Below are 142,378 nucleotides of genomic sequence, written 5' to 3'. Positions count from 1 at the left end.
TTTCAGCAATTGAGACTGTGACGGAAAGACGTTAGCAGCAGCAGTGTCTTTCTCATCGAGAATCTGACTTTCTTGGCAACGCTTTTAACTTGGCTGAACGGTTTTGCCAGGGTATCCTTAAAATAACTCACAATCCCCCAAAATCTTTTCACTTTTACCTTGAAGACTGTCAGAAACAACAGGGATGCCAGGATCTATGATGATAATGACAAGAGATGAAAAAGGACCTGTAAAGAGAGGATGGGTCTTTGTAGAGGTTTGGGGGAAAATTTGTCAATGCACTTAAAGGAAAAGATGTTTTACAGTTCATGCGCCTAGATGTCACTGGTGGACGCATTCATTGAATGAAAGACAAACAGTTTATCATCTTAGGCTCCCAGCTGGAGTGCATGTGCAGGTGAGACGGCAGCCCATGGAAGTCACAGAGGTGGCCACATGGATGTCCGTCCATGGTGACTGACCTCAGGTGATCCACCCATCTCGGTTTCCCAAAGTGCTGGGATTATAGACGTGAGCCACCGCGCCCGTACCTGCATGTTAAACTCCCAATGCCCATTTTAATGATGGTCATCAAAGAAATGCAAATTACTGAAAGAGGATATAGCATTTTTGTCCATCAAACAAGTCAACGTATAATTTTAGTTTTCAATGAGAACACCAGATGCTGCTGAAGATTCCAGAAAACTGTTGCTCTTACATGTGACTCACAGGAATGCGCGATTTGACAACACTCAGAGATACTTAAACGCGATTCCGCCCTTGCCCCAGGAACCTCACTGGGAAGAATGTGGTCTAAGTAAAGGGCAAACTGCACAGAGATGTAAATAACAGCACCTGCCTTTGGGTTGCTGTGAATGTGAAGTAAGTTCATACCTCTAAGTACTTAGAATCATGCTCGGCTCAGAGTTCAGCTCTACGTGTTCAGCTATTTGCACAGAAAAAGAAAAAAAGGCAAAAGGACACTTAGGCAACAAGTAATATGTCCAATGGTTGGAAATGTGAAGGACGTTATGGTATAGCCACATGATTTCATTTTATGTAGCCACTAAAAATGATCTAAGGGGTTTAGTTTTTTCTTCACCTACTGCAGTATTGTGTATACACCGTCTAAATGAATCACGTGTGCACAGTGAAAAACACTTCCAACTGCCCAGTTGGAGGTCCTGCCCATGAAAAGACCATCTGCTCCCTGGTGGGGCTGCACAGGCCACGAGTCCTCCCCCTACATCTCACACAGGGAGGTATGAACTTACTTCACATTCACACATGGCAGCGGGCGGAGGTTGCAGTGAGCCGAGATCGCGCCACTTCACTCCAGCCTGGGTGAAAGAGTGAAACTCCCTCTTTAAAAAAATAAATACATAAATAAAATAAAATGAGAAAACCCAAGAAGCAAGATTGTTTCACCGTGGCCAAGAATGTTGTATTATGGGAGAAGCAAAACTAGAGATAGAGCCAAAGAAGTTGGTGTCCTCCTTCCCAAGGCAGAGGCTGAGGTGGGCTCAGATGATTCAGACCCCAGGTATACAGAATGGCAGTGAGAAACTGGAATCATGCTCTTTAACCCAACACTAGCTGGCCCAGTACCCACCGAGACTGAATGACCACTGAGACCCAGAGACCACAGTCATGGGCTAGGTTGGGGATTCCAGCCTCACAAAGTTCTCAAATATTAATTAAAGTTCTCAAAAATTAATTAATAAAAATCACAAAGTTCTCAAAGAATTAATGTTCATTGGCAGTCTTGTTAAAATAAAAACAAGTTGCTGAGACCCAAACATCGGAAAGTTCCATGCAGGAGGCATGGAGTAGCTGGTGCCTGAGAACCTGCATTTGTGATTTGGATGCAGGGGTGCATGGGCCATGCTTGGAGAAAACCTGGCCCTGCACCCCAATAGCATGACCCGTTCACCCGCCCATCTGTCATCTCCCTGCCTTTTTGCTCTCACACTGAATCTCTTGCCACATCCTGAGCATCAACACACATGAGTCCTAGTCTAAATTAATCTTGCACCTTCACCACCACCAAAGAAAAATTAGTCTCTTCTTTAAAAAAAAAATGTATTAATAGCCAAGATCAGTTGCCCAAACCAAAAACCTGAGCATCATTCTACACTTCTTACTTAGCTTTAGCTTCTCTATCCCTTTTATTATCTGTAACTGTCTTTTCTCATATCTGTCACTCAGGAACAGTAGGCTTCTTGAAGGCAGAGACTCTGTTTGTGGCAGCCTTCCAGTGTCCAGCACAGGCCATGACACACAGTGCCCATCTCAAAGCATTTGCAGAATAAGTAAGTGCATCTGTGTACACTCAACCAACAACATAGGTGTAAGAGTCACCATAAAATATACCCCCAGTTCTCTGCCCTAGCACTATAATAGGCCAGTGCAGTGGTTGATCTAACTCAAGCAACATTTATTAAGCATCTACTATATGCAATATAAAGGGCCAGGCACAGGAATGGGTTAGGAGGGTAAGACAGTGTTTGCCGCAATAAGATGTGGCCTAAGGGTCAGGCCAAGTTGTTACTGCATTTGGGCAACTGTCCATTTGATTTACAGAGACAGAAAAACGTTTAAGTCTGGAGTACATTTAGCAAATATTTTACAAAATTTGCAAAGGTATGGGCCTGCACTCCTTTGGGAAAAGATAGCTTTTATCAGAGTGAATACTCCTGACTGTGTTGGCCTCTGAGCACAAGAATATGGTAACAGGGAATTACTAAGGGTTGTTAATCATTGAAGAAAAACCACCATGGAGAAAAGCCATAGGTAAGATTAGGTCTTAAGGGACTGTGTGCCCTTAAATCCATTCTCTATCATTCTCTCTCTTTTCCTCCAGAAATTTGAAGATGATATCACCTATTGGCTTAACAGAGATCGAAATGGACATGAGTACTATGGCGATTACTACCAACGTCACTATGATGAAGACTCTGCAATTGGTCCCCGGAGCCCCTACAGCTTTAGGCACGGAGCCAGCGTCAACTACGACGACTACTAACCATGACTTGCTACATGCTGTACAAGAAGCAAATAGCAGTTCTCTTCACGTATCTCCTAATGCCTTACACTACTTGGTTTCTGATTTGTTCTATTTCAGCAGATCTTTTCTACCTACTTTGTGTGATCAAAAAAGAAGAGTTAAAACAACACATGTAAATGCCTTTTGATATTTCATGGGAATGCCTAACAATGCATCTCACTTAAAAATAGAAATAAAGCATTTTGTTAAAAAGAAAAGTCTCAGAAGTCATTTGGGTGCAAATTAAGCTGGTGACATTTCTCGTTCCCTTGATATTTTGAAGTTGCATATGAGAAGCACCTCTCCGTTATCACCCTGAGATTCCTCACCGCCACCCAGGCAGACCACGGGACTGAGCAAGAGGTCTTCAGTTTGTTAAAACACAGTCTACATGAAATGCAAGACATACGATTAGCAAGAAAAGCTAGTTGAAAATGATCTGTGGTTACAGAACGTGGAGGATTCCAATCATTTGACAGAGAATCTTTCTGGTTTGGAGCTAGAGCTGGACCTGTTTAATATTACCATCCAGGAAATGAAGGGCAATGAAAAAAATCCTGAAAATTGGTTGATTTCAGAGCCACAGTTATCTAAAAAATAAAACTTTGTTCCATGAATTTAAGACATATTTAAGAATATTCTTTGCATTGTAAACAACCTGAGTGAATGAAAGAAAAGGTAGTATTTGCGTGAGGAGAGGGAGGATAAGAAGACGGGGAAGTGAGTGCAGAATCTGAGCCTTTGCTGATAGGAGGGGGTCTGGTTCCAGACTATGCAGAACTGCAGTGGGTGGGGGGGGGGGGGGGGGGGAATAACAGGAAGGGGGGGGGCAACTAAGATGAGTCTTAGACTTTTGTGTGTCACAGACTCCTCTGACAGTCTGATGAAAGCTTTTTGTTCTTTTCCTCAGAAAAATCACATGCAATTTTGCAGATAGCCTCTGAAACACACCCCCATTCAGAAACCCCATGTAATCAATAATCCTGGGCCCACTAGGAAGCACTGGATTCAGAGCAGCGGCGTTTACGGACAATCATAAACAAAGGCCATTCTTTTCTTCCTTGGGGAGCCATACAAATTAAAACTGTAGTAAAATATACATAAAAGTTACGCTTTTAAGCATTTTCCGGTGTACAATTCAGTGGTTAAGTGTATTCACATTGATGTGCAACCATCATCACCATTCATTCATCTCTGGAACTTTTTCATCTTCCCAAACTGATACTGTATCCTTTAAACACTAACTCCCCATTCCTACCCCCAACCCCCTGGCAACCCCCATTCTACTTTCTGTCTCTGAATGTCCACTCTAGGGACTTCATATAAGTAGTGTAATACAGTATTTGTCTTTTTGTGTCTGACTTATTTCACTTAGCGTAATGACCTCAAGTTTCATCCATGTTGCAGCATGTATCAGAATTTCCTTCCTTTTTAAGGCAGAATAATATTCCATTGTATGGATGGACCACTTTTGCTTATCCATTCAACCATCAATGGATACTTGGGCTGCTTCTGTCTCTCAGCTGTTGTGAATGCTGCTGCTGTGAACGCGGGTGTGCAAGTATCTTTTTGTGTCCCTGCTTTCAATTCTCTTTGGAATTGCTGGATCACATATTCATTCTGTTCACTTTTTTGAGGAACCAGGCCAGGCACAGTGGCTCACGCCTGTAATCCCAGCAATTTGGGAGCCCGAAGTGGACTAAAATACAAAAATTAGCTGGGTATGGTGGCGGGCACCTGTAGTCCCAGCTGTTTGGATGAACGGAGGCAAGATGGCGCACTTCTGGGTTCTTCATCACTAGCTTTTCCCGTGCAGCTGGCGCCCGGGAAGATGCAGACCAACCAGGCATACGCCAGGTGATGTTTATCTGAAGAGACCAAGATTCACCTGGTCGCACCTACGGAACGCCCCCCCCCCCACCCACCCACACACCTGTGCCCCGCCTAGTGCCCTTCCACTCCTAGAAAAGCCGCTCCCAGGGAGCGCGCCATGGGCGGGCTTTCTCAGTCCCCCACTCTTGTTGGGACTCTATTAGAAACTCCGCGGGAGAGCTCCACCGAGGAGTTCTCTCGGCCTCTGCCGGAGGCCAACAGACCTCACCTTACACACCTTTTTCCCTGGAGCTAGATGACCAAAGAATAAATTTGCAGTTTTGCTTTTAGCCTTGCCTACTCGCTGGTTCTTTTGTGCCTGCTCTGGTGGTCTTAGAAAAACAAATCAGTTGGTGCCCAACCCGGGAGGAGACCCCTCCTCAGGCCTTTAAGGGTTGAGGAACCTCCTCCTGCTCCCACGCAGCAGATGGACCAGGACCTGAGACCTGCTTCCCTCACTCTCACGGCCTTTCTGGAGTAAGTGCCCTCTGGGGTAAGTACCTCCCTCCGCCAAAAAATCCTGCCCAGGTCCGAGGCCCACTTTTGAGCCACCAAGTGGCTTGGGAGACCGGTTCAGGACGGAGACATCCGTTGCCTGAAGGTAATCTCCACCTTGGCTCCAAGAGCCTCCAGTCTCTGTCTCTGGTGGTTCCAAAGGACGCTTTGAAGCCAGGCAGAGATCCATTTTCATTTCAATTGTGTCCATTGTGTAAGTAAAGAGGAAACAAATGGGAAACCCCCAGTCCAAATTTTTAAAGAGCACCCCCTTAGGGTGCCTCCTAGCCAATTTAAAAACCTTACAGCGGTTAATTTTCCTTTTCACTGTGGCGTGGCCCCAATACAAACTAACTAGACAATCAGTCTCAGTGGCCACCACAGGGCACCTTAGACCGCAATGTTCTGATCCACCTCAGCAATTTCTGCCAGCGGCTAGGCAAGTGGTTCGAAATTAATTACATACAAGGCTTTTGGGCCTTACGCTTTCCTCTCTATACTCCTCCTTCTCTCCCTGCCCTCCCCACCCCCTCCCTTCCTGCCCAGACTCCTCCTCCTTGCTCCTTATCGACTGGTAGCCCGCTCCTAACAGCGGCTTTGCAGCCCAGTGGTAACCCCAGACGAGAGAGCACACACCCCACAGACTCCAAGGCTACAAAAGGAGCCTGCTATAAGTGCGGCAAGGCAGGACACTATGCCAACAGGTGTCCACAAGGTCCCCGAGCCCCAACGCAGCCTTGCTATAAGTGCAAGGCGTCAGGACATTGGGCCAGTGAATGTCCTAACCCTCCTCCACCAGCAACCCTCTGTCCTGCTTGCCAACAGGAAGGACACTGGAAGTCTGATTGCCCCACCCTGGGAACAGGTGCCGCGTCTCAATGTGACCCCCTTTCCCAGGATCCTGGGAGCTCCTTCCAGCTCCTACATTTGGACGACAACAACTGAAGGTGCCCAGACGCGGGGACCCCTATCACCCTCGCGGAGCCGCGGGTAACTCTCTTGGTAGCGGGTAAGACAATTTTTTAATCGACAGCGGGGCTGCCTATTCTGTTTTGCCGTCCTTCTCTGGACCTAGCCTTCCATCCAATATCTCTGTAGTAGGAGTGGACGGAAAGTCATCCACTCCAGGAAAAACTCCACTCCTTAATTGCTGCATGGCCAGCAACTACTTTGCGCACTCCTTCCTCATTTCCATCTAAAAAGGGCCCCCACTGAAAGTAATCAGTGGAAATCAGTTCAACTTTCTCCCACTCGCCTCAAACTTACTAAATTTTCTTAACTATCTCATACTCCCCAACCTTGCCAGGACCATCCTTCTGGGTTTTGCCCATATTCCAACAAATGCTTCCATTCCTCATTCCTATACTAATACTGTGCCTTATTTTATGTTTTGCCCTCATTTTGATCAAATTTCTCCATGCCAAGATTCAAGAAATCACTCGTGTCACCTTCAACCAAGTGCTTCTTCATCCGTGCGTCCAAACACCAACCATAGGCCCCGATCTTGGCGACGTCCTTTAACAGCAGGAAGTAGCCAGACAGACCAGGGCGCCCCTTTATCACTATTATCAATAAAAGGTTGGACTGTTTGGATGAACGGAGGCAAGATGGCGCACTTCTGGGTTCATCACTAGCTTTTCCCGTGCAGCCGGCACCCGGGAAGATGCAGACCAACCAGGCATAAGCCAGGTGATGTTAATCTGAAGAGACCAAGATTCACCTGGTTGCACCTACGGAAGGCCCCCCCCCGCCCCCCACGCCTGTGCCCCGCCTATTGCCCTTCCACTCCTAGAAAAGCCGCTCCCAGCGAGCGCGCCGGGGGCGGGCTTTCTCAGCCCCCGACTCTTGTTGGGAGTCTATTAGAAACTCCGCAGGAGAGCTCCACGGGGGAGGGGGGTACTCTCTCCGCCTCTGCCAGTACACACCTTTTTCCCTGGAGCTAGATGACCAAAGAATAAATTTGCAGTTTTGCTTTTAGCCTTGCCTACTTGCTGGTTCTTTTGTGCCTGCTCTGGTGGTCTTAGAAAAACAAATCACCAGCTACTAGGGAGGCTGAGGCAGGGGAATCGTTTGAACCCAGGAGGCAGAGGTTGCAGTGAGCGGAGATGGCGCCATTGCACTCCAGCCTGTGCAACAGAGCGAGACTCCATCTGAAAAAAAAAAAAAAAAAAAAAAAAAATTTGAGGAACCCTCCATGCTGTTTTCTACAGCAGCGGAGCATTTTACATTCCCACTCTCAACATTTTGTTTCTTTTTCTTAACTATACTGAGCTGCTGAGTTGGCTCAAATCCCAATGCAATCTTAAAGAGGAGTAAAGGAGGTGATGGAGGACATCTTTGCTTCATTCCTTATCTTAAAGGAACTGCTTTCTATGTTCCTCCTTAACTATACTTGGTAGACTTTTTTTTTTGTAGATGTCCTTTTTCAAGTTAAAAAAAATTTCCTTCTAAAAATATGCTAAGACTTTTTTAATGTCATACATTATATGGATGTTTAATTCTGTTTTTTTCTTTATTAAGTTACTTTTAAATCTGTTACTAAGGTGAATTTTATTAATAACAATTCTAATTGTAGTCAAGTTGCTGGCATTAACCCAACTTGATCATGATGTATCATCTTTTATTATTCATTGCTGGATCTGGTTTGGTAATATCTGTTCAGAATTTTTGCATGCATGTTCATAAAGTGAGATTGAATTGGCCTGCAGTTCTCTTTCTGGTTGTGTTCTTGCAGTTTGGGTATCAAAGTTATATGGCCTCATAAAATAAATTGAGAGTGTTTTGTTTTCTCTGTGTAAGAATGGTGAGAATGAAATAGTTGTTTCTTGAATATTTAGTAGCATTCAGATTGAGCCATTTTGACTTGGTTTCTTTATGGGAAAAATTTTGACTGTTGGTTGTATTTTACAGGTGAAGGATGATTCTGATTTTGTGTTTCTCTTTGAGTTGATTTTGCTAAGTTCTGTCTTTCTAGGAAGTCATCCACTATATTAAAGTTCTAAAGTGTGTTGACAGCAGTTCTTATTCTCTCTTGTATTTCTCTGTAGCATCTGCAGTTATGTTTTTTTCTTTCCATTTGTGTGTTTTCAAAAAAATGAACTATGCTTTTTCCAATACATAGTTTTTTGTGTTTTATTTTGTTGATCTCTTTTGTGTGTTTCTCTATTTCATTAATTTCTGTCCTTTTAATTTCCTTCCTTCTACTTCTGTGGGTCTTTGATTCAATTCGATCTTAGCTCCATTTTGAGTCTTCTCATTTTTGTTTTTAAGGCAAGCACTTAATGCTTTACGTTTCCTTCCAAGTATTGTATCCCATGTATTTGATGTAAAAAACTAGATGGTGAAATTTTTAATTTCAATTATGATTTCTCCTTTGACCCATATATTGTTGTTATTAAATTTCCAAGTGAGTGAACTTTTCTAATTATGTTACATGCTTTGTTTTCCAACTGAATTGCATTGCAGTAAGATAAGTGGTCAGGCGGATTTCAATCCTTTGAAGTGTATTGGTTGAGCCTTATGTTTGGGGTGTGTCAGTCCCAGCAACTGTTCCACTTGTGCTTGAAAGAAGTGTGTCTTTTCCAAATGTCAGATGCCATAAACGCCCATTAATTCAAGCTCCGTAGTTTTACTGTTCACATTTTCCACTTTCTGATTTTTTTTGTCTGTTTCATCTACTAATAACTGAGAAATGTGTTACAATCTTCTACTATGATGATAGATTTAAAATTTCTCCTTTTAATTGTCAGTCTGGCCTTGTATATCATGAGGCTATATACAATTCATATACACACATACATAAATTTAGAATCACTGCCTTTTCCCCAGTAAGTGGAATTATCATTATGTAGGAAATTTCCTTATTTTGAGTAATACTTGTTGCTTGAATTCTCCTTTGATATTTATATGACTATACTTGCCTGCTTTGGGTATTTTCCTGGTCTGTCTTTTCCACTGTTTGATTTTTAATCTTTCTGTGCTTTAGGTGTTTCTGTTGTAATAAGCACATAGCTGAATTTTGTTTTGTTTCTAAAATATAACAAAACCTTAACTGGAGACTTTAGTCCACTTATGCTTACTGTGATTAGTGATTTGGTTTTATTGATAAATCACATTTTGAACATTTGATCTGCTTCATTTTACTTGCTCCTTTCTCCTCTCTTCCTTCCTTTGGACTCTTTTCTTTTGCTCATGGACTCTTCTCTCTCTACTTCCACTGAAGGTATACACTGATCTCTTCTATTGGTGTTTGCCTTATTTCATACATATTAATAAGTTAAAGGGACTCAATAGCCATAGTGTTCTCCTGGACAATACATGGGCCTTGCATTCCCCCTTCCAACTTACATGTGACTGCAACTTGGCATTTTAAATCTAGTCTGCTTTATGTTCCCTGCAAATTATCTTTGTTTCATCATCAGTGGTTTGTTTAGATTGTCACATAATTATCTTAGCTCACTGTTTCTCCTTTAAAACTCAGCCCATGCATCTGAGATCATTTTCCTTCGGTTTGAATCATATCCTTCAGAATCCATTTAGTGAAGGTCATTTGGTGGTAAACTCTCAAATTTGCTTGGCACTTTCCCGTGTTTTACTTGGCATAAAATTCTTGGTTATTTAATCAATACTTTGAATTTATTTTACTGTCTCTGGTTTCCACTGCTGATGTTAAGAATTTCATTACTCATCTAATAGCCATTCCTCTGTAGGTGATACTGTACTCTTCCATTGTTTTGACACCGACTTGTCTTGTGATCTATATTCACATCTATGTCCATAAATATTAATGTTTGAAGCTTGTTGGGCTTAGAGGATTGGTGTCTTTTGAACAATTTGGAAAATTCTCCTCCATTTTTTTCTTTGAATAGCATCTCTCCCTCATTCTATTAGATCTTTCTGGAATGTTGTATTCACATATGTAAATTTCAATTATATTTTTCCTTTCTTATTCAAATATGCTTGGGCTATATCTCTTGTTCCCTGTTCAGACTTCCAAGTTTCTCTTTTCTTTCTTTAAATGTATAAAACACTCTTATATTTTTGCCATTTCCAGTATCAGAGGTTGTTGTGAATCTCTTTTTGCCTACCATCTATGGTTTCTCATTCATAGTGACTGTCTCCTTGATTTATGTAATTTCTTTTTTTTTTTTTTTTTTATACGGAGTCTCGCTCTGTCGCCCAGGCTGGAGTGCAGTGGCACCATCTCCACTCACTGCAAGCTCCGCCTCCCGGGTTCACGCCATTCTCCTGCCTCAGCCTCCCGTGTAGCTGGGACTATAGGCGCCCGCCACCACGCCCGGCTAATTTTTGCATTTTTAGTAGAGACAGGGTTTCACCGTGTTAGCCAGGATGGTCTCGATCTCCCGACCTCGTGATCCGCCCTCCTCGGCCTCCCAAAGTGCTGGGATTACAGGCGTGAGCCACCGCGCCCAGCAATTTTCTGTAATTTCTAACCATGATCTGCTCATTCTTTTTGGAATGTTGTTTTTAAGAAACACTTGAAAGCTGAGTTAAGTTGAATTTCTCCAGACAGCACTGGCATTTTCTTTTGCTAGTGGCTTGGGGTGCAATGCAGTCTACCAAACTGGGACCACCTTAAATTCTGTGCCTGTGGATTCACAGACCAAACAGGGACAACTTGTACTTACTGTTCTCAATCCACTCCCACCAAACTGAAATTTGAAAGAAAGCATCCTCACTACCCACTTCTGTGTGATGGATTTATTTCTCATTGGCCGGTGCACCAAGGTAGAGCCTTTTGGGAGCTCAGTTTGATGCAGGGTAATCTGGCCTAAACTTTATCTCCTGTCCTGAGCCCTTGGAAGCTTTCAAAGATTCTCAAGCTCTACATGATTCTGCAGATATTTTCAAGCAAAAGCTGGTTTTCCCTTCCTTTTGGGACTCTGCAGATTCTTTATTTATCATCCAAGGAAAGTGTATATAAAATAATATCCAGCATTTCATTTGCTCCCATTCAGGGGTTTATTTACATTAATCTGTCATACTGCTGGAGACAGAACTCCTATTTGGTCATTTATTTCAAACCAAACATTCTTTACCTTTTTTGTCTCTGGAAGTCTTTAAGAATAACAATTGTAAATGCATAAAACCAAGTACACAGGATTACAAAGGAAATCAATTATATTGAAAAAGTTTCCAACCTTTTAAAAGACAAATTTACGAGATAGTAATAAATGTGTTTCTTCATGCTGTAAGTAACAAGACTTACTGGTAGGTGTATAGCTATTGTAATTTCAAAGTAGTGAAAGCAAATGACATTTTGAGACAATTGTAACAACTATAATGTGATGATATATCTGATTTCTATACGTGGCAGAATCCCAGCTAAGAACTACTTCCATCACAGTTTATTGCCTACATTTGTAATTGAAGAAAAGGCTAAATTTGAGTTAGCAGTTAGTAGAAACAAACAGGTTCATTTTTTTTTTCCCATTCAAGTTCATGAGATCCCTTATTTAAAGGGATATCCATTCCAGTTCCTGTAATATATCCAGAGAGAAAGTTTCCAGTTTTTCTTAGGATAGAGACGAAATCCCCTGATATGTTCTATGAGACCTGGCCCCCTCCCTACCTCCTAATAGTCCTGTTTTCAATCCCCCTTGCTCTGCAACCCTGTTAGACTCTGAACCCCAGGAAAAGCTCACACCTGTTTTTGTTCACTATAAAACCCTCAGAGCCTAGTACAGAGCCCATCAGAGTAAGTGAGCTTTAATACGTGTCGAATGGATCCTGACTACACCAAGGAAGGGAAAAATGGATCTAGTCTCATTTTTACATATGAAGATGATGGCCAGAGAGGTTGAATGACGGACAGCTCCTGGGATACAAGGTGAGTTAGGAACAGAGGAAGGATTATGACTCAGATGTGGAGGTCTTTCCCACACCACATTATTCCTCTCCCTTGTCCCCACCACCCATTATCTTATTTATGCCCTACCACAGCAGGGTCTCACCTCCTCCCTCCCAAGTATGCCTCTTGGGCCTGGAGTTTCTTGAACTTACACCTGGCTTGGCAACAGCAAACTAACATTTTCTCCCACTCAACCACTGCCCTTGCAGCTAGCCACTTGCGAACAGCAGTGCACTGTGACTACAGGTGAGATTTCAATCCTGTCAGGTGTGAAGCTTGTTTTATTATTATTATTTATTTTATTTTATTTTTGAGACAGGGTCTCACTCTGTCACACAGGCTAAAGTGCAGTGGTGTGATCATGGTTCACTGCAGGCTCGAACTCCTGGCTCAAGCCATCCTTTCACCTCAGTCTCCTGAGTAGCTGAGACTACAGGGGTGTGCCACCATGCCCAGATAATTTATTTTTTTGTACGGACAGGATCTCGCTATGTTGACCAGGCTGGTCTTGAACTCATGGTCTCAAGCAATCCTTGTGCCTCAACCTCCAAAGTACTGGGATCACAGGTGTGAGCCACAGTGCCCAGCAGTTTGTTTAAGTTGGCCAGAGACCCTTGGCCATGAGCTTTTCAAATCATATCCCCTGCTCCCCTAAGTGCCCGTTTTTAACAAGCAGCACTGTCTTCTTCCATGGATCAGAATTACTCGCCAGGATTTTGTTAACCAGACATTTTATGTAAAGCTGATTCTTCAACACAGGACAAGAACCTCTACTGTAATACACAGACCAACAGCTAGATTAAAGACAGAAAGATGGTGTGTGAACAGGCATTGCTATCCCTACCCCCATCTTTTTAAAGAGAAGACTGAGTCCCAGAGAACCCATGCTGGGGACGTCAAGCCTAGAAGAGCAGAGTCCAAGGACTGGCCTGACTGCTGATCTTCAAACATCTGAAGGGCTGTCAAGAGGAAAGTCTTTGTCTTGTTCTTGGAGAGCCCCAAGGGCACAACCAGGCCCCATGAGTGGCTGCTCAGTGAAGCCAATTTTTGCGCAGAATTCTGATAATGGAATGGGCGCTTCACAAAGCTAAGTGCTTCCAGCAGGGCAAGTGAACAGTTGTAAAAACTGTTTATAGAAATCCCTGCGTTTGAAGATGAAAGTTTCTTAAAGTCTGAAGCCGATGGGATACCCAATGGTGATTTTCAAGTACAACAGCAACTCACTGCTCTATCCCTGCTGAGCCTTTAGGAAGAGATCTAGTCCCTGATTCCTCTGAAACTTCCACTAAAATAAAACTAGTAGTGTACAAACATAAGGAGTGGTAGCAAGGCTAGATACAGGAAATCCACCGCCCCACTCAGGCTAAGGCTCTGGGAAGGCAGCTGACTTGCCTATAAACCAGGCCGATGCTTTTCTAGCAGTTTCTTGATCTACCCTGCTTCTCCTGTCAGGTTACTGCAGCAAACAGGGAAACAGGTAAGTACAGTCAGGAATTGGGATTTATAAAAAGTTGTGTCTTTCCAATGAGGTACCTTGTTTTCCCCAACATACCAAACACAAGATGACCTGGAGAGAGAAAAGCACGTTACTATGTCACTGCACCTCCACAGGGTTAAAATGGCACCCAGGAGAAGCCCACACAAGCAGCAATTGTAGCATCTATGAAGCAAGTGAGTCAGACTCCACTGCAAATGATGTGTTGTGCCTTTGATGTGATTTCGTGCTTTGCTGCTGCTTCTGTTTTTAAATTGAGATCTCTCATCTTACTCTTTTTTGATTTCGAGATCCCTTTCTCTTCTTGCTGAGAAACAAATGTTGTGAAAATAAACTGGGACATGGTAAGCATCTATTACTGAAGAAGCCCAAATGCAGAGAGGAACCCCATTGAGTGGGTCCTTCCCGCACTAACATGGATTTTTGCCTCCTGCCATTTGATCATGAAGTTGGGAACAAAGAGCATGGTTAACTGCCCAGTGATCTCTCCAGCTGCCCAGCATGCTCAGGCACAGTTGTTCCGGGAAGCAGTGAAGAAACACTGTATCACAGTTTCTGCCTCACATTTGCATATTACATCACTGCAACCTATCACCTTTCAAAGGGGGAAAATCAGGTGTTATCACCTTCACCCATATATATTTTCAATGACAAGCTTTTAACACTGAATGAACAAAATTCCATTTTTAGTGATTATTACTGATTCCTTAGTCCTTTTCAATGCCTTTTAAGTTTTCCTCCCTTTATTTAAACATAATCTTTCAAATTCAAGCTTTGTCAGATAGACAGCAGGCATAAATGATACAGGTGAAAAATTTAATGTGATTCAGCATTATGTGCTATGATCATGAGATTTTTTATATTTTCAAATATTGAGCTAGCACTTGCATCCCATGAATAGTCCCCACTTGGTAATAATTCCTTTTATATACTCCTGTAATCAATTTGCTAACATTTTACTAAAACTGTTTGCATCTGAATGAATTTAGAATACTGGTCTGTATTCTCTTGTACTCTTTGATTTTAGTATCAGGGTATATTATTGGTTTTATAAAAAGAGTTGGGTAATGTTCCTTTCTCTTCTAGTTTCTGGGAGAGATTGTATAGAATTGGTGTGAATTCTTTAAATGTTTGGCAGAATTCTCCAATCTTTCAGGGCCTGGAGATTTTTTTTTTCCTTCAGATTTTAAACTATGAATTAAATCATTAGCTATTCAAATTACAAATTTCATATTGGGAATTTCCTAGGATACGTTTCCTAGGAATTTGCCCATTTCATCTGAGTTTTCAAATTTATGTACACAGAGTTGTAGCTAGTATTCCCTAGTTACCTTTTCAATGTCTATTAAGTGACATCCCTTGTCTCATTCCCGTTAATGGTGTCTTCTGTTTTGTCAGTCTTATTAGAGGTTTGTGGCTTTTGTTATTTAAGGAGCAGTAATTTGTTTCATTGATATTCTCTGTTGCTTTTTGTTTTCAATACTGATTTCTGCACTTATTTCCTTCTTTCTGCTTGCTTTGGGCTTACTTGGCTCGTCATTTAAATTTCTTGAAGTAGAAGCTCAAACTATTGAGATGTTTTTTCCTCTACTGATACTAGAATTTTAGTGCTACAAATTTGCTTTTCAGCACAACTTTAGCTGCATCTCACAAATATTGACATTTTTATTCAGTTCAATATATTTTCAACAATTACTATTACTGAGACTCCCTCTTTGGCTCATGGCTTATTCAGAAGTATGCTGCACTGTTTCCAAGCGTTAGGATATTTTCCTGTTATCTTTCTGTCACTGATTGCTAGTTTGACCCCATTGTGGTCCCTCAGTTTTATTCCAGTTCTTTTAAATGTGTTGAAGTTGTTTTATGACCAGGACATGTTCTACCTTGGTATATGTTCAGTGGGCACTTGAAAATGTGTATTCTGCTACTGTTCTGTGAAGTGTCCTACAAATGCAAATTAGATCCTGTTGGTGGATGTTCAACATCCTTGCTGATTTCCTGTCTAGTTACCCTACAAATTGTTGAGAATGGTGCTTAAGTATCCAACTATAATTTTGGGTTATCTATTTCTCTTCTGAGGTCTACCAGTTTTTGCCTCACATATTTTGCAGCTGTGTTACTTGCTGCACACACCTTTATGACTGCTGGATCTTTTGCGTGGACTGATCCTTTTATTATAATGTCATGCTCCTCTCTGATCTTTGCAATTTTTCTTTTTCTTCAGAAATTTATCTTATTTAATATTAATGTAGTCACTCCTGCTTTCCTTTGATTTTTGCATAGTATATTTTTTTCTATCCTTTTACTTTCAACCTACATATACTGTTTTAACTGAAGTTTCTCATAGCATATAGTTGGGCCATTTAAAAATACACTCTGCCAATCTCTGAATTGGTGCTGAGACCATTTACACATAATGCAATTACTGTTGTGTTAGTTTAAATCTGCCATTTTACTTTGTTTTATAGTTTTCATTTTCTCTTCCTTGCCTTCCTGAAGGTTGTAGTACTTTTTTTTTTAATAGCATTCTATTTGTGCATTTGAGTACATTTCTTTGTATAGCTTTTTTTGCTGGTTGCTCTAGGTATTACATTACATATAACTTACCAGAAATCTACTAGTGTCAACTTTTGCCTATTTGGGTGAAGTGTAGAAATGCTACCTCCCTTTACCTTCTGATATGTAATAATATAGTTGACTATTTCCTTTACATAGACAGCCACACGAGAATGTTACAATTTTTGCTTCAAACGTCAAACATAATTTAGAAAACTTACAAGGAAAAGGAAAGCCTGTTGCATTTATTGATATTTTCATTCTATGTTCTTTCTTCTTGCTTGATGCCACTTGTGTCACTTATTTCTGGCTTCAGTGGTTTCCACTGAAAAACCTGCTACCACTCTAATTGTTTTGCCCCTGGGGGTAAAGTGTCATTCTGCTCTGGCAGCCTTAGGGACCATGTCTTTGCCTTTAATTTTCAGTTTAGCCATGATATATCTTGGCATGTATTTCTTTGGGTTTATCTTCTTTGGTGGTTACTCGGCATTTTGATTTTTTTTTTTTTTTTTTTCTTTTTTGTCAAATTTGGGAAACTGTCAGCTCTTCTTCCTTAAATTTTCTTCAACTCCATCCTCTTTCTTCTTTCTAGGATCCCAGTGACACAACAGATGCTTTGTTCCACGTATCTCCAAGGCTCTGTTCATTTTGTCAGTCTGTTTTCTATTTGTTATTTAGACTGGGTAATTTTGATTGATCTGTCTTCTATTCTCTCCACTCTGCTGTTGAACTCATCCACAGGGCTTTTTATCTGTTATTTTTTCAGTTCTAAAATTTCCATTTAGTTCTTCATATCTTGTCTTTGCTGAAATTTTCTATTCATGTTTCAACCATATTTATAATTGCTGATTGAAGTATTTTTACAATGGCTGCTTTAAAACTTAATTTGATAATTCTAATGTGTATGTGATCTTGGTGCTGGCATCTGTTGATTATCTTTTCTCATTTACCTTGAGATCTTCTTGGTTTCTGGTGTGGTGAATAATTTTTGATTTAAACCTCATCAGTTCTGAGTGCTGTAAGACTCTGGGTCTGATTTAAATCTTGAATTTTAGCAGGCCTACTCTGACTGCTCCAGGGAGTGAAACGGGGAATCTGCCTTTTTACTGTCAGGTAGCAGGTGGAAGCCCAGGTTTCCCTCCAGGCCTCCACTGGTAACATTCAGGCTGTCAGGGGGTGGGGAGCTTGTTACTGTTCCCCATGTGGCCTTTACTGAGCTTGCCTTATTATTGCTGATTATTGAAAGTGCTGAAGACCCTGACTCTCCACTAGGCAGCTGATGCCATGGGGTTGGGGTCATTACTACCCAGTGGAGATGCAAATCTCAGCTCAGGCCTTCTAGTCCCAAGCCTCTACAGGCCTTTGCTGACAGCACCAGAGCAAAGAGTGGGGGTGGGGGCAGGTTGAGGCATCTTGTTAAAAGTTAGGTGAGGGTGGAGCTCCAGGCCCCACGTGGTCTTTGCTGGAAGGGATGGGGTAGGGCTGTAGTGTTTTTCATGTGGTGTTTGGCTACAGTAGAGCCATTTCTGTTTAAAAGTTTTCCTTTTTACTAGGTTGCCCTTTCCTCGGTATGCTGGCAACAGTGAATAGGTTTCTGTTGGGGTTTTTGACTGTGTCTGTTGGCACTCTTTGGTTAATAACTTATCCAGCTCCAAGGCTGGCAATATAGAAGGCAAAAAGAAAACCCAGGGAACTCACTACTTGTATTAGTTTGCTAGGAGTGCCGTGACAAAATACCAGAGACTGGGTGGCTTAAGCAACAGAAATTCCTTTTTCTCACAGTTCTGGAAGCTAGAAGTCTAAAATCAATAGGTGTCGACAGGTTTGGTTTCTCCGAAGGCCTCTCTCGTGGGCTGAGATGGCTGCTTTCTTGTTGTGTTCTCACATGGCCTTCTCTCTGTGCATGCATATCTCTGGTGTCTAAATTTTCTCTTCTTACAAGGACATCAGTCAGACTGAATTAGGGCTCACCCTAAAGAACTTATTTTAACATAATCACCTTCAGAGGCCTCATCTCTATAGTTACATTCTGAGGTCCTGTGGGTTAAGACTTCAACATAAATTTTAAGGCAACACGGTTCAGTCCATATCACCACTGCATTCTTCCTCAGGTCCTGAGGTGCCTGGCTGGTCTACCTTTTTCTATCTACTTTCAGCATCTTATGCTTGTTTTATATAAAAAGTCCAGAATTTTAAATTGTACTTAGTAGGAAGATGAGGGAAAGTATGTCTATTTTCTAAAAATGGTAATCTCTTCCTTGCATTTTCCTTTATCTTCATTTCTTTAAAAACTGACCTCCCCTCATTAGTACATGGTAGAGCCACCTATATTGACTCCTACATCCTGGAATTCTATACCACATCACATTAGTTTTACTTCAAGTAGAATGTGTATAAAATACAGAAGCTTAAAATTCAGCACTTAAAATAGCAAGACGTTTTAAAAACACTGTTTTTGATAATAATATCTTGACTTTTTTCTTTCCCACAACACAACTGTAGATAAAAATGACTCTTGTTCTCCAAAGTGGCCAAGGTCCAAGCAGGACACACTCAGGGCTTTTTAATACAGAGAAAACATGTGGATTAATCACGGTGATTAGAACCAAGTCTTGCTGCTGTCACTGAAGCTCAGTGCATCACACCCCAGATACTATGGCATCAGTTCTCAGGGTAATACAATCTTTCAACTCCCTTACAAAGGTAACAACCAACCACTGAGAATACCTGGATAAAGTCAACAAACCACTTTAAACAGATGAACTGAAGCGTTAAAACTCACAACTCTTTTGCCCTAGGAAACTGCTGTGGATTTTCTAGATTTCCCAGTCTTAAGAGACCAAACTGTGGCTCACAGTTATCACCAGACCAGCATTTCACTCAATACACCTTTTAGATTGAGAACAAAGTCAAGGTCACACATAACTAAGAACCATGAACCAGAACGGTGGCCTATGAAGCACCAGAGCTGTGATAAGAGATGCTGTCAGGGCTGGAGCAGAGGTAACGCCACAAGAGTCACAAGAGTCCAGCTGGGCCAGTGGGCTGGGCTCAGTACCTAAGAGGGTGTAGTGGAAATCCAGTGTGTTCAGTCTCTAATCTGCACCTTGCTTAAGCCCACTATGACAGTCACTGAAGTTAGTAAGAGCAGCTGTACCAGTCTCATCCCTGTAAGCAACAGCAGTGATGCCTCAATCGGGAGCCAATCCTGAGATGACGGAGTACCACTGTGTTAGTTGGTTCAGGCTGCTAGAACAAAATACTTCAGATTGGGTACTTTATAAACAATATAAATTTACTGCTGGTAGTTTTAGAAGCTGGGAAGCCCAGAATCTAGGTGCTGGCAGATTTAGCGTCTGGTGAGGGGCTGTCCTCATAGATAGCACCTTCTTGCTGTGTCCTTAAAGATGGCAGAAGATGCAAAAAAGCTCCCTAGAGCCCTTTAGTGCCTACAAAAGGAACTACAGAAGTTCCTTTTTTGTAGTTCCTTTTGTAGGCACTAAAGGGCTCTGCCCTCATGGCCTAATCCTCTTAAGCATCCCACCTCTTCATGCTATTGCATTGGGGATTAGGTTTTAACTCATGAATTACAGGGGGACATAAACATTCAGACCACAGAAACCATGCTCTGTCTACCCATTCATCCCTTTCCAGGCCCCTCAACTCCACTTCCCTCTCTTCCCAGGACATTCATGAGAATTAACCTTACACTACAACCTTGACGCATTACTTCTTTCTTTAGGGTAAATTAGATATTAACTCCTCTTCCCCTTCCTCCTCCCTCCCCTGAAAATATTGTATGAAAATCACAGGCAAGAAAACCAAAGAATGAACCTCATGGAAGAATTCCAGATACTAACTAGCAAGTAACAAGGTAAGAGAATTCTGGACCCTGGGACCTTTAGGTTCTCCCAAATTGCACTGCAGAACTTAGCCCCCGCAAATTCTCAGCTGTCCCTGTCTACACTCCTTCAATGTCTTGGTCACCATTAGTAGTTCCCAAATAAGCTTCCCAGCTCTGTTAATCCCATCTCGGTAAATGGTATATCACTCACTTCTGGCTAAAATTAAAATTATAATAAGAAACCATCTTTGATTCCTCTTTCTCTCTCACACCACATCCAATCTAGCACTGGCCCTAGTTCCAGAATCTTCTGGAGAATTTAGCACGAAAAAGAAACAAAACATCGTCCTCTGCCCTGCCCAAGATTGGGATTCCAAAAATATGTCCAATTAAGAAGAATCCCAAGGTGGTTGTAAAGGACAGGCAAGTCTAGCTTACGCTGGTTAGGTATCTTAGGATCTCTCATTTTTAAATGCTTCTGATAGACAGAAACCTTTATCCTCACAGCACCTGCTCAGGTTTGTGTTGCTGTCACGCGGAGCCAATCTACTTGGAAAATGTGGAGCTTTAACATGTCGCATTGTTCTTCCATTTATTAAGAGGAAAACCAAAATGCTAACACTGAACCTCGGAAGGGTTCTTATTGAAAACATAAGCTCTCAAAGTCTTCACTCAATAAGCCTCGTTCACCAATCTCTCCAGAGGAGACAACTTGCACTTTTTTTTCTCCATCTGGTCTGTGTTGACAGGGAGGTCACAAAACTGATTCTAACCCTGGCTAAGATCTGAAAACTTCACATGGCAGTGAATACTACATGCATACACTCAGCCCAAGTAGCATATAAATGTTTTCAATAGCTATGTATCACATTACATAGTGCACAAACCTGAATGTTTTCAGATTTTCTTTTAAACTAAATTTTCCGATATTTTCCTTAGCAGTCCAACAAGTGCCATGCCGAAGCAGAAAGACAACCTTTAAAACTGGAAGTCCGTGACTGGTAAGTTTCAATATTTTATTAAAATAGCATATTTAACCATGGTTAACCAAGAATATGTTAACTTTGTCCCCCTCAACCCGCCCCCGCCCCAGATACGCAGCAAAACACAGTAGTGATTTCAAATATCCTTGATCATGACCAACAGGAATATTTCAAAGTCTTAAGTTTGCAACTCAAAAGTAGACCTTGGAAAAACTCTGAATGAAAAGAGAAACATAAAGCTCTCACACAGAATTCTTTTATCCGCCCTAAGGTCAATGCCGACGCACCACCCACCTGACAGTACTACTAGGATTTTTCTTTATGCATAGTGTAACGACTCATTTATTAAGTACCCACTTTTATAAATAAAATCGGCATTTTTCGTCCCGTTTAATGTTCCTTTTCAGCTTCACAAAGAAACCAGTAAATAAAACTGTCAAAGACAGTCACAACATATGCTCTCACAGCAAGATAAAAAACTTGGAAATATGCAGAGATGCATCTACGCTATTTTACATAAAAAGAGAGATTCAAAAAGTGCAAGGCAAAATCTGCAGTTTTTTGAGGGGAGCTTTTAGGCACATCCATTTCATTAAAGCAAGCTTCAGAATGAAATTCCAGTTTGTTCTTCATGACACCTGTTAAAGTCTTTCTTTAAACAACAAAAAAAGCCAAAAATACATCCCGTCAAGTGTACAATGGTAGTCTTGTGTCCTAAAAGTGAGGAGTTCACTTGTGGCGAGTCCGTCCTTTCTTTATTCTGGCAGGCTTTGGTTTGGGGATGTACTGATTATTTGCCTGGTACTCGAGTTCTTTACGGAAGTAGTGAATTGCTTTGTTTAAACCTTCCTCCAGCGGGACCTGTTTAAAGGGAAAGCGAGAAAGGGAGACAAGGTCACATTGACAGAAGGGCATCGCAGGCAGGAAGTGCCACCTTGCAGCCAGTCGGGCCTCCTTCAGAGGAGCGCTCACAGAACCACGCTTTGGTTGTGACAGCATCTAACATCCAGCATCATGGCCCACCGAGAGAAGCCAGAGGTCCTTCAGGGCCGCTTTCAGAATGTACTATGGAGCTAACAAGTGTCACTCTTACTGAAGCAAAGTGAGCTCCACCCCACAAAAGACCCCAACTACCTCTTGCCAGTATAATGTCTGCTCCAGTTTGAATCAGCTGGCAAGACTGTTTTTCAGACAATGGCCATGTGCCCCATTCTTTCAGAAGAAATCCACCTTGAAGTGGCGGGAAGATGCTTTGGGAAGGTGATCTGCATCTGATCAACACGCCTGATTCTCCCACGTGACATCAGCCCTTTGCACTGCCCAGCAGATCGTGGCCCACTTGCAGCCCCACCATAGTAACAGGCTGAGGCTGAGAGGGGACCCACGGCAGCCCACACCACAGAAAGCAACCTTCATCTGGAGCTGCTTTGCAGCCAACAGGAAACCAGCCACATCAACTGCTGATTAAGAGCAGAAAGAGAAAAGGTGAAGGGAGGCACTGCCAAGGGGTGCTGGGGCACCACTGGGGGAGAAGGTCTGTGAGCTTGACTGTGGGGATGGTTTCACAGGTGTCAAAATAGATGAAAACTTATCAAACTGTACCTTCTATATATGGGCAGTTTGCAGTATGCCAATTATAGCTCAACAAGCTGTTAAACACACACACTTGGGACAATTAAGATGGATAACGCCTGTAAGTTTCCTTGGATCATATCCCTCAAAAATTTATTATAAATTAAAACTACTACTAGGAGAGAAACCAGTGGTAGATGGCTCACACTCCAAGAATGTTAGAATACTGTAGGTCTAAATTCCAGAAAAATAAAGATACTGAGCACACACACACCTCACATCAAAAGCAAGAGTTAATACCTAGCGAATGCACATTTAACTCTTTAAAAAATATTTTGTTTAAAAATATAGGCTCTCCTTACAAAGGGACCAATGGCCCCTTACAAAGCTTCAAAAAACAAGAAACTACCTATGCTGCTATAACTCGTTTTGCACAGCTTGGGATTATTAGATTTTGTGAAGTCTGGGTATGACTGTATTTTATTTCATTCAACAAGTATCTGTGGCTTTCAGCAGATCACTTAGACTTGGACATCACAGAATGAAACAAGGATCAGGCTGGAACTCTCGTGTCCCTTTCAAGTTCAACATTCTAGGATTCTACTCAGCTCTCACTATGCACATTTTAAAAAAGTAAACGGAGCTCTCGACTGCGTCCCTGACTCTCTGACTGCGCCACAACCCATGGGCCATGCCAAGACGCTCCTACATTGGCTGAGCACCCAGTATGTGTCAGGTCTGACAGGTGCCGGACTCCTGCTGGACACAGGGTCACACGTCTTTGCCCAAGGGGAGCCTGAGTTTCAGTGGGGCACATGAGGGTGGGCAAAGAGAACAGCCAGGCAGAGCTGACAGTAAATGAGGTGGGCTTGCTTTGGTAGATGCGGCCGGCCCAGCCAACCTCCCTACACAGGTGGTCTCTGAAGGACACAGGCAGCCCTGAGGGCGAGCGTTCTCCGGCGGGAAGGAGTCTGCAGTTACCCAAGGCAGGAAGGGCACAGCAGGCAGCAAAGCAGAGGCAGGCTAGGTTCAGGCTCAGCCCCAGTGGGGCGGCAGCTGCCCCCACCCTGCCCTCTTCAGACGACAAGACGGCATGCAGTTCCCCTTCCTCCACACCCTTCAGTCTTGCATGCTTCCAACCCGGGGCTCCACTGCGGGGCTGATGCGGACCACCTGCCCTTGACCTGGCCCCACACACTCGAGAGGCAGGCAACTGGGGCCACGCAGGGCTCTGAGTGTGCGCTGCCAGTGCTCTCGGCATGCCGTTCACAGTCAGCCGTGTGTGTGTGTGTATATGGAAGCAGGAGTGTGTATGAGTGTGTGCGAGTGTATGTGAGAATGTGTATGACAGTGTGAATGTATATGTGTGAAAATGAGTGAGTATACATGTGTTAAGTGTGTTCATATAACAGTGTATATATATGACTGTGTGTGGGAGACAGTGTGAGAATATGTGTGTACAAGTGTTTGTATGACAGTGTATGTGTATAAGAGTGTGTGTGAGTTTACGAAAACAGAGCCCAGAGCAGGGGCTTCCAGCCGCTTCCCAGGTAACATTCTCTGAGACTCCTGATACAGGAGGGGTTGTTTACTGCTTGGAGAAAACCCTCTATCTGCCTGGATGCCGAGCCCACCCTGCTCCCCTGGCGGCTGCCTGACAAGGGTCAGTGCCTACAGGACAGCAGAGACAGGACACGGGAGGCCCCTCCCCACAAGGCAGCATTTACTCCCTGCACTTACCACGGGCTCCCACCCCAGCATCAGCTTTGCTTTTTTGATGTCTGGTTTTCTTTTCTGTGGGTCATCCTGGGCTTCGGAGAGAAACTGAATTTCACTTCCGCTACCTGAGATGTTTAAAGAAAAAAAGGTAGGCGAGAATCACAAAGCGCAGGGAAGCGCGGCCTTACCATCCACATCAAAGTCAAACCCCATATGCAGTGTGAATAGGGTGCAGGTGGTGGAGATGCAGTTCTCGAGAAGCCCCAGAGCTCCCGAGGGACTGTCTTGCATGCAAGTCCAGGGAACGCTCCTGCAACCGCTGTGGCCAAGCTGACTGTGCAGGCGCCCGGCAAGAGCCTGGTGGGAGGCACCTTACTCTGTCTCAACAGGCCTGAGTTTCCACCCAGTACAAGAGGGCTGCTTCAAGGCAGACCACCCATACCAGGTAACCAGTGAGACATGCCCACTGGGCATGACCCCAGTGAGAGACCACAAACGTGGTGTGGGGCCATCCCTGAGGTGGATGCCCCAAGTGGGCCACACCTGGGTGCTCGGAGCCTGGAGAGCCCTGAGACTCAAGATGTGCAGCTACCCAGCTGGAGGGACCTCTCGGAGGACAGCAAAGCCCGGCCTGTTCTGCACCCTTGCTGGGCCCAGACCCCACTGGCCGGCAGAATACAGCCCCACCAGTGACTGTAGGCCAGACCTGCAGAAGAAAGCCTGTGGAGGCTTTCCCTGCCTCCCCGTCATGGAGGCCATGTCGGAGACTGCAGCAAATCACCACCACGGGTGGTTCAGGATGGTGTGCCACAAGGCTACACACAGAAGCACAGCAGGGAAGCTGCACACACCTCCCCACCACCTTAGGTTTCAAATAGAGTTTCTCAAGCGTCAGCATGCACGGATCACCTGAAGAGCCTGTCAACATGCAGATCCTGCTCTGGGGGCCTGGGCTAGGGCGTGAGAGTCCAAATTTCTAACAGGCACCCAATGCTACTGCTGCGCTGGCCCGCGGGCCTCACTCTGGGCAGGGAGGGTATGAAGGAGTGGATGGCAGAGAGCCGTGATCTGAGCCTGCCCCTTCCTCACGAGGGAGGAACACACAGATTCAGGATGGAAAAGCTGACAAGTGCATCGAAGCAGCTGTGGGCGCCACAGATGATGCAGGCTACGTCTGAGGAAGACCGCTGCCTCCACTGCCATGAGCAACGAGAGGATTCCAACCGTCCACGGGGATGAGACCAATGCCGGTAAATGGCAGCCTGATGCACGAAGGGCACGCTGGAGGAATTAACCCAGCCAAGTGGGGTCTGAATGGTCACCTCAGGACATACTGTGGCATGCTCCCCCCTGGCCTACCTGCCGGTCCAGTCTGGTTGTGACGTCACTCAAATTTCAGGATCAACCCCAGGCAACAGACACCCTCCAAGAGTCTGACTCCTCAGAGCTCCAGGAAGTCTGAGGATGAGGCCAAGGGCTCATCCACTCTACGTCTGCAATCCAGGGCTGGTCTGGAAGACCTGACCTTCTCGTGGCCTAAGAGCCCACCTTGACGTGGTTCTCCCAATGCTACACTGCCCCCAGTGGCTGGCGGCCAGGATGACCAGAACTGCAAACAAAACTTTAAACTTGCCTGAAGCACACAGCTGGTGGTTGCTGTCTCTTGCTGTCTGAAATGCTATGCTTGACATGACCAGTTCGGAAATCCAATAGTTGTCACCCATGTAGGATGACCTAACACAATCGTGCCTCAAACACTGGGAGCAAAACTCCTCCTCCCTCCCACTCCATGCAAACCTGCAATGAAAACTGAGAACAAAGCCATCCTGCCCTCCTTTCTCTTTCTATTCCTTAAAAATTAGAAAACACTTAAGTGTTCCTGATAAAAAGTTCTGCTTCGATCCAATTCAATTAGCTTGTATTAATCACCCACTTTCTAGTCAAGGTGTTATCAACAGATAGGGCAGGCACAGCCGATTTTACTCAGGAAGTGATTTATCCTACTTACCAACAAGGTTTTTAATTAACTGAGCAAATTCTAGGATTGTGTGTTCTTCTGGGTTCCCCTAAGGAAGAAAACGTTTCCAGTTATAAGCGTCATGACAACAGCAGCAACCCGCCACCCCGACCACATGCGTGTCTGCAGAGACGTCTGCTGGCCAAGTCTGACCTCTCTGCAGTGCTTCGGCAGAGCTCCGTGTGCCAGAGGGTACTCCGCTTCCAAGACGACAGTTACTCACCTGGCAGTGCTAAACTGCACCATCTATACCTTCAGCCTCTCGGCTGCTGTGTACAAGGCTGGGCTTTGGATAGGTCCAGAGTCTCTGATGAAGGCACACATTCACTCGCTGAGTATCAGACAACTTCATATCTAACATAACTTCAATGTCACTTTTATAAAAGCTTGGGTTTACAAAATTAGCTCTCCTAACACCATCTATTTCCCTCTGGGTGAGCTGTGTTAACCATGTCAATGATGAAGGACGTGCAATCTCACACCTGAAAGCTAAGGCAGAAATGAGTATGCTCACAGGCGAGTGTCCCCAGCAAGCCAGAGGACAAGCTCGATGTACTTCATGAAGAGAGAACACTTGTGGGGGCTTTAAGGAAAACCACGTGCTCTTTTTCTCCCTTCCATCACACATCAGAACACCTGTTACTCTCACTGCCGCCTATCATAAGAGACCACCATAAAGTCTGATAATTCTACATCCTAAAGCCTCTTCATGCCCAGGTCCTCGGTTAGCCTGAAGTTAGATGGTAAAAGTGGAGGGAGGGACCCTGGGCCTCACTTGAGCACAGAGGAGACTGACTAGCAAAGTGGAGCGATGGGAATTTGGAAGAAAGTGATTCTGCCTTTATCGGGGCTCCTGGCACATACACGATTCCAATTTTATGAAGTGTCCCTGTGCAAAGGCCTCCACAAAGAAGGGAGGAGGAACACGGTGTCTACAAGAGCAGAGCCTGGCTGCCCAGGGAAGTCACTGACAACACCCCTGCTGAAGAACCTGCAGCAAAAATGCAGAGCAGGGGCGGCTCGGGCCTCTCCGGTGTACACAGGCAAATGCTGCAAGCAAAATGAGGCTTACGGTGCGAGGCACGTTCTGGTATGTTTTAAGTGAATGTTTTTTTTCAAACGCGGCACACTGTACCCATGAATCAGCAACAGTCCCAGGATGGAGTCAGTACTCCAGGGCACATTATTCCCTATGTGATGAGAATTCCCTTTCACCTCGGGGGAAAATGCACGGTCTGCAATGTATTTGAGATGGCTGGTTACAAAGACATGCATAAGCAAAGGTGACGTGGTTTGCAAGAATCAGGTCACATGGCCAACATTTTAGAGTTCCCCGAATCTTAGAATGTTGTGTAGGAACCAGGAGAGGTAGTTTGGGAGAAGCACCTGAAATGACCCCAAGGCTTCATCGAGGTGGGGTTAAGGGGGAGGTCTCTAGTGAGCTAAGGGGTTCCTGTGTCCACTGCCATCAACAGACACAGAACATCTTGAATGCTGGACAGTCCACACTGGAAACCTTACATTTTAAATGAGATGGAACAAAACTGCTCAGAAAATCACTCAGTGATAGAAAGGGTAAGAGGTCCTACCATGACCTTGGCTGACACAGCCAAGGAGGAGGAGGCTTGGCGGGTAGGACCATGTCCTTCAAATCTTTGGAGAGTTACCACAATGTAGAGGCATCACATTGCCATGAATGGCCCCCAGGTGGAGAAGTGAGGTCAGTGGATAGTTGTGCAGAAAGTGAGATTTCTGGTTCAGTATAAGGAAGAGTTTTCTGCCGGCCAGAACTGTCCAAAGACAGGGTGAATTTCTCTGAGCAGAAGCAAGTTCACCAGCACTGAAACTGCTCAAGGCTGCATGATCCCTCCAACAGGGAGGTTCCGGGTTGCGGGCAGGCATGCAGGGAAGGCAAGAAGCCACAAAGGTGGTCTGTCCGGCTAAATGACAGACATCATCAAAAACTGGAAAACTTTCTCTCTGAACAACCTCCATCTTCTAAAAACGCAATCAGGTCTTATAATGATGACCCACCTATTAAAAAGAGAATGCGATGCATACACATGTCCACCTACTACCACCAAAGGGCTTCACACAATTTTAGACTTGGGCCCTTCAGAAGGTGGAGGGACTAACTACATCACTCATCCATGCCTTGCAGATATTTTACTTCTTTGTAGACTCTTACTTTCTGTTTGTTTTTCCTCTAGTATTTAGCAAGCAACAAACACCAATGCCTTAAGTGTGCTGACAGCAAATGAAGCAAAGCCTGGTGCTGCTCATGGTTTCACAAGTGAATGAAAGTCTGAGCTGTCCTGCAGAGTGGAGGGAGAGGAGCACTCACCAGGTTGACTGGGCTGCTGACGTTGCTGTTCATGAGAGCCACGAGGCCATTCACCAGATCACTGTAAAAAAAGGGGGCGGCGGGTGAGGCTCTGCCTACTGGAACGCACTAGTGCCAAGCACCACGTAGAAGCCTCCCAGAAGAAAAATTACCACCCCCAGAAGAAAATAAAAACCCAAATGGAAAATTGAACGTCAAAGTAAAATCCTGCAAACTAAGATGGTGTTTATAATGTGAAAGTATCTATGGATGAAATGATATATTTGACGTCTGGGATTTGCTTTTTTGGGTGTGGTGGAGACGGTTAAATAGGATGGAAGCTGAGAGATGGGGCTGAGTTCACCACTGCATTTCTGAAGTCCTTTAACAATGAAAAACTAAGCATAAGTTAAAACAGGCATACACTCAAAAAAGATGGAGTTTACGTAAGTTTCCAAAGAAAATTCATGTTTAATGTGAACCCAGTAGTTGACCTGTACGAAAGCACATGATTACTTTTAAAAACAAGATCCACAAAAATGAACAAACTCCAGTATGTGATCCCCATACCGGCAAATCACAGATAAAGCCAGACAATACCGAGGGTTGAAATAAACAGAAACGTCACTCCCTATGCCCCCGACTGTGAAGTCGCCACCCCGCAAAACACCTTGTATGAAAACGGTCAGGGATATTTGGATGTTTCAAATGGATTGTGATCAACTGGGCCATGAAGGTGAAGATAAGTAAGCAAACTTTCGCTTACCAAGGTTTGGCTCTTATTTTCAGAAGCTTTAAAGTGTGGCTCTGTTAAAAAGAAGTTACTTCGTAAAAATGACACCTCACTGCTAATAAGCACAAGCACTTTTTCTATGCCAATTTTCCATGAGCTACAATTCTTAGAAGACTTTTAAAGCTCTGACCCTTCTCCTTCTCCTCCTCCATCGTTACCAGTAAGGAGCAGGTCACGCTGGGTCTGGATACACTTCCAAAAGAAAACCCCAGATAGGTTTTGCTTTCAATTGAAAAAAACTATTGAGGTATTTAGTAAATAAGATATTTCTGCATGTTACTTTACGACAAAATGCGTATTTCATACGAACATGCTTAAAATGTTGTATTCTCAAGGATCAAGCACTAATGCAAATCCCTGCTGACCCTGGATGATTTCTCTTTTACAGAACCTGGCAAAAAGTCACTTCATCACTATGGCAGTATTGTTACAATAGTGCACTCATGACATACATCTGTGCACGTTTATAAAAAGACATTAAAAGCTGCCGTTCCATTGCATCCGCAATAGGTTTTAATATTGAAACTGGGGGGTGCGGTCTATTTGAGTTGGAAGAAGGCTGACTCTCAGGTAGTCATCCTCGGGGGGGCGGATGGGAGGGCCATGGGCCTTTTACATGACAAACTGGCAACTTTTAAGGTCACAATTGCATAGATCACACTCATTTAACCTGAAGCTCTTTACAAGTGTCATTTTGACAAAGTGACTTAAAAAAAAAAAAAGGCATGCCTTTGTTATGTAAATGAGGACAAAAATCAGCCATGAGAATATTAAACACAGTCATGCCAAAATGTCGATGCGGATGGCCACCTAGACCTCAGACTCCCTGCACTGTTGTTTTGAGGCAATCATGGGTTTGGAGAATGGTTAATTTAGTACAGTAACTAGGGATCCAGACATTGTGCATTACTAAAAGACGCTCGGTTCCTAAAAAACTGCTTGTGAAAAACATCAACACTTTGGTCAGTTAATGAACTCAGTTGAGTCCTCAATAACTAAAAAGTTAAGTAGGGAAACCCTTGCCCAAGTATGGCAAAGTCCCTGAAGCCTCGTCACCTCAGGCTCTGCTATCGTGAAACCGGAGAGGACCACCAGAGTGGGGAGTAAATAAATACTACTGAAGTGTTATGAAAAGGGGTTTTCTAAAAGGGTTAACAACCATATGTCTAGGGAAACTGCTCATGCCCTCTTTTCAAACAGCCAAGTGGTGTGGGAGAGGATGATGCATGTGATGGCAGCTAGGAGTATGAGCCACGACCATCAAAGCAGGCACAGGACAGTGACCAGGGCACAGAGAGAGTGATGGGGCAGGGGAGTCTCGCCCATCAGAGCGGGCCAGGCACCCTGCGTGCATTTTGTCCTGAGCTGGGACAGCACATAGTGCAGGCATCACCGAGTGCTCAAAATATTTTAGTCCCTAGAAAAACAAAAGTCTCTGAGGCTATTTTAAATGAATTTCGCAGGCAATGCCCTTGAGATAATGACAGCAGAAAGAAGAATGGGTTCTCACTGATTTCCTTTTACCGCACAACATCTCATTGATGTTCCATGTGGTGTGGGGGCTGGAGAAGCCTGGGGGCCACTGGTGAGGAAGCCTAAGGCAGGCACACATAACCGAGGACAGCAAAACTCCCTCAGGAAACGGCACAGCTGGGTGAGTGGAGGAGGATGGGATGAGAACGTGTCACTATGCGAAGACGGTACTCAATCCACGGGAGGCCCACAATTTGGTCCCCATACAGAAGTGCGCCATGATAAGTTTCCTCCAGGGACATAGTGCCTATGCTAAAAGCTTTGAAATGAACACAGTCCCAAAGTGGGGGCAGCTGCCATTTCCCTGTTAAATCGCTTTTTAGAATACGCATGCCTATTTAGGCAACATAGTTGGTTATAGCACACTTTCGGGCTTTTTGCCCCTTGAGGCAAGATACTAATGGCTGGGGAGGGAAAAACCACTGGCTGTGTAAATGTTTACTCACAGCTTTCTTTTGGAGTAAATGGAAATTCACAAATACTTTCAGCAAAAATCTACAGTGGTTATTTTGAATTGTTTTTAAAATTTTAGTTTACTACCAGTTTCGTTTCTCCTAGGGACTCCTACCCAGGACCTTACCTAAGGGTCCTGGGTAGATAGAATTTTACGTGGTTGGTTTGGCTGAGGTGGGACTCGGGGGCTGCCCCAACCTGCACCACCCCGACCTGCACCACAACAGCCACCATCTCACGCTAGTGCCCCTGGGATGGCGCCAAGACAGCAGGAATAACACTTCCTGACCGACAGGCACACTGGAGTACTTGCAATGAAGAATGAAAAGATATGGGGTCAAAATATAGAACTGGGTTTTATAACAATTCAGGATACCAGAAACTTTCACAGAATTTACAATAGCCACATATTGGTGGATGCACTTTGGCATACGCAACTGCTTCTATCCTAACTACTCTGAGAATCCATACTGCCTTCTAAAATTAATCACCAATGGAATGGAACAAAACAGTGGATTTATAAGGATTGCCAAGAAAACAATAAAAATCACCACGTGAATCTATTCAAAAAATTTATTTTTATCTGCATTTAGTTTCAGCATGAAATTCAACATGAGAACACTATCTACCTTGCGCCCTCCACAAGGACTACCTCTTCCACCCCGCGAGCCATGTTTGCAACGGGTCAGATTCTGGCATTCACAGCTTTGCTGGATGTATATAAGGCCATCTCTTAACTTGGCCTGCGCTGAAATCACCCAAGTCACCCTCAGAGCTGGGCAACTTCACCCCTACACCGCTAGGTGGCAGTAAAAGATTAGCACATGAGTCACAATAGTCATGGAGATGAATGCAAATTTTAACTTTTAAACAGAGAAGAGCAAGTTTTCCCATCATAAAATTAAACATTTTTAATCAATATATAGTGTTAGTGTTGTGGAAATGGAAATGGTTAATATATACAAGACACTGAACTGTCAAGTAGGCCTGCTCCAAGGCACTGCTAAGGCTGGGGCGGGGCAGGGCAGGACAGTCTTACCTGACATACTGGAACGCCCTTGTCTGAGACCCGGATCCGTATACCTGGAAGGAAACCAACAGTTAGGCCTCCTGAGAAAACCACACCAGTACTGGGTAGGTGTCCTTGGAACTTCAGAGGACACAGACTGACCTCGAAACTGATCCCAGGGGGCAGTGATGCTGACTCCCAGCATCTAGCGCCACATCCCGCACTCTACTTCGAGACCATGCCCCGACAGAGAGACGGCGGCAGCAACACCTAAAGCATGCACCCGGTATAGATGTGTACAGTTCTCCCTCCAAAGACAGTGCCTGAAGGAATTTGCTTCTGCTGGAGTCTTACAATGTCAGGCATCATGTGAGGCTCTGGGGGCTGTGACCTCAGAGTCCAGCTAGGTGACAGATCTACACACAAACAGTAACACGTGCATTTAACTGGGGCTCCTCACTCTGGCCAACAGCAGAGCTGGGGACGCCGCCCAGGCTGGTCCACAGACTGTTTGGGATGAGGCCGGCATCTCCTGGTATTGTTACAGCTAGCTCCCCAGGAGATTCTAATGTAAGGCCAAGGTGGAAAGCCATGCAGGAGACTCTGAAAGTGACGCGCAGGTGGCAGGAGGGAGGGTCACATTCTCCTTTGTTTCCACTGCACATTTGCTCCACACTTCCATAGCTTGGCTTGTGTTCTTTGCTCTGCCGGCCAAGACCCTCTTGTCTACTTTCCACCTGGCAGAGTGCTACTTATCCTTTAGGGACAAGCTCTGATGCCATCTCCTGGAGAAGCTTCCTCTGGCTCATTCCCCAGGGAAAGCCCTTTGCCGACTGCCCCCAACTGTGAACTCCCCAGAAGGACTGGTGTCCAAACCCTCTTGGCCCTGCTGGAGCCCAGCACGATGCGTGGTGCGATACTAGCATGGGATGAGCATCTGCTGAACGATCTGCAGAGCGTCACGCATCACGCCACTCACTGAGGCGGAGATGGCAACAGAGGTGCTTGGGGAGATCTCCTAAGTGCAGCATCGCAGGAACGAGAGTGCCCTCGGAGGTTTTGTTTGCTTGTGTGCCCTCCCGTGGTGGAAAGCAGGCAGCTGGGAGGAATGGACTGCCTTTGGGAACAAGCTTGATTATAACAACCCTGGAGCCTCCTCCTGCCTGACAGCAAAAAAGAGCCCCTGCCAGCAGCTCTGACAACAGCACCAGCCCCCTCAGCCCCAGACACTCAGCCCGGTTTCCCTGGAGCTCCTCCCTCCAGCTCTGAGAAGGAAAAGGGGAAGGAGCAGGTGGGGAAGAAAAGCACATACATGGCCAGACGCGGTGACTCACGCCTGTAATCCCAGAACTTTGGGAGGCTGAGGTGGGCGGATCACCTGAGGTCGGGAGTTCGAGACCAGCCTGACCAACATGGAGAAACCCGGTCTCTACTAAAAATACAAAACTAGCAGGGTGTGGTGGTACATGCCTGTAATTCCAGCTACTCGGGAGGCTGAGGCAGGAGAATTGCTTGGACCTGGGAGGTGGAGGTTGCAGTGAGCTGAGATCGCGCCACTGCATTCCAGCCTGGGCAACAAGAGCGAAACTCCATCTCAAAAGGAAAAAAAAAAAAAAAGCACATGCCTCAAACCTCCTGAATGCCTTATTTATTTAGCAGTTTCAAAGGCTATCTCTGTGTTTTCTTAATAAGCATTTACATGTGTCAATTTCACAGGTGTATCAGTTCTATCTATGCAGGTTCCGTTCTTGGGGGTAAGGCCTTCCACTGAGAAAAGGCTGGGGATACTGAGGAATGGAGATTCCTGTCAACACAGAAATTACAGATGCAACAAATCTCAGTAAAGGAACATTGAGGAAAGATGGGCGTGGGCCTCCTGGAAGCAGAGGGGAATTCCTTGAGTTCTGTCTGAACCTGATTCTCCAGCCTGGCTGATCCTTCTGATACATGTGAAGAAGGCAGGAAGCGGTGGGCTTGATTTGGTAGGAGAGGAGGTCCACCTACTGCCAGCTCCCTCAGCCTGGAAACTCCCTTCTACACCAGTGCTGTAGGTGTAACTCTTTTTGTTTTTCACAACCTTATTTTGCAGATGAGGTGATGGAAGGTCAAAGTGCCGCAGTGACCTGCACCCAGCAGAGTCAAATTTATCTTGACTCCAAGTTCAGGATTCTTTTTCCCGCCCTATTGTGTTCATAACTTCGGAACTGCCTGTACAATTTTTTTTTTTTTTTCAAACTGTGGCTCTCAGGCTGGCACCAGGCCATTCTACAACCTCACTGTAGTGAGTATCGGATTTAGGCAACTCCTGCGTCACAGGCTCCTCCACAGGTGGGTCTGGGGGCTGTGCTGCTGTCCTGCCTGTTGCCTCTGCCTGAGTCCGGGGCTCTGCTCTCAAAACTGAGCGCACATATGCACCTCTGCTACTTGTTTTGCACCTTCCCACCGCACTCAGTCAGGGTCACTGCGATGGTGGGCTCACCAGTCCACCAGTGCATTCCAGCCACATTCACAGAAAGCCCACCTTTGTGCAGAGTGGCAGTGGCCTTCAACAAGCCAGCCGAGGCCAGTCTTCAGCCTGATCTAAAGCCCAGGCTCGCCCATCAGAGCTGCGGTATCCACTCACACGCCGCCTCTCAGAGAGGAGCCATGAAGAGCACAGTGGCAGCTTTCTCTTCCACCCAAACGTGCGGGCCCCAAGCCCTGGAGGGAACACAATCCAGGGAACTACATGCTGGGTAACCCCCGGACCGGGACGGGTTAACCCAGGCTGCCAGGGTCAGGATGTGAAGAACCACACCAGGTACCTGCTCAACCAAACAAGGGACTTGTAGTGGAGACACTCAGTGGCTTGAATGTCACTTCATCCCAAAGGGCTGCAGTCTGGGAAGTCCAAAAGGCTCCCGAAATAACCTGCAGGCTGCTGGGTATTTCCCACTGTTGCCTCATTCAAAGCACACTGGAAGGAGATTTACAACTGTGGGCGCACTTCCCTGCATGACTCGCCAGGGACAGCTCCCCACCCAGCCAGCACCGACACAAGGTTCATCTGCAGACACCATGGTCACCGGGCAAGCTCTGCTCCCTTCAGATTCGGTGACACAAGCCGCTCAGCAGCACCCCCTCTGAGGTCCCACTTGATGTCCACAAAGCAACTGGGCCTCAACGAAGTAGTCCCTAGTATAAGAGGCAGCTGTTCTGCTGGGCTGCAGTGGAAAGGCGTGGATCTCGTGGGACGCCCACTGCACACCCCAATAGGCCTTGCTGACAGTCTTGAAGGTTTGTACGCTCCCGTGTGTGCATTAGGCTAAGATGCAATGTCAGTGGTAGCCTGGAACACTTCCTTCCTCGTATCCTTAAGAGTCCTGCTGGATTTCAGTTTCTATAGCATATCACATCCATCATCTATACTTGGGATTAAATTACCCTCCCTATTTCACTAACACAGTACTTTGCAACATGAGGATTTGTAATTCATGTGTGAAATATTCAGTGTGCTAATGTGAAAATGTAAAGTAAAAGAAAGGGGTGTGTGTGCAAGAGAGAAGATGCTATGCAATTATGCCCCATCCAAACTATCTGTCTTCCCTGGGCTCTAGAACTCAACTGCAGCCCGTGTACAGCCCTCCCAGCGTGGTCTGAGGCCTTCCATCTCCCCCACTTCAAGATAAGGCCCACAGGGACTTGGCACAAATTGGGTGTGCAGCAAAATCCAGGGCATGATTATCACAGGGATCTGGTGTGGACAGTTGACGTCAGCAGAGCTCCCTCAGCCTCCTCATTGTTCTTCTAACAGAAGACAGAGTGTGAGATTCGGTCCCTCTGGCTTCGTTTCACAGAACAGGAGAGATGCAAGGAGATTCATGCAAGAGGCAAGGCTGCTACGGGGGGCCAGGGAACGAAGGGCTGTGTGCAGGTCAAAGCAGCATGATGATCAAGGAGTCACCAACAGGGGAGAGGACCAGCCGGGGGTGAGGAGGAGCAAGGAGCTCTCATGATCACTTGGCAATGTCCCCAGCTGCTGTGCTTTATGTGTTTAAGATGTGACAAAGATTCTTTGCTTGGCCAAACTTCATTCAGGCTCTAGTACCTTCTCCTAGGCCTATTTGTGCACTTCCTTGTAAAATCTAGTTGTAACAAGAACCCTGCTAAGTCAGTTTAGAGAAACCCTTACCCTCGATATCTCACGTTCCTCACTCCTCATATCCCCCAGTGTCCGATCACCCTTGCCTGTCATCAGCAAGAATCCTGTTAGATTGGTTTAGCTAGAATCTTTACCTCTGAAGCTTCTTCTTCATCATTTTCCATCCACTCATCTCCTCCCTGCTCCTTGGCTGAAAATTCTGCTCGCCTGTACTGTATTTGGAGCTGATCCCAGTCTTTCTCCCCCTGAAAAATCCCACCGCAGTGATCCGTATTCCTGTCATGATGGTCCTGAATAAAGTCTTCCTCACCATACTTCAGTACCATTTAGTAACTTTAACAAATCCTATGGCCCTCTGCCACAAAGGCCCAATGTAAGAATCACTTAACATACCGCAATATCAGTAAAAAGGCTAAACATCATACCAGCTTTGACTTGCTCTTAGAAGTATGATTTTTCCAAAATTTCCCTTTGGAAGAATAGCAAGGCTTTTAAAATGATATAGAACTGGATTCAAACCCCAATTCTGCCACATCTGACCTGTCCTGGGCAAATCCAAACCTGGGAAAAATCATGGAAGGTGGAAAGCAGAATGAATCCCTCCTGTGAATGTGCTGTAACTCAACCGTGGGCCAAAGTCTCTTCGAAAATAAACTTAGGACAATAGCTCTACCTGAACCATACTCATCTATTTTCTAAGCTGAGACGCAAAATTGGTTGAACTTCTACGTGATTCCACTTAAAATATAGCTTTGATGTATGATGCACTTAACCTATGACATACTCCCTGAGTCCTCCTCACAGGCATCTGGTACAGCAGCGAGTGAGATGCTAAGACAGGCATGAGGAATCAGCTCAAAAACACAGCTGCAAGGTAAGCAATCACGCCCATCCAGCTTGGAAAGCGAGGACGAGACACTGAGCTGTTTCCGACCACCCTTGAAGAGGTCTTCATCTCGGAAGTGACTTGTTGGAAATGTAGCAGAAAAGGAAATAGGTGGACACGCCTCCTTATTTCCCTTCCTCAATAAACCAAGTGTTTCTAAAGACAGGCTGGCTGAGGCAGGCCTGTGAGTCTCTCCCAGACCGCTCCACAGAGCCATCTGACAAGAGCAAGGCATGGTATCTCAATTGGACAGAAAAGAATGAAGTCAGTGACTTCATCAAATACTTGCTGGGAAATAGAATTGTGTGTGACAAAGGAAACAAAACACATTCTGAAAGGCCTCCCTCGGGACTTCTGCCTCCTGCCACCAGACGGTGCCTACAGAGACTGAAGCCCGCCACGTTCTGGATCAACTGCAGTCATGGATGGCTCCAGAGATCTTCTCCCTTCTGTCTGTGGCACAAAAGCTTGCTCGGTGTGAAGACAACACATGAATTATCACCTCTGTCAACAATGCAGGCATTCTTGGGGTGGCTAGGGGACACAGGGAGCCCTGGCTGCTGCCAAGGAGGCACTAAATCAAGTTGCTTCTTGGAGGCTTTCACAGTTTACTCTGCAAACAAAGCAGCTCTTATCTCACAGCATGAGGGAGTTTCTGAACAGTCACTAAAAAGGCATCAGGCTGTCCTCAGATGTGGAATTCTCAACTGATCAGGTGGACTAAGGGGTTCGCAGGGCACAGCACGAGCTCCTCAGAACCCCAAGCAGCAGCAAGAGGGGAACATGAGATAACAGGAGGTTTCACCACTTTCACTTACCATAAAGGAAAGCGGCCACTACAACCCAGTAACCAGTCCATCCAACATTTCTCTCCTGCGCCCATGTGCCTGGTGGTCTTCTGGGAGCCGGGGATGCAACCGTGAATGAAACCAAGTTCCTGGTTTTGAAGCGCATACTATACTAACAGGGATTGGAGCTGGAAAATTCGTATTTCAGTTGGTTACAAGGGCAGTGAAGACAATTAACATGGTTATGGTAACCAGCCTGGTGCCATAATGCAGAGAAGCATCAAGAAGTTTCCCTTAAGGAGAGGATGAATGAACAAGAATGCCTGGAAGAAAAGCAAGACGCTCCTGGGACAGGCAGGAGCAAGGAAGCAAGGAAGCCCGGCCTGACGGAAGGCTCGGAGGCAACAGGGGCTGCAAAGCCACTCGAGCTTCTGACCTCTCTTTACAAGGCTCCCTCCAGCTGCAGGGTTGAGAGTACACAGGACAGGGAGAATGAGAGTGGCTCCAAGCCTATGGCAATAAATAGGGGTGGGGCGGCAGCAGTGTAGACCAGGGACTGAAGTCTGGATCTACCTGGGTAGGGCATGGCTATTAGGATGTGCTGGTGGATCTGTGCAGTGAAGGAAGGAGAAGAGCCATGTGTGGTCACAGAGCCTCCATTTGGGGCACCAAGATACCACTTAGTGACAGGGGGACATGGGAGAGCTGGCATGGGCTGTTGGGAGCCTAAAGCTGGAGTTTGGACTCACCTCTTCCCTGGAATGCATTCAGCGAAACTCAGCTATATGATGCAGTTGCCCTCCGGGAGTCATCCCACTGTGTAACAGGCTAGGCTTTTGGTTCTACACTGGCAGCAGAGCAGCTAACACAGACAAGGAGATATGCGCACCACAGACAATGCTCATGAAGAGCGGGGGCTCTGGCTTCAAACCCAGGCTACCACTGTGTGGCCACCTAATCCTGGGCAACTCATATAACCTCTGCGCTCCAGCATCCTCACCTGAAAAAGGAGGGGAATAATGTCACCTGCAGATCATGGGACAGAAGAGCCAGCTAACATGATCAACTGGTCAATGGGTAGGCGCATATATACTACACAGAAATACACCGAGCTTTAATTCTTCCCCTGGAATACACTCAACTGATAACAAACCATCCTACAAGATTTTCAGAGCAACAGGATGCAAATCGACTCCTGAGTCCTACCAAATGCCACGCTGCAAAGGGCTCTAGGAGGCTACAGATCAGAGCAAAGCAGCCTGGGCAGACAACCATGAAGAGGAGTGGTGGGGGAGGTGGGGGTGGGAGGGAGGATTAGCAAAACCAAACACGCCGGCAGGCAGAGCCTCTCACCAGGCAGGCCTGGGGCGCTCCTTCCCAGAGAGGCCAGAGGGCTGTGGGGACAGGTCTGGAATGACCAGCCCACCCTGACCCCAGATGGTATCTGAGGGTACCAAGCAGTCACTGTCGGCACAGACATCCTTGCCACACACTCGGACCACCGACCACAGACCACTGGGACCTCTGCTGGCTCCAGAAGTTTCCCTGGGTTGAGGGTGGCCAGTAGAGGATGGTACTGAGGGCCTGTCAGCACTGTCAAGGTGACGGCCCAGCCCGACCAGATGCGGTTTACTTCCTCACTCTACCAGACCAGGCTTCTTGGTCATCCGAGGCCACCCAGTACAGGCACACCTCTGGCTACAGCCAGCGGGCCAAACCTACGTCGGGGAAGGTCTTCACAGGCCGGCTGGTACAGGCAGGCAGACCTGGAGGCATGGGCAGAGACCTCAGTGGCCATGGAGGGCAAGGTGACTCAAATTATGTGGAGCAGTCATGCAGCTGGGTTCTGTCCCCGTGCCTGCCTTCCCCCTAGTGGAGGGCAGCGGGGATGTACACAAACACGACATGGCAGCTTGAGAAGTGTCACTCCCCGAACCGAGATGCACTTGTCCCTCATCCTTTGTGAGCTGACTTCGATTTGGGTTGCAATGTGTTCCCTGCGCCGAGGCCAGCACCTACCGTGAGCGGCTCCCCCTGGAGCGCCTGCAGGATGAAGTTGCTGACCACCCGCCCATCATTCATATGCATGCGTGGTCCAAAGGTGTTGAAGATTCTGGCCACTCGTACTTCCACGCCTTCCTGGAACAGAGAGAAGAGGAGGTCAGGCGTGCTCCCCTGCGTGGTCCATGTGATCACTTTGCATTTCCAGTGTGTTGCATGCAAAGCCTGTCAGGAAATGTTCTGCTTCCCATTTCAAAATGGAAATGGCTTTTCTGTTCTGATTCCACAATGTGCTCATTATAAACCAATCAGGAGACTACACCGGGCTATATCAAAGAGAGTCAAAGCTGTCCCAGATCTCACCACTGAAAGGCCATCAGCACTAGTATTTTGGTAGAAAACCAGCTAGATAAACAGTGCAAGGATCAAAAAACTTTTGTTTATATAAATTTTTTCTCCAGTTAAATATATATTTTCCCAAATGGGATCACGTTATGAATATGCTTTTCTAATCTTTTTCACATAATATACTGTGCAAATTTATCACTCAATAGAGATTTGGATGTCAATAAATATTTAATAGCTAGGGAGAAATAAAAGAAAGCTCTCTATCTCAGGAAAAGGGAACACAGAAACATTCTTACTGAGTGAGCTTGCACCTACACTCTCAACCCGTTTGACTGAAAAACATCCATTTTAGTGAAAAACTAAATACAACTTAGTGCCCAGTATAGGTTATTAGCTAGTCGCCTGGAAAGAGAAACATACTGACACCGTTTAAAACAGTCATCCCTCCTGTTCATTTTCATCTCTATGTTCATTTTCTTCTATGTATTTTTTAATGCTTCTATTTTTACTACAATAAACATGTATTACTTTTGTAATCCAGAAAAGCCTGTTTTCAAATATGCAATCAGGGGAAGTGCATATCTGAATAACAAAAGCCTGTTCTAAATGATCATGTTTAATTATTTCACAGACCACTTTGCCATGGATGGAAAAATTAAATATTTTTATCACAGACTCTGAATTAGTGGGCTTTTACAGTGTACATGTATCTAACATTTGATTCCCTGCCGAACAACCGTGCACTTTATGGACATCTGAGAGCAGGGAGCCTCGGGCATGAGGACCTGGGGCTCCTGCTTTTCACTGCGCCCGTGTGTCTGCCGTTCCCGCTCCACTGCTCACTGCCCAGGCAGGCCACTGACTCGGTCACAGCGAGACTGGGAAAAGAGTCACCTGATCACCTCAGTGTTTTGACATGGAAGCACAGGCCTAGTGGCTGTATTGGGTGCCAGTTATCACTACCAGCTGAAACAGTTCTTTTTTCAATTTATACCAACACCTTAGGCTGGCATGGGCTGGGAGTGGGAATCCAACAAACCCTTAGCTAACAAGGCTTACTTAGCACAGAATGTCTCCACCAGTATAGCGAGTTAAAGGGTATGAGCCATGAGCCCCAGCGGCCCCATCAGCCCTCTCAGTGGCTGGAGTGACATGGCCGCCACTTCAGCCCACAGCAGCCTTGTCAATTTCCCTAGCCTTGTCAATTTGTTCCACAAACCCGGGCGGGTTTTTACGTGTGCTGTGATATGAAAAAGGGTGGGAGGCATGGAAGCACACAGTTAACTTTTAGAAGCCAGAGTGCTTTATTAGTGCGAATTCTTCCCAGCAATACACTGTAATACTTCACATGAGCCACTCAGTTACAAAGATATGAGCTAAGTCCAAGAATAAATCAACCCTTTTCTCCACTGAACTAATGAGTGTATTAAAAAGAGTGGGGGAGCAGAGATGCTGTTCTCAACAGAAAATAACTCAGAAGTACCCACTTGCATTTAATTGATAAGATGAGGAAAGAACCAAAGTGAATGAATGTGGCTTTATTCTAGGAAGAGACTGGAAAAACCGCAGCACATTTACAGTAACCCAATGTGCCTAGCAGGGGAAAAGCTCAATGGGTTAGGCAACATTTGCAGCAAATCAAATGCTTTTATCTTCTTGACCTTCCCTTTCCACAAAACAACATTCCAGAACATGGCCTCATTAGGATGAGCAGACATTAACTGGCCAACCCATAAACAGGCTTGCTTGCTGTGGCTGTTCTATTTGGGTCTGTAATGGTTCAGCAACAGAGGGCAGCCCTTCTACACAGGTGCAACAGCTGTGAGCGCAACACTTCTAAGAACGCGAGCTCTCAGGGCCGGTCTACACCAGTAAGACGAGCTACTCATGAAGCCAAAACTTCTTACATGAAAGAGACAGGAACCTGAGGCTCACTCCGGTTAAGACCTGCTCTCCTCTGGGATGACAGTGTCTTCCGGAGTTTGCATGCCCATCTATCCCTTTCTAGGTAGCTTCAGGGAACCCTTGGCCTTCACACAAAGGTGACCCCCAATCAGTCTGGACAGTCCACTTGCTGCTGAATCCTCATTCCCACTGGTCCTCACGGTGGGACCATGTGGGCAGGCGGGGGAACAGTCGGTGGGTGCCGACACCACTGTTCATGGTGGCAGTTCAGTTGTCACCCACATGCACGGCTTGGAGGAAGGTATAGTTATTCCTCATCTCAGAGCTGAGGAGAGGTCCAGGGTCTGACCCAAAGCCACCTTCCTAAGAAGGGAAGAGCCAGGCTGAAAACCCAGGAAGGGCACAGCAGGCAACACTGTCTCATTTAAGGGAGAGCCTACCTCTGAAGGACCAAGAAGCAAACACATTCACGAACCCCTGACTCCCACACAATGTTCTGCCTGCGAGTGGTCAGGCCCTGCTGACACTGAGCTGGTGCCTTTGAGCATAGACAAGGCTGTCAGTCAGAAAGCTAACTGATGACTCATCCCGAGGCACCGCTGGGTTTCACTTTATGCTCTGTGGTTCCGTCCCCTGTGGTGACCCATGAGTCATGGACAGCTCCAAGCATCAGGAAGGTCAAGACAACTCCTACAAGCCTAAGCTGCGCCAACATAGAACCAACGGAAACTTAGAGAGGATGGATGCTGAGGGCCCTGCACAAGGTGGAGGCTGGAATGTCTGGATGGCCTCATCTCATCCTGGGATTCATTATCCCAAGGAAGTCACTTCAGCTTCTAAGACTTGAGATTCTAATCTTTGAGATGAGGACAATAATATCCATTCTACCTACAACACAGGAGTTAAAACACTGAAACTGTTTTGAAAACTGCCATCATTATTATCTACCTCCATGGGATGGTTCTCAACCCAGTAATTGCCCTTGACCTCTGTCCCCAATTTTCTGATGACACTAATTTACCTTGAAGTGACAGTGACCACGTGTGGAATAGCTCACAAACACTGCCACCAGGACACTAGGATTGCAAGGGACAGGCTGAGGCTCCCAAAAGCCCTTTGGAAACACCAACTAGGCTGGCAGCAAACACCTCCTTGCCTCATGTGTAGCAGCTGAGAGAGGAGTGAGGGCTTGGGTATGCAGGTCCTGAGACATGGAGCCAACTAACAGCAGGCCCAAGAGGCAAGAGGTGATCCAAGAGGAATAATGAAAGTACAGGGATTCCTCCCTCCCCAGATATCTCCTAAGGACAGAAATGTTACCAGCAGGGATTACATGGTGTACACAGCACCTCTGACATAAGTGATTTTATCTTAGAAAATGACTCCATTTCACATTTCAAAAGGCATCCAACCAACATGGTCTAGATGTTTGCGTAATCAACAGAGACAACTCCCAACCAGATTAAGGGCATAACCCTTTACTGTCGTCCTCACCAAAGGGCTCAAGGGCCATAATGAACAGGACTTCTACAACTCGAGGTGGCCATCTTGACAGGCTCCATCTTGCTGTCACTCACAATCAGCACCCAGCATCTGCTGCCAAATCGAGAGCTCTTCCATGCAAGATGATGTTGTGCGTCCAGATAAGCCCAGGACCCTCTCCTTGTCCATGTCACTGTCCTTGGACTGGTTCATTAATCCCTTTTCCTCTCCCCTTCTCTCTCAATGTTAAATGTTACTCTGTTTGATGTGGAATGTTTAATCTAAACATTTATATATTAAGTATACTACTAGGTATGGTTTGCAGTACTGACTGACCTGTGGAGTCGCTTGAGCCTGTGTGACCACAGCTCTGATTACCGAGTGCATGGAAAGTACTAAGAAGTCCCTCCTTGGAAACTGCATAGAGCACATGGATTTTATGATGGAATATTATCAATAAAAGCCTGACCTTATGGAAAGACACAAACGTTCATGGACCTGGTTATGTCTGATCTTGTTTGCCCTGCTCACGACACATGGGTTCTCCCTCAAAATTTCCTTTAAAATGCAATCGTTCAGTGGAGAGTACAACAGGTCCCCAAATAATATCATTTCATGATAGTACTGATGAGAAAAAAAATCACCTCCTGGCTGGGGCTACTGTCTGCATGCAGCTGGCATGTTCTCCTCTCCCCACGTCTGTGTGGGTTTTCTCCGGGTATTCTGGTTTCCTCTCACATTCCGAAGCTGTGTATGTCAGACAAGTGGGCTGTTCCAGTGGTCCCAGTGTGAGTGAGTATGCCCTGTGAGAGGGTGGCATCCTGTCCAGGGGAGGCTCCTGCTTGGAACCTGGAGCTGCTGCGATAGGCTCTGGCCACCTGAGACCCTGTAAATAATTATCTTGTTTTTATTTGTCTTCCTTAGGTGGATGGCTCCCATTTATTTCAAATCCTTAATATCACAAGTGTTTTAGTCTTTATTTAGAATTCTGGTGATGTTTTGTGACCAGAAGTACGTCTAGGAACTTAACTCTTGTTTATAGCAACTAGCCTGTGCTACTGCTGATTTTGTTCTATGTCCATCTGCTGAAAGTAGCAGTTTCCAAGAACCCACTGATGCTGTTAAGTGATGACTTTCTGTGCTACATCAAGCCACTGAACACTGTGACATGATCACTATATTCGCTGACGGAAGGTACTAGTAAGGTACTAGTGATAGAAGGTAGAACAGAGCCCTGCATAGTGGGAGCAGGTCCTGAAGGAGGTGCCTGGGCATATTCACCTGTAGGGAACAGGATGGAGAAATGCCAGGAAGTGCACCTAGGTTCAGCAGCCCAGACTCTCTTTGATGCTTCCCTTGGAGAATTACGTGCACATCCCTAAAGCAACAGGATCAGGCTGTGAGGGCCGAACCCCCTAACTCCCCTAGGGCCTGTCATGCATACATCTCGGGTTCTGCTCCCTACCTGTGGATAAGACTAAGGCCACTGCAGAACTGCAGAGCTCACTGTGCTGAAGCACGATTCTCAAAGGTGCTAAAAGGTTCAAGTTGACTCAAGGGGTTGGCTGAGGAAGGGGGTCTGGGAGGGGTGTGTCTACAACTGCTTGGCCGTCTTCCTCAGCACTCCTGCTTCAGCATCAACAATCAGCTGACCTTCCTGAGGTCTGCTCCGCAGCAGGCCAGGAGGGGTGGATATCACTCTGCCAGTGTCCGGGTGGGACAGGGGGGATGCGGTCAGCAGGCACCCAATGAGTGAGTCACAGGGCCAGGAAGCCAAACTGCTATTGGGCAGATCCGGAGGACAGGACAGGCCCCCTGGGGTGTCAGTCCTACCCATGGAACACTGCACCTGGTTTGGCTGCTTTTTTTTTTTTTTTTTCAACTCAGGTAGAATACATATACCAACTCTTTGACTTTTTCAAAAGTACTTTGATGCCAGGAACTAACACAAAACTACACCTTCAGGGCCATTAGACTAGGTGATTTCTGAGTTTGCTTTCTTTCCACTCTGCCATTTGCTGGTTTTATGAGTGGTGACCTGTTTTGCAGATCCAGCCCAGTGGGTGGGCCACAGACCTCAGAGTCGGACTCATGAGGGGGCGATGAACTCAAATGCACACTAAGCACTGACCACAGCCTACGGGGGAGGCCCCCACATTTATCAAGCCACTGCGTCCAAATGCATGCAGAGGCGGCAATTTAATTCCTCCCTGGCAAGTTCAAACTATTCGGGAGAGGTTCTGCCCTTTGATCCCAACCTCCATCTCACTCCATCCCATGAAAAAAAATTCCAGGGAGTTTCTCTTTTTCTAAGGGATGTGTGGTAGATTTTTCTGGAAAGTAAAATTCTATTTTGAATACATTAGGAAATTTCATTCATTAGAAAAAACTCAGAAGAGAATCCTTAGGATTCTCTTGTTTATATTTTCAATCTTTACGTATTACTCAGAGTAAGACATATCCACATACTATATAGGATCTTGACAATAAAATGACAATTCATACTTAAGAGGGGATATGTTATTATGTATAAGAAATTAATTAAAGTTGTTAAAATAATAAATTAAAAATATGCCAGACGTACTATTCCACCTGGTTCATCCTGCTTGATTTTTTCATTTGTCTCCAGACAGCATAAATCCTAACACAAAGTTTTGCATTTTCTCCCCAAACTATCCGAAAAGGTCACACGTTTAGAACTATAAACTGACAAGGTCACAGTGCAGCTCCCGTTGCTGAATCTCCCAGCTGAGAGGTGCAGGGGTGACGCTAGCGCAGGCACGTGAACCACTCGTTCTGGGCACCGTCCCATGACTGTGCGAGCTGCAAAGGAGCCTTGGTACCTTTGGACTTGGAGCTGCATGGTCTCCTCTTGCTCACTCATGCTTCCTCACCTGCTTCAGCCTGCAGGGATAGCCAGGGAGTGTGGGGAGGAGCAGGCCCTACAGGTAGCCAGCTGAGGGTTCCTGCCACCACTGATGGGCTAGGGACCTGGAAACCAGTTTTGGAGCCCATCCTCCCATCCGTTACATGGGCTGACCCCTCCCACGTCAGAGGAGGCTGCGGGGAATTAACTGAGATTAAACGGACTGAGCCCTAACAGAGGCTGAGCACGCAGCAGGCACTCCAGCCCCCGGTTCCTGCTCTCTCGCAACACCCACAGCACGCATGCGGAGCACCCTCAAACAATGTCACCTCCAGACAGGGGCGCGTCCGAAAGGCACAATGCCCTGCAGGCCGCTGTGCTCAGAACACAGTCCCAGAAAATAACAGTCACTTCGGAGTTGTTGCCCCAAAGAGGTCCGGTGACTTGCCCCAGACCAGGCCACGGACAGAGTGCAGACCCAGTGTGGCGGGAGGTGCTTGGACCCACCCTTGCTACCAGCTGTCACAAAATCCTGAGTGAAAGAATCATCTCGACGTCTTCATCTGAACGTTTTATATCTCTCACAATCTTCACATAGTGGTCGTTTTTTTAAATTTTCCCCCTTATGTTTGTCTCTAGCTGGGATTATGCATAGCAATGTCTCTTTTTTCTTGCTTAATCAGTATTTTCTTATTTTTCTATACCTGGCAAAATATCCTGCCATAGCAGGAACTGAAACCTGTCTCAGCTGTGAGGTGTCTGCTCCTATGTGCAGAGAGGAAAGGCACCATTTTCCTCCCTCCTCAGCACCCATTCGGACAAAAGTGGGAGTGAGCATTTGGGTACCAATCTTAGGGCCAGAGGGGCTTGTGGTCTTGGACCCATGGCTCTTCCTACAAGGGAGCACAAGATTTACAACATGAATAACGGGACGGAAGGTGGGAAGAACACACTGCACCTTCTTCACAGGCCTCCTGGAACTCAGGCAAGACCACAGGGACCCTCCTCACAGGCTCCCTGCTCTTGGTCACGTCACTCCTTCCTCATCAGGAAACTACAACCTCCTCCTGTCTGCCTCGCAGCCACCAGAACTGGACAGGGCCCTAGCACCCCCAGGGCCAAGGGCATGGTCACTCCCTGACATAATGACTGCACAGCGGGAATGGGTAGGTTCCATGGGGAAGGGTGGCAACATCACACCTGCTTCACACCTGCTTCCATGCCCCCCTCAACGTGCCACCAGAGGTGGGCCTTCCTCGGTGCCATTTCTCACCTGGGCAGATGCAAACCCTCAGCATACGTGCTAAGTAGGGTGTGAGCCCCAGTGAAACTACAGATCACTGACCTGTTGGCCAAGACCCCAAGTTCCACACTCTCCTTCCTAGAAAGTGCTGCACCTGTCTTCCGTGGGCCAATGCTCAAGCCTCCCGGTGTGACGGAAAGCAGCAAGTGTGGTTCCCACATGAAGAACTCACAGCACCCGTGTGAAGTACACTGTGAACCTGGCCACAGAAGTGACTCTTGCAGCCATTCTGCAACTGTCTGTTGGGGACTCCAGGGTGGGAGGCCCATGTCTGGTGACTCCATAGAAGGCGTACCATGCCAAGAGAGTGACAGGGACACCCTCCCCACAGGGTTCATGTCAGGGATGTTACCTTGAGCAGGAGGAACCAGCTGACCACCTGGGGTGCTTCTAACAGGTACATTACTCATAGATTTCAGGGCAACGCTGCCCATGCCATTAAGCTCCCGAGACCTATGTGAGCAGGAATATAAATGCTGATGTTCCGGAGTTACTAGGTGTTACCTTCCTGAACCCCCAGGCACAGATGACAGGAACAGATCCAATGTTAGTATGTGTGTGAAATGCAGACCCTGGCTGGAGTCCAGGTCCCTAGAACAGTTACCTGGCATACAGTCGGTGCTCAAGAAATGCTGCCTCTATTATTACCAAATACCATAATTATCTTAAGCATATACTTAAGGTAATATGTATACCCATAAAGTTATCAACTACATTAGCCAAATAACCATTTAATTAAAACTAAAAGCTCAATCAAAATGTCCCATTTGTCTACCAGCTTTACCTATGTAAAAATTCACTAAGTAAGAAATACAATCATAGGACTGAAAGCAAAAGAAAACAGTTGAGAATCATATCACTCCTGGAACATACGCTAAATAAAATGCAATTATGTGTCGCTGACACTCTAGTCAGTACTCCTAAGTACCCATGCACACTGAGTGGTCCTGAGTGTCTGGGAGATCATCTGAAACTTTTGAGTCCAGATATTCTGGGCCCCAAAATGATGAAAGTATGTTCCTACTAAAACTGATTAGCATTTCGTAGAGGAAGTGGATAATGTAAGCCAACAGACTAAAGTAGCTTAGAAGGCAATTCGTTCTGCTTCTGGCGAAGAAATAAAGCAAAGAAGTTTAAATACCAACAATAGTATAAAGTTAATTTATGGATCTTTAATGCTGGCATTTCATTAAACACACGATGAGAGAGTCCTCGACATTCTCTCCCACCTGTCAGAGAGCCTACCTGCTTTACACTGCCCTGTCCTCTGTGGTACCATGGGGAGGGAAGGCGATTAAACTCTCATCCGAGGTCAGGAGCAGGTGACCTGGCCCTTGGCACATGCTTGACTGGGGCTCTGCCGGGACTGAGACAGATGGTCAGGAAAACTCCTGGATGCTGGCCATGCTGACAACACTTTCCCCTCCTATAGAGCACAGAGCCAACAGTTCCCCAGGCTCACCTGCAACTGGACCCTGGGCCTGACAGCACTGCTCCCAGAAACAGACACTGCATCTACCAACAGCCTGTCGTGGACCAATGTTCCACAGCCACGTTGATTTACCTGCATGTCCCACCACCCCAGAGGGCATTTTCATGAGGATGTGAAAGTTCAGACCCAAGTCCAAGGACACACTCAGTGAGAACATGAATGGAATATCCTGTACCTGGGCCTCCACTTTCTCTGCACAGTTGATTGGCTCCTGCACTGCCCTGGTGTGGGCAAGGCAAGCTTTACACACCCTGTGTCAGAGGTAAGAACTGAGAGAATGAAGGCTTAAATCTTAGAGTCATACGGCAGTACAGCCAGTGTGGCAACCTCAGCATGTTGGTCTGTGAGCAATTTCTACTATAACATGCAGGAGACCGAATCTGTGACATAAAATATCCTTGGCAAAAGCACCTCAGCACAACAATGACTAATGAAGAAAGCGTGAAATAACGTAAATACATATCAATAACAATTCCTAAAGAGGTTCAAATTACAGCAATAATGCATCCATTTTTATACTTAATTGATAGAAAAGTAAAAAAAGAAGATCCATTGATTTGGAGGCTTCAGGAAAAGAGGCACTTCTTAGCTGCTGGTGAGCAAATGGCAATGAAGAAGCATTCTGTTCATAGTCATAAAACAGTATTCCAAACCCAAGAACTGATCTCTAGGAAATCATTTTTAAAATAAGGAGATACATGGAAAAAGCTGTTGATAATACTATTAATTTATAATACTGGGAAACTGAGCTTCCCAAACACCTATCCCCAGACAAAATCAGTCATGGCATTCATTCCTTTACAGCACTTTACATCTCAGATCAGGGGCTCAGCACGTTTAAACCGCAAGCCCAGACCCTGGGAAAATACCTGCTTCATGTAGGCATAGCACATGGTCTCTGCGACACGTTTGCCTTCATCATAGCAGGCCCGAGGTCCTATTGGATTCACGTGGCCCCAGTAATCCTCACTTTGAGGGTGGACTTCAGGATCTATGATGGGAAAAAAGTGAGACTGTTTTCATCGTTCCGTTTTCCAGTTCATATCAATAATGCGTATTTATGATGCAAAAGGGAACTTCGGAAAGACCCATTTAGAGATGGAGAGATGTATTAAAGAGGCCACCTGAGGTTTCCGGTCCATTCTCTAAGTTCCAGTAGGACATGTTCCCTGGCAAATGGGTGCCTGTTCTTCTAGCCCTCATTTTACACTCCCGATTCCTGTTTCTCTAGCGTATAAATCAACCACACTTTAAGACATACCAGGGGAAGAGACTATTGGAAGAAAACAAGTAACAAATTCTTTTATTCACACAAGTATATTTCTGGAATGTGAATATACATCTAATTTATTTAGTACACCTAGAATTTTATACATACTTGAGTACAGCTATGATATAAGTCTTTGCCATGAAATCTGGACAAAAAGATGCATTGTTATAAATTCCCATCTTGTTTATCTTACCCCTGAAGTCTGACTTGGGACTCAGTGGGCCTGAGCAGGTGCAGGGAGGTAAACAGACAGGTATCCTGCCACATGTCTACTCAGCGGATCCCTCTGGGTCAGCACAGCCTCCGCGGCAATGCAGAAGTGTGCTGCAAAGAAAGGTCTATGTATCTGCTGCTGTGGTTTAAAACTCCCTTTCGAAGGGCAAACTTGTCACTGCTCAGTGAGAGAAAAGTTCTAAAGAAAATACTTCCTGAGAGAAGGGAATCATTGACTTAAATTCACAGAATGTACCAGATGATTGATTTCAGATCTTTTTTCTGGGGCTCTTTGACAAGAGCTGGGCAAGCTACACTCCAAAAGAGATGGTCATAAATTTGACAAAGGACAAGAAAGAAAAGGCTGGGTATGCCCATCTGTCCCTGGACTGGCACCGTCTGGACTGAAATGCTCAGGACAGCAAGCTTCTAAATAAGTCCCCTCACAAAATCACCACGGAAAAAAAACAGGGAAAACTTACATTGTTAACACGAAAGTAAAGATCCAGAGTCAAAAATAATTTCCAATCATCTCCCCTTTCCAGCATTCTGTGAGGCTAAGACACTAAGCAAATGCTCCACAAAAGTTTACTTTGGTTATTCAAGGTCAGATGAGAGCACTTGGTAACTTCCACAAATTACACTCTCCAATTATTTAGGAAGCCTAAGGAACACAGGCTCCTGTCAGACATGCAAATAATAAATGAAACAAGTGGGGGAAGCAGGGTGGCTGTGGGAAAAATGTCACTGTGCCCCTCTGGACAGACACCATACCCCACAGGAAGGGAGGGGCACACTCTGCTCTTTTATTAATAACTGCTGAGGACTTCAAAAAAGTAGACTATGAACTACCTTTTCATAGAGATTACAAAGAATATCACTGCATTTAGAAGAATTTCTCTGTGGCTATGACTTTTTTCATTCAGTTTCCTTCCTTAAAAAAAAAAAGTCTCTTCTGATTTTACCCTCTCACTTCCTTCTCTCGTCCACAGTAAGAATGTAAAAAAAATAAAAAATTGCATCATACCAGGACCCAGCTTCCGCTGCATCAGCGAAGCAGTTCTCCTAAACCTTGCACACCCAGCTGGTTTGGGGCTGAAGAGAAATCAATACAAATTGGAAATCAAGCCCCTGGTCCCCACCCCTAAACTCCTTCCCAGGCAGGGAAGGAGAGGAAGGCTGTAGCTTGGTAAAACAAACTCATGGGTGTTCTGACACTATCTGCTTAAGGTTCTTCCAGAACTCGTTATACAACAGGGGAGGCAGTAAGCGCACGTCTCTTCTCCCAGGAAGCCTTAAAGGCCAGCCCATGAGCTCTTGGGGGGTCAGGCATGCAGCATGCATGACTCACATAGAAGAACGACATGTGCTAGCCAAACAGGTAAAAAGATAGTGTGATTTCTGGGGTGTTTTCAGAGCAGAATGGCAGAAACACTTCTATGGAATCATAAACGGTGGGTCTTTATTGGCCAGGTGACAGGGTGCAGTGCTCCAATGATGTGTGATCAAATAAGAGAGGTGGTCCCACCGGGCGGAGGAGCTTGGCAACCCGGGAGGCTGACAGGTGGCCTCTTGTGCACAGGAGGAGCATGGGCAGGCTGAGTCTCCTCAGAAAAGAACCCTGGACTCTTCCGAGACAGGATGAAAATAGTCCAAGGGCTGGAGGAAGCGTACCCTGAGAGAGCCCCCTACTCACCTCCATACACCTCCGATGTGGAGGCCAGGAGCAGACGGGCGCCGACTCGTTTTGCCAGCCCTATAGAAAGCAAAGACATGATAAAAGAGACTCAATTTACATGTGCGGGCACATTTTTTGCTGGCCAATTTAAGCAATGCTTTAGTATTAAAGACATTTAATTATCTATCCAATTATCTACTCTTACTGCATCTGCATTGGCACCAAAATAAACAAAACAAATGCAGTAAGAAAAACATAAATGGATTCTCGGAAGGCCAGTATTTTGTTGAATACTTGTCATAAGCAGAGCCAAATGCAGAACCTGTTAGTTTCATAAAGTGTGATTTGAGGAGTTTTGTGAGGCACTCCTCTGCCCCCAAATACTACCCCATATTGTACTGGGTAACTTTCCCTTGGTTGGCAGAAGGCAAGGCCCTTCTCTCCTTAACTTCCACAATGGTCCACCTGCCACTTCCTGAACATGTCCCTGGGCTCTTCTAACTGCTCATGCCACCCCGTCTGGATAACTGTCCACACATTCTTCTTCCTCCTTTGCGGTTCAGCTTACACAGCACCTTCTCCAAAGCAACTGTCACATTCCTCAGTCCTGCTCTGAACTCCTTCCCTGGACTGGCCACTCACATGTAACTGACTAGAACATCATTATCTATGGTGGTCAAGTAAGTATGGAAAGTCTTCCAAACTCATTCACAGAGTCCCAGTGTACAGAGGTTCATTACAGGCTCCAAGAACTCCCCTGACCTTCACTAACCCTGTACGTAAGACAGGGGACATACCCCATCCCCAGTCGCCACTACACTAGACGGGGGCTGTGTGGACACCCCTCAGCTCTGTCCCCCACACAGAGTTGGAGCCAACACATGCCCACAAAGCACTGCTAGGAGGGTGTGACAAGCTAGGCACATGCAGCCTATGTGCGCTTTTGGGCGAGGCTGGTAGGGGTGGAAGGATTCTAGCATGCGGGAACCAGACGTATTAGTGTGTCCGACAATGTAGTAGCTTCAAAATGAAGGACCCTGAGATCTTTTTCTTCCTGAATTTTTAATTTTGAGATATTTGTACATTCAAATTCAATTGTACAAAGTAACAGAGGGACCTTATGTATCTTTTACCCAGATTCCTCCAATGCTAAAACTTGCAAACTAGATTATGTCACAATCAGGACATTGACATTGATATGACCAGTGACTATTTCCATTGAAATGGACATTCCATTGATAAAAGTGATAGAGCATTTCCATCTCCACCAGGATCCCTCACACGGTCCTTCTGCAGCCTCTCCTCTCTTCCTCCCACCTGCTGACCCCTGGCAACCACGAACCAATTCTCCATGTCTATAATTGTGTCATTTCAAGGACGATACACAAATGGAACATGATCTCTTGGGACTGAATTTTTTCATGGAACATATTCCCCTCAAAATCTATCCAAGCTGCAGTGTGTATCAACAGATCCTTCCTAATCTATTGCTGTGTACAATTCCAGGGGATATATGTATGCACTGCCGTTAATCATTCACCTATGACAGGGCATTCTGGTTGCTTCTCATTTTCGACCTCTACCAAAAAAAGCTGCTATGAACATTCATACAGGTTTTCATGTGAACATAAATTTTCATTTCTCTGGGAGAAATGCCCAAGAATACAACTACTGAGTCATATGGTAGGTGCATATTTAGTTTTTTAAGAAAGCATCAAACTGTTTTCCAAAGTGACTATACATTTTATATTCCCCTCTACCTGAGTTCTTTATAGTTTTCTCTGAACTTTGGTCACAAACACACATCACAAATGCAATGTGTTATATTTCAAAAACAACCGAGTTTAAAGATTTTGAAACTAGGACTACTTCTGTATCACTTTCATGGAATGACTTACGCAGGATCTACAGAGGCAACCGTCAGGGAGTGAAGCCCAGGGAGCTATCCTGCTGCTACAGTGTCTGGGGGTTACGAAAAGCTTTCATCAGAGGAAGAAGTCCAGCCCAGGGTCTGGGAGGCGGGCAAGTTACATAGAGGAAAGGGTCTCACCAGGAAGAAGGCAGGCAAAGTTCATGGCATCTTATCTCAAGTGCAAGATGGCTAATGACGGCTCCTCTCCATTCAGAATACAAAGTCCAACGTGGGTTTCTTTCCAGCCTACCAATGGTCTCCCTTCGCCCTTTGTCAACATCTCTCCTGGAAGACTCTTTACCATTCCTGCAAGGCCTCCACATTCGATCTCAGTCACAGCTCAAGCCCTAGCTTGAGTCACTTTTGCATTTAACTCTAATAGCATTTTGCTGAGGCCTCTCTTTGGGAGCCTTTCCCATCCTACCAGGTATCACCGACACTTGTGCCCATTCAGCAGCCCCCACCCCCCATGGGGCGCCGAGTGCAGAAGAGCCTGAGGGCAACCCCATCTGAATCTGGCCCACAGTGACAGGATCCATGGGCACAGTGACTGCATCCCCTAAGTAGGAAGAACAAATGGAATCTCTCTAAACACCAAGTGCATGATGGGCTTTTCCTCTACGGTCTAGTTCTGGTATGATGCAGGGGTAGGCACTTGTGATGGCAAGAAGAGGGCACCACGCACACCTCTTAAGCAGAAGCAGCAGCACCCTGTTCTGTCTGGGACCAGAGCAGGGGACGGTAACAAAGAAGATAAAGCTCTTTCCAGACAGGAAGAGTGAATCACCTTACTCCAAACAACTTGACCCTTGTGATGGTTCATTTTATGTGTCAACTTAGGCCACGGGATGCCCAGGAATCTGGTTGAACATTATGTCCAGGGGTGTCTGTGAGGGTGTTTCCAGAAGACAGGAGCATCTGAACCTGTAGACTGCGTAGAACAGATGGCCCTCCCCAGTGTGGATGCATCATCCAGTCCCTTACAGGATTGACTGGAACACAGAGATGGAGGAACGTCGACTGCTTACACAGAACATTGATCTGCCCTCGGCTCTCCAGTTCTCAGGCCTTGGAACTACACCCCTGGCTTTCTTGGTTCTCCAGCTTGCAGAAGGCAGACAGTGGGACTTCTCAACCTCCATAATCATGTGAGCCAATCCCTCGTAACTAATCTCTTTCTCTAAATCTCTACACATCCTATTGGTTCTGTTCTTCTGTAGAATCTTGACTAGTACCACCCCCTAAAATATTGCGTCTAAGAGATAAACCAATCTCTGGCTGTCCTTTCATTACCTTGACTCCATGTTTTGTTCAAATCAAAATTTAGTGCTGTATTTCCCTAGTCTATTTGCAGAACCTGTATTAAATGTTCCTACACTTAAATCCATCACTTACTTGCCATTTTAAAAAGCGGTTCCTTTCTTCCACTTTGCAAATAATCAAAACCCTGAGAGCTTTTTGAAAAAAACTGTGCCGAATTTAAGCATGCCTCCAATTTTAAACATTAATATGTGCATATTACCCAGAGCTACAAATCTAAGGCATGTCATTTGTGAATATACACATATGGCCACCCTTAACAATGCTCTCTCTTCCATCTTTCATGAATGCGAACCCTGAAGTCCAATCTAGGGCAGGTACTCCATCTTGATAATATCCCATACAGATGTCTCCATCCATTCCTTCAAAGATTGCTACTGAAACAACCGTGTGTAAGGCCATGCCAAGCCAACCTCAGGATGAGAGCCACCACTGCCTCTTTCTAGCATGAGGCATGCCACTTATCCTTGGCATTCATCAGCTGGTTTCAGAGGAGAGGAGGAGGGGAAGGCTGGGTGGTCACATGAAGCGCCTGTGGTCACTCCCAGGGGATCTACACCAGGGTGCTGCAGCCTGATTACTATGATGCATGAAAAGTTAGAATATTAGAATATCTCCTCCATGACATATTCTGATGACAAATAAAGTCACACTGAAATAACACTGCAAAACTGCCAAATACCACAGGCAGGGCGATAAGGGACGATAAGGGACTCAGATCCAACTCTAGTAGAAGATTCAATGTCCTATGCTTATAATCATCTAAAATATTCCCAGCAAGAGCCAAAAAACAAGAAAATGACAACTTACCCAACATGTTTAATGTCCCAATCGTATTGGTCTTTAATGTCTTGATAGGATTATACATGTAGTTTGGAGGGGAGGCTGGAGATGCCAGATGGTATATCTGGTCAACTAAAGGAGACAAAACAGAAGCCTATTACTTTAAAAAAAAAAAAAAAAAAAAAACCACTAAAAAAATACTGACCTCCTAGGATATAAACTGTATAATAAACGTATTAGTATATCTTTCACTGAAATCAAGTTATTTTATTCTTTATATAAACTAATTTACATTTGTAATTAGAAAAAGGTTAAACAAAAATAGAAAGTCTAATTATCTGGAAACAAAAACATGTGGTGGGTCAGTTATTTGAGTCTGTTCTCGTGTAACCAGAGTCAATTCGATTACTGAGTTGATTGTTTTCTGAAATATTTGTCCCAGATAAAGCACTCAAATCAGAAGGAAGACTGATTTTTTTCAGACACAGAATTAAGCATGAATTTTTTTTTTTAGTTTGTGAGGCAAATATGACTTAAAACCAAAGACACAGAACTATGGGAGAAAGTAGCCTTTCCTTTGTTTGTATGCATCCTGTATACATAAAACCAGACCCTGAGACCATGGGGAGGGAGGGAGACGGGTTTTTAAAGCCATGAATGGCAAAGCAATTCAGATTCCACACAACCCCTGCTCCTCCTGCACAGGCATTCACTTTAACATCACTATCCACAGCCCTCCAGCACAGATCCAAGTCAGGTAACACCTGCACACAGCAGAGAAGTCTTCGGGACCAGCCTCTCACTGGAATGGCAGCAACAGACACACACACAGGAGCAATGCCATCCTTTCAGACAAAGTCCATGTCATGCCATTCTACTTTCAGCCACTGGTGAGGAAACACATCCACCATCCACAGGGGAGTGAGGAACAGGGATCTGAAAGCTCTGCTGCCAAAATGAGTCCTCCCTGGCACACGGATGTGTAAGAATATCTGCAGGGGCCCCTCTGCCTGGGCCTTCTGGGCTCCTAGTGACCAGGTAACTGCTGCTGTCTTCCCTTTCCCAATGCTAGGAATGGAAGAGCTGAAGATCAAGCCTTTGAGCTGCAGCAGGTCAGTCTAGAGGTTCTCAATCAATCCTGACTGTGCACTAGTCAGCCAGTGAGGTAATGCCTGGGTCCGCAACACCCTGAAGCAAGCTGGGAGACTCTAGACCTTCATATATATACATATATACACACACACATACACATATATACACATATGTACATATATACACACACATGTACACGTGTGTATATATATATTTTAACATTTGAAAGTCAAGTCTGAAAACCAGTGAGTTTATTTAGAAATAGAACCAACGCTTATGGGAAGAGTAATCTTTTTGTAAAGAGAACTAACAAAACCCAAAATCTTTAAAATTATTGACGGTCTGTCAAGATGTAAGTTCACTGAAAGGATCTGTCCAAGTAAAAGAAAATCCCGTGACTGCTGTTCCCACCCCCACAAGTTATTTTGAGCTGAAAAACTGCTAAAAATAAAAGACGAACTAACATTCTATTATACAAATTGTAATTTAACAAGATACCTTTTAAAAATCAGTTTTCACAAAGTCCCATAATTCTAAGGCCAAGCTATCTTTTGCAGTTTCCAGCTAGGTCCAGCACAGATCGGGTCAGTTCCTGCACAACTGCTTCCAAGCTCCAGGGCTGCAGGTAGAAGCAGCAGACCATTAGCTCCAGAAACAGGCACTGTGCTGCCTCCTCTGAAGATGACTCCTCATACCCACTGCCACTTTGGAGCAGGACTGTGCCAAGTTCAAAACCGAATGAGGGCTGGGCACAATGGCTCACACTTGTAATCCTAGCACTTTGGGAGGTTGAGGTGAGTGGATCACTTGAGGTCAGGAGTTTGAAACCAGCCTGGTCAACATGGTGAAACCTGTCTTTACTAAAAATTTTTAAAAAATAGCTAGGTGTGATGGCGGGCACCTGTAATCCCAACTACTCAGGAAGGTGAGGCAGGAGAATCACTTGAACCTGGGAGGTGGAGACTGCAGTGAGCCAAGATGGCGCCATTGCACTGCAGCCTGGGCAACAAGAGCAAAACTCCATCTCAAAAAAGGAAATAAATAAAATTTAAAAATTAAAATTAAAAAAAAAAAAAAAAAGAACCTGGCCAGACCTTCGGAGCTGAGTACGACACCACAGAGTCTGCTCAGGTGTGCAAGACCTGGAACCTGCTGCCACCTGACTCACACTCATGGGCATTTCTGCTTAGACAGAGTTACCCTACGTTCCTCAAAGAGAGTCTAAACAACTCTGTATGGGCTGTGATCTAACACAACAAATTGTTCATCACTATCTTTACTCTTGAGGTGACAAGGTATGCAAGGAAAGACAGGAAACTGCATTAAAGGCTAAGAGGGAAGAAGTGTGCCTTGAGAGAACAGGAAACCGCCCCGACATCAAACAGAAAGCCACTGTCATTAGCCTCGCAATCCTCCCTCATCTTCTCCAGTCCTGGCTTTCTTCTTCAAAGCTCAATGCAGACGTTAGTCTGTGTGGGAAACCTTCTCACTGCCCTTGGTCAGAAATAACCCCTTGCCTGCACCGCTAGTCCACAACGGCTCAGCGCTGCCTTGTCCAGAGATTCACACATGCCTTCCTCACTAGATGATGAGCTCGTCAAGCACAAGACGCAGGCCCCTCCCCTCCTGATGCTCTCCACAGTGTGGACTCTGCAGGGAGGGAGGCCCCCTCGGTCACCCACAAACGCAGACTCCTGAGCTCACTGCAGGTCTCACGCTTCAGGATTTCCAGGAGAGCCTGGAAACCTTCCATTTACAACAAACACCCTTCCACGGTGCTCTGGTCCAGGCCAATTTGGGAACAGGGCTCCACAAAAGTTAGCTGAGAGAAGAAATGAGCATAAACTGGGGTTTTTCCATCCCCAAAGGCCAGTCCATCTGGTTCGGTGTTTCTTCCTCATTGGACAGGTCAGTCCCACTGCTGCTCCGGAAGGCTGAGTGCTGCCCCGTCAAACTGTCGAGACGTTCAGTTAAGTGGCGGCGCTGCTGCATCCTCCATTTGAGAGGAAACTGAAAACTCCATGAAAATCAAAGTTTCCCACCACCCGCTCTCCTCTGAGAATGTGTTCTTCCTGTAACATTAACAATAACTCCAGTTCCTATCCTAAAAAGGGCACTGCAGCAGAGTCTGTTGGTTAAATAGTCTGCTGAGCAATTCTGAAGGGGAGAAAAGAGGGGAAATTCAGAACAGGGACAAATAACCAGCAATGAGAGGTGCCAGGTAAACACGAAGTAACATTAGTAACAACCGGCTTCAGGATGTAAATGAAGCAGCGAGGCTAACCCTCTAACCCTCACAACCCAGGACGAAGGCCCTTGGAACATGTCAGCTGCACAGTTCAGAGTACACCAAGCATGAGCTTGATGTTTCAAAATCCAAGCTGAGGTGGGGAGAGGAAGTTAAAGGGGGACAGAAAGGCAGCCCATTCACGGATGCTCACACAGCCGTTCAGAGACCGCTCAGAGACCCTGCTATGACCTTTCACATTTACAAAGCCATGTGCTGGGAGTTCAGCTAGAAAAACAGAAGTCTCAAGAAATGAGCCTAAAAGAGCTCCAATTAATGCTCAGCGGCATTCCTACCAGAAAGCAGGCAGGGTAATCTTATGTTGGGAAGAGGCTGGGTAAGGGCACGGCTGCAACTTGCTCAGCCCTTCTGTGAATTCTGACCAGGAAAATCCAACCAGTCAAACCACAAATGAACTCTCTATAGGGTCTTAGGTAGAATTTCACTGTGCCCAAAACCCACATAAATGACACATAGATAGGGAAGAAAAAAAATCACCGTAGGAAGAGAACAACTTGGAATAACCTGAAACCACTGTTCAGAACGCATCGGAGAAATCAAGCATTTTCTTCTACCAAAAAAACCTCTTCCACATAAAAACTGACTGTAGCTTCCACTCCTTTGTTGATTCTCTTTTTACTTTTGTCTTAAGTTGGTGACATAGTCTGTGTCAAGCCTCATTCTGTGCCACTCCCACGCTCTACGAAACTGCCAAGGGCCAGTTAAGGATTTGTACCATGAGACTGAAGACTGTGGAAACACTAAAATGCAAAACAATGGGTTAGTTCTTTCTGTGAACTCACATGATTATTTAGCATATACTGAATTCCCATCATAACAGACACTTACAGCAGAATTCTCTTTTTCTACACTCGAGTCAGAGGTTTTGCAGAAATACTTCCCAACGAGATATTCCTCTCTGCAATGTGAAGTCTCACGCATGGCCCTAGTCTTTGTCTCCAGAAACTGTATTTAGGATGGAAAACAGGAATGAAGAAGATACAGAACTTCTCAAAGTAGAAAGACCCAATTTCTCTTGGCACAAAGAAGCAAAACAGCAAGCTTTTCCCTTCATTTCATGTCAAATGTATTTACTTAGGGCAAAGGCTGCACACACTAGAAACTGGCTCAGCCTCCGGGAGCTGGGGTTGCCCGCCAGTGCTGTCGGCTGTTCTGAGCGAGGGGCTCACCTTCCCTGTGAAGCCACCGCAGGGGAAAGAATTTGCAGTGTCCTAGGCTGCTCCACAGGAAGCCCCCACAGCTCCAAATTAAACAGAGGGCGATCTCTAAGAGCCGCCACTGCAGTTTTATTTACATTTACAATATAAACTGAAAGCTGAGAAAAAAATTTCTAAATGATACTTCAACAAAAATATTCTAATCAGAGCTGCATGCTTTAAATGTCTACATAAACATGGCCTCAATCCCCTTGGCAAACACTGTTTCCACCCCTCCTCTTTAGGGTGGGTGCCCAGGGTTAATGGCTTGGCTCTCCTGTCTTCCCTCTCCTGGTGCCCCCACCCCCAGCCCTCCACAGGAACTGAGCATCCAGGCAAAAGGCAGGTAATGGACAGGACTCCACGTCTTGGTTTCCTCACCTAAAAAATGAGGAAAATAGCTGCCTACTTCGCACAGGTATTGACATAATTAAACTTGCCAACCATAAACAGCAATTAGAATAGCACTTGGAATATAGTTAAGTGTTAGCTATGGACACTTCCTTCTTTTTATTTTCCTGGACCTCTTCAACAGAGATACTACAAGTTCCCAGTACTGGTCTTCCCATGACACAATGCGCATTTCTGCCTTTTCCTGTTTCTCATGGAAACGCTGATCTCAAGATCACTGTTTATGCAGATGGTGGAAAAGTAAATTGGGACAGTATTTCAGGGAAGCACAGGTGCTCTGTAGCAGGACCCTGGGAAAGCCAGTGTACTATGAAAATGATGACAGATCACAGATGCGTGGCTTTCTGAAGCATGGTTTATGACGGCCCCAAACTGCAATCAACCTAAAGATCCAACAACAGAGGACTAAGGAAATTACAATATATTCATAAGGAGGCAACTTGCTAACAAGTAATGTTGAGGGGAAAAAAACCCGTGTCTTGGTAAAGAGATCTAGCTAGTATAGTCACAAAATAGAACACTAAGCAGCTGCCAAAAAAGGTCTCTATATATGATATATATGAAAGATCACCAGGACATAGTAAGTGGAAGAAAATAAGATTCAGGATAATACACAATAGGTTGTATAAAAAGAGAGAACTATAAATACCTATTTGTGTTAGTTGGGTCACATACAAACACTGCAGATGAATACAAAGAAAGGATCAACAGCTGTTTCCTGAGGAGAGCTGAGAACTGGCAAGAGGAAGACTTTATAGTTTTATCTTTTCCATTTTTATGTTTATTATTTATTTATTTAGTTTTGAGACAGGGTCTTACTCTGTCACCCAGGCTGGAGTGTGGTGCAGTCATGGCTCACTGCAGCCTCGACTTCCCGGGCTCAAGTAATCCTCCCACCTCAACCCCCTGGGTAGCTGGGACCACAGGTGCATGCCACCATGCCTGGCTCATTTTTGTAGAGACAGGGTTTTGCCATGTTGCCCAGGCTGGTCTGGAACTCCTAGACTCAAGCGATCTGCCTGCCTCAGTCTCCCAAAGTACTGGGATTACAAACATGATCCACTGTGCCCAACCATCTTTTCCATTAATTTTTTAAAATAATTGAACCATATAACCATATTACCTATTAAGCATGCTTTTAATTCGAAAAAAAAAATCACATTTAGGAAAACAACTGGATGTTAGCTTCAATGGTTTTTTTTGTTTTGTTTTGTTTTTTGAGATGAGGTCTTACTCTGTCACCCAGGCTGGAGTGCAACAGCACTATCTTGGCTCACTGCAACCTCCGCATTCTGGGTTCTAGAGATTCTCATGCCTCAGTTTCCTGAATAGCTGCGACCACAGGCATGCATGCACAAGCATGCCCGGCTAACTTTTTGTATTTTTGGTAGAGACTGGGTTTCACCATGTTGCCCAGGCTGGACTCAAATTCCTGAGCTCAAGTGATCCACCCTCCTTGGCCTCCCAAAGTGCTGGGATTATAGGTGTGAGCCACCACGCCCAGCCAACTTCCTCAATAGTTTATAGAAAGATTAAAAATAATTTTCTATCTGCTTTGTAAAATACTTTTCTACATTTTCTTTAACACGTATGTATTATTTTCATCATGAGGAAAAAAGATTCTTTTGAAAAGAGAAAAATATTTCAGACTCTCTTCCATCTCATTCTTTATCAAATATATAAACAAGAAACCTAATTCTTTCATTTAGTTGAAAGTATGTTTAATCTCTTGAGATTTCTCCTTTGTCCCATATGTTATGTAGACGTTTGTTGTTTCATCACTAAATATTTTTGTAATTTTCCAGATATCTTTCTATTACTAATTTCTAGTGTAATTCCACTCTGGTCTGAGAGGACACTTTATAGGACTCTATTCTTTCGGGTTGGCTGAGGTGTCCTTTACGGCTCAGAATATGATCAATCTTGGAGAATGTTCCACGTGGGCTTCAAAGGAAGGTGCATTTTGGCATTGTTGGATGAAGTGGGCACTGTGAGGGCAGAAAGAGGGAAGAGATGGAGGGGCAGCAAACGGGAAATTATCAAGGGCACAGAAGACCTGATGCTAAGGCTGAGGACCCACTGAAGGAGAAAGTGGAAAACAGGCTTCAAACTACAGAGGCAGAGAAGCATCTTACACTCTCCCAACATACATGCCAACTGAGGGAATGCAAGACTCCGAACAAAGGACAAAACAGTAATTATTTACTGTATGACTTCATTCAGTGTGTGGGCGTGTGTGTGTATGTGTTTGCATGTATGTGTATGTTTGTGTGCATGTCCTACACACAGTCACAGAATTGGCGGAAATGGCCTAGAGCAGCTATGGTACCAAAGCTCACAGTTAAAGATAATTTACTTATTAAAACACCATTTTTATTAGGTTCTGGCTTCTCAGTAGTACTGAAATTTTATGAACAATAGTGTCATAAAATAAATATTTCTTGCCATGTGCTAAAAAAGAGAAGAGAGTAGTAATATTAATAGGTATATTTAGGGGAGGCCCAGGCGGGTAGATCACAAGGTCAGGAGATCGAGACCATCCTGGCTAACACGGTTAAACCCCGTCTTTACTAAGAAATACAAAAAATTAGCCGGGCATGGTGGCGGGTGCCTATAGTCCCAGCTACTCAGGAGGCTGACGCAGGAGAATGGCGTGAACCCAGGAGGCGGAGCTTGCAGTGAGCCGAGATGGCGCCTCAATGACCGCACTCCAGCCTGGGTGACAGAGCGAGACTCCGTCTCAAAAAAAAAAAAGGTATAATTTGGGCAGCACTTAGTGAAATGAGGGCCCAGTGCTAAGTCCTCACAGTCGTTTTCTATTGCTGCCTAATTAAATTTAGAGGCTCAAAAAATATCCTCACGATCTGATCTGACAGGTCTACAGGACCTGGCACAGTGTGGCTCAGCTGGTTCTTGGCTCTGCCTCGCCCCAGGCAGAAATCAAGGTGTCAGCAGGGCTGTGTTCCTTTCTTCAGAGGATGATTCAGGATGATGGCAAAATTCAGTTCCCTGAGGCTGCAGGACTGAGGTCTCCTTACAAGCTCTCAGCAGGGAGCTGGTCTCAGCTTCCAGAGGCTGTCAACACTCTCCCGCTCATGGCTCCTTCAAAGCCAGCCAGGGTAGGTCAGGTCCCTCGCACACTGCAAACCTCTCCCTTCTGCCTGATCTCCCCGTGGTCTCTCCTATCCAATCTCTCTACCTGACTCCTCCCTTCTCTGTTGCTGCCTTTGATGCTGCATGTGACTATGTGGGGGCACACCCAGATAATCCAGGATCATGCTTGTTTTAAAGCCAGCTGGTTCATAACCATGATTCCATCAGCAAAGTCCTGTGACAGCACCACCTAGCATCTTGGGTTGAACCATGGGAAGGGGCATCTTAGCAGGGAACTGTGAGAATCTGCCTGCCAGGCCCTGTCACATGCACGACCTCAGTTAACCCCACAGCAATCCCAGGAGGAAGTCCAAGAGGAAAGTGAGCCCACTGAGCTATCATCTACATAGCCTCTTACACTTTACAAAAACTACAGCTTCACTCCAAAATGAACCCCAAACAGATTACATAATTAAATGTTTAAAAATGAAGCAAAAAACCAACCAACAAAATAACACCACGGCTGCTTTCTAAATATTAGATTAAATAGTCATCTAACCTTGGAATGGTTAGAGCAGAAAGATAACAGAAGAAATAGCAAAAGGGATATGAACAGATGACACTGTGTTATAAAATTTCAATCAAACGAAAAAGGAAAAACTTTGCCTTTGTGGGAAAAATGCTAAATACAAGCCCAACGGTTAACATTCCTATTACAAAGAACTCATACTAAAAGAATATTTTTAAAATGGACTAACAAAACCACATATTTCTCTGATGAATTAACATGTTAAAGTCTAACCATATTTAGTAACCAGAGAAATGTACATTGAACCACTGGTTTTCTATCAAATTAGCAAGATCAAGGGATTGGCAGAGTGCGTGCTGGTGAGGACCTGCTTCCTGGATCATATATATATATTCTCGCCATGTCCTCACATGGTGGAAAGGCCAAGGGGGCTTTCCGAGGCCTCTTTTATAAAAACACTAATCCCATTTGTGAGGGCTCTGTCTCCATGAACTGATCACCTCCAAAGGCCTCACCTCCTAATACCATCACTGTGGGGCTTGGGATGCCAACATATGAATCTGGGGGGACACCAACATTCAGATCATAGCAGATGTGTACTACAGGAAAGTTACTTCAACAGGTCCACGAAGTTCAGGACCGGGGTGCCATGTAGGAGAGAAGACAGCTATTCACACTGTGATAACCACTCGTTACCACACAGACTAGGACAGCACCTCATACACATTGAGACATTTCAAAAATAAAACCCAACATAGCTTTCAACGTGCTGAATCAGACAGCTTACCCTCAGGGATCCCGCAGCTCTGGCGAGGCCACCTGCGTAGCTCTGAATAATAACAAGGTGCAGTTTTCACTCACCCTCGATGTAGAGGGGCTCTACCACGTCGTGGTTAATCAGCTCGAAGTTCTCATGTCCGATCCAGTGCTCCACGTTTCTCTTCCTGCCCGTGAAGAAATTGTCCACCACGGTCACCTCGTGGCCGTCCATCATGAGTTTGTCAGTTAGATGGGAGCCCACGAACCCTGCGCCTCCGGTTATCTGCATCCGGACAGCGTGTGCAGAACATTCCCAGAAAAAGCACATGAGAACACAGTGAGGACCAGCTCCACGGAGAGACATCTCTGGTGCAGCCACGACTTAAAACTCAGGAGCAAGGCGGGGAAGGGAGACAGCAAAGGTTTTAAGGTAGCATCTTCACTCTCACTGCAGAACAAAGAGGTCACACTATCTCTAAACTCCTAAGCAGCCTAAAATTTCAAACTCCCACTCTGGGAAGAATACAGAAAAATCGTAGTTACAAATTTCAAAATGTCTTCACTGACAGAGAATTTCCCATTAGTCAAAGGTTCTTGTTTTATAACAAACGGGATGCTGGACATAGCTCACATGGCTTTAATATAACTGCTGAGAACTTTAAAAATTACTTTATAGAAAAAACGATCAGCAAAACGCAGAGATTTGGTGAACTACCAACAACAAAAAAAACTTAATATTTAAGTGAGATTCAAAAACCGCATGAAAAACGAGTATCTTTTAAATTGTTTACGAGAACAAATTAATAAACAATACATGCTGTTTGTAGACTAAAGCCCTAAACGCCTAAGTCCACTGTGTGGTTAATTTCTGAGTGGTGATGTGAACACAGTGTGATATCCACTCCCAGCCACGGAGCACGATGAGGCGGCTGTGAGGGGTCTTGACAGGAACTCAGTAATAACAAAACCTAGACCCCTGCAAAGGCGAAAAGTCAACTGCGCTTGAAAAATACTTTTAAGTTGAACACAGGTATTTTATTCCAATTAAATGGTGTAACTGGAGGAGGATAAAGGGAATTTCATCTGGGGTAAGGTTATAGGCAGTGGGAGTGAAAAGAATAGGCTCAGAAAACAGACTTGACACGCGCAACTCGATTCTCTAGCCTGCTGTATCCTGTTCTCTACTCTGCCTTCTCTTCACCAAAATTCTCATTCATTTCACCCTTCTGTTTCAAACTGAAAGAACAGGAAGACAGCAATCCTTTGTACCTAAAATAAAAGGTACACAAACTCCTAGGTCTATGGTTTTAAACCATGTAATTCTCCATGAAACTCCTGTTTAAAATAAATGAAGTCTCACACATGACGAAATATTCACCACGGGTGAGAGAGTAAAGCCACCTGGATTTGGCCAGTGGTAGCTCACGCCTGTAATCCCACACTTTGGGAGGCCGAGACAGGCGGATCACTTGAGACCAAGAGTTTGAGACCAGTCGGGCCAACATGGTGAAGCCCCATCTCCACTAAAAATACAAAAAATTAGCTGGGCGTGGTGACAGAGTCCTGTAATCCCAGCTACTTGGGAGGCTAAGGCAAGAGACTCACTTGAACCCAGGAGGCGGAAGTTTCAGTGGACTGCACCACTGCACTCCAGCCTGGGTGACAGAGCGAGGCTCCATCTCAAAAAAAAAAAAAAAAAAGAAGTCACCTGGATGAAAAAGATAAAAAATGGCAGAGGAAAAGTAAGGGGAGGCTATAAACTAAAAATGAAATCTGGGTTGGGTGCAGTGGCTCATACCTGTAATCCCAACACTTTGGGAAGCCAAGGTGGGTGGATCATTTGAGGCCAGGTGTTCGAGACTAGCCTGGGCAGCATGGTGAAACCCCATCTCTACTAAAAATACAAAAATTAGCCACACGCCTATAATCCCAGCTACTATGGTGGCTGAAGCACAAGAATCACTTGAACCTAGGAGGTGGAAGTTACAGTGAGTTGAGATCACACCACTGCACTCCAGCCTGGGTGACAGAGCGAGACGCTGTCTCATAAATAAATAAATATCCTAAGTCCCCCCAACTGAGTGAACTCCCTCTTGGCCAAAGGGAACCCCAGAGAAATCTGAAAAGCTGAGTTTCCAGCCATGATGTGAAAGAAGATTGGGCATGCCTCACTATACTTTCTCTTTTGGAGTTTAGACACAACTGACCAACGTTAATGTTAAAACAGAGATCATACACAGGACCTAGGGTCGTACCAGACAGGAGCTAAGTCACATCCCTCCAGGTCACTCTGACCCAGCGTATTGGTGAACAGACTTCCTTGTCACAACTTAGATTCCTTTCTGCTGACTCCAAAGTTTTACACAAAGATTTACACCTTTAACCAATTACAAAGTAAAAAATCTCTGAGCCAGTGAGGTCAAGGCTGTAGTGAACGGCAATTGTGCCACTGCACTCCAGCCTGGGTGACAGAGAGAGACCCTGTCTCAAAATAAATAAAATAAAATAAATTACATAATCTCTTAACCCACCTATACCTGTGAGCCCCCATTTCAAAATAGCCTGTCTTTTTGGGCCAAACCAATGTAAAAGCCCTATAAATTGATTTATACCTCCTTGTAACTTCTGCCTCCCTAAAATGTATAAAACTAAACTGTAATCCGCCTGCCTCGGGCACAGTTACTCAAGGCTTCTTGGTTTTGTGTTTCCCGGGGCTGCAGTTACTCATACTGGCTCATAATAAACCTCTAAAATATTTTAGAGTTTGGTTTTTCAGTTAACAAGGCCAACCTCAAGAATAACCATCCCTTAACCACCACATAGATATTACATATGCTCTGATGAAATGTAAACCAAATGGTTAAGACAGGATGGGTGAGACCAGGCATCCTCATGCTTGATAGCTTTCATTTGGCTTTACCAGCAGCAACATTTTCCAAATCCCCTTTGCCTTCAAGATAAGAAACTGACACCCAGAGAAATTATGTCTTTGACTAAAATCCTCAGAGATCACTAGCTGGGATAGACGAAAGCTACACTCTTTCTAATCACATGCTCTCTACTGCCTGTCAATTTGTCTGGTTCGTGTTTCATCTTAAGAGCTCCCACATTCTACTGCTATACCTGAACAATGACTATGAAAAAGGATTTTCCAGAAAAATAACTGAAATTCAAAGTTGACTCGCCACTAGAGCTTAACTCACAGGATGAGATTTCATTTTATCTTCATGTTACTGCATTTTTCCAAGTTTTCCATGATTTTTACAGTTAAAAATTTGCAACTTTTAAAAAGAAATTTAACCCCTTTTAATGTAACTGTTTCTCTATATGCAAATATTTCTGAAAACAAAATGTTCAGTGGCATTCTAACATCATTTCTGTGCCCAAAATACCTGGCAGACAGTTCTGAGATACCAGAGATGCAGCATATTAAACTATACATGATCATCTCCAACATCTCACTAGTCTTTGTACTGACGTAAAATTGTTGGAAGCACCTTGGCTTGACTAAAATGCATGGGGATTTTTTTTTTTCTGAAGTAATTTCCTTCTACCTAAAATACTTAAGATTTGTATAACATAGCTGGAGAGTTACGCAATTTTTTATCCTAATCAATGTTAGCCCAGTAGGCAAGTGTTTCAAATAGAAACAAATTTGGTGAAAGCTTAGCACTTACAAAGCTCTATCAGGAACACTAATCACCAAACCCAAGGATACTCTTTGAATAACAAGGGGCTAATACCCAAAAGAGAATAGGAGAAAAGAAGTAAGACCTCTTACACTGAGATGGATTAGAACTTACACAGCTTTGCATGGCTTTCTAGTATAGGGGTTTGTCTCAGTGTGCTTTCTGGCTCACTCTTGTGGGTGCCAATAGGCAGCTAAAGTGGTCTAACTCAAGGTCAGCATTCAAACTCGTGATGCTTAGTAAATTAGCAAAAAATCAAAAAATGCATTTCAAAGCAAGCCTCCTCTTTCTGTTGAAGCTGTTCTAAGGCTTACCAATTTGCTGAAAAGGCTTCAAGTTATAGCAACAATATACCAGACTCATAGGCCAGAAATGTGCTTAACCTACGAAATGGCAGGTGATGGGGAAAAAAACTAAGTCTGTTTGCTGTGGTGATGTGCAAAGCAAAATAAATTCTATAATACTCAGCACTGACAGGAAGATCATTCCACGTGTACATAATAAAATTCATGGCAAGATTTTGCAGGATTCATGTATCGGTGCCGCTGTGCTTTTAATGTGTCCACCAAAAGCAGGTTTTGGTAATTTAATCCCCAGTGTAACAGTGTTAAAAGGTAGGCTGATTAGGCCATGAGGTGAAGTAAAACGATTAATGCCCTTATCAGAGGAGTGAGTTTGTTACAGTGGAAGCGTGTTCCACATAGAAGCATGAGTTCAGTCCCTTTGGTCTCTCTCTTGCCCTCTCTTTACCCGTCCACTATGTGATGACATAGCAAGAAGACCCTCACCAGATCACAACCCCTTGATCTTGGACTCCCCAGCCTCCGGAACCATAAGCCAATAAATTTCTGTTATAAATTACCCAGTCTTAGGTACTCTGTCCTAGCAGCACAAGAAGGACTAGGACAGAAAATGGATACCAGGGAAGTGGGATGGTTGCTTATACAAACACCTGAAAATGTGGAAAAAGCTTGGGAACTAGGTAATGAGTAGAGGCTGGAAGAATCTGGAGGTGCATTACAGAAAAAGCCTAGACTTCTGTGAATGGAGGGTTAAAGAGACGATGCTAAGGGCTCAGAAGAGAAGAGCCATGGGGGAAGTCTAGAACTTTTTAGAGATTACTTGTAACATGGCTGTGATCAGAACAACTGGAAATACGGACAGTGAGGGCCATTCTGATGAGGTCTCAGATGGAAATGATGAACGTACCACTGGAAACTGGAGTAAAGGCTATCCTTGTTACAAAGTGGCAAAGAACTTGGCTGAAATGTGTCTGTGTCCTCTGGCTTTATGAAGGCAAAATGTACAAGCCATGAGCTAGGATATCTGGTGGAAGAAATTTCTAGCAAAATATTAAAAGAATTGCATGACTTCTTTTAACTACACAGAGTAAAATAAAAAAATGGTTTAAAGACAGACTGTATAACTAAAAGGGAAAGAGAACAAAAGAAAATTTTTTTAATGCCCAGCTTTGCCATATAAAGAATGAAAAAGTGTGGGAGAGTGCAGACAACTGACACTTTGATACACAGATTAGCATGGCTAGAAGGAAGCCAGGTTCTGTCCATTAACACAATGGGAGAAAGACCCTGAAGGCATTTCAGAAATCCTCCAGGTAGGCTGGGACCTTGAGGACAACGTTTCCAGAGAGGTGCTCAAGGTCAGCATTCATTGCCCTGTGCTGCCACAAGTCTCTGCTCCCCTTAACACTCCTCAAGCAGCATAGCTGTGGCTCCTGCCAGTCCAGACACAGCTCAAGCTACCACTCTGGAAGATATAGGCTGTAAACGGTGGCGGCATCCACATAGTGCTCTAATTCTGCAAGTGTGCAGAATGCAAGAGCCATGAGAACATGGCGTCTTCCACCTAGATTTCAAAGGATGTCACAAATAGTCTGGGGCAGGGTGGGAGGTGGCGGGGGGGTGGGCAGAGACTCACTCCGGTGATACAGCTGCCACCAAGACTCCAGAACTGTAAAGCCACCAGCATGTAACACTAGCCTGAGGAAGTTACAGGCACAGAACTCCAACTCATGAGAGCTGTCAGGTGGACTGAGACCAACAAAGCCACAGGGTTGGGGCTCCCAGAGGCCTTGGAGGTCCAACCCCTACCCCAGCGTACCCAGGGCTCAGGCCATGGAGTTAAGAAAGATGATCCAGAGCATTACGATTTGATCTTGTTTGCCCTGTTGGGTTTTGGACTTACTTGGGACCAGCTGCCCTGTTCTTTCCTATTTCTCTCTTTTGGAATGGGCATGTTTACCCCATGCCTGTTCCATCACTGTATTTTACAAGCAGGTAACTTGTTTTGATTTCACAGGCTCACAGCTGAAGGGGAATTTGCCTTAGGATGAATCATGCCTTGAATTTTACCCAAATGATGTTTAGATGAGACTTTGGACTTTTGAATTGGTGCTGGAACAAGTTAAAATGCTGGGCTATTGGGATGAAATAAATAAGTTTTGCATGTGAAAAGGACATAAATTCTAGAGACCACGGCCAGAATGCTATGGGTTTGAATGTGTACCCCCAAAAGCATGCACTGGAAACTTAATTCCCAATGCAACAGTATTGGGAGGTGAGGCCTAATGAGAAGTTAGTAGGTTATGAGGGCCCCACCCTCATGAATGAATTTATGTCATTATCGTGGCAGTGGGTTATGTGTAAAAGGATGAGTTGCGTCCCCTTTGTCTCTCTCACCCACTCTCTGCCCTTCTGCCACGGGATGATGCAGCAAGAACACATCCCTTGATATTGGCCTTGCCAGCCTCCAAACCATAAGCCAATACATTTCTACTTATACACTACCCAGTCTGTGGTAATCTGTTACACCGGCACAAAACAAACTAAGAAGAGTAGACTATCAGATTTGTGATCAATCTGACAACAAAATGACAACAAAACATTAGAAAAATTAACTTTTCTATGCTACTTGAGACACTAATGTATTTCCAAATTCATGCTCAAATGCACATGCCTTTTTGAGGCAAAAGAAATAACCTCAAAAGAGGGACATACAAGTATTAACAGACTTCAGAGTCTGCTCACAGCGAGTTACGTAAGCCATCTCAAAAAGGCAAGAGACTTCATGTAACTTCCAGAAGAACAGAGAGATTATATGGGGCAATAGTCTAATATCAATTCACGAGCGACAATAATATTTTAGGGAGGCACAGTCCTACAGCCTAGGTGATGGGTAAAAGAACAAACCAACCTGTGTACTAGTCATTTCAACATCAAGGTCATATATAAATCATTTCTTGTAGAATTGCAGTGTAAAGTGCTCCACAGACCTGTTCCCCAAGGAAACAACCATAAATGGTCCAAATTATTTTTTTAAATAACCATTAAAAGTCTCTGGAAATTGTGCTAAGCATGTACAGCAAATGAAGTAACACATATTCAAGAAAATATAAAATTCACTTTGGGAGGCTGAGGTGGGCAGATAGCCTGAGGTCAGGAGTTCAAGACCAGCCTGGCCAACATGGTGAAGCCCCATCTCTTCTAAAAATACAAAAATGAGCTGGGCGTGATGGAGCACACCTGTAATCCCAGCTACTTGGGAGGTTGAGACAGGAGAATCACTTGAAATCAGGAGGCAGAGCTTGCAGTGACCTGAGATTATGCCACTGCACTCCAGCCTGGGTGATGAAGCGAGATTCCACCTCAAAAAAAAAAAAAAAAAAAGAAAAAGAAAAAAGAAAGACAAAATATAAAATTAAGTAAGAACAGCAAGAGTATGCAACACTTGAGTCCATCCCCACAGTTTAGAGTGGGGAATGTGCTGGGTGTGGCCAAGAAAATGAGAACCCCACTCAAAAGATATGGTATCTCACCAGGAAGGGCCACTTGGCAGTACTTCCCAGACAGGGAAGGCTGAGAATAACAGGATTCCAGTCACGGTTGCCCCAACTTACTTAGAAGGGAGAAGTTCCACGCCAAGAGGGGCAAGGAAAAAAAATCAGTGGCTACAGCACCCTGATTATAAAACAGAGGTGTTGCTCCTACCCCAGCTTCAGGGCAGTGGTTCAGAGGTTTTCCTGGGGGAACAGAGGTACTGAAAACAGTGCACTCAAAAGCTCTCCCTAAAGGGAGTTGACTTTATTTCAAAAGGAAAGTGGAGAAGTTCAAGCATAAGGGTGCTCTCAAGAACAACGGAGATGCAGATGGTAAGCAATAAATAGAAGGCAGTAGATCTATGAGAATAAAAAGCTAAATCCAAGGCCAGCTTGTGTAACAGAAAGAACCAGGGAGAGGACACTTAAGAAATCTTCTGGGGTCAGAACAAATCTCAAAGACTGGTCTAAAATCTACCCCTGCCAAGAGGACAGAATTTAACGGAATCAGCCTGAAGAGCAATTTAAAACGCACAGCATTGTTGAAAAATAAAGCAATTAGCTAGCAACTCCTGCAGCCTAACAGCTGGGTGAGATACTGCACAGGCTTAATAGAGAAATCAGGGAAGGAGACTGTCAACATGAGCCTGTTAGAGCCACCATCATCCCAGGGGGTGTGGCCAAGGCTACATCCTCCAAGGATCAACAGTTAAAGCTTCACACTGGAGTGGCAGGGAGGGAATAGGAAACACTTCACTAAAGTAGACCTGACAAGTCACTAAACAAACAAACAAGTAAATAAAATAAAACAAGTTGGGGAAGGTGGGGGTTGGGATAAGGGCACAGTATCTAGAAGCGCTACAATATACTACCTAAAATGCCCAGTTTTCTACATCAAATTATGAGACATGCAAAGAAACAGAAATGGGTGACCCATACACAGAAAAAAAACCAAGCAATAAAAACTGTCTGTGTGAAGTCCCAGTGTTGGATATAACAAAGACACCAAGGCAAATACCGTAAATATTAGGTTGGTGCAAAAGTAATTGCAGTTTTTGCCATTAAAAGTAACGGCAAGTGTTCAAAGAACGAAAGGAAACCATACTTAAAGAAGTATATAGATAATAAAGAGAGATTACAAAATAGAAACAAATTGAATTCTGGAGTTGAAAAATACCACAATTGAAACTAAAAATTCAACAGAGGGATTCAACAGTCGATTGGAACTAGGCTAAAGAATCAGCAAACTTGGACCGAAAGGGCTTATGCAACCCCAAGATCAGAGGAAATACAGGAAACTACACAGAGCCTCAGACAAATACAGGACACCAATAAGTGCGTCGACATGCATGCTGCACTGGGAGTATCAGAAAAGAGAAAGGAATACAAAATATATTCAAAGAAATAATGGCTGAAAACTCCCCAGAATTGATGAACATGTGAATGTATATATTCAAGAAGCTCAATGAACTGCAATTAGGATGAGCACAAACAAAAATAGACGCACACAGATACATCATTCTAGAAATCCCACAAACCAAAGACAGACAAGATAAAATTTTGAAAATAGCTGTACTAGGTTGGATACTGTCCTACAAAGTTTATGTCCGTCCCACAGCTTCAGAATGTGACTTTATTTGAAAATAAAGCCCCTGTAGATGTATTTAGTTAAGAAAAGGTTTTACCGGATTAGGGTGGGACCTTAACCCAATACTAGAGGCACGCAAGGACCCACGTGCTGCTGGAGGCAGAAACTAGAGTAATGTCTCTACAAGCCAAAGAACACCAAGAATTTCTGGCAATAAGAGAAGCTGGGAGAAGAGCATGGGAAAAATTCCCCTCAGAGCCTTCAGAGGGACACAGGCATGGCCCTGCTGACATCTTGATTTCAGACTTTCATCTTCTAGAACTGCGATGGATTAAATTTCTGTTGTTTTAAACCACTCAGATGGTGGTAACTGTTACACAAGTCCTAGGAAATTCATACAGCAGAAAAAGAAAAATGACTTGTCACATATAAGGGAACCCCAATATGATTAACAGCTGGTTCATTACAACAAACAATGGAGAAAGCAGTGGATGGCACATGTATTACTTCATTTTGTGCTACCATAAAGGAATGCCTGAAGGTGGGTGATTTACAAAGCAAAGAGGTTTATTTGGCACACAGTCCTGCAGGCTGTACATGAAGCATGGCTCCAGCATCTGCTTCTGGTGATGGCCTTGGAGAGCTTTCAATCCTAGTAGAAGGCTAAGGGGAAGCAGGCATGTCACATGGCAAGAGAGGGAGGAGAAGGGGGTCCCATACTCTTTTTTAACAATCAGATCTCGTGTGAACTCATTACAGCGGGGTGTGCACCAAGACATTCATGAAGAATCTGTCCCCATGACCGCACCAAGACATTCATGAAGAATCTGTCCCCATGACCCAAATAATTCCCACTAGGCCCCACCTCCAACACTGGAGATCAAATTTCAACATGGGATTAGGAGGCTGAAGCAAATATCCAAACTCTATCAACATATTTAAAGTGTAAAAATAAACTGGCAGTCAACAATCTTACATACAATCAAAAATAACTTTCAAAACTAAGACACCCTTACATAAACGAAAAATGAGAGAGCTCATTGCTAGCAGACCTACCACACAAGAAATACTAAAGCATGTTCTTCAGGCTGAAAGCAAGTGACCCCAGATAGTAAATGGATTCCACAGGGAAAGAGAAGGGAAAGGTACCAAATAGGAAATTAGTTAATTATAAGGGATTCACTCAGTGACTCACCTAGAGCAACTTCTAGTCCTGCAAGCTCCGTTTGTGGTAAGCGGCCTATACAGACGAACACAAATACTTTTCTTTGTTAAAACTACCTACAGTATTCAGTATAGCAACAATGCTGTACAGATTTGTAGCCTCGGAGCAATAGGTCATACCATGCAGCCTAAGGGTGTAGCAGGCTGTACCATCTGGGTTTGTGTAAGTGCACTCTGTGATGCTCACAGAACAACAACAAAAACATTTACCAATGCATTTCTCAGAACGTATCCCCATTGTGAAGTGATGCTTGACTGTACATTTATGGTAAAATGATTTTCAACAAAGGTGCCAGGAAAATTCACTGGGCAATAAATAGTCTTTTCAACAAACTGTGCTGGACAACTGGACAGCCATATGCAACAGAATGATGACATAATACCCTATTCAAAAACTACCTCAAAATGGATCACAGACCTAAATTTAAGAACCAAATCTATAAAACTCTTAGAAAAAAACATAGTAAATCTTTGTGTCCTGAGTTTAGGCAATTATTTCTTAAATATGACACACCCAAGCACAAGCAGCAAAAGAGAAAAAAACAGACTTCATCTTTAAAACATTTGTGCTTCAAAGAACACCAGCAAGAAAGTAAAAAGACAACCCACAGAATGAGAAAAAATATTTGCAAATAATATACCTGATAAGAAACTTGAATCAAGAATATATAAAGAACTCAATTCAATAATGAAAAGAAAAATAACCCAATTAAAGAATAAGGTAAGTATTTAATAGAAATTCTCCAAAGAAGATACAGAAATGACCAGTAAGCACACAAAAAGATGCTCAACACCATGAGCTATCAGAGAAATGCAAATTCAAACCACAAAAAGATATCACTTCACACCCAGTAGAAAGGCTACAATGAAAAAGACAGACAATAAGAAGTGGTGTTGAGGATGTGGAGAAACTGGAACCCTCATATACTGCTGGTGGAAATGTACGATGGTGCAGCTGCTCTGGTAAACACAGCAGTTCCTCGAAAGGTTAAACAGTCACCCTATGACACATATAACAAATGTACAGTCATCCCTCAGTATCCACAGGGAATTGGTTCCAGGGTCACACCCCACCCCTCATACCTAAATGCAAAGATGCTCAGGTTCCACATATAAAATAGTGTAGTATTTGCATGTAACCCACACACATCCTCCTGTATACTTTAAATCATCTCTAGATAATTATAATACCTAATACAATGTAAACGTTATGAAAAAATGTTATACTGTATTATTTAGGGAATAATAACAAGAAAAAAAGTCTGTACATATTCAGTACAGACATAACCACTGTGGGCCTAACTACATTTTCAATTCATGGTTAGCTGAATCCATAGATATGGAGGTCCTACTGTATAAAAAAAAATGTGGTATATTCACATAATGGATTATTTGGTAATAAAAATATATTAACTACTGATACAAGCTACCACATGAATGAAACCTGAAAACATGCTAAGTGAGAAAAGCTGGTCACAAAAGGCAAATATTGCATTACCCCATCTATCTAAAATACTCAGAATTGGCAAATCTACATGGACAGAAAACAGATTAATGGTTGCCTAGGGATTGGGGTGTGGAAGGCCTTAGGGGAAAATGGAGAGTGACTGCTAATGGGTATAGGCTTTCCTTAGGGGGTTCTAAAATTGGATGTGGTAATGGTTGTACAACTCTGTGAATACATTACAAACTACTGAATTATACATTTTAAGGGGGAATTGTATGGTATGTGAATCATATCTCAACAAATCTGTTACTTTAAAAAAATGCAACATGCAATATTTTTGGACATAATTTGTTACCTAATAGTTAAAAGGGTTTCTTTCATTGGTGAGTTTATACTGATGTTTAACAAGAGCACTATTAGCCAAGGAAGCCTCCAGGGTATTCATCAAAGTGGTCTGTGAACCAGAAAAGGTTAAAAACCACAGCTCCCAAGTTTCATACTTCCTCAAAAAGATAAACACATGGTTTCCACACAATCCAGTAATCCCACTCCTAAGTATACCTAAAAGAACTGAAAATCCTACGTCCACACAAAAACTTACACGCATGCATTCATAGTACCATTATTCACGATAGCCTCCAGGTGGAAACAACTCCAAATACCCATCAATGGAGAAACAGGGAAACAGTATGTGGTACATCCATACAATGGAGTATTGTACAGCCATGGAAAGGAATGAAGAGTACAATTCATGCTAGAGCTGAGCCTTGAAGACAGACCAAATATCACATTATTTCATTCAGATGAAATGTTCAAAAAAGGCAGATTCACAGAGATAGAAAGTAGTTTTAGTGGTTTTCCACAGCTGGCAGGAGGGGGCTCGGAACTGGAAGTGACTGCTAATGGGTACAGGACTTCTTTTGGGGGTGATGAAAATATTGTGGAATCAGAATGCGGTGCGAACTCTGTGGACATACTATAAGCCACTGAATTGTATCTTTGAGAAGCGTGAATTCTATGATATGTGAATTATCTCTCAATGAAAAAAGAAAGTTTCTTAATATTACAAATACTAATAAGGTATGCAAACTTACCAAAATTCTTTTCCGATCCTTTTCTGATAAAAACTTTACTGGTGGGTATTTCTGGGTAAAGCTGTATAACATAAAGAGATTCAAAAGGAAAAAGTCAAACATCTCATTTGAATATTTTCTCTATCATCAAAGCATGTGTCAGGTTTTGGGACTGTTATTGTTTGCTCCTTCTCTCTACTCTCGAATGAGTGCTGGAGAAACCAAGGAGTCACTGGTTAACTTGAGGTCAAGAGCTATCTAACCTGATCCTTGTTTAGGATCAAGCTAAGGACATGACTTGAGATTCTATCTCTGAGAAGCGAAAGCTTAAGGAACTACAGGCTTCCAGCAGCTGCTAAAGCAGGACAGGCACTACCTCTACTAGTCCAGACAAAACCACACCATAAGGAAGATGGCAGTGAAACTGCCTTTGCAAAATTGTAATGACTGGCTCCATCTTGCTTCTAACCTCACAGGCTAAACTTTTGTTTTTATTGTTTTTGCTTATTTTAGTGCAGAGGCCAAGATAACTAGGAGAGGAATTTATAGTTAAACGTCGAGGCAAGGAAAACTGACCCTCCTCCTTGTTTCGAGATTGAAGCCACATTCCTAAGCCGAGGTTAGAGTTATGGTAGGGTCTGAACTTTGCTAAAGAATAAGCATAAACAACGACCTGCCATTGCTCAGCTTAGCTTGTTTATCTGTATATTGCTTACTGCCCCAGAGTCACTCAAACAGAGGTTGCAAGATTTGTACTTCTCCGACAACAGATAATATCACTATTGTGAATCCTAAATAAACGGTATTTGAGGTATTTTTCAGATTTAGCATTTTGGCATACAGACGAAGAGATGTCACCTGGTCCTCAGACTCTGCTTCCATGAACTGATTCAGCTGTGTGAAGACAGTTCCGACACTCCCATGATTTCACATCCACCCAATCCATTGTTTCAGCTCCCCAGCCCCCGCCCACCAAACTACCCTTAAAAACCCAAGCCTCCGAGTTCTCAGGGAGGCAGATCTGAGAAACTGCTCCCATTCTCACAGGTGGCTGGCCCTGCGATGGAACTCTTTCTTGGCTGTGACACCTGTTGTTCTCAGTGCCTTGGTTTTCTCAGGGCAGTGGGCAAGAAGAACCCACCAGACTATAACCATGGCATTCTCTAGGCACTGTACCAGGGCCCAGGTGGAAGAAAGCAGCTTCGTGAAGTCACAGGCCCAACGCGCGAGGACCGCCCCGCAAGAGTGAGAAAAGATATTAATGAAACTTTGTCTCCTGCTCCGGGAATTTTCACAGTCACGGCATCCTCTTTCTGACCAGCGTCCCTGGTAAAACAATGGAGCATCAGCATCTTCTGTCCCTGTGGGTCTGCTTTGACTCCGTCTTAAGTCTCACTTATCTTTTGATGCCCTCTTGCTGCCCTAAGGTGCCATGGGTCCCCAGCCCACACGGATGTCCCAGGCGCGGGGCAGTGTGATGAGAATATAAAACATCCAGTGAGAGGGAATAAACACAGAGCCGAAATATTCATTTTTAAAGTGATTCAGTTAGGAACAAAAGTGCTTTAAATAAAATCGGAGACATCAGCTTTATGGTCATTACACTAATTGCAGAGGTTGGGCCAGGTCCCTCCCTGCCCTGTCCCCAGCACAGACACAGCAATATAAGATACAGAATGCACTTCCTTAATGGTGGCTGAACTGAAGGGAATATGAAGGGTCATTAGACAGAAGTCCCTGAAGCAGGGGTTTCTCATCTCCAGAAAGCCAGGAGCAAGCTTTAATTGGAGTAAAAGGGCTATTACAATGCAGACGAATTCCCCCGTTAAGAACTTCCAGAGTCTCAAAAGCTCAAGTTCCCCTTGCAGACTACAAAAGCAGATGGGCGAGTCTGAGGGCACAGGTGGGAACTCTAGGGTTCCCCTTGTGAGCTCACGAGTGTCTTTAGTACTTGCCGCCCATAGGAAGGGCCTCAGGAATGTTATCCATGTAGCCGGGGAGCAGGTGCAAGTTCTGCCTTCAGTCAGGAGCGATGCTGTTACACTGGCGGGAGCAGCACAGATGTCTCGTTTGCCAAAGAACACTTCTTGTCATTACGTCTCTTCCCTCACCAACTCAGCTGGGGGGCGGCACTGTAAATCTCAGAGTTATCTGTGTGCGCCTCTCACACCGGTCCAATTGTCCGCATTTCTCTGAGCTCACGAGATCCAGGTCTTCAGCCTCAATCCCCGAGCGGCACACCCAGCGCCGTGGCACAGCTGAGACCCTCTTTCCTTCCCACGACTGCTCACAAGCACCGTGGCTCCTCCGGACTGCGTTGTGAAAATGCCGGTGCCGTCTCTCACTCGTAACTTCCCCTCACTCACCTTCAGGGCTCCTTCTCTACTGTGTATATGATTTTAGAGTCAGGACCGCGTGGGAATGGGAGTATAGCTACATACAGGAAAACGAGGTGCAGGGAGAGAAACCAATTCAGTGAGGAGCGGAGGCGCAGGACTGTGGAGTGTGCATCTGGGGCCACGGAAACAAATGTTAATCCAAGCTGTCAGCTTAGAATAGTCCCTATCTGAAAGCTTAAAATGAAATGTGGTGTGCTACTTATACCAAGAGGAAACGGCCAAACCGTTTTATTACAGGAAATGCACTTCAAAGAAATCGAACTGAAGCAAAGGCATGGTTGCCTGACACACGCAGTGACGGGCCTAAGATGGACTAAAAATGACTTCAAATGCAGCGTGCTGACACCTTTAATTTAAAAGACGAAAAATGGTTGAGTTTCTTGCTTTGTTTCTCTTCAGAACGTAGCAACCGAGTTTTAGATTTCATATGTATACGTTCAAGTAATTAAACTTTTAAAAAACTATCTTATACTCCTCACTTCTTCCTGTGAGAAGCCACACATACAAAGCTGAAAGCAACAGGAAGGGGAGGGTGCCTGTGGGGTCCTCCTCAGTATGCATGTCATCCTGTTTTCCTCCTTGCAGTAATGGGTGACGGAGTGCAGTGACCGACAGAGTGCAGTGACCATGTGGATGCTGTTGGCTGGGCCACATGCTGAGCCAGCTGCCTGGTGCTCCCAAGCACCTGCTGACCCAGGGCTGGGCAGGGGCACAAGGCCTTTTTTTTTTTTTCTTTTTTTGAGACAAGGTCTCACACTCTGTCGCCCCAGATGGAGTATAGCGGCATCATCACAGCTCACTGCAGCCTGGTATTTTTTGTAGAGATGAGGTTTCCTTATGTTGCCCAGGCTGGGCTCGAACTCCTGGGCTCCAGCCACCAGCCTGCCGAGGCTTCCAAAGTGCTGGTATTACACCGTGCCTGGCCCACAAGGCTTCTTAAAGACCTGTAGCAGGTGAAAATTCTACCCAGTGTACTGGCTCATCCTCTTATTTGGGAACTTTCCATTAAGCACCGTTCTACACTAGGCACTAGGGGTTAAGCAGCAAAACGCGGCAGAGGCATGAGGCCTGCATTCCTGAGCGAGAGAGAAACCAGCAAGCAGAGGCAGAATGAGCGATGAACTAGGTAACAAATCTTTTCTTACAGTCCCAAATGAATACTTTACTAATTATTCATGTTTTATGCCATTGTAGATAAAACTTACTGTTTAACCAGTAAGTAGTATTCTTACTTAGAATTTAAATTATCATCATTTGCCATCTATTCAAAGAACATTTAAAGATACAGAGTTAAAATTAAACAAATGGCATATAATCAAAGTATTGAGCAATGGGAGTGTGAGAAAAGAGAAAAAGCCCACATACAATCCATTTACTCAGGATTCTAGAACGACACTGTCTTCTTTCTTTCCCTGTATAAATATAACCTGTAACTTCCAAAAATATCTTTAGTTCTTGGGGGCCACTTTGATTAAAGTGACAAGCACATCAAGTAAATCTATTTCCAGTCACATTCTTATATTGTCAGTGTCGAGATGGTAGTTTGATCATCTTTATCACACACTTAGGAAAAGTAAAGCTAGACGGAGTTCCATCAACTTCTATCGTCACGCTTTTTTAGCCAGGCCTGCGCTTGACCTTCTGACACAGTAGTGCAGGCATGTGGATCGCCGGACCTGCTGACCAACCTGAAGGACGGAACCATTCCAGAATGAATCACCTGCAAGCAGCCCCAGAGGCAAATGTTTGCCCTCTGCCCCTATTTTCAAGGTGGTCTCACAGGTTGACAAGAATAAAGTGTTAGTAAATTCTTAGGATCAAATTCTTATTTGTGCTTCTCTGTCCGGTTTAAAAGCACACACTCAAAAAAACATCACAAAGGTATCAAAGAGATTGTGTAATCCTCACATGTTGAGAGCTCTTGTTCGTAAGCTATTGCCTTAGGGAAGTTATCAAATTGAGACACTTTTCTTTTCATAAATGAATACTATCATCTAAAGAAAATAATCACTGGTGGACAATTTGGTTTTTTTTTTTTTTGACTAATATATAAAACGTGTGTTAGGTTATTTCTTATCGTTCCAATTTTTCTAAAAAAAAAAAAAGCTTCAATTAAAATCTCTCAATTCTGCTGTCTTATCAAAGGCAGATTTTCTGGCTCCCATCCAAGGAAATATTACAAGCTGTATAACTGAAGCACAAAATCACAGCAAAAAAAATTTAAAGTACAAGTAGCAATCTTATATTACTAAGGGAATCTGTTAAAAATTACTGACAACTTTTGTTCTGGTAAGTGCTGAAATTAACAGTTTGCTTGACTGCTCAGTTGAGGATAAGAAAGTGAATGACACATTTTGTTTAATGATGCTTCTCCAATCGTATTTCCCTTTGATCATTTAATGAAAATCAAAGAAAAACTGCTCTTCATTTCTTCATTTTTGTTCTGGACTCGATAAAAGGCTCACTCAATGCTGACACACATCATCCAAACTCATCCCAAGAAAGGGGAAAAAAATCACATCAACTTTAATAAATGCTGTCATTTTTCTTTTTAAAATGTCTAAAGACTCAACTGCTACTCCAGACAATGTTTTCCGAATACAGTACACGCAAGAGGAAAGTCCCGGAGCCTGAGACTCAGCGGCCTTGGGAGTGCCTGAGAGAGAACCTGAGGGCAATAGTGTCCCAAAGGGTGAAGAGAGGTTCTCTCTGGAATCTGACTCAAATAAATGTTTCTATCATATTCCATTAATTCTTTCCCCCACTTCACCTGGACTAAATTCTGGAAACCTCATGAACTTTGGTGACAAAAGCAGCTACATGACTACACATGACACACCACAGGCTCCACATTCTTATTTTGTGGTGTTTGCATATGGTACTATGTTTTAGGCCCACAGGACTGTCCTCCTGTTTTGGAATTCTAGCCAACTGATCAATATATGCAGAAGTTAAAGGAAAATGTGAGGCCTGGCCTCAATTTCTATGTAATAAATTTGCAGAAATTCAGACATTCAGAGTTTGAACAAGGAAGATCTTAACACATCTAGATTGACTCTTCTCCCAATGTTCTATCTGGGTATTAGACTCAAAGCGGGGGAAATGCATATGGAGACATTTATTTAGGTTGGTAGAGTTTGGAGAAAACAAACTGAGAATTAATTATTCAATTGAGACAAACTTATTTTAACTATTGACCTTAAGACAAAAAGTACACATACCTTTTTTCTAAATCTCTGATTTTCTCTCTTAGTGGTTCAACCATCTAGAACAATAACAAAAATCAGTTTCAAAGCAAAAACGCAGTTCTCAACTCCTTTCACACCATTCTGATGTTTCAGATAAGGCAAAACAGGTTTTAATTTCTTCTACAAATTAACTTCCCGTTTGAAATTACGATACACCACTTGCATCACAATGCTAGAACTGAACAGATAAACTGTCGATTTGAACTCTTACTCCATAAACGCCTCAGTTTCTGAGACAATTAATGGATGTGCTCACCCATCTTACTAGGAAGAATGTAAAAGGTGTTTCAGGTTCATAAAAATAGATCAACACTATCCATCTCTTTTTAGGAAGAATCCCCTAAGCATGGCCCACAAAAGCTTAACATCTTGTTTCTGCAATTACTGTGTATATTCATGTTACCAGCTGCAGCACATAGTTGCAGGCTGTGAGTCAACCCACATCCATGTCTGTAGACACTGTGGACTCAGGCAAAAAGACAGCAACCCAAGGGCTTCCCAGGACTCCCTTATTTGGCTTCAGATCCAAAGTAAGTAACCCCCCATCCTCTCCCCCACAGTCCATGTTACAGTGGTCTGGCTGTATCTATATGTATTTCAATAGGAAGTGCATAACCAAGCATAGGTGCTAGCCTTCAGCTGGGTGGGTGTGCGACGTCTCCATCTGCGCATGTGGACGCTCTTTACATTTGTTGGCCTAGCATCCGATTGGTGGCCATTTTTCTTTTCAGCATCTGTGCCAGTGAGAGGATGCTGGTACTCATCTCTGTCTCCCAAAGGCAATCACTTCCCTTTCTCAAAAAAACGCTTACCTGAAAAGTCATGTAGAAGTCTAAATCCATTTTGCCTTTGAGGTAGAACTTGTTTTAATACGTCAAAAATGGACCAATAGTAACAGATTGCATGTCCTCTTAAATAAAGGAGTAATTTTTTGAGACATGGTTTCAGAATCACAGAACAGCATCAAGCTGCCACAGTAAGAATGACAGCACAAGCAAAGGAAGCAAACTTGACAAGCACACAGACAAAATAGATACAAAAATAGAAAAAAGACTAACCTCTTCAATCTTGCTTTCAATTTTTAGTTCACCATTTTCCTGGATAGACCTGTTGAGTAGAAAGCTATAAAACTGAGATCAACTGAAAGGCTTTGTGACTTCAAGACTGTTTCTGAATAACTTACCCTAACATAACCCAAAGGATGCAGACCACCTCTGTCTCCGGCTCAACTATCAGTCACATGTACAATTCCCTCCAGAAGGGATGCACCAGAGGAAAAGACAACCAAAGGGAGGGAATCCCCTTATATCCATCTATGAACATGCTCAGTATTACCTAATGGATTATTTCCACTAAACTAAAATAATCTCACTGCTATGCTATATCCAACACAGGATTTTAAATTAGAAGCAGGAAGTGTGTCTGTAGGAGTGTATGTTTGTGCCTGCTGGGCTTTCCTGGGGATTTAATGCAAAAATGGAGTCTTTTAAGTAAAACCACAGAGCTCCTTTAAATGGGATCTGAGCACCCCACCTAGTCATACACAGCAGCCTTTGTCAGGAGACACATACATGCCCTGGTGGTAGGAATCAAATCGACACTGTCCCACCCACCTTGCAAAACCCAACTCCACATGTAAAGTCTCCTGAGGGCATAGTAACCTTTTACCCTGGTAGACACGTGCAGCCGCATTACATTACAATACCAACCTAATCATCACAACAGTGATTCTCACAACATAACCAAGGGGAGCAAATTTTCCTTTACATGGCAGATGATTAACAGTACCAAATTTGCTTTTACAATAAATGCTTATTTCTTTCTGCTGATTTTTTTTAAAGGCTATTTGTTTAATTTGGTAAAGAGATAACACAAGGGTTCTATTTTTACAAGAGTGCCTCCTGCCCTGTGAAGCACACACGATGCATACAGGCCTAACGCTGGACTAAATAGGTGGTCTCTGCATCGATATCCACTAGCTGGCCCCCTGGAGTCACGGGCCAGCCATGGCTTCCCGAAGACAGCTCCCTTCTCAAAAGGCTTTGCAAAAGCCCCTCGGTGTTCTTGCTCAAGCCACCCAGAAATACAATTTACATAAGCTAGGGTCAACCCTTTATTATCTACATAAGAAGGGAAGAGAGGGGTGGCTGACCATTGCTTTACTTGTGGGCTTTACTTGGTAATTGTTAAAATCAGCTGCATTCCTTGAGAATACCGATAGGAGAAAAGAAACAGCTCAGATACGTGAATAGCAAGAACCCAGTTTTGTTTTTAAAATATACTTTTAATTAAACCATGACATTCATGGTACATATGTACCAACTGAAATGTGTCTATAAAATCCAACCACAGTACCCAAGTAATTAAAAACAATTACCTCATATTAACGAAGTTGCCCCAAACAGCTGTAAGAGAAAGAAAAAAGTCAATGTTTAAGTCCACAACTTTCAGGAATTCCAATGGATGGAATCTTAAATTTTAACCAATATTTTAAATTTTACAAAGAAAATCAACTTATGTCACGAAGACAACTAAATGCACAGTTTGTTTTCAAAACAATTAAATCTTACCACAAAATAAGTAAAAACAGGATCGGCAGATTTTATTCAGGCCAAGTTTGAGAACTGCAACCCAAGAACATTGATTCAAGTTGCCCTGAATATATGCTCCCATCAGCAGCAGTGACAAGTGGGCTTTTAAAGGAAGAGGCAATTTCTAAGTTACCAAGAATTTACATTAAAATAACATAAGCTACTGATTGGCTATACATTGTTTTTTGTATCAAAATTTCCAGGAAAAAGATAATTGGGTGAGGCAGCTGGGCAGAAACAAAATGCCTTTAAAGAACTGGCTCTGGGCATGGCAGGGCATGACTTTAGTTCCATGCTCATGTCGCTGTGGCTCGATAAATTCTGCATACCTCACATGGCCCATACTGCTCTGAGCTGTTTTTCTTTTCTCTCTATCCCCGTGGTTTTGGAATACCTCTTTTGGGGTCTGGAGTTGAGAGTGCATGTGAAGCTTTTTTTTTTTTTCCAAGTGACAGATCTCCCTATATTGCCCAGTCTGGTCTCTAGCGATCTTCCCGCCTCAGCCTCCTGAGTAAGTGGGAATGCAGGCATGCACCACCACACCTAACTAAGGATGCATGTGTTTTGATAAACAGTATGTTCTCAACCTTCGTTTGAGGAAGAGCTAGTCACAAAAATCAAATAATCACATGTCTGAAAGAAGTCCTAAGGTTCAGTCTAATCTCTCCCTTGCCATGATGATGAAAGCAAACCCAGAGAGGTTAAACAGTGGCCTGCAGTGTGGCTTAACTTCAACGGGAGTGCATCCTTTCTCAGCACTTACCACATCTCCCTTCTATACTCTAGGCACCTGGTGGGCAGGCTCTCCTGTGCCTGTATACAGCTGGCCTTCGGTAAATGTGTGTAAGTCAGCCCTGAATCAACAGCAGATGACTTTAAAACAGTATACTGGACCATGAGCACTCACTTTAAGTTACTGAGCAGGGGATTCTTTCTATGGAAGTCTTTTCTGAGGATAAGCGGTCCTAACATTTTGTACACACTCCTATTTGGCCCTCATTTGGCCACTCAGCAGATACTGAAGGCCTTCTAAGTGCCAGGTGCATTTAGGTGCTTCCAGGCGCCAAGGAGGTACAGAGAGAGTAAACACAAACGTCCTCCCAGTCCAGGGTTGTTAATTTTGTGAGTTTGGGAAAGCCCTGAGGTTAGGATCTCATCACCCCAGGCATCTTCCCATTGCCATCCTCTTATGTGTAGTAGGAGTTTAATGGCTACTCATCAAATAGGATGCCGTATACAAACTGCACCCCCACAAGAAATTCCCACTCTCAAGAAGGGGAATGTCGCTAATTCCATAAAAGCACATCTCTCTTCAGAGGAGGAAACTTGATTTAAAAAAAAAAAAAAAAAAAAAACAGCAATATATGACCAAATAAATAAAAGTGGCAAGAAAGCAGGGAAAAGGGAGAAATTAAAATAAAGCTATTAACTAGATTCATTATTCATTAAAAAATAAAAACTGCTTATGTCAGGGGCATTGGAACCAGAGTAACTCCATCTTGAACAGAAGCTGGGTAAAGTGAGGCTGAGACCTACTAGGCTGCATTCCCAGACTGTTAAGGCATGCGCCGGGCACAGTGGCTCACACCTGTAATCCCAGCACTTCGGAAGGCAGATCACCCGAGGTCAAGAGTTCAAGACCACCCTGACCAACATGGTGAAACCCCATCTCTACTAAAAATACAAAATTAGCTGGGTGTGGTGGCACATGCCTGTAATCCCAGCTACTTGGGAGGCTGAGGCAGGAGAATCACTTGAGCCCTGGAAATGGAGGTTACAGTGGGCCGAGACCATGCCATTGCACTCCAGCCTGGGCAACAAGAAAGAAACTCCATCTCAAGAAAAAAAAAAAAAAAAGATACAGGTCATAAAGACCTTGCTGATAAAATAGGTTGCAGTAAAGAAGCTGACTAAAACCCAGCAAAACCAAGATGGCCACACGAGTGACCTCTGGCTGTTCTCGCTGCTCCACTCACACCAGCGCCATGACAATTTACAAATGCCAAGACAACGTCAGGAAGTTACCTATATGAGCTAAAAAGAGGAGGTGTGAATAATCCACCCCTTGCTTAGCGTTTCATCAAGAAATAATCATAAAAATGGGCAACCAGCAGCCCTCAGAACTGCCCTCTCTATAGAGGAGCCATTCTTTTAATCCTTCATTTTATTAATAAACTTGCTTTCACTTCAAGGACTCACCCTGAATTCTTTCTTGTGCAAGATCCAAGAACCCTTTCTTGGGGTCCGGATCGGGACCCCTTTCCTGTAACACTTATACCTTTGGACCACGTGATTTTGCTTTTATCTTATTCTCAGGAAATCAGTAAACATACAGGAAAAGTGCCCTCACCAATTTATAATCACACACCAATTTATAATCACACACACAAAAAAGGAATAAACCAAAATATCCCACAATTAGAGAACTGCTGTATAAATTGTCATACAGCCATTTGATGAAATCAGAAAGCCATTAAGTATGACTAAGGAACTACATTGTAACATGATGCAGTTATGACAGTACCAGACGAAAAAATATATATACAGTGTGACTCTCACTTCTATAAAATGCATTGGGGAAAAAAAAGACTGTGAAATTTCCAAAATACTGAGTTTAAATGGTGACATGAGTAACTGTTTAATTTTCCTTGTGGTTAAGTGTTTACTTACTTTTAAAAAAGGAGGGAAGAGAATTTAACCCTTACTAAACTCCATGTCCTTGTTGTCCTGTTCTTGCCTCTTTCTAGACACCTGGTGAACACCTGGGTCAGTCCTCAGCTCGGACTCCAGGCACTGCTGCCACCAGAGTCCACAAAGATCACCTGTGAGCCACCAGTTGCCCAACCCATGTGCACTTTTCTTTACTGTGCTATATATCTCAAATAAGTGTACTGTCTCATTTTGGCTGTAGGATGAAGCTGCTTATCGAAGTAGACAAAGTAATCCCTTTCTTACTGAAAACAGTATTCCATGTTATGGAAGCATCCATTCTCTTATTGCCTTCTGGGCACCTTTTGGCAGACTTTTCAAATCATTTCATGGTTATTTGCTTTTTCAGTTTTTCTTTCAAACCTTTTTTCGAGTCAGTTTAAAACGTTGATTTCAGGCTGGTGCGGTGGCTCATGCCTGTAATCCTAATACTTTGGGAGGCCAAGGCAGGCAGATCGCTTGAGCTCTGGAGTTTGAGGCCGGCCTGTGCAAATTGGTGAAAACCCCATCTCAAAAAATTAGCCAGGGGCGGTGGCCCGTGCCTGTAATCCCAGCTACATGGGTGCGGCGGCGGGGCAGCGGTGGGGGGGGGGGGGGGGGGGGGGTGGGGGGGAGGGTGTGGCGCAGAAGCAGAAAGATCACTTGAGCCCAGGAGGTCGAGGTTGCAGTGAGCTGAGACAGCACCACTGCACTCCAGCCTGGGTGACAAACGTTTTTTTTTCCCCCTGTCTTGGGGGGGAAAAAAAAGTTGATTTCACAGAAATATCTCAATCCTTCTATTCTCAGTTCATTTCAAAGCAGTGAAGGCTGCCACCCATCCCAGACACCTTCGGTTTCCTTGACCTTGATGTCCTGAGCCCTTTCCCCTTGCCCGCTGATTCTCCTTAATTATCTCTTCCTGGGGAAGCAGGTTGATGCCCATGCTGCCCAGGATCAGCCCTGGCGAATGATGCCCAAGCCACAGCCAAAGCTTTACCACCCTTCATAAATGGGTAAGAATGATGTAAGCAGATAAGGACCAGATCCACTTCTGGGTCTCAGACTTCTTCCACTGACCCTGGAGGCTGGAGACGTACCTGGAGACATGCCCTCTCCTCCCCAGCTGCACCTCCTGATTCACGCTGCAAAGGAGGCTTCATGAATCCCTTCCTTCCCCACTCAGACCTCCACACTTCGCCACTCAGACCCCCAGAGCAGCCCCCTGCAAGCAGCACCCTGCATGGGACTCTCCACCCTCCCTAAACCACCTGCTGTCCCCAACCCTTCAGCTCGTCTACAGGTGGTGTCCTGGGCACTTGCACCTCCAAGACTCATCTGAGATTTTATTCTCCAGAAAGCATCTTCAGTCATCCCTCCTGCTCCAGGAGACACTGGGGGCCCTGCTGTGTGGCCAAGGCCTGCTACATGTTTTGTTCTAATTGGTACCTTACAGGTGGGTCTCTCTGCAAGATGAGGTGTTTTCATATCTACATTTGCTACACCAGGCATACGTGGTCCAAGCACTAAAATTAGCTGAATGCATGCCAAGTAATTTTTCCCTTCTCTTACAACATTTATCCCTTGCTTATCACTTTTTATCTTCAGACGCGCTATAACCAATTGATGTTTACAATGTTTTTATGTCAAGTGTTCTGGTCTCCTTTCAAATTATCAAAAGCTCTACCTGCTTTACTTCAGACAGAATCCAATACCCAGCCCAGACCAAAGAACAGACACACACACACGGCAAAGCAGGACAAACCCCCACATTACTGCATAGATTCCAAATGGAAAGACACAAGCAATTTCCAACAATTATGGAGCCTTAGTTTTGTGTAGTTTTGTGCAGAGTAGCCTGAAAGGTTGCAGGGCATAGACCTTAAAAGTTAAACATTACTTTAAAGTAATGTTGCTTTTAAGTTTTTGCAACCTGCTTGAGTTATTTTGACCCACCTTACGGTGCTTCAAACAGATCGCTGGGCATTACTAACAGATGCATTCTACAAATATTTGAACTGAATTAAACCCATTTATATAGTATGAGGAATCAATATTAAGAAAAGTAAGTATTTTAAATGAGTGTCCTTTTCCAACAAAGAAAAACTTAAAATGCTAACCTAACACTTTCATAATCTGAGTCTAACTTGATTTCTTAAACAGTCATCAGCTATCATGAGATCAATCCTTTTAGAACAGTCTCCCAATCTGAAGTCTTGTGGGTCTCCACGGATCCCTGAATGGGTTTCAGGAAGACTAGAGCGGAGTCTCATGTGAAAGCACACATGAAACTGTGTGTTCACAGGTCAAGGTCCGCCAATGAATTCAAGACCCCAAACGAATTAAAAACCACCAATTCAAAATCCATCAAAGCCCAGGATTTTAAGAGGCACATTTGTTTTAGAATAGAGATACAGCCTGAGTCCCTGAATGCCAGGCCACACACAAAGTAGATTCTTCATCAGGAATCCAGATCTGGGTAGCAATTTCAATGGTCCTATTTCAAGTAATGTTACAAGGCTGGATCAAGCAAAATCACCATTTCCGTTTTATACCTGTCCATTTTAAATGGCTACAGTATGCTTTAGCATGTTTTTCTGAGTCATTCCAATCACTATTTTAAACTGGAAAGCATACGTACTTGTACACTAAGTCACAGGAAGGAAGTGTGATTTAGGGAGACAGCTCTCCTACCCTACATTATCTATGTAACACTGTATGTAAGGCACGCCCTTCTTTACAGCAGCTTGCTGGATGCTCAGTGAAATCAGGCACCCCTCGGCTGTGGGGACCTCACGCAGGCTTTGCCTTCCTTCCAACATTTCCTAAAATCCTTCCTTGTTCACCCATCCCCCATTCATTCAACAAACTCAGTGCTTGCAGATGCACAAGTTAAGCTCCTGCACACATTGCTTTACTGTCCAGTAGGTGATGTGGGGTCTGTGATGGAAACGCAGCAAGTATGGGGAGGATCCGCAGAGAGGGCACGGAGAAGTCTTCCCAAAGGCCTGGCTGGGTGACAGACAGTGGGGGGGTCCACCTCAGACTACAGGAAACAGCATGCCCCCACTTCCTGCAGTAAAAGGTGGATCAGCCCCCACTGGCTAGATGCTGGAGAACTTATCCCTTTATTGAGACCTAGGCCTTTAGACTGAAGCATGCACAGAGAAAGAAAAGGCATGCCCCAAAATAATAGTAACAGAGGCCATCAGTCACAGGGCAAATGCAGGTCTCTTTTTAAAAATTTCAACATTTATTTCAGTATCTTCTAAGAGCCAAGCAATGTGTGAGGTCCAGTAGCCAATGCTAAAAGGCAATCCACACTGCCTTTTAGCATTGCAAAGGCTCTGCAAGCCCCAACACTGACGGAGATGGGGCCGGGGGGTGAGGCAATGTGGATCGGATTCTCCAGTCTCAACCAATAAAATTCAGGACCTTCCAGGCCACAGGTCTGTACTTCAGACCTGCTGAATCAGAATCTCTGCGGAGGCCTCCAGCAGCTGTATTTTTTAAGAATCCCAGGTGACTGTGACCCCTGGCGAGGGAAGAGGACCTCTACCCTAAGGGATCTGGGGACCTGCTGCCACCACCTATTGCCCACCTCTCTGAATGTTCAGAGTCCAGGCTCAGGCCACCTGCCTCATCATTTCTCAGACTTGCCCCATCGCCTGCCTCAGGGCCTTTGCACTTACACTTCTCCCAACTGCCTCTTCACCTTTCCCCCTTCCTCCCTGCCTCTCCCAGTTCATCCAAGGGCTCAGCTCAAAAGTTACCTTATCAAAGAGGTCTTCTGACCAATCTATCTGTAAGAGCACCCCCACCAACAGCCCACTTAGCCTTTCTTTTTCTTCACAGCACTTATCACCAGCCAATACACCTATTTATCTATGTCTATGTTTATTGCCTGTTTGTGCCCAACAAAAAAATGTAAGCTCCACAGGAGCACCAATTTTGGTTTGCTCAGTGCTGTTACCCAGGGTACTGAGACAGATGAACATAATATGTACTCACTCAATCTTTGCTGAAAGAATGACTAAAAAGCTCCCCCAAATGACTGGGAATTGCTACTCTAGGACAGCAGTCAGAAAACTGTAGGCTGGGTGTGGTGGTGAGGCCTGTAATTCCAGCACTTTGGGAGTGTAGACTGCTTTAGCCCAGGAGTTGGAGACCAGCATGAGCAACATGGTAAAATCCTGTCTCTACAAAAAAACTACAGAAATTAGTTGGGCATGGTGGCACACACCTGTGGTCCCAGTGACTCAGGAAGCTGAGGTGGGAGAATCGCCCAGGAGATTGAAGCTGCAGTGAGCCATAATTACACCACTGCACCCCAGCCTAGGCAACAAAGTGAGACCTTGTCTCAAAAAAAAAAAAAAAAAATTACAAACCCACAAAACTCTATTAAAAGAGCCAGAATAGCAAATATTGCAGTTTTGTGGGACATCTCCATCCCAGCTACTCAACTCTACCACTGGAGCGTGAGCACAACCAAAGATAATTTGTAAAAGCATGGCTGTGCTCCCACACAACTGTACTGAAGGACACAGAAGTTGCATTGATGTAATTTTCAGGCGCTGTGAACTAGTATTCTTTTTGACTTTTTTCAACCATTTAAAACCTGTGAAAACTTTCCAGCTCTTAGGTCTTACAAAAACTAGCAGTGGGCTGGATATGACTCATGGGCCACAGTTTGCTGACCTTTGCTCTAAGGGATACCAGAAGGACTAGGGTGATTCCAGTCCAGGGAGTTCTTGTCCTTGAAGGAAAATGACCAGCAGCCACCTATATATAAAGCACGGTGGAGAAGTAAAGGCTGCAGTCACCCAAGTCCTGGGCAGTGGCGTGAAGATGCCTGTGAGCCACATACTCATAAATGGGAAGACTCCCAGACCAAGAAGGAGATTCTCGTGGAGGAAGAGGGAGGGGCGGGGGCGGCAATGCCAGCAGAGGCCCCTGGGGAAGGGAAGATGCAGCAACAAGGTCAAGATGGGCAGGATAGTTGTTTTCCTAACAAGCCCCAGGAGATTCTGTTTATGAACCAAATATGGGCACCGTTGTGTTTCCTTTTATATTATTCCAAGAAAGCTGGGCTCTGGACAGCAGGCAATGAACAGCTGTTCGGAGCGTGAGAGACAGTGAGGTGCCGCAGCCTGAGCGAATCTGGAAGCAGAGGTGTGAGAGACAAATGGGTGAGGGAGGAGTTGAACAGAGAGTAAGTAAATAATGCAGAAGGCAGAGCCCACAGGTCCTGAGGGTGAGGACAGTAATGTCACAAGATAAGAGCTCCAGCTGGGGCAGGGGAGGCTGGTCTGAGATAAGCACACACTTAGCTCAGGGCATCCTGTAGCAAACCACATGAAGACGTCTCACAGGCAAACAGAACCTGAGGCCTGGGGCTTGAAGGCCCGCACCAGCCAGAGGTGCAACCCAGGGCCTGTGTGGGGTGCACATGGTGAGAGGCCACAGCCCTGGGGAGGGCCTTGTAACAGAACCAAGGCACGTGCCCAGTAACAGTGGCAATGCCGGCATCATTGCTGCTTACTGAGCACCTACTCCACGTGGGCCTTTTATGTTGGTTCTAATCACAAAGTCATGGTATCACCACCATCCCACAGCGGAAGACAGGCCCCAAGAGGTAGCCTGTAACTTGCTCGAGGCCACACAGCTAGTGCCCACCCACCCCGGGCCACCCTTCCAAAAGTGAGGCCTCAGTCCAAGGCCTGCATGACCTGTCAAGGGCTCCAGATTCCTTCCCATCTGCACGGAATAAAGGCGCCTTGTTCAATTCCAAACACATCCCCTAAGCTAATCCCCCCATCCTCGATGCCACGTGGCACATGCTCAAACAAAAACTGAGTGACATCAACCTCCACGAAATCCTCAGCGGGGCAGTGAAGCCTCCTGGAATGTGAAAGATGCCCCCCATTTCAGGAGACGAATAGTGATTTCCAACCTTCCAGTGCTCAGAGCAGGAACACTTTAATGTAGAGAGGCGTTCAAACTGGAAATCTTGAACAAACAGAGGGCACCTTGAGCACACTGAAAGTAGTATTGGCAGAGAAAGTTCCAGAATGCTGCTGCTGCATGCATTCCGATGCTGGACTGTTTGCTGTTCCTCTCAAGTTTTTCTGAACATGTGAGCTGTATCAAAAAGCTTCATCTGAGTTGTAAAACAGTTTGTCTGCCAAGTGCTTGCAGCGAAGCTACATGGAGTCTTTATACCCAAAGGGAGACTCCAAAGTGACACTTCTAAAACCTGTCCAAAAATTATCTGGCACACCTTGCATGGGGGGACAGGAGGAGTGTCTCTATGTCCTTCTTTTAAGTCTGGGGGTCTTGGGCTGCTTGGACCACAGGGAAGAGCAGAAGATACACTATACGATGTCTTTAGATGATCACAGATGGCCAGTGCTTCCGCCACATTTGCTAAGACACTCAGTCTCAGAGCCCTGAACCACCATGCATGAAGTGTGACCACCTGAGGCCGGACAGGTTGCCTGTGGGCACTCTAACAGCCAAGCCTGAGACTGTCCTCAAGGGCCAGACCTGCCAGTGAAGAAGCCGCCTGCAAATGGATGCTCTAACCTGGGTGTGGTCCCAGGCATCACGAAAGGAAGAAGAGCCATCCCCATCTCAAATTTCTGACCCATCAAACCCATGGGTATAAATACAATGGTAACTGTTTTCTGCCACTATGTTTTAAAGTGGTTGGTTAAGCAGTGAAATATAACCACAACCAAAACAGAGCCAGACCTGTCACCACCTTTAATCTACTGATGCTCATAGGCCCAGGTCACAGCCCTCAAATCAAGCCAAATATAAGGCTAAACCCCTCCTCACCCACAGCATACCCTACCAAGTGTATCTGCCCCCTCCTCCAGTCAAAAGCGCAGCTTTGCATCGAGACTGGTCCACCTGGGTAGAAGTCAAGGGCCAAGTCTGAATCTTCGGAAAATTCTGATCCCAATCCTCCCAACCCAGGCTGCTCCCCACCTGACCGCAGTCCTCCCACCTCCCATCTGAACAAAACAAGTGTACATAGGAAAGATGCATCCTTACTCACCTCCGAAGAACCCCAATCATCCTAGCTCTCTGGAAAAGGGCAAATCTTTGACTTGCCTTGGATAAACCCTGAGGTGGCACAACTGAAATGTTTTCTTAAAGCAGGTAAGAATATGCATCATTCTTCTAAGGAGAGAAGCATTCAGAGTTTGGCTTAAGCTGACCAGAAGGTCCAAATCAGAAGATACGGCTCTGTGTTTAATTCTTCGAGTAAGAAAGGGGGATGTGTCCCTGGGCTGAGGGGGCTTCGCAGTTGCTAGTTCCTACCAAAAGAATGAGGTGCTCAAAGGTCAGGCATCATGACAGACCAAAGAGCGGCAGTTGCCGAACAGGAAACCATGCCTACTCCTGAACCTGAAGGAGCCTTAGCCCTAAACTTCCTGAAGCATGTCCAGACTAGAGTAGCCTTTGCCGCCGCCGCCCTCAGCCTTCCAGGCCTGCAATCATCCTAAGTGGTTACACGGGATGAAAAGTGGCCCAAATAAAAAGGCAATTTGGGGTACCTCAGCAGGCTCTAGCAACTGGCATGCTCCGAGCCTAAAGCGGAGAGCACTTGCTTATCAGACCTCCCTGTGGTCCTCGCCCTGCTCTCAGCCCTCCAGGAAGCCAGAACTCCAATTAGTTGCCTCCAGAAGCAGGAAAAGAGCAGCCCTCTGCAACCCCAGATGGTAGGCTCTGAAATCCGGCTATAAAACCCTTGTTTGTGATGCACACCTTCCCGTAGGCTTACCTAATAAAATTCTACCAATATGCCCAGGGGAAGAAATCTGCCCCAAGATACCACTTTTTTAAAAAGGTGGTTAAAAGTATGGGTTTTGCAGATGATACCTGCACCTTTTAAAAGTCTTTCCACATAAAATGTCAACATTAAGTAAAAAGGACAACTTAGAGGATAATACACACTGCAGGGTCAATGTTTTTGCTTTTTAAAGCTACATGCATTTTTTTTTTTTTTTTTTTTTTTTTGAGCTGGAGTCTCACTCTGACACCCAGGCTGGAACGAAGTGGCACGATCTGGCTCACTGTAACCTCCACTGCCTGGGTTCAAGCGATTCTCCTGTCTCGCCTCCTGAGTAGCTGCGATTACAGGTGCATGCTACCACACCTGGCTAATTTTTGTATTTTTAGTAGAGACGGGACTTCACCATGTTGGTCAGGCTGGTCCTGAACTCCAGACCTCAGGTGATCCACCTGCCTCGGCCTCCCAAAGTGATGGGATTATAGACATAAGCCATCAAGCCTGGCCTAGCTACATGCATTTTTAAAGCTATACATGTATATATTTGTTTATTTTAGAATAAAATACCTGGATAAAAGAAATTCACTTCCACAGGGAATCCTCTAAGGGAGAACAGCACAAACGCCTGTTCAGACCAGAGCTATGCAAAGTGTGTTCCTTGTTCCTGAACTGCACCAGCAGCCTCATCTGAGAACTTGCTGGAGATGCGGATTCTCAGGTGCCAGGCAGGGCTCCTGTCTGAATATTTATGTCTCCTTCAAATTCACATGTTGAAATTCTAACCCCCAATATATTGGCATTCCGAGGTGAGGACTGTGGGTGGTGACTGAGTTGGGAAAGCAGAGCTCTCATGAATGGGGTCAGTGCCCTCTTAAGAGGGACCCCGGAGAGCGCCCTCACCCCTTTGCCATGTGAGGACACTGTGAGAAGGCGCCATCTCTGAACCAGGGAGTGGACCCTCACCAGACACTGAATCTGCTGGGGCCTTCATCTTGGACTTCCCAGCCTCCAGAATTGTGGGAAATAAATTTCTGTTGTTTATAAGCCACCCAGTCTGTGGCATTTTGTTATTGCAGCCTGGGGTAGGATAGCTGTCAAAGCAGACACTCTGGGGTGTGGCCCGGCCATCTGGCCTTAGCAAGGCTCCAGGTGATGCTATGTGGCCCAAATCCGAGACCCTCTGCTCCAGGTGCCCACCCGTGTTCTCACTTGCTCAGTTCCTCTTAAGACATTCCACATTTTAGTAAGACAAAGAACAGAGTCAAATGCCAGAAGAACTCCTCTGCACGCACCTCCTCCGTCTCAGGCGCTACTGAATTCTAGATGCCCCTTCTCCCTCTTCACTGCTCTTCCATCGTGGTTGGCAGATGCTGACAACGTGCTCTTCCACGTGTCCCCCATCTGTGTGCCCGCCACGTGGGGGCCCTGGCCACTGCATCACCAGGCCGCCTTCTTCCGGGCCCTTCTGTCTATGCCATCCCCATGCGGCACTTCTCCCTTCTTTACACGGTTTGTCCAAAAAGTCTTTGTCCTTTTCCTGCTCAAGATTTCCGAGTTCTCCAGAACAATCTGGTCACCTGCTTCCGATTATCAGTCTTGAGCATGCACCCCACATATATGTATATGTACCACTATATTAAGTTCATTATAACAGAAATAAACAATGTACAAGGACGAGGCAAAAAGTATGTGTGTCTATACATGTATGTGTGTGTATATACATACATGTGTGTATATATACAAGTATGTGTATGTATACATATACAAGTGTGTGTAAATATATACAAGTGGGTGTATGTATATATGTGTGTATATATATATGTATGTGTATATATGTATGTGTGTGTCTATGTGTCTGTGTGTGTATATATGTATGTGGGTGTATACATATATAGCAGCTCCACAATCTCTTTTGCAATATTCCACGTGGAGTAGAATACCCCCTAGTAGATGCCTGGCACTGGCCACCACACCCAGCCCCCTTGCCCCTGCCCTATGTCCACTCCTCCATCACCTGTGGCAAGCTGGGCAGGGTAGTTCTGAGCACACCCAGTGGCCTCCAGCCTTCCTGAACCACAGAATGCCTTCCAGCTTCTTTTATCACACTCGTACTTCCTGACCAAGAAATAATCAGTGTCTGATCATTAATGGGCCTTTTTTCTAACGGACGGCAGGGCTGTGCTGATAAAGCTTGCTCAGGACCAGGTCCCTGTGGGCTGGACTGGGCACAGCTTGGGAGCAGGGCTTCATGTTACCTTTGCTCTGTGCAGCAAAGCCCGTCACTGGTGTCTGGCTCTCTCCTCATCCCAAGGGCACCTAATCTCCTTCTGTGGCTCCGTCATGCATCAGGCACAGGCACTACGACATAAATCTACCAATGAGTTCTGTGCAACCATGGATTCACGAGGTAGATCTCCACATTGAAAGATTTCCTCCATGGCTGGGCGCAGTGGCTCATGCCTGTAATCCCAGCACTTTGGGAGGCTGAGGCGGGCAGATCACAAGGTCAGGAGTTTCAGACCAGCCTAGCCAACATGGTAAAACCCTATCTCTAGTAAAAGAATACGAAAATTAGCCAAGCATGGTGGCGTGCACCTGTAATCCCAGCTACTCCAGAGGCTGAGGCAGGAGAATCACTCGAACCCAGGAGGCAGAGGTTGCAGTGAACTGAGATCACACCACTGCACTCCAGCCTAGGTGAGAGAGAGAGACTCCGTCTCAAAAAAGAAAGATTTCCTCCACATACAAAGTAAAAAAGCAAAGCACAGAAAAATCAAGGGCATAAAACCATTTACATTTTAAAAGCACTTAAGACATTCTAACCCATGGGAAGGTGAACAGGATTAGCTGGAAGGGAGCAATGCATTCCATATACTTCCAGACTGATTGTTAAAATTATGAATTAAAACTAAGCCCCAGAAATATACGTAAAACATCAATGACCCTTGCATCTCACTATCCAAATTATAAACCACCCTTAACCACCAAGTACCTTCCCAGGTTCTCCACCTCACCTTAGGATTTGGCCACAAAAATACTACAGAGAGAAAGCTCTGCAATAAATACTTCAGTAACAACTATGTGACTAATTCTTGGAGCTGGAAATAAGATACACTATCTGCACATCTCCACCTGAGAAAATCAAGTACTTTCTGTCACTGGAAGCAGGACACCAATCAACTTGGAAACATGTTGCACTCACACGTTTCACTCAAGGTTCTAGTCCAGTGTCACCACTTAACAAGCACAAAACATCTCTTCATCCGAAATACCAGAGGATAGCATCAAATTTGGGGAGCAGAATAGGGAGGCAGAAATAGAAAGAAAATTTCCAGACCACTTCTGATCTCCAGAAAGTAAAAATGGACTTTGATCCTTCAAATTACTACAGACAAATATCAAATGATAAGAAGTGGATTCTCCTTCTTTCTCTCCTCCCAACTCCACAAATATCAATGATGCCTGGTGTGGCATGGTAGAAAATGTTGCCATGCTATTTCTTTTGCCTTTTTGTACTTAAAGAGATGTAGGCTCCACCTACAGAAGTGTGACAATATTTTACCTCAAACAATAACAATGGAAAATGAAATATACTTACCCTAAGGTTACCAAATGAATGAATCTCCTTAGTTTTTGATGGAATGAACAGATTCATTAAAGAAAAAGAGGAAAATCAAGGGGAGGGAATCCCTCCTAGCTCATGGGGGCATCCCACAGGGTGGGCTGCAGAGAGGTCACTAGAGTTTCGCCCCTCCCATGCCCGTCACCAGTGAGGCTAAGCATCAGGGCCCTCATCCTTAGAGGCACATCCTGCAGCAGCCCTGTACTCTTCTTCCTCCCACCAATCAGGTCCCTGGCTGGGGCAGGGCTCTGGGACCTCACCATTGAATGCCAACACTTCTCTGAAAACTGCTGACTGGCCCCAGCTCCCAGCACACGCTCCCTTCTCAGCAGGCTCCAGCCAGCACCACAGATTAGGTTTGAGAATAACCGTGGATGAAACTATTTTTAGAATGCCTAAGGCAAAGAAAGCTGGGGCAAGTGGGGCATGGTGGCTCACAACTTGTAATTCCAGCACTTTAGGAGGTCCAGGCGGGAGTATCGCCTGAGCGGAGGAGTTCGAGTCCACCCTGGGCAACATGGTGAAACCCTGTCTCCACTAAAATACAAAAAACTGGCCGGGCACAGTGGCGTGCACCCGTAGTCCCAGCTACTCAGGAGACTGACACACCAGAAACACTTGAGCCCAGGAGGGCAGGTTGCAGTGAGCTGATAAGGTGCCACTGCACTCCAGCTTGGGCTACAGAGTAAGACTCCATCTCAAAAACAACAACAACAACAACAACAACAAAAACCACCACCGTACTAGTTAGAAAGAAAAAGTAAAAGTAAATTCAGACTTCTCACCACAACTTTTAGGTGGAACTACTATGATCTAAGAAACCCAGGACTGCTAATGCTAGAATCCAACATAACATGTAAAGCTCTATTATTTCTTTCAGAAAGTAGGGCACTTTCTAAACATTAAGAACAAGATGGGAAAAATGTATACAACTTAAGCATTCATTCAGAAGGCAAAGGATAATTTTTTTTTAAAGATGGATTATGATTTCAGGGCTCTTTATTGCTTACTGTTAAAAAGTTTTGTTAGTAATATATTTGATACTTGATCTTGATGTAGAAAGAATGCTAAAGAGAAACTTGATGGAAATACACTTTGCAAAAGAAAGAAATTACAACACTTTCCTGAGGGCCAAAAGAAAGGTCTGTCTAAAGCAGGGATGTCCAATCTTTCGGATTCCCCAGGCCACACTGGAAAAATAATTGTCTTGGGCCCCACGTAACACTAACAATAGCTGATGAGCAAAAAAAAAGAAAAAAAAAAAAAAAAAAACTCATTTTATGTTTTAAGAATGTTTATGAATTTGTCCTGGGCCACATGCAGCCCGCGGGTCACCGCTTGAACAAGCTTGGCAAAGAAAAGCTAGGCGCTATTTCTGGATGGGAAGGCAATTTAATATGCAGAAATTATGAGGTTTGGGATTTTTCTCTTCTTTGCACTTCATTCTCTAGCTTTTCCACATTGAGCACGTTGTTTTCTTATTTCTCCTGTATTTTGTAATTTTCAAATGGGAATTTAAAACATTGTAATAATGGTTTTAAGTGAGCCTTTTCATTTTGTGTTCAAAAGGGGCAGAGAGGGAAAGGTGAGGGAGGGAGTCTAGGAGGAAACCACAGCACCCAGGGGCATGACCCTCAGCCACTGCAGCTGCGCCCCAACCCAGAGGGTTGTCAGTGCTCTGGGCTCATTCTCTGTGCCTCAGTTTCCCCCTCTAGGAAACGGAGAGAACATCTCCCTTCTTCACGCCTCACTGCAGGAGAGTCGGGTGCCGCTTCTCCTGCCCAAAGTGAGGGCTGCATTCCAGCATCTGCACTGGTGGGTGGCGGTGGGGTGGGAGTGCAGTTAAGGTGAAGCCTAAGGAGGGCAGAGAGTGTCACCATTGGGGTAGTGGGGTCCTCTCACTGTATTAAGAACCTAGGATAGAAATTCCGTTTTTTAAATAATTAGGATGCATTGGGGTAAGGAAGCAGGGAATCAGAAATAAATTCCACAGAACAGCAAAAGAAACCTAAAGGAAAAAAAGGAAAAGATCCTGATTTGGCAGTATATGGGTTTTGCTAAGAAGTCCTGTTTATGAGGACCCGTTATTCACAGCTAATGGTCATTTCCACCAGAACCATCACCAGGCCCCTTGATGAGTGTCAGAACAACTTGGTTCTTTCCCTTGGTTACAACCAAGCCATCCTACACCACCAATGTTCTGTTGCTGATAAAACCCAGCTGCCTGCTCACGTCTTTTTTTTTTTTTTTTTTTTAAAAAAAAACAAAAAAGCAAGGTCACCCCAGTATATACGTCAACCAAATTCTAACTTAGAACCAGCATGCTTTGCTTTCAATTTCTAAAAATGCTATAAAAATATTCAAAGATACTAAGAATAACATTCCAAGATCTCACCACCCTAACAAAATTGTTTTCCTTTTCTAGCACATCCAGACTCCCTCTGAAAAAGACTGCTTTGAAGTTCAAATGTTTTCTGCTGTTGCTTTACTTCACTTACTTATTTTGGTTACAGCAACTCTAAAAAGCTTAACCAAAAAGAAACTGATGGATTAACTCCAAATTCACTCTTGGCCCTTCTAAATGCAGGGCGATGAGGAAACCCTCGGCCCCCTCGGTGGAGAAGTTCCCACTTGCTGGCCGTCACTGCCCTTCCTGCCTGGAAAGAGTCCCTCTATGTTGCAGGTTACTTTACAACACCTTTTTTCCCTTGAGGCTCATCAGCTGAAGCTACCATCTCTTTAGAGAAATTCCCTCAATTCCTCACAGTATTTAAAACAAATTATTTTTACCTGCAAGGCAAAAGAGACCAGAGTATCTTCATTTTACAAGTGGAAAAAAAAAAATGAAACAGAAGGTTAGAAAGCTTGCACCACGTGATAGGGTGAGCTGAATCAGGGTGAGACGACTTTATTCAGAAAAGGGATGATCCCGCCAAGCACAGTGGCTCACACCTGTAATCCCAGCACTCTGGGAGGCCGAGGTGGGTGGATCACCTGAGGTCGGGAGTTTGAGACCAGCCTGGCCAACATGGTGAAACCTCATCTCTACTAGAAATACAAAAATTAGCTGGGCGTGGTGGACCATATTTGTAATCCCAGCTACTCCGGAGCCTGAGGCAGGAGAAACGCTGGAACCCAGGAGGAGTGGTTGCAGTGAGCCAAAATCATACCACTGCACTCCAACCTGGGCAACAAAGCGAGACTCCACCTCAGAAAAAAAATAAATGTATAAAAAGAAAAAGAAAAGGGCTGACCCTGAATTACTCCTCCCCACATTTGCCCTTCAGGTGATTCCTAGGACCTGTCATATTTGTAAGACAAAAAGCAAGAAAAGAAATTTGCAGTAGACATTAATGTGGGTTCAGTACACACGAAGAATCTGGTAACCGGCCTCACCTATTCAACATCTATTTGTGAAAGCTCTCCAACTTCACATCAGACATCTTCTTGACTTCTCAGCTGTCTTAGTCTGGGTTCAGGCTGCTACCACAAATATACTACACAGTGGGTGGCTAATAAACAGGAATTTGCTTCTCACAGTTCTGAAAGCTGGGAAGTCCAAGATCAAGGCACTCACGGTGAGGGCTCACTTCCTGATTCACAGACGGTGCCTTCTTGCTGTATCCTCACATGGTGGAGGGAGAAATGAACTCCTTTGGGCCTCTTTTACAAAGACACTAATCCCCTGCATGGGGGCTCTGCCCCTGACCTAATCACCTCCCAGATACCCCACTTCTTCATGCCATCACTTCAGGGATTAGGTTCCAACATATGAATTCCAGGGGACACAACCATTCAGATCACAGCACTGGCCTGTACAGAAGTACCATACATATCATATACCAGGACTAGAAGCCAGTCACATATCTACAAAAGGTAGGCAGCACAGGAGAGAGGCACACCACAAAGCATATTTCAGGCCACACTGGCCAACCCCCAAATGCAAAACTGATTATACTTTGCCCTGCCCTAATGTCTGAACACTTCAGGCATGCTCATCAAAATCTCTCTCATGCTGCACAAATTCTTATGGAAGGCTTACTCATCTCATTAAATCAAGTTTATGTCAGGTCAGACTTCCATGTTCTGCCTTTATGGGCCACAAAGACTCCTGCTCCTGGCACTGTGCCACTCCAGACTCTGCTCATTCCATCACTTTCACCTTCAACTCCACTGCCCAAATTGTATCCCTCTGTGAAATGCCAACTCAATGCCCTGGGTTAGACCCATTAGATGGGCATCCCGTTCTCTCCAAGTCCCAGGTCTCATTTCTCTCATGGTCCTCAGCACTTTACCTTGACCACTTTACCTTGTCCATTTTCTTAGGAACTATGGTGGAAAAAGGGAAATTTGTTGAAAATAAAGACACCTAAGTCCTAAACCCCGTTTCTACCTACAGAACACTTCTGATACCACGTGTGTGTGCTTTTCCCATACTACCAACCAATTCTCCCACTCTCTAGACACCAAGCAAGTGGCCAATGATTCCACTCAATTCTGGCTCCTTGGAGAGACGGTTGATTCCAGGTTTGGGGCAGAAAAAGAACAAGATGAGCCTGAAACATCTAGATATCAAGGAAGTGCTCGAAGACTAAAAGAAGCTACCGATCCACAGTGATTAAAGAATGATCACTATGAGTTTAACGGTGCCCCCAAACTACGTCCACATCCCAATTCCTAGAATTTGTGATTGTTATCTCACTTGGAAAAAAGGTCTTTGTGGATGTAATTAGTCAGACTTACACATTCTGCCTTTATGGGCCACAAAGACTCCTGCTCCTGGCACTGTGCCACTCCAGCCTCTGCTCATTCCATCACTTTCACCTTCAACTCCACTGCCCAAATTGTATCCCTCTGCGAAATGCCAACTCAATGCCCCGGGTCTTATGGGCATCCCTTTCGAGGGAGCTCAGCCCTGCCAACACCTTGATTTCAGACTTCTGGCCGCCAGACTGAGAAATAATAAATACCTCTTGTTTCAAAGGCACCTAATTTGGGGTAATTTGTTACAGCAGCCATGGGAAACTAATACAGTGAGAGAATAAAGAGGGAGGGAAAGTTATTTTCAAAACAACACCAGTTAACAAACATTAAAAGATTTACACAATTAGAAAACCACTAATTGCAATCCCCAACATAAAAACTGGTCCAGGCAAGGATCGTCAATGGACATGAAATGCACTGGCTGGAGAACAAGATATTCGCACAGGCTGCAAGAATCACTCCACAGATTGCAAACTGCAAAAATGTACCTTCAAAATGAACAGCGTAGAGGCCATTCCTTCCAGGGGTCACACTGAACACTGTCAAACCAGCCCAGACACTACATGTTCCCAACACCACCAATTAGCAAGCATTGTTATAAAAATGTTTAACTGAACTTAATCATAAGGAAGCAATCAGATAAATCCAGAATGTGGGACATTTATAGGAAAACTGCTCTGGGCTTATATATATATATATATACACACACACACACACGTGTATATATATAAATATGAACATATACACACACATATATATAGCTAAATGTCATGAGAATCAAACAAACAAAAAAATCAGGCTATTATGGCTAAATTTAGAGACATAAAACCAAATGCAACATGTAAATCTTGACTGGGTCCTAGATTTTAAACCAAACAAAAAAATGTGTTTTAATTAGCTGGGTGTGGTGGCACACACCTGCACTCCCAGCTACTCAAGAGCCTGAGGCAGAAGGATCACTTGAGCCCAGGATTTCGAGGCTGCAGTGAGCTAAGATTGTGCCACTGCATTCCAGCCTGGGCAACAGATTGAAACCCTGTCTCAAAAAAACAGAAGCAAAAAACAAAAATCTCAGAAAGGCTATCAAAGTCATTTGCGGTACAATGGGAGGAAATTTAAATATAGACTATATCTTAGATGATATTATTTTGTTAATTCTTAAGGTGTGATCATGGTAATGAGATTATATAGATGAATACCTTTATTCTTATGAGATATGTGTAAAGTACTTGAAGGTGAAGTACTGTTATGTCTGCACCTTTCAAATATTTCAACAAAGAAAGTATACATAAAATATATATAAAAGAGTAAGAGAAAGACAAATGTGAAAAAAATGTAGGCATCTGGTGAATCTGGGCAGAGAGTATTTGGGTGTTCACTAAAATATTCCTTTAGTAGAAAAGATAGAAAATCTGCATGGAAATTTGGAAAATGTTGAAAATTCACAATTTCCAGGTTGTGCCTCCAACCCCCAGGCTCATACAGGCCTAGGAGGATCCTAGGAGCCTGTATTTGACAAGCCCAAGCTGATCCCATGCTCAGGTCAGCCTGGGAATGCCACTGGTCCTAGGTTGTGGATTTTAGCCGTCTGCCCTCCCCCACGGTCCTCTGGCATCACAGTGGTATCTAACTTGCTGCACATCCTCCAAGGCAGAGGCCAGCAATTGTGTCCCCGGTGAATTTATGAGGGCAATTGCCAATCATGCAGGAGCTGATTATATTAAGGGCAAAACTGTACTGTAACCAAAGTCCCAACCTCAGAGAAGTTTGAAGCCTGTTAACATAAACATGAAACAAAGACACACAAAACACTCTTTCATATGGTTTTCAGGTTTTATCTCCTTTCTTGTGAAGCAACACCGGCAGGAAAGAAAGGTACCACAACTAAAACGTCACTACAACAAAATTCATGATACACCAAAAATTACATAAACGTTACTAGATGTCACAACTTTAATTTCCTTTTTTTTTTTTTTTTTTCTTTTGAGATGGAGTTTTGCTTTTGTTGTCCAGGCTGGAGTGCAACGACACGATCTTGGCCCACTGCAACTTCCGCCTCCAGGTTCACCAGATTCTCCTGCCTCAGCCTCCTGAGTAGCTGGGATTATAGGCGCCCGCCACCACGCCCAGCTAATTTTTTGTATTTTTAGTAGAGACAGGTTTCACCATGTTGGCCAGGCTGGTCTCAAACTCCTGACCTCAGGTGATCCACCTGCCTTGGCCTCCCAAAATGCTGGGATTACAGGCATGAGCCACCGCGTCGGGCCTCAACTCTAATTTTCAAAGGCTAAAGGTGAGAAGGTAATGGCTCCTAAACCCCACTAAAATATCAGAAAATGTCTTTTGTCTTTGATTTATTTTCTTTTCTTGAATATAGGCAATCTATTTTCCTCCCGGCCCCTGTCTCCATATCCCTCCTCCCTCATTTCTTTTTTGTTCTTGTTGTTTGAGGAATCAATCCACGTGGACGGGGAGAAGGGGAAGAAGGGAGAACTGTCACCAAAATTCTGCTGGATGGGAAAAAGAAGATGGGTGAATGTGGGGACACGGAGAGAACATGGACATGGGTGGACAGTGGAACGGCCCATTTATACCTAGACAGGGTCAAGAATTGGCCAGGCCTGGAGCATCTGCAATGGGTGTGGAGGCAGCAGAGACAGGAAGTCTGATTTTCAAAGATATCTAAGAAGCAGGACAACTTTCAGCTCCTGTCCCACCCTGGGAGAAGACAGGTGGCTCCATCTCTCAAGAGGGTGGAATCAGGGTCTCTGACAGGAGAGCCCAGAACCCCCAGGGACAATCAGGTTACTGATTAGGCTGCAGCCCTCGCTCACTGGGCTCCAGGATGCAGGCAGCCAAGCCTCCCCTTCCTGCAGGGACCAGGGAGAGTCTTGTGACAACAGCCTGGGAGGACCGACCCACAGCACTGAGATCAGAAGGCCCCAACAAGGAAAGGTTCGCTCACAGCAGGCACTGCCCATCCCCGCTGAGTCCCCCACTATTAAACATGGGCAGGCCATCTGCGGAGAGCCTCATACAGAAACGGGAAGGCAGCCTAGAGGAAAGAGATCCTTCAGCAACGAGAAAAGAAAACAAAATTTTTAAAAATCAAGAGAATATACCATGAAATGAAGACCATGTTTTTTAGTTTTTAAAAAAAAGTTGACAGAACAAAAAAGAACTCTTATACGTGAAAAAAGTATGGCAAAAAAAAAAAAATGTAAAAAAATCACAACAAGAGTCTAAATACGAAAATGAGGAGGCTTCCCAAAAATGCAACAAGCTTAAAATGGTAGAAAATAGGAAATAAGAGGATTGGTCCAGCAATCCTTTATCAGAATAGTAGTAGTTCCAGAAAGAGATAAAATAGAAAATGGGAGGGGAGAAAATCACCAAAGAATAATTCAAGAAAATTCCCAGAACTAAAGAACAAGTGTTTCTGCATTGCCAGGGCACAAAAATGCCCAACATGCTGGATAAAATACACCAAGGCACTGTGTATCTCCGAACACCATGGATTTATCAGTCAGGGCAGGCATTGTTAAGCTGCAGCAATGAGTAGCCCAAAAGCCCTCAGAGGCCTAAAACAACAAAGATTTATTCTTCAAGTTTATTTCAATCGAACAGGGTCATAGCATGGATAGGAGGGGGTTCTGCAAGCTGAGTATCATCATTGTCAAGCTGAGTTCAGAACCAAACTAAAGGGAGGGAAAACTCTGGCAGCAACTTACACTCGCAGCTAAGTGCAGGCCCAGAAGTGGAAGTAGCACTTCCACTCAGCTCCCGGGCAGGCCACTGGCACAGCAACCATGTGAGGCCATCAAGCTCAGGGAGTGAGGAAGGGAGGGCAATCCTACCAAGAGCCTGGGGGGCAGGCGGCTGGACATGTGTGGTGAACACTGACGACCAGGGACGAAAGGAAGACGCTACAATCTTCAGAAAGAGAAGGACTGACTTGAAACTCTTCAACAATCCTGGAGGCCACAAAGGATTGGATTGATGCTTCAAAAATTCTAAAGGAAGAATTTTTTTGTATAATTCTATCTTATCAATCTATCAGACATGAAGGCAGAAAACATACTTATGGATAAAGTCTCAAAATTCACCTCCCATCACATCCAAACCAGGGAGTGAAACAAGAGGGAGTCAGGAAGAGGAAGTCGGGAAACAGAAGCCCTGCAGTGGGCAGGTCCAGGCTGATGTGGGTGCAGGTGGTGAGGCTGGCAGCTGATCCCCAGATGCATACACAAGTTTCAGTAGAACACTTCGGGGCCCTTCTTCAGGAAGGGGTGCTGACAGAGGGGCATCCTGATGCCCGTGAACATCGTGGGGGAAAGACGCGACAACTGGCAAAGAGTTTGCAGTTGGATCTGTCATACTACATAGAAAGCAAGCAAATTAGAACACCAGCCAATTATTCGCTGGAGAAAACAAAAAGTAACGTACAACATGACTCACTAGGACAGCATTTACATAGTCACACTTGTAAACACTGCATGTTGATCTCCGTGAGATTGTACCACATCTATTTAGGAGGGTAGAGAGCATGCATGGGGGCAAAGAGAAGAAAAAAATCATCTCCCAAAGAACAAAGTCACTAAGTTAATATCTACAACTGAAAAATCAGGAAGCCAGGTGATTCAGTGGCACAAAGTTAAATACCAAAATCATCAGCTAAAAGAAATGAAGTGCCTAGGGGCTGGGTGCGGTGGCTCATGCCTGAGGGAGGCCAAGGCCAGTGAGGAGGTCAGGAGTTTGAGACCATCCTGACCACCACGGAGAAACCGTCTCTACTAAAAATACAAAATTAACCAGGCATGGTGGCGTATGCCTGTAATCCCAGATACTCAGGAGGCTGAGGCAGGAGAATCACTTGAACCCGGGAGGCCAAGGTTGCAGTGAGCCGAAATCATACCATTGCAACCCAGCCTGGGCAACAAAAGCAAAACTCTATATCAAAAAAAAAAAGTAAAGTGCCTATTTCTGGGGAGAGGGAAATGGTGGCAGGGGATACTGTTTGGCCCCGCAGAGGCTACTTAACTTTTTACACTATATGCATGTTAAAAAAATAATACGTTAAAGGTTATTCAAGCCGAGTCTGCCCAGGAGATACCTAGTAGGTTGGCCTGATTTTTGATTCAGTACAAAGGGTAGAAACTGAGTTCTTTCAATGAGCCATTAGCACTGCTATAAATGCTACAAGGGCTGAAACACACAAGACACAATCCCTGTCCTCAGAATCGGGATTTCATTGAGGAAAAAGCCAACATATGAACGGGAAAGAACTCAAGTACAACACAAGTTGGCAGGTGGTCAACCCCAAGACATGAAGAAGAGTTATGTGGTATCAAGGAGGAGACTCAGGGCCAGAGTAAGTAACAAAGGCTTTGGGAAAGACGTAAGGAGCAGAAGGAGAAAGGCTAACAGAACTTGAGTTCTGTTCCCGAAACAGGGAGGGCATTTCTGCAACGGAGACTGGCTCACAGTGAGGGTGTATATAATTGGGAAGTATGGACAGTTTTTTCAAACAGTGGTGAGAGTTTACTTGTAACAGGGAGGACAAGATGATTAATTAGGAAAAGCAGAGATTAGAAAACACAGACATTACGGTTGAGGGACTACATTTTCAATGTCCTTGGGTGTTATCAATCACAAGCCCTGTAACATATTTCCCTGCAGAGTGGCTCAGACTTAGCCTACCTGCTCCTTATTAACACTGCCTCCACCCTGTTTTAAATCCCTCATAGCTAAAATCACCCATGTCGTGGGCTGCACCCCAGGCCTGCCTGCCTGCCTGCTCTGGCCCCTGTCTGCCCGGGCAGCCTCATGGCTGTAATTTTGTTTTCACACTCCAACAATACCATCCTTCTTTGCATTCCTAGAATACTGCCTGCTCTTGGCTGCCACAGGACCTCTGCATACACTGCTCCTCCTAGAACTCGCTCTCTCCTCTGACTTCCCTGTTAACGCCTACATAAGCCTTCCATTCTCAGCTCACTTTTTGATTCCTAGAGAAAACAAACACACCTGATTGCTCTCACTCAGGAGTTCCTGCCACAGTTCTCATTCATTCCTTTCCCTCACACCAGTTTGTAATTTAACCTTCATTTCCAATTCATGCCCACCTCACCATCTTGGCCAGTGGGTCTCAAAGTGGGGTCAGGCCACAGTAACAGCATACAGAACCACCTATTAGTGATGCAGATTCTCAGGCCACATCCCAGACCAACTGAATCAGAATCTTGAGGAGGGAGACAAGCAGTCTGTGTTTTTAAAAAACCCCCTAGTGATTCTGATGCATGCTTAAGTCTGAGAACCAATGTGCTAGACTATGTGGTATATGGTCTGTACCATCACAGCACAGACCCGGTGTTTTAGCACCCCATGGTGTCTCCTGGTGCCAAGTTCAGCGACAACAGTAAGGACTTGGTAAGATTTCCTGATTAGATGAGTAACAGGTTAAAAAAAACTTCCCGGCCGGGCACAGTGGCTCACGCCTGTAATCCCAGCACTTTGGGAGGCTGAGGCGGGCAGATCATGAGGTTAGGAGATGGAGACCATCCTGGCTAACATGGTGAAACCCTATCTCTACTAAAAATACAAAAAATTAGCTGGGTGTGGTGGCGGGCGCCTGTAGTCCCAGCTACTTGGGAGGCTGAGGCAGGAGAATGGCGTGAACCCAGGAGGTGGAGCCTGCAGTGAGCCGGGATCACCCCACTGCACTCCAGCCTGGGCGACAGAGCGAGACTCCGTCTCAAAAAAAAAAAAAAATTTCCATGACTCCATAACTCCCCTAGTTTATTAATTCTAAACCCTTGTGGCAACTTTAGAATGCCCCCAAAATAAAATTGAAACTGCTGTCGGAAGACCTGGGTTCTAGATCCTGCTCCTAGACCTTTCTGGGTCCAAATTTTGGCCTTCTTTCTCTTGCTATCTGTGTGATCATCCATAAATTTCCTAATCTCTCTTGGCCTTAACTTCTTCACCTCTAAAATAGGAATCATTATAGCACCGATTTCCCAGGGTTGCTGAATGATTCAGACAATGGCACTAAGAATCAAGACTCACATACACAGTTAAGCACTCAACAAATGTAGGTAGTATTATTCCCATAATAAATAGTTATTCAGCTTTAAATGGTCTTTCCTCTTGGGTCTCAGCTTTCTTACTCAAGATTGACCACACACACTTCAGAGTAGTTCTTCCTCCCTTGCAAAACTACTCATATCTAACACCCATCCGAGGCCTGAAACCTCCCCTAGCAACCCGGAGTTCTGCTGGGGTTTTCCAGCTCCACCTCCTGAAGAGCTGGGCTCTAGCAGACAGGCTGGATCTACTCATACTTGCCTTCTTAGAGCTCAACTGAAGTCACTTGAGACAAGTGAAGTCTCCACTAACCTCGGGAATTAGATCTTACTAACTCAACAGGTTAGCAGGTGATTTCATTTCAGTGTGTCTCGGTGGCTAGCATTCAATCGCAGCTCACACTGGGAGCTATTTCCAGTCCAATTTTGGTACTTGGTGACGTATTAATAACAGCAATTAAAACATATGCCCAACGAATAGATCTTTAAAAGGACGGTTTCTGACTTCCCTAATAAGCAGAGGGCCCACCACCTGCCTGCGAAGTGCCCCTCCTGCCCCGTCTCCAGGCAGCACGCTGTGAGTGATGACAGAAACTAGACCCGCGCACGACGAAGCTGCAGGCACGCCCCGCCCGGCCCCCGAACTGCCTGCCCGCTGGGCCCTGCCGCCTAGTCCCGGGGGAAAACCTAGAATGGGGGTGCCCGTGCGCCCCGACACCTGGGCACGGCAGCGGCCCGGGGGGCCGCCCACACTTGGCTCCCCAAGAGTTAAACGCTGAGTAAATTTCCTGAGGAGCAAACAGTCGGAGCGGGGGCTCTGCCAACGGCCACAGTATTTTTATCCGACTTAACCAACACCGCGGCGCGACCGCGGATGTCCCCAAGGGTATCCCCACGCGGCACGCTCCGGAGTCGCCGACCGGAATTCTCGCCGGCTCCCAGCGCGACGTGGACGACAGCGCCGCCGCCGAGTTCCCCGGACAGGAGGCAGGGACCGGGGGCCGCCCGAGGACTGCTAAGGGCCCCTCCGTCCGGGGTCCGCGCCCGGGCCTAAGCTGTCGGGGGTGTGCACCCAAGTTGGCCCGCTTTGCTGCAAGAGCGGAAAGGGGTGGGAGCAGAAAGCGCCGGTCCCGCCCGGGGCGGGGAGCAACGCGGGGCTGCGGGGCTGCAGGGCCGCCTCGGGGCCCCGCACCACCGCCGCCCGGCCCACCGCGGAGCCGGGGAATGAATGGAGCTCCCCAGCTAGCCGCGGGCGCGCACTCACAGGCGACGTAGGCCAGCAAGGCGATGCCCAGCAGCAGCTTCATCCTCCTGCGGTTGACGGCAGACACTAGGCGCAGCAGCGCCTTGCTCACCATCCCCGGGAGCCGCGCGGGTCCAGGGCCCTGCCGCGCGGGGGCCCGCCTGCTGCACAATGCGCGGCGGCAGCGGCGGCGGCAGCGGCCTCGAGAGCCCCGCCCCCTGCCGCCGCGCGACCCCGCCCCCGCGCGCCGGGCTTCCTGCCGGCTGGATCAGCGCGCACGCGCGCCTCCACCCCCTTCCTCCGGCTCCGCCCCCGCCCCGCCGGCTTCTCTCCCCGCAGGCGCAGTGGCAGCCTTTCTCTTCTTGGTTTTCGAAGAATGTGCCCTGGAGGGCTGATGGGCGATGAGGCGCGACGCGGCGCTGCACGGCCCAGCGCGGCGCATGCGCGTTCCGGTCTGTTTTCCCCGAGCTACAGCGCGCGGGCGCCAGCCGGGAAGTGCTGCTAGGTTTGTTTCGCTGAGGTGCGTCCCCAACCCAAGGGCACGACCGCGGTGGCCAGTTTCCGATTGTTGCCGTGAAACGAAACTTACTTGCTAAACTTGGCCGAGCTTTTGAAGTTGTTGAATGCCTGCCTCAGAAAGTTACCTCGTTCTCTGGGCTGTTTAGTTGGGTTTTTTTAGTTAGAATATCGGCAGCGAAAATGATAAATCCCCTAAACCTTGCCGAAGTAAAAACTGGCTGCGTCTTTTTTTTTCCTTGGCTATGATCAACTGGGGTGCTTTTCTTTTAAAAATAAAGTTTTTTATTATTATTTTAAAAAGCAGTGCTAAGTATATTAATTTAGGATAGATGAGGAAAAGATGAAATTGCGCAGCTGTCTCTGCCTAGAGAAAAACCATGAACAAGTTGTCGTGTGTGTTTCATTCAATCTTTTTGTTGATCTGTTTTATAAGTGCTGTACTGATTGCATAGGAGGTACCTGTGTTTAGAGAGCATTTATTGAATGATGATTACAAGCGAGGAGATGTATCAGAAGATCCACAGACAATCAGAATCTTGTTGTTGGATCTGCTGAGAGCTGGTCCCATGGAGGAGAAAAAGACAGGTACACACAGATGTGTGTGATGCCAGGTCAAGAGAGCTCCCAGATTTGGGATCTGCAGGCTTCAAGAACTCATCTTCAGCTATACGGAGCAACGAGTCAGCAGCAGCTCTACTTCTTGGAACCTCAGGCCATTTTGCTCAACTCAATAGAACACCCTCCTTTAGATTTATTAGACACCTCCAAGAAAAAGAAATATGGCAGCTGGTACTAACGCAGCAGCTTTATGTTACATCTTTCAAACTATATAGTGCAAATGCCGTGATTCTGATAAAACCTCCCTCCATCCTACCCCGCCCCTAAACCTATTGAGAATCCCTGACTAGGAGGAAACAGGCTGAGCGGTTTGCTAAGGCTGATCGCCCCTGCTGTGCATGCTGTCCATAGATGGAATGGACTTCTTTCCAGAAGCCCAGCTCCCTGACTGACGTGTCAGAGGAGGCTGCCAAGTGACAAAACACCTGGCATGGGAGCCTGAGCCCTGGGTTTCCAGAGGGGCCAGGCCCCCAGAGCACACCAGTTTGGAACAAATCAATTTTGTCTGTAAGTCTGCATTTCCTTGTGGCTGACTTTTTGGATTTGCCGTAGATCTATGGTGTTTGAAAAGAGAAGCAATTAGAGCAAGTGGAGCTCTAGGCCTTTCCCATTCCATGACTCCGTGGTTTTTAGATTAAACATGAGGAGAAGAAATGGAAGAAAAGAACAGTTCATTAGCACTTGACCTATGGGCAAAATCAGACTGAAGCTTCTAGGCAGATTTCAAGCATTTTAGGTTTTAGGTAAGGTTTGATTGATAGGTATCCTATTAGATGAAAAAGGTAAGAAATTATGGGGTATTTACCATTTCTGTATTAAACTCCTTAAGCCCAGCATTCCCAGTTAGCATTTTTTTCCGCTGCTGGACGCTATTGCCAACTTCTGCCCCATGGAATTAAGTATATTGAAATACCATTAGCAGCTGCAGTTGAAATAGCTGCTGCTGTCATTATTGCCACCCAGAAGGCGGTTGGTGTTCCAGGACGCTGGTGTCCAGCTCAGCCGCAGCCAGAATTAAAGAGTAAGCAATAGTAAGTGTGCACCCAGTGGAGGTAAGAAGGCCTGAGGGAGGGGGATGCCGAAGAGGCCCTGTAAGCTCCGGGGATCTTGGGCGTAAGTAGCACCATTTCCCTGTGCTGCTTGCCTCCCTTGTCTCTTCCCAGCCCATCCGCACTTCCCCAGTGGGTTCTGGGCTCATCCCTCCCTGCCCCCTCCCCTCGCTGTCAACCCTCTCATATTTCCAGTGGATAGGTTAACAATATTTTTGAGCGATTGCGTAGTTTTGAACAATTACAAGTTACAAGGTAGTGTTTTTGATACTTAGGGTAATTAAAAAATGAATTGTAATATGGCTTCTCTTCTAGAGTGTTCAAAGCCTGAGGAGTGGAGAAAATTAACATTTATTAAACCTCTGCAATATGCCAGGGACTGTTATGCAATGCACTTGCATTGTTATCTCATTGATATGGTTTGGCTCTATGTCCCCACCCAAATCTCATCTCAAATTGTAATCCCCACATGTCAAGGGAAGGACCTGGTGAGAGGTGATTGGATCGTGGGGGTGGTTTTCCCTATGCTGTTCTCGTGATAGGGGGTTCTCATGAGAGCCGATGGCATTTTTTTTTTTTTTTTTTTTGAGATGGAATCTCACTCTGTTGCCCAGGCTGGAGTACAGTGGCACAATCTCAGCTCACTGCAACCTCCGCCTCCTGGGTTCAAGTGATTCTCCTGCCTCAGTCTCCTGAGGAACTGAGATTACAGTCACCCGCCACCATGCCCAGCTAATTTTTGTATTTTTAGTAGAGTTGGAGTTTCACCATGTTGGTCAGGCTGGTCTTGAACTCCTGACCTCAGGTGATCCACCTACCTCGGCCTCCCAAAGTGCTGGGATTACAGGCGTGAGCCACCGCACCCTGCCGGTTTCAAAAGTGTTTGGAAGTTTCCCCTTCACAGCATTTCTCTCCTCTCCCCTGCCGCCAAGTGAAGAAGGTCCTTGTTTCCTCTTCACCTTCTGCCATGCTTGTAAGTTTCCTAAGGCCTCCCCAGCCATGCGGAACTGTGAGTTCATTAAACCTCTTTCATTTATTAGTTAGGTAGGCTCCACCAGTGCTTTATAGCAGTGTGAAAACTACTAATACACTCGTTTAATTCTTGTAACAGTCCTGTGGGGCAGGGTTGCCATTGTTGCTGCTCTTTAAAAAAACAACTTTTTAAAATTAATTTTTAAATCAATAAAAATTGTATGTATTTATGATGTGTCATGTGGTATTTTTAATAAATGTATAGATGGTGGAAGAGCTAAAACTAATTTGCTTCCAACTTTTGGGTGTTGTGAATAATGCTGCTGTGAACACAGGTGTACAAATATCTCTTTAAGACCCCACCATAGATTCTTTTGGGTACATAGCCAGAAGTGGAATTGCTGGATTACAAGGTAGTTGTATGTTTAATTTTTTCAGGAACCTCTATACTGTCTTCCTTAATGGCTGTACTGATTTACATTGCTGATGTCATTAATAGATGAGGAAACTGAGGCTCTGAACATTTGATGAGTGTCCCAACACTTGGTAGGTGGCAGGGTTACCAGCTACTTGGCTTGGCAAGTAACAGGGTTACCAGTCACAGAGCCGGGAGTGTAGGGCTGGAATTTTAAGCCATGAATTTCCCTATGTGAGGATGCTTTTCTGGAGTTGAGTGCAGACTTGCAAAGAAATGACTATCACACATAGCAAAATGTGGTGAGAGCTCACTGGGTCGGGGGTCGCATGAATGGCTAAGGAATTTCACAACAGGAAGGTATGCTTCCAGGTCATGGACTGTGGTTTGCCATGCCAGGACCAGCTGACAGGCTCACAAGAGCTGACAGTTTGCAACTGTTCCTCTGGGATTATTTGCACCCTGGAAATACGCAGTTGCTGCATACCAGGGATTCTTTTTTTTTTTTTTTTTTTTTTCTTTTAACTAGCATACTTCTGCTTGCAGATGAGAACAGTGAGAGACAGAAAGCTTTGCAGAGCAGGACCTACATGAGCTGAATTTGAAAAGATGTAATATAGGATTTGGACTCATACATCTTGGGCAGGGGCATCCCTCAGGAAATAGCAAAGGCAAGGATGCTGGGGAGGGAAAGATTTCCATAGGAAATAGTGGGGATCTCTGGCGGGAGGAGCAGAGAACAAGAAGCGATGGTATATTGGCCAGGCGCAGTAATCGCAGCACTTTGGGAGGCTGAGGCAGGTGGATCATCTGAGGTCAGGAGTTTGAGACCAGCCTGGCCAACATGGTGAAACCCCATCTCTACTGAAAATTCAAAAACTAGCTGGGCATGGTGGTGGGCACCTGTAATCCCAGCTACTTGGGAGACTGAGGTAGGAGAATCACTTGAATCCAGGAGGCAGAGGTTGCAGTGAGCCGAGATCGCACCGCTGCACTCCAGCCTCGTTGATAGAGTAAGACTCCATCGCGAAAAGAAGAAAAAAAAGAAGAGGAAGTGAAGGTATAAATAATGTTCAAAAGGAAGGCCATGAGGATTAGTAGAAACAAGGCATCAATCACAACCTCATCAAGGGTTACTTTCTTTCCTGGCTACTCAATAGCAGTGTCAGCCTCCATCTTCATCTTTGCATTCTGCTCTGAACACTGCTGGGCCTAGTGTATGCTCACTGCATCTTCCAGCCTTCCCATTATGCTCTGCCAAGAGAGGGCCCTGGAGGAAGATCAATGGGCAGAGGAGAGATGTTTCTGTGTCAGCTCTTCTAGCGTGGCCATGGCTAGTGGCTGCTGGCACTTGCTGCAGTGAGGCTGGGGTGATTCTGGACTCAGCAGCCCCAGGGAGGCTACATCTTTTCAGAAGTTGACCCCTGTCATCAAGGCCCCTCTTCTCAGCTGATCTGGAGCTGACAGCTTCTGATCTCTGGGCATCGCTTCTTTCATTTTTTCTTCTTCAGAATCTCTCTTCTGCCTTTGGTGCTTCTTAACCCAGCCAACATCTTTGGAATCAAACCCCTGTATTAAATTTCTTCTGTTTGAAATACTTACAATAGTTTTCCTGACTAGATCTCAATTGATACATCCTCCTCTGATGAAGGTGAGAAAGACAGCTTGGTCTCAGACCTCCTCCTGAGGTGCCTGCCATGAAGCTGTGCCAGCTGTGCCATGGCCACAGAAGTTTTCCTGTTGGTAATGACCACCCGCCTGTATTGGAGTCCCTTTCTGGAGCATATGTCTCCCTTTCCTAGGGTCTCAGGAGAAGGATAGATGCAAGGCCTTGCTGCCCTGTTGCTTTATTTCCCACCATACCATGATCCCAGGACGCATGAGCACGGTAGATCTTCTTACTGGTTTAGGCAGACAGATGGGTTTAATATCACAGCATCATAAATAACTTGAAATTGCTTATCTAACATTTCAATTTTTGAGTCTTTTTAAAAAATATACTTTATTTTTTAGAACAGCTTTAGATTATGGAAACATTGAGAAGATGGTACAGAGAGTTCCTACGTACCCCACACCTTTTTTCCCCTATTATTAATATCTTGCATCTGTATTGGGATTTTTATCACAAGGGTTCACACTGTCAACATGATTTCTGACTGCTGATGTGGACCTTGATCAGATCAAGGTCAACTGAGGTAGTATTTATCAAGTTTCTCCACTGGAAAATTATTCTTTTATTTTTTAACCCCTTTCCATACTCTTTGGAAGGAAGTCACTGTATGCAGCCCACACTCAGGGAGTAGGGCATCATGCTTTCCTTCCTTGAGGGTGGAGAACCTGCATAAAGTCTTTGGAATTCTACTGCGCAGGAGTTTGTCTCTTCTCTCCTTTTGTTAATTTATTCAATCATTTATTCGTATCAGTATAGACTCATGGATATTTATTTTATGCTTGGAGTTATAATACAGTACTACTTTATTAATTTTATCATTCAAATTATGCCAGTGTATGTTATAGGGAGCTCTTTTTGTTGGCTTCTGTGCCCCGTTGACATACTCCCATCATTGTGGAGTGTCTAGGTTTTTGTTTTTGTCTTAGCATTTTCTTACTTCCTGGCACTCTCAAGAAACTGCAGACTCATCTCGTTTATTTCCTGCCCCAGTCCTAGAATCAGCCATTTCTCCAAGAATCCCTGTTTTCCTTTATTGGAGAACAGTATTGGAAACCAAGATTTGGGTACTAGGTGTGCTAGTGCTACTGGAGTATTGTTGCTTGTAGGTATTCTTAGCTCACAGAGCAAAGAAATGTGTGTATGTGCACTAACCTTTGTATATACACATAGCAATAAATGTTTCTATAGGTAACACTCTGTATCTATAAAGAGGAGTTCCTGCTGAGGTCTCCGACTCTAATACTTTGCCACAGGGATCATTTTAGGATCATCTACCTAAACCTGGCTCCCACCATCTGCCATCCATTTACTAAATCATTTGATTCCAGTACACATGTATAGCAGTGTCACTTGTTTCTTTGACCACTTTACCACTGGGATGGCATCTGTGCAGATTTCTATCCTTTCCCTTCATACACACGCACGTGCACACACACACCTTTCCTCTCCTCTGCTCTCCCCACAACCTTGCATCCCACCCCAACTCTAGAACTCCTGATCATTCCTGTGCTGTGCAGTTTGTCTTCCCTCGTTTTGTCCATACCCATGAAGGACTTACCTTCCTCATCTATACCTGTTAATAAAAGTGTTTTCTAAGAAAATCCAGTTCCCTTCCTAAGACGCACCAAAGACCCTTAAAATATCTTCTTAAACCCTGACCAGGACAAGAGTCTGGCCTTTTGTCTACAGACAGTGGGGTGTGACTGTCTGTCTCAAGCAGTAGCTCCCATCATCCAGGCGGGTTTTCCAGCAGCATAGGCTGGAGTGGGAGCGGTCTCAGGAGAAGCTCGTGCATAGAAGACTGCTGCAACAATTCAGGTGGTCAGGAGCGAGAAAAGCTAGTAGTCGTGGTGGAAAGGGCATAGAAATAACTTTGAGAGTTATTTTGGAAGTTGAATGACAGATATTCTGGTTGATTGTATAGATCAACAGGGAGAAAGAGTAATCAAATGAGACTCTCATGTCATATGCTGGGTGACAGGTCCTCCTGAGGTATTAGTGAAGACTGAAGGTATTTTTTTCCTCCCAGGTGTTTGTATTTTAATGATTCTCCTGGACTAGAATTCAAAGTTGACAAATAGGTTTTATATGCATGCCCACTCCAGTAGAAATGTGGGTTGCCTGAAGCTCTGGATTAGGAAGGGCATCCAGACACAACAGGAAAGTGCTGTGATATTGGTAATGCTTGTGTGGTTGAGATAGGTGGAACAGACACTGGGGGGAACCTATGACTCATGGTTTTCATGGTTATATCGGCAAGTTCCCTCCAGTTCAATAATTTCATCATGAATCTTATGTACTAAAACTGCCAATGGAGGAGATAGTTTTGAACAAAAGCCTCCATATTATATCATGTAGGCAATTCCTTCCTTGTCTAGTCTAAAGCTGGTCTTGTATTCTAGACTAAAATAACCAATGAGCTGGATGAGAGCCCAGTAATAATGAGTTCCTAAAAACTGACCTAGGGCTTTGCTCAAACCACTATATGATAAGGCAATAGTGAATTAATCAGCTAATTGTGAATTAGGTATCAGCCACTACTAAGTCATACTTTTCAGACCTTATGATGTCTTAAGGTATGCAACCATGGGATCTTGAAAGGAAGAGCTGCTGCTAGGCCATTATATTTTGATAGGGAGCAGGAAAAGGCTCCCTTTCCTCAATGCACCTTCTTTACTTCTTTCTGGAAATTGTTATGATATAGATCTGTATATATACACATGCATATATGTGTGTGCATATATTTTTATATGTGTGTATATATATATTTCTGTGATATTGTGCCTTTGGTAAGTGCACAACCTGCGCAACTATACATGGCATATGTAGTCAGCAGTGAAGGTAGGATGTAGTGATGCAATGAGAAGGTAGGGGAAAAGATAGAAATGGCTTCCGTATATGCATCTGGGGCTATGGAGTTACAGCAGTTAGATTTAGGGTTTCTGGTGCACAACCAATTCTAACTTAACCAATGCTAACTTAAAATTCTAACTACTCAAAGCTGCTTTGAGCAGACAAGCAGCTGGTACATGAAAAAAACTGACATGAAATAGTCCTCTTCTTCGTGTCCTCCACTCCACTCCACTTCACTGTCTGGTCCTATAGTCAAGGACAGCATCAGGGAAGGTGGAATGTGCCCAAATTGGGTCAAAAAGCAGAGGAGGTAATCAACCATGAAAGCACCCTGAGACTGTAAAGTACTAAAACTCATAACATAGATGTGAAGACAATTCCACTGACATTATAAGAAGCGGATCATTCTGAAGGACAACATTCATTTAGACATATGTGCAAAAGTCAGTTCCTTTACTATCATACTTCATATGCAGCCTTATAATTGCTTTCAAATTAACATTATAAGGGAAAAGCAGAGCTCTTGTGATGGTAGCAGATTTCCATCATAAGGTAATGTGCAGGTGTCAAGGCTGAGATGGGAAAATTTTTAAATGTTAATAGGACGAAACTAAAGCATTTTAGCAAAATAAAACATACAGCGGGGAGGGAGAAAGGACAGAAGATGCAGTGTAAGTGGATGTCAATTTGTTCATTTTAAAGTCAGGTAAGCCTAGTTTAACATACAAGTTCAAGGAGACAAGAAACACTGATAAAATAGCAGGTCAAAAAGCCGAAGGCCTTTTTCCCTTCACAAGCCAGAAGAAGCTAGTCCCCAATGCTGTATTTGCTAGAGGGAAATTTGCTCTGGGGAAAAAAAAAAAATAATTTCAAAAGAAATATCCCTTGGTGAATTTCTAAATAAAATAAAGTAACATTACTCAAGTGTCCTTCAATAGTTGAATGGATAAACAAAATGTAGTATAAACATACAATGGAATATTATTTGGCCTTAAACTTCTGGCACATAGTACAATTGGATAAGCCTTGAAGACATTGTACTAAGTGAAATAAGCCAGTCACCAAAGGGCAAATATTGTGTGATTCTACTTATATGAGGTACCTGGAATTGTCAAATTCATAGCGACAGAAAGTAGAATGGTGGCTGTCAGGGGGTGGGGAGAGGGGGAAATAGAGAGCTGTTGTTTAATGGGCATGGCGTTTCAATTTGGAAAAAGGACAGGTCACAGATCCTGTTGTAACTTGCATTTCTTTTTCCTGGGTACATCCTCAGTCTGGGCAAAATAAACCTCTAATCAATGAAGATTTGTCTCAGGCACTTATTGGTTTACAGTAAAAATGGGGAGACGTGGGAGCTGATGTTTGGGGTATGGAGTAGAACCTGGGCATGGGGTAGGGTAGGGACTGTGTGTACAGACTGAAAAGACAAGGCTGTGATAACAAGGAAAAGCCTCTCCTGGCTGGTCAGACAGGAGACATATCCCGGTAAAACCTGGCTCTGGTGTCCACCTCTCTCAAGACAAACACATGTAGAAATTTGAGACAGAGATGGGCAGAGCTTGGTTTAAATTCTAGCTCTGTCATTTTGTAGCATGTGACTTGGTCACATTCATAAAGCTTTTAGAACTTAACTTCACATCACTTGTTATATGGACAGCTTACCCATATGTAGCACAAATATTATGAGGATTAAATAAGCAAATGCAAGGAAGTGATTCACAGAGTCTCAGCTGATGCTATGGGAATTCTTTTCTCTTTTGGGGACCTCACTCAAGGAGTTGTCTTCCCACCCTGTTCATGACTCATTATCACGATCCATCCATGCAATACATCCAATTATTAACGTTGTTCTAGAAAGTAGTCTACTATTGACAAATGCTTCAAATACATAAATTATGAAATGCTGAGATGAGATGTTCCTGCCAATGCCAATTACTAAGGCAGAATTCCAGCTACCATTTCACTAAGATTTCTAAAGGAGTCAAATGTCCCTCAAAACTAAACTCCTTCCTTCTGTATTCTATGAGCTCCACTGCCGTAGGGTGGCTGTGAGACACAGCAGTAGCATTAGAAAGGGCTCACTCCCGCTTCTTTTTGGTAAAAGGGGTTTTGTTGCTAAACTAACATAGTAAGCCACAACCCTCCAACAGAGGATGAGGCTTTGAACTGTTATGTCCACTGTTTAACAGATTCCAAAGGTGCTTGGCTGCACATTCAGGCCCGGGGGCATGGAGCTAGGATTGAGGCTCTGGTGCTGCCTGAACCCACACGTTGCGGAGTCAAGATGATTGAGGGTAAGTGCAAGAGGGTGGGGGCAGGGGGCAGCGTGGGGCAGGATGGAGAGGAAGGGGGTAGGGCAGAACAGGACAGGGAGGGTGAGGGCAGGGCACAGCAGGGAGGTTGTTGCTCTGCAGGGCTGGGTGAGTGTTATGGAAAGATGCTAATGCACCTAACCAAGAAGTATTAAGTCACAAAGTTTTGTTCTTGGTTGTGCAAACAAGAATCACCATGTGGTATGAGTCAGGTCCTCCTAGGATTTGCCCTCAGGGAGGGAATTACATGATCTCCCTGAATACCAGGTCTAAGCAAAGCATAAAACACTATAATTGTCCTCTTATTTTTCTATAAAATGAGGATTTTCGTATGTTCCTTACGAGCTGCTCTAGCCAAAACTTTCTTCCTTTTTACCTGGGAAAAAAGTAACCCAGATCACCCTGCAGGCGTATGTGAATTGGACCTGGTGGCACTCACTCCCAGATGAAGGCTTGGAGATCCATGACGGGGTGAATAAGACCAAGGTCTCATGTTTTCTTCATCCTTCTTCAGCTTTGTCTGCTTAGTTTTCAGACTATCCTGACGGAGAATGTGAAGGAAGACAGGTGGCGGCCGAGTTCCTGACAAGGAACCCACGGGTGCGTGGGGACTTGCTCTGTCTCCTGAGTTGATTACCCTTTGCCAGGAGATGAGCACATTTCTCCTCTCGGCCTGGATCTTCTATTAATAAGTGTGTCCGAGAAGTATTCATGAAAGTTCTGTTTCTCCAGAACCCTGGAATGCTCATGGCAGGTCAGGAACTGATCATGAGTGATTTGTTTTTTCTAAGACCAGCCCAGCGGGCACAAAAGAACCAGCGGGTAAGCAAGTGTAGGAGCAAAACTGCAAGTTTATTTTGGTAACCTAAGGTGTGTGGGTGAAGTCTGTCGGCCTCCGGCAAAGGAGGCCGGCAGAGTCCCCCGGTGGGGCTCTCGGAGGGACTTCCCACAGTCCCGACATCCCGACAGCAGTGGAGCTGTGAGAAGACCGCGGGGCTGTGAGAAGGCCGCGTGGCTCAATGGCGGAGAGCGGCTTTTCTAGGAGTGGGAGGGCAATAGGCGGGGCACGGGCGTGTCAGGGGCGTTCCGCAGGTGCGACCAGGTAAATCTTGGTCTCTTCGGATTGACGTCACCTGGCGCATGCCCAGTTGGTCTGTACCTTCCCGGGCGCCGGCTGCATTTTCGCGCTCGCGGGAAGAGTTGGTGGTGAAGAAGAACCCGGAAGTGCACCATCTTGCCTCCGTTCATCGAAACAGTCCAACCTTTTATTGATAATAGTGATAAAGGGGCACCGTGGTCTGTCTGGCTACTTCCTGCTGTTAAGGGGCGTCATTAAGGTCGGGGCCCATGGTTGGTATTTGGACGCACGGATGAAAAATAAAATAAGGCACAGTATTAGTATAGGAATGAGGAATGGAAGCATTTGTTGGAATATGGGCAAAACCCAGAAGGAAGGTCCCGGCAAGGTTGGGGAGTATGAGATAGTTAAGAAAATTTAGTAAGTTTGAGGCGAGTGGGGGAAAGCCAAACTGATTTCCACTGATTGCTTTCGGTAGGAGCCCTTTTTAGCTGGGAATGAGGAAAGACTGCGCAAAGTAATTGTTGGCCAGGCAGCAATTAAGGGGTGGAGTTTTTCGTGGAGTGGATGGCTTTCCACTTACTCCTACTACAGAGATATTGGATGGAAGGCTAGGTCCAGAGAAGGATGGCAAAACAGAATAGGTAGCCTTGCTGTTGATTAAAAAATTAATTGTCTTACCCGCTACCAGGAGAGTTACCCGTGGCTTGGCGAGGGTGATGGGGGTCCCCGAGTCTCGGCACCTTCAGTTGTCATCGTCCAGATGTAAGAGCTGGAAGGAGCTCCCAGGATCCTGGGAAAGGGGGTCACGTAGAGGCGCGGCACCTGTTCTCAGGGTGGGGCAATCAGACTTCCAGTTTCCTCCCTGCTGGCAAGCAGGGCAGGGGGTTGCTGGTGGACGAGGGTTAGGACATTCACTGGCCTAATGTCCCGATGCCTTGCACTTATAGCAAGGCTGCGTTGGGACTCGGGGACCTTGCGGACACCTGTTGGCATAGTGTCCTGCCTTGCCGCACTTATAGCAGGCAGGCTCCTTTTGTAGCTTTGGAGTCTGAGGGGTGTGTGCTCTCTGGTCTGGGGTTACGACTGGGCTGTAAAGCCGCTGCTAGGAGCTGTGCCTTCTGTTCAAGGCGAGCCTGCCGTCTCCTCTCTGGAGCTATAGACCTTAAAGGCTAATTTAACCAGGTCTCGTATTGGTGTCTGAGGACCATCCTCTACCTTTTGAAGTTTTTTACGAATGTCAGGAGCTGATTGAGAAATGAAATAAGACGCTCAATTTTGGAAAGATCGGCCAATGAAAAAGGGACATGTACTCTGACGACCCCCCGCCCCAGCCACCTCTCGCAAAGGTGCTAACACTGTAGGAGGGTGTGGGCAGAGATAGGGGACTCAAGACAGCCAGTTGGGGGCCCTGAAGGAGGCACGGGACCGAGTGGATTACTAGTAGATGAGGAGGAGGATGGAGGAGTCTGGATGGGGGGAGGAGGAGGAGTCTGGGCAGGAAGGGAGGGGGTGGAGAGAAGGAGGAGAGAAGGAGTATAGGGATGAGAGCCTAAGGCCCAAAAGCCTTGCATGTAAATTTCGGACCACTTGCCTAGCCGCTGGCAGAAATTGCTGAGGTCGATCACGCCACAGTGGAAAGGAAAATTAACCGCTTCCTCCTAAGGTCTTGTTCAAGCTGTAAGGTTTTTAAATTGGCTAGGAGGCACCCTAAGGGGGTGCTCTTTGGAAATTTGGACTGGGGGTTTCCCATTTGTTTCCTCTTTACTTACACAATGGACACAATGGAAATGGAAGTGGATCTCTGCCTGGCTTCAAAGCATCCTTTGGAACCAGCAGAGACAGACTGGAGGCTCATGGAGCCAAAGTGGAGATTACCTTCAGGTGGACGTCTCCGTCCTGAACGGGTCTCCGAGCCACTTGGTGGCTCCAAATGGACCTCGGACCTGCGCAGGATTTTGGCCGAGGGACACAATGGACACAATGGAAATGGAAGTGGATCTCTGCCTGGCTTCAAAGCGTCCTTTGGAACCAGCAGAGACAGACTGGAGGCTCATGGAGCCAAAGTGGAGATTACCTTCAGGTGGACGTCTCCGTCCTGAAGGGGTCTCCCGAGCCACTTGGTGGCTCCAAATGGACCTCAGACCTGCACAGGATTTCTGGCCGAGGGAGGTAAAGAGGAGACAAGGGCACTTAACCCAGAGAGGCCATGAGAGTGAGGGAAGCGGGTCTCAGGTCCTGGTCCGTCTGCGGTGTGGAAGCAGGAGGAGGTTCCCTGGCGCATGCCCAGTTGGTCTGCACCTTCCCGGGCGCCGGCTGCATTTTCGCGCACGCGCGGGAAGAGTTGGTGGTGAAGAAGAACCCGGAAGTGCACCATCTTGCCTCCGTTCGTCCAAACAATGAGATCATGTCCTTCCCAACATGTGCACCAATTTTTTCATTCTCCATTGAGGATATCGTTTCAGGGAACATAAGTGAAGGGCTGTCCTTTTCTCATCCATCCAATGCCATGTTGGGGAAATGACTCACTCAATCAACCATGTCAGAGGCTGCAGGGGTCTTAGGTGTGTGGTGACCACAGGTGACAGGGATGTGTGACAGCAGGTGCTGAAGGTCAGGTATGGAGGTAGGTGTTTCATCAGGTGCTCAGTCCGTCAGGCCAGGCAGCTTCCCCATACGCTACTTTGTCTCCATCCTCATCTGTTTTCTTTCACAGCACTCACAACTGCCTCAACGTTGTTTGTTTACTTAAATCTAGTTTATCAACCCCTAGAACATGTCTTCCTGACCACAGTTTTGTGTCTTTATTACTACTCCATCTCCAACATTGAGAACAGTGCTGGGAACTCAATGACTATTTTTTTGAATAAATAAATGGATTAAATTTTTACTAAGTGACAACACTGTTTTAAGCACTAAGCTAGGGTTTGAGACCACAGTAATAAAAATAATAGCCATTTTTCTTTTCCAAATAGAACCTAGATTGTTTCAATGGATCTTAATTTTATTGGATTAATTATGAGAATAAATTCCACAACCCACTGTGGAAACATTTAAATCTTCACTGCTTCTGAGACTGTCTGGAGCTTGGTGTCAGGGGTTCTCCTTCCTACTCCAGAGAAGGGCCCTCAATGTCCTTGGCGTTCAAGGTGCTCTTCCCCTGGTGCCCTTCTATGCTCGCCTTGTCTTGCTGGGAGCCTGCCCCAGATCTGAAGATCACGCACAGTTCTCACACAGAATTCAAAATCCATGCAACTTTCCCCACAGAGCATCAGCTCTGCAAAACATTCATGATTTCCCAGCTGAAGCAAGGAGCAGTGCTGTGGAGGGAAGGAAGGATTTCCCCAGAGCCCAAATCCAGGTGGGCTGCAGACAGATAGGCTCAGTACAGGAGGTGCCTGGACGGTGAGGGACAGAACTTTGATAATTTCGAATGCAGATGACCTTGAGTGAATAATGTTTTTAGAAAACTATGAGAAGCCATTGGGAGAAAAATTCCATACATAATGTTATTATTTCTCATATATATGCCAGTTTCTTTCATGTCTATTCATGTCTTCGTTAGAATTAAAGCTTCACATTGTGACCTTTGCCCTGGTCCCTTGCCTTTGATGACTTTCCTTTTCATGACTTCCCCAATGTCACATCTTTATTTTTTCTCTTCATTCTCGAAAATACTTTAAAAGTTTTAATTTCCCGAAATGTCTTCGTAGTCATTGGTATATTTCTCCATTTCACATGTCTCCCCTATGTGAGAGCCAGTATTTGAAACCTACCCACGTGAGCCTTGTATCCATTTCCCTGTGTTCATCCTCCTAATGCCACTCTAGCAATTTAATTTTTTCAATTATTTTAGGCAGACAGGGTGGCCTTTAAAAACAAGAAATAGTGTCCATACACTTTCTCTGGAGGAAGGAGTCCCTCTACCTGCTTGTCAGTGATAAGCTTCATGGGGGTGAACCCTGTTCCTCCAGATTAGAGACCTGGGGATGGGCTGAGTTAGGAACACAGCACAGTCACATGGCTTTAACTGGAGCTGGGAGGGTGTCCCTTCAGATGGTTTTGGATATTTGAATTTAGGAAAGATATTAACCTGAGCTCAAAATTATAACCTGAATTCTTTAGGAATTCAGGACAATTGCATAGACATGGATCATACCTCATCTCTGAAACATAATGAAGCCTTGAAATTACCTCAGATAGTTATACCATTGAGATGCTACAAAAGAGAAAATCTCCGTGCATGCAAGAGAGTCTGTGTGTAACTAACATAGATTTGCGTATAGTGATATGGAAGGGATTTTGACTGGAGACTATCACTAAACGATCACTCCAGAATCTGTCTATAGATAAATTAATGAAAGTATAAGGGTAATCAGTCCTGCAGCAGCCTTCCCAACAACAGAGAACTCACACTAGAGAGAAGCCCTTGAATGCAGTGAGTGTGGGGAAATCTCCATCCCAGCTCCACATTTACTCAGCACGTGATAACCCACATGGAAAAACCCCATGCCTGCAATCACTGTGAAAAGATTCTCAGTGACTGCTAGTCCTTTCGTTGACATAAATCAACTCGCGTTGGAGTTAAGCCTTATAAGTGTCATCTAGGCAGGAAAGTCTTTAATCATTGATCTCACATTAGACAACAGGAGCCCACTCATGCTGGAGAGAAAGCATATGAATGTCATCTATGTAGAAAAGCCTTTAGTACATACTCTGGCCTTAGACAACACAAGAAGATCCACACTGGAGATAAACCTTCTAAATGGAATTACTGTGAGAAACATTTTGGTCAGAACACCAAATTTATTCACACCATGGAACTCGCATGGGAGAGAAGTCCTATAAATGCAGTAAATTTGGGAAACATCTCAAAGTGTAACCTTTATTCACACCAAAGAACTTGCATGATGGAGAAACTCTGTAAATATAGTAAATGTGGGAAAGAATTCTACCTAAGCATTCAGCTTTATTCACACCACATAATTCACACTGCAGAGAAATCCTGTACATGTAATGATGGTGGAAGAACCATCAGTTATCCTTTATCCCTCAGCTGACACAAGCAAATTCACACTGGAGAGAAATGATATGAATGTTCATTTATGTGGAAGAATGAGGCCAAATTTCTGGCTAGTAAACATGAGGGAATTTGCACTAAAGAAATAAAATGACTGTGACCAGGATTTTAGGTCAGAGTGAAGTGGCCTCGTTGACTGTGAGGAGGTTCTTGTTCTCACGGCCACGGAGATTAAGGCCCCGGACACAGACAAGGGTGAGGTCTAGAGCAGAACTGTAATAGGTGAAAGAAAGAGAATAGCCCTCTGCTACAGAGAGGGGTCCCAGGAAAATGGGTTGCCTATCTGTGGTGAAATGCAGGGGGTTTTTATAGATGAGCTAGTGGGGAGATGGTGTCTGATCTACACAGGGCATGGAAAACCAGCTAGGACCAGTTGTGCTATTTACATAGGACATGAATCTCTGGCAGCCCCCACCCCAATCTTTGATTATGCAGGTGTGTAGCTACTCTGTGTTGCTTATTTCTTTCTTACTGCATACATGGTAACAAAAAAAGGGAAAGTGGAGCCCCAAGGTGGACCTGCCTGGCCCTAAGTAGCCCTTTTCTATGGGTTTAGCTGTAGGCCTCCCCACATTCAAGCTTCCAGCTTCCTTATCAGTGCTTGCAGCTCAATCTTTCAGGCTTCTCTTTGTTAGAAAAGAAATGATTTCTTGGGCTGCTTTTTGTTAGAAGGGAAGTTCTGTCGAGGACTCTTTTGCCCTCACTATCTGCCGAAATAATTTCTTTCTATCTCCTGTATCAAGAGCTCTCACTTGATTTACACAAACACCAAAAAAAAAAAAAAGAATTATAGGGGAGAAAAATCATGTGAATGTCAGATATGTGGGAAAGCCTTTAGTCAATTCTCTGACTATGGAACCTGGGAGAACCTACATTATAAATGTAATGAATGCATAAGAGACTTCAGCAGTAGCTCTAAACTTTATAAACACCAGAGAACTTACATGGAGAAGAAACTTTATGTCTGTCATCAATATGGCAATGCCCTCACATCTAACTGATCCTTTAAACAACAGGAGTGAACTGTACTGTAGATAGGCCCTTGGTCCGTAATCATCTTTATCAAGCATTCGGCAGAGGTCCAGATCCAGTGTGCACAAGAAAACCTGGAGGAGGAATAGCCTCTGACAAGACATTGGTTGGGTCCCCTTCCATTTTACGGGAGCTCTGTTTTCACTCTATTAAATATTGCAACTGCACACTCTTCTGATCCGTGTTTGTTATGGCTCAAGCTGAACTTTCACTCACCGTCCACCACTGCTGTTTGCTGACATCACAGACCCAACGCTGGCTTCCAACCCTCTGGATCTGGCAGGGTGTCCATTGCGCTCCTGATTCAGTGAGGTGCCCATTGCCTCTCCCAATCAGGCTAAAGGCTCAACCATTGTTCCTGCATGGCCAAGTGCCCAAGTTCATCCTAATCGAGCTGAACACTAGTTGCTGGGTTCCACGGTTCTCTTCCGTGACTCACAGCTTCTAATAGAGCGCAACACTCACCGCATGGCCCAAGATTCCATTCCTTGGAATCCGTGAGGCCAAGAACCCCAGGTCAGAGAACAAGAGGCTTGCCACCATCTTGGGAACTCTAAGAACAAGGACCCCTCCAGTAACATTTTGGCGACCATGAAGGGACCTCCAAAGTGGTGAGCAATATTGGACCACTTTCACTCGCTATTCTGTCCTATCCTTCCCTAGAATTGGAGGAAAATACTGGGCACCTGTCAGCAGGTTAAAAATGATTAGTGTGGCCACTGGACTTAAGACTTAGGTGTGAGGCTGTCTGGGAAGGGGCTGTCTAATAACCCCCACCCCTTCTGGGTTGGGAGCATTGGTCTGCCTGGAACCAGCTTCCACTTTCAATTTTCCTGGGGAAGCCAAGGGCGGACTAGAGGCAGAAAGCTGTCGTCCCAAACTCCTTGCCTTAGCTGGTTGAGATCATGGTGCAGACAGAAGTCTCAACAGTCGCCCATGTGTGCGCCCCTACCTTCCCTTCTGACCCATACCTCCTGGGTCCTGACCATGACTTTCTTGAAAGTGTAGCCCCAAAATTCTCCATACCTCTGAATCTACTTCCTCCAATCCCTGCCTCCTAGTACTAATGCTTCAGATTTTCACTTCCTCTCCCAAGTATTAGAGCAGGTTGTATCTCCAAAGGGATCTAAGGAAGCTCTACGCTGCATCCTTAGGCCCCTAGGCTATGAACCCAAGGAGTTTTGTCCCTGGTGTCCCTCCCAATTTAGGCATACAGCTCTCGACATGGGCAGTTATGTGGGACCCGTTTCCCACCACCCTTGCCAGAGCCTTAGAACTGATAACCCAGTACTTTAACAACTGGAACTGGGTCTACAACTACATAATATATCAGGATGAAAGCAAATTGAGTAAATAAAAGGGAGGCACATATTCCTATAGTGGCAAATGAGGGCAATGAGTGAATGTCCTTCCACTGTGTTTCGAAAATCCATCTACAAAGACAGAAAGGAGAAAGAAAAAGAGAAAGAGAAGATAGAAGTAGTAAAGAAAAAAGTGTACCCTATTTCTTTAAAGGCCAGGATAAATTTAAAACCTATAATTGATAATTGAAGCTTTTCTCCATGACCCTGTAACACTACAATACCCCTTTGTTGTCAGTGTAAACAAGGGTGTAGCCTGAAAGCACTGAGACCACTGACAACCAGTAGCCTTCCTATAAAAAAATCCTTAACCCAGGAACCCATGGATGGCCCAAATGCATTCAATCTGTAGCATTTGCTTTGCTAACAGAAGAAAGTACAAAATTAGCCTTTAGAGGAAACCTCATTGTGAGCACACCTCTCCAGTTTAGAACTATCCTAAGTCAAAAAAGCAAAAAAGGTAGCTTACTAACTCAAAAATCTTAAAGTATAGGGCTATTCTCTTAGAAAAAGATAATTTAACATTAACCACTGAAGATTCCCTTAATCCAGCAGGTTTCCTAACAGGGGATTGAAATCTTAATTACCATACAAAAGTCTGACCAGACCTAGGAGGAACTCCCTCCAGGACAGGACAATAGGTGGTTCCTCCCAGGTGATTGACCAAAAAAAAAAAAAAAAAAAAAGACACACAATGGATATTCAATAATTGAGGGAAACTCTTGTAGAAGATAGACCTAGATAAATTCTCAGGTAACCCTGATGACTATATTGGTGTTTTACAAGGGTTAGGACAATCCTTTGATCTGACCTGGAGAAATATACTGTTACTGCGAGATCGGACACTAACCCCAAATGAGAGAAGTGCCGCCATAACTGCAGCCCGAGAATTTGGCAATCTCTGGTATCTCAGTCAGGTCAATGATAGAATGACAACAGAGGAAAGAGAACAATTCCCCACAGGCCAGCAGGCAGTTCCCAGTGTAGACCCTCACTGGGACACAGAATCAGAACATGGAGATGGGCGCCGCAGACATTTGCTAATTTGCGTGCTAGAAGGACTAAGGAAAACTAGGAAGAAGCCTATAAATTATTCAATAATGTTCACTGTAACACTGGGAAAGGAAGAAAATCCTACCACCTTTCTGGAGAGACTAAGGGAGGCATTGAGTAAGCATACTTCTCTGTCACCTGACTCTATTGAAGGTCAACTAATCTTAAAGGATAAGTTTATCACTCAGTCAGCTGCAGACATGAGAAAAAAACTTCAAAAGTCTGCCTTAGGCCCCGGAGCAAAACTTAGATACCTTATTGAACTTGGCAACCTCGGTTTTTTATAATAAAGATCAGGAGAAGCAGGTGGAATGGCACAAATGAGATAAGAAAAAGGCCACTGCTTTAGTCATGTCCCTTATGCAAGCAGACTTTGGAGGCTCTGGAACACGGAAAGGCTGGGAAAATGGAATGCCTAATAGAGCTTGCTTCCAGTGCGGTCTACAAGGACACTCTAAAAACGATTGTCTGAATAGAAATAAGCCGCCCCCTCGTCCATGCCCCTTATGTCAAGGGAATCACTGGAAGGCCCACTACCCCAGGGGACAAAGGTCCTCTGAGTCAGAAGCCATTAACCAGACAATCCAGCAGCAGGACTGGGGGTGCCCAGGGCAAGTGCCAGCTCACACTATCACCCTCACAGAGCCCCAGGTATGCTTGACCATTGAGGGCCAGGAGGTTAACTGTCTCCTGGACACTGGCGTGGCCTTCTCAGTCTTACTCTTCTGTCCTGGACAACTGTCCTCCAGATCTGTCACTATCTGAGGGGTCCTAGGACAGCCAGTCACTAGATACTTCTCCCAGCCACTAAGTTGTGACTGGGGACTTTACTCTTTTCACATGCTTTTCCAGTTATGCCTGAAAGCCCCACTCCCTTGTTAGGGAGAGACATTCTAGCAAAAGCAGGGGCCATTATACACCTGAACATAGAAGAAGGAACACCCATTTGTTGTCCCCGGCTTGAGGAAGAAATTAATCCTGAAGTCTGGGCAACAGAAGGACAATATGGATGAGCAAAGAATGCCCATCTTGTTTAAGTTAAACTAAAGGATTCCTCCTCCTTTCCCTACCAAAGGCAGTACCCCCTTAGACCCAAGACCCAACAAGGACTCCAAAAGATTAAGGACCTAAAAGCCCAAGACCTAGTAAAACCATGCAATAGCACCCGCAATACTCCAATTTTAGGAGTACAGAAACACAACGGACAGTGGAGGTTAGTGCAAGATCTCAGGATTATCATTGAGGCCATTGTCCCTCTATACCCAGCTGTACCTAACCCTTATATTCTGCTTTCCCAAATACCAGAGGAAGCAGAGTGGTTTCCAGTCCTGGACCTTAAGGATGCCATTTTCTGCATCCCCGTACATCCTGGCTCTCAATTCTTGTTTGCCTTTGAAGATCCTTTGAACCCAACGTCTCAACTCACCTGCACTGTTTTACCCTAAGGGTTCAGGGATAGACCCCATCTATTTGGCCAGGCATTAGCCCAAGACTTGTGCCAATTCTCATACCTGGACACTCTTGTCCTTCGGTACGTGGAGATTTACTTTTAGCTGCTGGTTCAGAAACCTTCTGCCATCAAGCCATCCAAGCACTCTTAAATGTCCTTGCCACCTGTGGCTACAAGATTTCCAAACCAAAGGCTCAGCTCTGCTCACGGCAGGTTAAATACTTAGGACTAAAATTATCCAAAGGCACCAGAGCCCTCAGTGAGAAACATATTCAGCCTATACTGGCTGATTCTCATCCCCAAACCCTAAAGCAACCAAGAGAGTTCCTTGGTGTAACAGGCTTCTGCCAAATATGGATTCCCAGGTACGACGAAATAGCCAGGCCATTACATACACTAATTAAGGAAACTCAGAAAGCCAATACCCATTTAGTAAGATGGACACCTGCAGCAGAAGAGGCTTTCCAGGCCCTAAAGAAGGCCCTAACCCAAGCCCCAGTGTTAAGCTTGCCAGTGGTGCAAGACTTTTCTTTTTATGTCACGGAAAAAACAGGAATAGCTCTAGGAGTCCTTACACAGGTCTGAGGGACTAGCTTGCAACCCGTGGCATATCTGAGTAAGGAAATTGATGTAGTGGCAAAGGGTTCACCTCATTGTTTATGGGTAGTGGCAGCAGTAGCAGTCTTAGTATCTGAAGCAGTTAAAATGACACAGGGAAGAGATCTTACTGTGTGAACATCTCATGATGTGAACGGTATACTCACTGCTAAAGGAGACGTGTGGCTGTCAGACAACCATTTGCTTAAATATCAGGCTCTATTACTTTAAGGACCAGTGCTGCAACTGCGCGCTCGTGCAACTCAATCCAGCCACATTTCTTCCAGATAATGAATAAAAAATAGAACGTAACTGTCAACAAGTAATTGCTCAAACCTACACCGCTCAAGGGGACCTTCTAGAGGTTCTCTTGACTGTTCCCGACCCCAACTTGTATACTGATGGAAGTTCCTTTGTAGAAAAAGGACTTCGAAAAGCAGGGTATGCAGTGGTCAGTGATAATGGAATACTTGAAAGTAATCCCCTCACTCCAGGAACTAGTTCTCAGCTGGCAGAACTAATAGCCCTCACTCGGGCGCTAGAATTAGGAGAAGAAAAAAGGGTAAATATATGTACTGACTCTAAGTATGCTTACCTAGTCCTCCATGCCCACACAGCAATATGGAGAGAAACAAACAAAAAAAACCAAACAGGAAATTGGATAGAAATTCTGAATCAGGAAGAGAAAGCTTCCTGGGTGTTTTAGGCGAGTATTGGAGGACATGGTATAGTAAAGAATACATCTGACATTGTCTTTAGTTCCTAGCACAGAGCTTCAAAAATTTAATCAACCAAGCCTACATAATGAAACCTCAGTAAAATCTCTAGACACTGAGGCTCAGGGGAGCTTCTAGGTTGGTGAACACTTTGCTGATCAGGAGGGTAAGCAGCAGTGACTCCATGGGGAAAGGGCACACAGCTCTACATTCCCTCCAGACCTCACCCTATACATCCCTTCCTTTAGTTGTTACCAAGTTGTATGTTTTATAATAAACCTGTAATCATAATTATTGCTTACTTTTGAGCTTTGCAAGTCATTTTAGTGAATTATTGAATCTGAGGGGAAATGAAAACCTCTATTTTTATAGCCAGTTGTGTAGAAGTGCGAGTGACTTGGGGTCCCCTGAAGTGTGCCTGGCATTTGAAATCTTAAGAGAAGCTTTGTGGGAATGAGCCTTTAAACATGTGTTCGTTCCAAAGTTGTTTCTATACTGCTTTGGAATAAATCATCTGAGTTCTGTAATAAAGAGAAGTCATAATGAAATTCATAGACACATAAATAAAATGCTAAAGGTTTCACAAATGCTGAATTGCAGGGATATTTCAGGCAGCATATGGTTTCCTCTCTATTACCAAGGCTAAATTCATTTTTATACATTTTTATACATGTTTATTTTAAGCTAGTCTTTTATTTATTTATTTATTTATTTATTTATTTATTTATTTATTTGAGATGGAGTCTCGCCCTGCTGTCCAGGTCAGAGTGCAGTGGCGCAATCTCGGCTCACTGCAACCTCCCGGGTTTGAGCCATTCTCCTGCCTCAGCCTCCCAAGTAGCTGGGCTTACAGGTGTATGCCACCACGCCCAGCAAATTTTTGTGTTTTCAATAGAGATAGGGTTTCGCCATGTTGGCCAGGCTGGTTTCGAACTCCTGACCTCAGGTGATCCACCCACCTCGGCCTCCCCAAAGTGCTGGGATTATAGGCGTTGAGACACCATGCTCGGCCTAAGGTAGTCTTTTTTTTTTTTTTTTTTTTTTTAGATGGGGTCTCACTCTGTTGCTTAGTCTGGAGTACAGTGATGCAATCTAGGCTCACTACAACCTCCACCTCCCAGGTTCAAGGGATTCTCCTGCCTCAGCCTCCTGGATAGCTGGGTCTACAGGCACATGCTACCACACTCAGCTAATTTTTGTATTTGGAGTAGAGACAGGGTTTCACTGTGTTAGCCAGGATGGTCTCAATCTCCTGACCTCGTGATCTGCCTGCCTTGGCCTCCCAAAGTGCTGGGATTACAGGCGTGAGCCACCACGCCCGGCAAGCTAGTCTTAAATGGGGAATACAGAATTTGAATTGTGTCTGATTCTCTGTTGCACAGAAAATTGAAGAGTTAGGCAATAGTACTGGCGGTTACAATATAAATACTCCTTTAAAGATAATGCAGTCTAAGCAATTTTTACACCTAGAAAATGAAAACCCCAGATGTTTAGCTTTCCATGGAATGGTAACTTGTAATTAGTCCATTGAAAGTACGTTGGTTAATGTTGTTTATTTGCCCTAGACTCAGAGGATAAGAATTTGTGAGACAGGGCCGGGCGCGGTGTCTCAAGCCTGTAATCCCAGCACTTGGGGAGGCCGAGACGGGCGGATCACGAGGTTAGGAGATCGAGACCATCCTGGCTAACACGGTGAAACCCAGTCTCTACTAAAAAATACAAAAAACTAGCCGGGCGAGGTGGCGGGCGTCTGTAGTCCCAGCTACTCGGGAGGCTGAGGCAGGAGAATGGCGGGAACCTGGGAGGCGGAGCTTGCAGTGAGCTGAGATCCAGCCACTGCACTCCAGCCCGGGCAACAGAGCGAGACTCCGTCTCAAAAAAAGAAAAAAAAAAAAGAAAAAGAAAAAAGAATTTGTGAGACAGATCCTCTTAAAGACGTGTAAATGTTAAAAAATATAAAATTCCTTTAGCCTAATATTTTTTTTCCTACAATTTCCTTCAACTTAAGTTTAACGGAGTTTTAGGTCCCTGTAAGAAGTAGTTTAATAGAAATGCAAGACCATGGCATTTTACCTTGATATGAAACAATTGGGTTGAGAATGATAGGAACAAAAATTATTTTACCTTAAACAGTAAATTCAAATTACTACTGAACCAAAAGTTTAGCATGTAGGTATTGTTAATAATCTCTCTCTTTTTTTTTTTAGATGGAGTTTCAGTCTTTTTGCCCAGGCTGGAGAGTGCAATGGCACGATCTCGGCTCACTGCAACCTCCATCTCCCGGTTTCAATCGATTCTCCTGCCTCAGCCTCCCAAGTAGCTGGAATTATAGGCACCCACCATCAGGCCTGGCTAATTTTGTATTTTTAGTAGAGGCTAATTTTGTATTTTTAGTAGAGACAGGATTTTACCATGTTGGCCAGGCTGGTCTCAAACTCCTGACCCCAGGTGATCCGCCTGCCTCAGCCTCCCAAAGTGCTGGGATTACAGGCGTGAGCCACAGTGCCTGGCCTATTAGTGATCTTATAGGGCAGAGTAGTCCTTGAACACCAGGCATATTTTTTTAAGAATTTCTTTTAGTGTCATTGATTTGAATCATTTTGAAAGGAAAACTAATTTTATACCTCAAAATGAATTTGGATTATGTCTAGTCATAATTATGTTGTCATCATAAATGTCTATTTTCTAAATTTGGGGGGTCTCGCTCAGTGTAATAAAATATTCATTTTTGTACCTATTAGATTCACTTAACCGCTAAAGCTGGTATTTTTCATTACCTCATATGCTGATAAGATAATTAGTATTTTATTAATAAATTTTCAGTAATATTGGGAAGATCATGGTGCTATATGAATCATGTTTCTATATATATAAAGAAATCAAGGATTAGAAAGGCAGAGAACTATATTATTTGTGCTATGTTACTAAGAATGGATATCATCTGTCTTAGCCCATCTGTGTTGCTATAAAGGAATACCTGAGACTGGATAGTTTATAAAGAAAAATGATTTATTTGACTCACAATTCTGTTGGCTGAAAGATTGGGTACGTGGCGAGGGCCTCCGGCTGCCTCCACTCATGAAGAAAGACAAAGGGGAGTCGGTTTGCAGAGACTGCATGGTGAGAAAGGAAGCAAGAGAAAGAGGAGGTGGTGCCAGGCTCCTTTAACAACTAGTTCTCACAGGAACTAACAGAGCAAGAACTCACTGACCACCCACCCCCCAGGGAGGGCATTAATCTACTCATGAGGGAGCCACCCCCGTGATCCAAACACCTCCCATTAGGCCCCGCCTCCAACACCGGGTATTAAATTTTAACATGAGGTTTGAGGGCCAACATCCAAACCATAGCATCATCTGTTGTGTATGATTTTAAAAAATGCTGAAGAATATTTATGGAAACAGCACTTGAGTCTATGCAAGATTTCACAAATACCTTGTCAGAGATCAAAATGACTTTTTTATAATTTTGGATTGGCACATTTATAAACATTTTCCAAATCAGTGTCAACACCTAGAACAGTGGCTTGATTTAGTATCTCTTTAGCTCTTTCTACATGTTTACAGGAGGGTTTTGGAAAATTAGTTCGTATGTTCTAATTCTTTTTTTTTTTTTTTTTTGAGACGGAGTCTTGCTCTGTCGCCCAAACTGGAGTGCAGTGGCCGGATCTCAGCTCACTGCAAGCTCCGCCTTTTGGGTTCACGCCATTCTCCTGCCTCAGCCTCCCGAGTAGCTGGGACTACAGTCACCCGCCACCTCGCCCGGCTCGTTTTTTTGTATTTTTTAGTAGAGACGGGGTTTCACCGTGTTAGCCAGGATGGTCTCGATCTCCTGACCTTGTGATCCGCCCGTCTCGGCCTCCCAAAGTGCTGGGATTACAGGCTTGAGCCACCGCGCCCGGCCCTGTTCTAATTCTTTATACAATTACTGGAATTTAATAGAAACTAAGGTATGTTTAATGTAGATTTCAGAATTGTCGATCAAATGTGCTGTGCTCATTACTCAACTACTGAAGCCATGACTTTTTCTCAATATCTTTACCTTTTTTTCAAACATTTCATTACCTTTTTAAAAATGAATAGACTATGTTTAGAGCTTGGTTTTACAGAAAAACCAAGCAGAAAATACAACGTTTCCTATATTTCCTCCCCCACTTTCTCCTTATCTCCCCTCTTTCAGTTTCCTCTATCATTAGCTTTCTTTACTGTGGTACATTTGTTACAACTGATTAACCAATAATGATGCATTATTATTCACTGAATCCATAATTTAAATTAGGGCTATACCTTTTTTTTTTTTTTTTTTTTTTTTTTTTTGAGACAGAATCGAGCTCTGTCGCCCAGGCTGGAGTGCAATGGCACCATCTCAGCTGACTGCAATTTCTGCCTCCTGAGTCCAAGTGATTCTCCCACCTCAGCCTCCCAAGTAGCTGGGATTACAGGGACACACCGCCATGCCCAGCTATTTTTTGTATTTTTACAGAGATGTTGTTTAGCCATGTTGGCCAGGCTGGTCTTGAACTCCTGACCTCAGGTGATCTGCCCGCCTCGGCCTCCCAAAGTGCACTCCAGCCTGGGCAACAAGAGTGAAACTCCATCTCGAAAACAAATAGACAAAAACACCAAAAGGAAACATTACAAAAAATCAATGAAACAAAAAGTTGTTTTTTGCAAAGATAAATAAAATTAACAAACCTTTAGCCAGACTGAGAAAAAAAGAGAAAACACACATAAATAAAATCAGAGATGAAAAATAAGCCTGAAATTCAAAGGATCATTAGTGGCTACTATAAGCAACTATATGCCAATAAATTGGAAAATCTAGAAGAAACAGATAAATTCCTAGACACATACAACTTACTGATACTGAACCATGAAGAAACCTAAAACCTGAACAGATCAATAATAAGTAACAAGAGCAAAGCCATAGTAAGTCTCCCAGTAAAGAAAAGCCTGGGACTTAATGGCTTAA

The 142,378-nt window shown here is 44.8% G+C and overlaps 2 protein-coding genes across 8 annotated transcripts in view; one reads left to right on the top strand and one right to left on the bottom strand.

Annotated features, from left to right (window-relative positions):
* Positions 1-3,243, top strand: part of ECRG4 (ECRG4 augurin precursor) — a 10,873-nt gene extending 7,630 nt beyond the window's left edge. The window contains exons 3-4 of the mRNA XM_026446848.1: positions 1,207-1,241; positions 2,843-3,243. Of these exons, the coding sequence (XP_026302633.1) occupies positions 1,207-1,241; positions 2,843-3,004 (197 nt within the window). The 3' untranslated portion in view covers positions 3,005-3,243. The remainder of the gene's footprint in view (positions 1-1,206; positions 1,242-2,842) is intronic.
* Positions 3,244-21,149: 17,906 nt separating this feature from the next.
* UXS1 (UDP-glucuronate decarboxylase 1) lies at positions 21,150-114,895 on the bottom strand. Of its 7 annotated transcripts, none has more exons than XM_023211300.1 (15): positions 114,652-114,895; positions 87,217-87,244; positions 85,898-85,946; positions 84,813-84,856; positions 79,214-79,274; positions 66,439-66,619; positions 56,976-57,080; positions 52,952-53,011; positions 50,642-50,763; positions 40,395-40,514; positions 32,591-32,634; positions 28,794-28,854; positions 26,441-26,498; positions 24,454-24,557; positions 21,150-22,002 (listed from the first exon to the last, which is right to left on the bottom strand). In XM_023211300.1, the coding sequence occupies exons 1-15, from the start codon at positions 114,743-114,745 to the stop codon at positions 21,871-21,873; spliced, it is 1,263 nt and encodes a 420-aa protein (XP_023067068.1). In that variant the 5' UTR covers positions 114,746-114,895; the 3' UTR covers positions 21,150-21,870. The 7 variants fall into 7 exon arrangements, with proteins under 7 accessions (XP_023067068.1, XP_023067067.1, XP_023067064.1 ...); XM_023211299.1 differs by having other exon boundaries at positions 85,898-85,961; positions 114,652-114,855; XM_023211296.2 differs by having other exon boundaries at positions 66,439-66,649; positions 85,898-85,961; positions 114,652-114,839.
* Positions 114,896-142,378: the final 27,483 nt, after the last annotated feature.

This window comes from Piliocolobus tephrosceles, chromosome 15, assembly GCF_002776525.5.
Source record: "Piliocolobus tephrosceles isolate RC106 chromosome 15, ASM277652v3, whole genome shotgun sequence".
Lineage (NCBI taxonomy): Eukaryota > Metazoa > Chordata > Mammalia > Primates > Cercopithecidae > Piliocolobus > Piliocolobus tephrosceles.
The sequence above is the reverse complement of the archived record's forward strand: the minus strand, read 5'-3'. Positions and strand labels throughout refer to the sequence as shown.

Excerpts from the sequence above, each read along its gene's own strand:
- UXS1 (XM_023211296.2), bottom strand. The coding sequence starts at position 114,745 with ATGGTGAGCAAGGCGCTGCTGCGCCTAGTGTCTGCCGTCAACCGCAGG. Across the intron at positions 79,275-84,812 it reads ATCAGAGATTTAGAAAAAAG|CTTTACCCAGAAATACCCAC; the intron begins GTATGTGTACTT and ends TATGTTATACAG. Across the intron at positions 50,764-52,951 it reads CACATCGGAGGTGTATGGAG|ATCCTGAAGTCCACCCTCAA; the intron begins GTGAGTAGGGGG and ends TTCCCATCATAG.